Source organism: Solea senegalensis, linkage group LG19 (genome assembly GCF_019176455.1).
Source record: "Solea senegalensis isolate Sse05_10M linkage group LG19, IFAPA_SoseM_1, whole genome shotgun sequence".
Taxonomy (NCBI): Eukaryota; Metazoa; Chordata; class Actinopteri; order Pleuronectiformes; family Soleidae; genus Solea; species Solea senegalensis.
The window spans coordinates 6727467-6871645 of NC_058038.1; the positions used below are offsets into that span (position 1 = coordinate 6727467).

Consider the following 144179-nt stretch of genomic DNA (forward strand, 5'->3'; position numbering starts at 1 on the left):
GGAGAGGCATCCCAATAAACTCTTAAGCACTCACAGTGATTAGCTATTGCATAATCTGACACTGTGCCAAAGGGTTAAAGCCTGGTTTTAATGTAGTTCAGACATTGTACTGGGCTTCAGTGTTGGGTTTATTCCAAAAAGACAATTTAGGAGAATTACTGGAGGCACATCAAGTTGTCAAGATACCCATTCTCTGAAGAGAAATCCATCCCACACACATGGCCTTTGTACATTTGCTGCGTGCATATCCTAAATTAACCCTTCTTGACCAGAGACATCTATAGTCTATTGTGTTTGGCTGCATATTGCAAGTTCAGCATTTCCATAGAGTTTGTATTGTTAACTGTGCTCAGTGGTCTCGTCCTTAGACTGAATTTATAACAAGCCCAATTTGTAATGTTTTTAATTTTTGCTTTGGAGAGAGAGAAAAATAAAGTTTTTCTTAAATATTCATATTGAGTGCCATATTTGAAATATGGCATTGAACTTATACAGAGGCCTTGGTGCGGTTTCTGGTTTATTGAAGGATTAGCGTCAGAATCACATTCTTAATTAAACCATCAACCTTATGCAACTGCATGTCTCTCTGTAATTAGCACTTGAATTGTTTGAGTCTTCAAGGCCTTGTGTGCTGCTGCGTGGTGAGAAACAGCCTTCGTCACATAAATGACTTAAGAAATAGGTGAAGACTGACACGTAGAATTACTCGAAACATAAGTGCAAATGTGTAATTTCTATTCATTTCATACATCTTCGTTGTTCTTTGGTTAATATGAAGTTAAAATTAGTTAATTTGTTATGCTTTTTCATGTATGGTTGCGCATCAAAAGACACTTCTATTTTGAAATTCTGTGAAATATTGACACAAATATTGTTATATTGCATCATCAGGATAGCTTATCATACTGTATATCATTTTAAGTTCATATCTATACACCAAACGGTTGATGTAGTGGTTAGCACTCTTGCCATTGCAGCAAGAAGACCCAGGTTCAAGACCAAGGGCCTTTCTACACTAAGTTTCTCTGGCTTCCTCCCACGGTCCAAAAACATGCAATATGTAAGGGGTCGGGAGAGGACCCAAAATGCAGCACACATAGGCAGGCAGACAGTCGGTAATGATTTTTATTTTACACCTTTTCAAGGAGGACAGTCGCTTCGTGGGGTGCTTCCTGTGGCTGAAGCAGCGAACAGACACGGCACAGATTGCAGGAATGGAGCTCAGGCTGAGCTGTTCCGTCACAGAAACAAGCAGACAGAAGACAGACGGGGTGCAGGCAGAATCCGTGGTCGGGCGCGGAAGGCTGGGTCGATCAGCGGGACAGAAACAGAGCAGGCAGGGTCGATACCGGCGAATCGGTCCAAAAAACGACTACGAACGACATAGAACATTCTGGCAGTGGTGGAGAAGAGTCCATGTACTGGACTGATTAGTGATCAGGTGCAGCTGCTGGGAACAGGTGAGTGCAGCTGAGCTGATGACGAGGGAGTGGCTGGTAGGTGATGAAGAACTGAGGGGGAATCATGGCACAATTTGGGGATTAGGTAAATTGGACACTCTAAATTGAGTGAATGGTTGTTTGTCTCCTATATCCAGGGTACCCCCCCCCCATAACAGCACCCACGCGACCCTCGTGTGGAGGATAAAGGGGTAGAAAATGGATGGATGAAAATTCATACCTCCCATCCCCACTAAACAGCTGCTTTTCCCTAAAAAAGATGGTTTATTTTTCACTTGACTGCCCCCCACTGACCAGACTAGATGCTCAGTGAACCTGGGGCCATTTGAGTTTGATTATCTCAGAACGACTGTATCATCATATCATCGTTACCATGGACACAATTGTCTTGTAGTGTAGCAGTGGGTCCTCTTTTTCGGTGCTTTGTGAAATGATGACCACCCTAGTGCACCCAGATGTTTGGAGCATCGTTAGCATTAGCTTCAACCCTTTTCTATTGGGAAACCCAAACATGACAGTATTACTATATTAGCTCCCACGCTGTTGATCGTTATGAGGTTTTCGTCAAGCGTTGCATGTAGATTGGGGTTTACGTGAACTGCACGCTCTAGATTCAATCCAACTGCGCCTGTACTGTGTACATATGTCAATGTGTATTACTGTGTATATTGATGTGTTCATATGTTACATCAACCCATGTATGCAGGGAATACAGTTAGCCTTTGGCTAAAATCCAGCATAGTCACATAAGAGTGAACTAAATAAAGAAATTCAAATGACTGTGGGTGTGAATTGTTCTTTGTATGTGTATGTTGGCCCTGTGATAGACAGTCTAAAATACAACTCGACAGTTTGAGAGGATATAAACTGTGGCTGATTACCAGCATTGTTTCACACAGAAGGAAAACACACAGATGGCGTCCGTGTGCACAAAGCCTCTGCATGTCTTTGGAGACCCAGGTTTTTCTACTGTGACAAATACAAATTTGCCGTAGAGAAAAAAAACAAAACAAAAAAAGCCGTAAAAACTAGGAATATAAAATCATTTCATTTCAGAATTTTCCAGGAATTTAGTTTTCAGATGCAGGCTGCAGCTGTCAGCACAGTATCGGGGCAGGCGGTGGCAGGTGCGGAGACACATCCAACATTCAATATCTATTTTATGAGGTTTTTTGGCACCTGATGCAGTGACTCATTTAAAGTTGTTGGATCAGACTCTACCAGACCTATGGACCTTGAGTTCCTGTGGATCGTCGTCAGACCTCATACAGGACACCTGCACCTCGGGTTAAAAAAAAAAAAAGAAAAAAAAGAAAAGAGATTTGTGTACAAAAGAGGACATTTCAACAAGAGAAATGTAGTGTATGTTATCATATACGCAACACATTTACAGGCAAACTGGTTTTACAAGTACTGGTGAGCTGGACTGGTTATGTAAAAATAAAGTTTTGTCATAAATAAATTCTGTTGCACCTGATTTTGACAGGGTTATAGAATGATGTAAGCCGCAGCCATCCCTCTGTGTCCTTCCTATAAAAGAGCCATCATTTTTTTTGCCGAAGAACAACATGCACCGACAGCCGGGTTACAGCGACAGAAACTCAGATGTCAGAAAAAAGTGGCCTTCACGCTTTTCAATACACTGCAATTCTGTGTACCTGTGACCGAGGCTTTGTGTTCGAGATAATGTTGCTGCTACTGACTAACAGAATCAGAGGTTACAAAACCTCAGCCTTCACTTTTTGGCAGGTTAATTGAAATTCAGACTGATTTTTTTGTTTTTAGAAACGGTTAAAGGTCCAGTGTGTAAGAATGAGTGACATCGGACCTGATTGTGAGATTGCTTATTGTAACAAAGACATGATTCCTTTGCTCACCTATTCTTTTCCCAAGTGCATCATCAGGCTTTCACATTTGTAAATGTAGAAATGTAAAGAAACGGAAACAACTTAACCCAAACTTTGCTCAATTTATGCACCTCCTGTTGTCAAGTTCGTACTATGCTGCTTCTTGATATCACAAGTGCAGATGACGGAATATTTTACGCACATACTGTATTTACTGCTGGTCTATTCACACGGGATTAGTAATACCTGGGCTCATTTTTCCTGAGCTTATAACCGTAGGTCAAAGTAATCCTTGACACATTCGGATGGGACTAAAATCACTCAGAAGCTCTGGTAATAATTACTTTACTCATGTAAAACTGATCCCATCCAAACAGGACTAATGACAGTAACACATAAAAAGGCGGGCTTACCTTGGCTTCGGCGTGCGATCATGTTGTGTGATGTCGACGCCTTGCTGCAGCTATTTCTGCTACGAGTCAGTTTAGGACCCAAGAGCAGGCAGTAGGAGGACGTGGCTAACCCTCCGAACAGCGGTGGGGATCGGCGTCAAAACGCAGCATGCACACGCGTGAACAAGGTTTTTCAGGAACTCTCCGTTACGTTACCGCTGACGAGTGACTGCAGGACCAGGAAATATGTAGGCTCAGGCTGATGAGTGAATTGGGAGCAGGTGTGCTCCGGCCGCAGGTGAGCTGATTGCATGCTGGAGGTGAAAGCAAGAGAGAAAGGAGGAGGAGACAAAGGAGGAGGAGGCAAGGCGGGGCCTGACAATTTCATGACGACACACCCGAATGACCAGATTGCTGTTATTTAACCTAACTTTGGGTCTTAACCATAGTTACCACAACCAATAGGTTCGTTTGAATTGGAGAAATTATGTAATTATGTATACGTAATTATGCAATGTTTGTGCTATTGGAAAGTTGCAGAAGTTGCAAGTCAAAACTAACGTGATTATTACAGAAATTTCACTCGCGGTGTTGCAGGAAGCCGGCGAATCAGCGCCTTTGTCACCGGAGAGGAACACCTCTTTTTGGAGAAAAAAATTCAAACTAATGTTACTTTAAATATGTTTTATACTGTTTAAACTTCAAATTTAACATGCACAATCTGGTGTTCATGCACAACGACAGTGTTTTTTTACAAAATAAATCATCATTTTTTCACTATTCACTATTTAAACATGCAGTACATTGCAAATAACTGCCAGATATTGAAAGTTAATCTGTAAAAATGGGCAAAAGCACTTAATTACAGGACAAGAATTAAGCAAAAGAAAAGTCCAGACAGACATTTTGAGGCTTAAAGTCAAAACAAAAGGGTGTTTCTATGGCGACTAAAGCCAAATGATTTTAAATAAAAGTGATTATACACTTATCCTAACATACTCATGGTTAAAATATTAAATGTCTGCTTATAAACCCTCTGAAATATTACACACTGGACATTTAAAAGTGAAACATAACACACAGCAGTGCTCCATATTCACATGTTAGTATTCTCTTAGCTTTTCATAGGGAGTTCTCATGGTCGACCTGTTGTCCTCTCAGAAATTTAAGCCCCCCCGAGTTGATGGACACTGACGGAGCATAAATATTCAAGTGCCATCTGTGCTGCCACATTAAAAACTGTGTTATCACGTCACAAAACAAATGCCACGTCTACCTTTGGTATCATTATGTTGTATTTTCAGCAACAACAACAACATAACGGCACTTTTAGTAGAAGTGCACCGCCGTTTAAACAAAGGATGATTGAGTTTGAAACAGAGCAGTCCGTCTTACATTTGGACTACTCTAAATGATCAAACACATCAATGAATGTTACGTAATGTTGAGATCCAAGGATTTCATTTCCCGTCTGTTTTCAGTTTAAAATGTGTTCCTCTGTTGTAAAGACGGGGCGTTCTTATGTTCAGCATTGAATATTTCTAATGTGGTCTAATGTAGCTCGTAGCTACTAAAGGGGCTTAGTTCTTTTGACTGCCACTGAGCGTAATCATCAGTGGGGAAAAAAAAAAAAAAAACTGCACATAAGTGTTTTTCTAATTAAAGTGTCTTGCTTAGAAATGCCTGAGGCGGCCTCTAATCTCAAAGCAAGCATGTTTTTGAGAAGAGGGATACGTTATTTTAAGGTCAAAATTGTATTCTGTGCAAAGACTGCTATCAGAATGAAAGACCGGCAAATGGATGTTGCTTCTTCATTTTTCCTTTTTTCCTCCGCCTTAGATGTCATTAAAAAAATAAAATAAAATAAAAGTTGTCTGATGTCTGTACGACTGAGCAGAGCCTTTTATTTTTAAATGCTGACTAATTGCTTTATTCAGGCCTGCTTGACTTTCAGTAACAGTATTCACCTTTTTGCAAAAAGCAACCATTTTTTGGTCTTTTTTTTCCCCTCGGAGAGTTAACAGAAACAGAAAGCTCTGTGGTGCTGATAAAGCAGCGTCTAACTTTTAAATGCTGATGAAACATCGTGTTTTTGGCAATTCCAAAACACTTAAAAAATAGTTCAATGTTAATTTAGCAAATCCTTAATTTACTTTCGTAGACTGTATGCGGATTTAGTTAAATATTCATTTTCGGAGCCCTTTAGTTTGACATAACATTTGTAAACCAATTCTTAGGCAGTTTTTTTTATATTATAAAAGGTTAGTTACTGCTGCAAAGCACAGGAGTCGAGGGCATTTATTGATATAAAACTACAGGAGACAAAGATAATCAGATTGGGTTATTCATGGTTTTTAATCTAAATCACTGTAAAATGACAGCCTTTTTAACTGTAATTAAGCAGTTTGTTGTATGTATGTGCAGTCTTAATAAAAGTAAACATTGCTAAATCATTGTATTATTGTGATTACAGTATTTCACCTCAGAGGGGTTTCCTGCACGGGTTACACCAAACTTGTGGTTTCACAATAAAGCACAACTTTACAATCTTATACTCTTATTCATCACCTACACTGTAAAGCCTGGTGAGGTGAAAATGATTGAACATTTTCTACATTTCCAGTTAAAGGCCATGTGATGAGCCTGGAATTAGTTTGCAGTGTAGCGTGACCAGGTGAACAAGATCATTTACTGTGCCATCGTGTCTTTCATGAATTAAATTACAATTTCCTCACAATAGACACAGACAAACGGTGGATTTTCAATTCAGTTTTGAGATTTTCTTTATTTTTTTTTTTTTCAAATGCTTTGTGAGGCCACTCGCGGCGACCTTGGTGTTTGACCTTTGGCTATAAGCACACAATCCATGAGTCCAGGTGAACGTTTGTGCGAAATTTGAAAGCATTTCCTTGAGACATTTTGCACAAGAATGTTATGTTATGTCGGTGCTGGCAAGGTCTCAAACGCAGGTGGAGAATGAGTTTAAAACTGAATAAGAGCGATGGGTTAGCTGAGCAAGAGAGGAGGAGGAGGAGGAGGATGGTGATGTAGGAGGAACAAAAAGTGTGGGGTCCAGTGAATCAGGAAAGCCCGGCACAATGTCATATGTATTCCACAGAGTGGGTGAGGTGTTCATGGGGTTGGATTGTCCGAACAAAAACTCTTTTTCGGACATAGTGTAGCTCGACTACTTCAAACAGCAGATACGGGAGGACATGGATTTTACACCTGGCCTCAGCCGCACGAGTTTTAAAATGACACTAAAGCAGGCATCGTGTTGCATTTGATCCGAAACTTCATAATGTTGCTGAGCCTTTTTTATAAAAGGGACGAGGAGGATTGTATTCTTTGAAGTGTGAGAAGGCAATATTCAAATATTTGACTCAAAAAGAGGGGACATTTTATCTGTTCCATCAAATGCCGCCAAAAGCCTTCAAACTCAACTCTGAAGCTGACTGATCTGTGCAGAATGTAAAGTAAGCCCGTGGCTCTGCAGAAGTCATTTGTCACTGATTTATAGCGAGATACCAAAAGGCAAGAGCTCCCAAAAGTAATGTATATATACAGTATTTGACTGTTTATGTGACAGTGGGCCGTCATAAGAGGTAGATAGGGAGTTTCAGTGACACCTTTGATCTATCAACACATCAGAATGACATTCAGAACAAACTTAACACACATATATATATATATATATATATATATATATATATATATATACATATATAAAGTAATTCCACTGCAGCTGCAAGTGTGTATCTCTCTATGTTTTTTCCCCGGAAAACTTTTCAGGACTTTATAAGCCGATAACCCGGCGCTACTTTTCCTTCAGAGCATCACAGAGCGACGCCGCTAATGTCGTTAATTAAACGTTAAACAGACAAATGTTTGGGCGGCGGTGTACTGTATTCAGCGGGAGCGACACAATTTAATTTAAGTTATAAAGTGCAGGGGCCGCAGGGACACATGTAATGTGAGTAACAGCCCGGCGGAGATGGAGACGAGAAAAATGGCAACACGGGCTATAGATCCAGAAGCATGCGCTGTAAAAATGTGCTCACTGTTCCAGAAGGAACGACCAATCAAGGGTTTTATGAGCAACAGGCTGGAGGAGACATTTCATATTATTACATTATGGCTCGGTAAAAATGAAAGCAACAACAAATAAATAAATAAATAAATAAGCACAAATAAAATGTATTTACCACAATTTCCGTTTTGAGATGACGACCCTGAGAAGGCTGAGAACGATGCACAAAACTGGCATGTCCGTCGATTCTCATTTCAAAAACTATGTTATCCTGTATTCCAAGTGGTTGCCTAGCAACCGAGTGATGACATGAGAGATCGCAGTGCAGTGTGGCCAAGGAAAAAGCACAGCACATAACACAGACACATGTTTTTCATCATGTGGTCATGGGTGTAGACAGATTAAGTTATGCTAATTATAAACTCTGGCACATTTATTACACATAAATAGTTATTTTTCCTCTTTTGTTCAATCCTGAGCTTTTTCATCCGGTTACCTTGAAGAGTCGCTCCTCCTCACAATCCCAGTGACAACATGCGAGTAAAAAAACGGCAGACACACAAATACAATCTGTAAATTAAATATTTAACAACTTTCTTTATCTCCTGTTTGCATGCTCAGCTTCAAAAAATGTCACAGACCCCGCCCCCCCAGTATTTGTTTGTGCCCTTTTATCACCGACTGAACATCTGATAGGAAATGCACACAACGTAAAGCTCACTTTAACAAAGGAAACATTTAAAAAAAAAACAAAGCTTCTCGCTCCCCGACGCAGTGAAAAATGCAAGCTCGGCAAAGTTTATCACAATGATAAATTTAAATGGCAACATTGTTTTTGCAAGATAAAAATTATCATTTTAAATGTCTTCCTATTCACTCTCCCTCTCACCTGCATGACCTCCCCCAAAGAGTGAAAATGTCCTGTGAATTTTAAACGAGTCCTATAAAGTTTTGTGTTGTGAAAAGGTCAGGAGGTCAAACTTTTTTCTCCATGTCGCCTACACCGTCGCTCACTGCCAGTTTATTATTAGCAAAATAACTCTCCCAGTTGAGTTGGATGACACTGAAGTCTTGGCAGTGATGACATGAAACTTTTCTGTGTCACATTTAAGTGTTTCGTGGAAATGTACAGCTTATATTCAATGCAATGGAAATGCCATCTGTGCATGAAACAGTCAAGATTTACAGACATGAAAAAAAATGGATACAACACAGACCAGTCTCTTTAAAGACTGCAATCACATCCCATATTTTTCACTCCATCTGCCATGTTGATTTGCCAACTTTTACACAGCGACTTGCTTCTTCTTCTTCTTTCTCCTGCACACATTTTTATTTTTTTGGTCCTGCAGTTGTAAAGTGTTGCCAAAGTAAGCGGACACGGAAGCCTTTCTTGTCGAGAGCCAATTTTCTTCATCACTGCCGACAGCAAATTTTCACTAATAATGTAAATTCAGCAGCTAATTGGCAGCACACCAGCTGTTTTCTCATCAAAATAATGAGTCTGTTTTTCTTTCATGAGAACATTATCTTTGTCTTTGCACACTGATGCTACAGCTTCAGTCACTTCACTTTCACTCTCCAGCCAGACAGCGTCTTGACGACTGCCGCTCCAGTCTGAATCTGAACCTGGTTCCAGACAGAACAGACCAAGTCTGACGACTTCCGTGCCTTTGTTGGTCAAGACAATATGGACGTCCGTGTCCTCCTGAGTGGTTTACTGCACAGGTCGATTGTAAGTAGACGTTTGAACCTGATGAAGTCGGTCTTTGCTGTGGACTAGATCACTCGAGTGTGACTTATTAATAATGATTTCAGGGATTCTAACTCTGACCTATGCATTGGGGAACATGAAAGACTAAAATGGGAGGGGCAGACACTCACACGGTCAGAATGCACAAAGGAAGTGTTGACGACAGATTTAATGAGACTGCACTGTATCGAAGAGGGAAGATATTCAGCTTCTAATTAACATCTTGTTTTATTATAATGAGTATCAGATTTGCCAAGCAACTGTTAATTATCACGTCCTGCTGGGTTGTCAGTAGTTTTGCCTCCAAACAGCAGGACAGACTTTGGACTCAACAAAGTGCTCATACTTTCACTTGAGGGGTACAAACTTTTGTGTCTATGCAGGCTGTAGAACATCACAGTTGCTGGAATATTTCAGTACCGAATGAGTGGTTGTCACCCATTTGATTGAGAACTGGCATTTTGGAAACATTTCATTTTATAATTTTGTCCAATGTCACTTTTGGATAAGAGGGAGGATCTTAAAGAGAGTGAGAAGATCGGCAGGTGACCGTGTATTGCACCGTAGCCACACCCTAAAAGCACACCCTATTTGATATTCCATTTACGCTAAGTGGGATCGTAGTTTACGCAACGGACCACATGCTGTATTGAAAAAGACTGTGATAAATCCTCATTAAAACGTTTGCTTTTTGTTGCCCCCTGATGTCATGAAATGCAAATCTGCGCAAAGATTGTATTTCAACCAAGTGAAAAACCTTATGAATCATCCTGAACCATGAATACAAACTATTACCAGCCGGCCGGAAGGGACAGGGTTCAACAATTCAACAGGTGTAGACTGGAAAATGCCTTTGTACACCAGTCAATCTTCAAACTAAATATGGAACTCTGTGCATTTGAGACAAGTATCATATCGTATATCTCGGTCACATTTGGTTCAATAACAGACTCAGGCAATATGTCTATGTCGAGTCTTTTTTTCAAGTGTTCAGTCTGATGCAGGCTCAAATAGTCTTGATTCAGACCTGACGCGTAACTCGCACATGCAGGACACACACATCGGTGTATTCACCCTCATAAAAGCCACGGAAAATATGATAACGCTCATGTGCTGCACCTTTAAGCAAAACCGCTGTGACCCTTTCAGCGTAGCATACTCGCACGTGTCACTCTCAGCGGGTTCCAGACGCCACTCTAGGGTATTTCTTTCTCCACAGCATGAAAAAAGTACAGTTAAGTGATGGCACAGTTTGCATGCAACGCTGTAAGTTGAGAGACGTGACAGAGATGATTTGTTGCCTGTGCTGTGATTACTTATCACTGCATGTGTGGCGCCGTATTTTCCCCCCTTTCTCTCCCTCTTGATAAATAAAGTCATACTGTGTGTGCACGTCACCATTACATCCCTGATCCCACTCATAATCCAACCGTTTGATGTACATTTAATGGGTTAATGAAAGTGAACGAGGTTATATTGTTGCTTAATTTATGGTAGTTTAGTCCTTCTGGCCCAGCTTGTTATTGTCCCTTGCATATTGTTATACATTATTGCACAGGAGCCTGTTCTACATAACGCTGGCGTTGGCTCCGGTAATCAATTTACAACGCAAGTCTCCAAAAAAATAGAAATGATTAAGTGGAGCAAGATTTGTGGTGAAATAGTTTGTGATTTCTTTACTTTTTTAATCTGGTCTCATGGTATCTGGACCACAAAGTTCTTACAGCATGACTTTACACTCTTTATACTCATATAACCAACACTGCTGCTTCCTCATTATGCGACTTCAGTCACCAGAGGTTAACCACTGCTCATGTTGCTGTCATGGCGCTCCTGCGACAGGGGCTGCCTGGTGTGTAGGTTGATGGCTCTAATGGAAGCAGGAGCAGTTAACAGGTTCCTCTGGCATTTGTGGAAAGACGAGGGTGTCATCGGGTCATGTGAGTAGCACTTTCAAAGTCATTGTCATTCAAAGTTGTTGTTTTTTTTCTTTTCTTTTCCCATATTCACATGACATTTGCCTCGTCTGTGCAAGTCAGCATAGACATTGCTTCACTGTCAATATAATACTGTCCTTATATCAGATCTGCCCTTTAAACCTCGTATGACACTTGCGCTGCGTTTACACTGCAGAGTGAAAGGGGCCCAATTCTGATCTTTTCCTCCCTCCTATGTGGCACAAATCAGATGTGACCCAAGCACATGGATTCAGATATCACCAGATCAGTTTCAGGCCTCATTAATATGTAGATGTTCCCCCGCTCAGTGTGACTTGTGCGTCCTTAAAAAAGCAAGACGGTGACAGAATTACATGTGTACACTATCGACTATCACATGACTCTCTTTCAACCTGTGCAATGGAGGATGAGTGCTCAAGCCAGTAGACTTGTGCCAAGATTTCATGCCTTTTAAGCCTTTCAGGTGTTAATAACACGTTCGCGTCTGTTTCGGCCTACTAACCATTTTCATTTCAGTACCTTGTGCGTTGTCTACCCAACTGCTAACCAGTCTAGTCAGAGTTCTACAGTATCATTGATTATAAAATAGAAGATGACTTGCTGATAGCGTGTGATGCACCCATTGTAATTTGCCTTGGTATTAATACACAACTCCTTATATCCTGGGGTTGTGTGTTTATATATATTTTTTTTAGTAGTGATATAAAGTATAGCAATAATTGTGCAGAAGTCACAAAATTAGACTGTTTTTCTTCTTTTCTTCTTGTTCATAAAAACGAGCAAAGTGAACTATGACGTATTTCCAAATTTCAAAAATTCAATCTGATTTGAAACATTTTTAGTGCTTTTTGCTCAGGTATATGTTTAAATAGTTGGTGAAAACACACATTTTCATCAGATTGCGTAGGTGGTGCTGAAAAAAAGGATAAAAGACACTCTATATTGCACATTCTTATATACTGTATGTTTTAATGGGTAAAAAAACCCTCCAAAATGCTCTGCGTTCTACGGGTTAACATCCCAGTAAAGAGTGACATGTTGGAAGTCAAGACAACCTCGAGTCTTCAAGCTGTTGTGGGCTGTTCAAATTCTGCGGATGAACTCATAAATCACTCTCCACTGACTGTTGAAGTGAAAGTGACCCCAAACTTTATGACGCACTACTTCCCGTACTGTTGGTTTTTATTAATAGTTTTGCTGATTGTTTTCCTCTTTATCCGTACTTTTGATGACACTTATCTCAACACGACACATTCTGCAGTTATCATCTTTTTTTGTGTACGTTACATTGTCCCCACATGTCTCAGTAGTTCGACACACTCACTCACTCACTCAATCACTCATTGTCTACCGCTTTATCCTCCACATGAGTCGCAGGGGGGCTGGAGGCAATTCCAGCCGACAAAGGGTGTGTGGCCTAGTTGGACGCAATAATGTGAAAAAGCATCTATTCATGCTGCAATTGCGGTGAATGAATGAAATAAGTAGAATTTTGTGATAGGCAGGTAAGTCGGTAGGTAGACACAAAAAAAGCCCCTGTATACTGCAATGTGGTTAATGACGTTTGGGCTGCTTGTTGATTTGTTTTTCAGAATTTAAAAAAGAAAACATAATGGGACGGATGATGGGTCTTTTTTTATCTGCATTTTTATATATTTGAGTTTGTTTTCATTTAGCAGTGAACAGGATTTAAAGAAAATTGCTGAAAGAATAAAATCAAAACAAACAAACAAGCAGCATGCACATTTCCACTTATATTTATAATTTTTAATGTGAATTTTTTAAAAAAGGAAAAATCCATTTTCCGTGACCTGGCAGAACCAAGGACTCTGAGGCATCCTCTGAAACTTCAATTTAATGCCCAGGCTGTTACGGATTTAATGTTCAAAAAAACAATGAACGGGGGAATGAAAAGGTAACAGAGAAAAACTGTATAATTGAAAATGAAATCATGGCGCTCCCTAAAGAGAGGATAGTCATTTGCATAATAATGAATACTCATGTGTTATTGTGCAGCCTGTTACATGCTGTTTAAATGTGAAATGACTAAGTAATAGTTTGTTCCTGGGCTTTAAACCCTCTCGCGGTACAGCGGACGACTGTACGCGGAGCTGAGTGACAGCGACATAATGAAAAAGTGTCGCTCTCACATCAGAGTTCTCTGTGAGTTCACTTGAACACATCTGTTCCTCTGGAGTGTCATCAAGTGGTGCAGATGTAAAAATATGTGGGAGCGACATTTGGTTAATGGGGTACTGAACAAAAATGGCCACATATTACCCATCAGCCACCATTTATGGCCTTATTTGTTTACTCTGTTAGTTTTTCCCCTGCTCAGGGGACAACTGGAATTATGTCCAGGCAGGAACAATAAATTGAAAGTGTACATAAATGTTAACTAGCTGAATAAAAACCACTCATCGAATTCATCAATTAAAAAAGCATGCTTTGCCCGCCCATACGCCTGCCATTAGTGTGGCGCTTATTCACTGTGTTGGCGAACAAGTGCTTTTTGCCCTTCACCCGAATGAAATATTCAAAACACACACACACGCACACGCGCTGGTGGCACACAAGCAGATGTTGGCTCTGGGTGGGCGACAAGCAGACATCTTCATCCCCAGCGGCCCGAGTCATCGAGGTCGTCATCGCTCTTCTGTGAAACCTGCTCCAATCCGCGGAGACACCTGAATCACTTTAATGGTTTCATCATGAGGAAGCCTCACAAACAGGAGGAGGGATCACGCGTGCTCGTCGCATCTGTCGCGCGGTGCCAGACATCAGTCTGTGTGGTGGCATCACAGGGTCACACACACACACACACACACACACACATCTGAGACTGAAGCTGAAACGTCATTTTTAACAAACCTTTTTTTCTTTTTCTTTTTTCTACTCAAAGATGAGTTCCGTTGTGGTTTATTGACAAGAATATGAACCATCACTGTCACCGGGTTGTGCGTTTGTCTTGAGAACATCAATATCAACAGCATCAACAGCAACTCCTATACAAATGTACGTATACAGTGGATGCCTTAAACCCAGTTTAAACACATAGACACATACATTTAGACACATTTCTTTAGAGCGGTGAACCTCATATGGCTGCGTGGACATTTGATTATTCTTTATTTTATCATCAAACGCTTTTCAAAGTTAACATTGATTTTCATGTTGTTGTTGTTGTGTGTGTGGCATGTATGACAACAACATGACAGTTTCATGGCCACATTGAGGAGGTACTACAGTAATGGAAAACGGCGTGCCTGATACCAAACTGAGTGGAGTCGAGCTGAGTAGAGCTAGAACTGTATCATGGAAAAGTGCCATTACAGGCATGGTACATTTATTTGTGCGATTCATTTGTGCATTAAACACATTTTTTTTCAACCTGTATCCAGTCAATGCAAGCTTTTGCATCAGTTTATTTTAATAGCAACATTTTTTTGACTTGCCATTTAAATGTTTTACTGAATGAAGTAAACCTTTTAAAGGTGACATCGAATGCTTGTATTGCACATATATGTTAGTTATGGAGGTCTACTTACATATATGAACTTGTTTTCATGATTAAAAACCTCCTAATCGCTGCAAACGAGCCAATCAAAATATCTCCTCACTGACGCTCTCGTCAGCTGTGCTGTTTCAGACCAAAACCACACCCCCAGAATGTGGACTGTGTTGTGATTGGCCAGCCAACGAGAGCTTTCCCACTGTCCTGTGATTGGCCAGGTACCTGGAAGTGACGTAATAGATAGGCCAGCTCTCAGATACACAGCTCCCCCTCTGGCACGGTGGATGCTCTGCATCTCAGCAGCTACAACAAGAGTAGTTCTTCTTCTTCTGCGGTTGAATGTACGCAACCAAATGTGCCCGCACCAGGAGGCGCTACGGTGGTGAGAGGAGTGGTGAGGATTTCCGATGACAACATCAAATTTAGGAAGTGCCGATCCGCTTCGCAGAGCCCAGGAAACAATACAACCCTATTTTCTCAGCAGTGGCTGAACTGTTTGTTCTGAAACTTTAGGGTTTCATAAACGAGGTAATGACGCAGATGCACACACAAACGCAGCGTTAATTGGAGCTTCCGGTCTATAAGTACAATATTCCCCAATTTTTTAAAACTTTTATTCATAATAGTTTTTCTTTAAAGGTACGGTTAGGCACATGCAGAATAAAACAGAGCTTTATGTTTAGTTTGCTGAAGGAGCCGGTGGGCTTTTCAGTTGACTGCCTCCATATGCTGCATGCCTCTCACATGAAAGCTGCAGGCTGAAAACAAGGCAGGATCTGTTCTCTGTGGCCCTCCCTGCATGCTGATTCTGTCTCTGGGGCTCTGACGATCTGCGTATCCGAGCCCAAACTCATACAGCATTAAGATCCAACCCCCACCCCCACTTTATTTTTAATCTTTCAAATAAAATCTCCGACGTATGTATGCTATGCCCTGTGACAAAACAATGCTGCTAACATAAACTGATTGCCTGAATTCACGCCTGAAAAGAACCCCTGAAATAAACAAAGCTTATCCTGCCAGATCATTACTGAGGAAAATATGTCATTTTTTCACGGTGACGTAAGAGGCTTTTTGCCGACAGCAAATTATTTATTAGATCATTACAGCATTACCAGCTGCTGCCCTTATACATGCACACTTGTGTACTGGATACCTTTGTAAATACTGCTAGTGGTAGTATTCATAACTCTTCCTGGAAGAGTGAATGGAAATATGGCGCTATAGTAAGTTAGCGCACGCGGTAATTATTAAAAATGCTCCATGTGCAAGCTCACACTTGCTTTTTTGATTCCTCGATGTTTGGTCTTCTATGAAGAGGCACTTTGTTTTTGCTTTGGCTTCTCCGTTAAGGGACCCCCCATTGCGATAGTCACTTGATTCATAGAGTGCTTCTCTAAGAGCTGCTTTTTCAAAATCTGACGTGTAATTATCTCCGCTAGTCACAGTCCTGATCAAAATAAAGTTCTGACCTACCACAGATGTTTTACATGGCAGGAGTCGGTGTTTGTATGAAAGAGGGCAGGAAACATTTCAAATTGAATGCGAGGTGTGAGGCCAGAGAGTGCATCTCTGAGGATCTTACTGAAACGGCGTGGAAACACTTTGTCCAACCACCGTGCAGAGGTTTTATTCAGAAGCACCAGCAGAGTGTTAGCAGCAGAGGTTGACAGGGAGTAAATGCGCCATGAAATAATCCACAGCTAAACAGTTGGGGTCTGATCAATATTTCATGTCACCGTCAACAAAATATCAACATTTGTGGAGTGGAGCTTCCGTACAGTCAGACACACTCACACGCACAGTGAGAGGCGGTTGAGATGATTTAGAAACTCGAACAGGTAACGTTTATGGATTCAGTATAAGTGCCTGACTTTAAATTCTGGAGCTTTTCACTGTTATTTGGTTGCAGTGTGTTATGTGACAGCAGCTCAAAACACTTTTGCCTTAAACTCACTACTCTTTATAACTGGAACTACCTCTATGCTAATGTCACAGTTTAGTGAGTGGAACTATCTAAAAAAAAAAAAAAAACCTGCAGAGCTCACACTGTGTGGTGACAAAGGCCCAAGTGGCCAGATAGCAGCAGTGCTGTACACTGTACAAGGCATGTGCATGATATGCAATTAACTATATTTGAACGTAAGCAGCAGTTCATTTGTTCAGGAACGGGAGATAAAGCTTGACTGGAATTTGGGTAATAAAATGAGTGTTTACTTCAATAGGTTTATTGCAAAACAGCACTGATTTATGAGTTCTGTGCACCGGTTTTAAATAAACTGTCCCATAACCATGCAATGTCTTCAAATGGAGAGCTTTTTATTATTATTATTATTGTTATTATTTCAAAAACACAGAATACTGAAAAAACATTTCCCCAGTAAAAACACTCCAGTGTAAAAAGAAGAAGACACAGCAAATGGATGTTCTGTAATGTTTGAAATGACTTGGCAAGTATGGGGTTAAAGGCGGATGATTACAGGCTGTGGCTGTGTCGCAAACTACTTTTTCTTTTACGATTTGCACATTCAATCAAACTCTCAATCAAACCCGTGGATTTCCAGGGTTGCATGAGTGTCCCTGAACTGCACATGTACATGATGCAGTTTTCAGGATGTACTACGGTAGAGTTTTCCACCATCGCAAATCCAGGAACATCAATGACAACAAAACAATTTTACCTTCATTACGAGGTTATCGCTCTTATAAGAGACGGTCAAACATAGGATGTAGAAGGTTGTAATTAACTAACCCGATATTACACAATATAGGTAAAGAGCACACATTGCTTTTATAGAAACACGCAAGTCCAAATGAAATTTGCATTGCAAATAAACTGATGTTTTCCTGTCTCCTCATCTTTAATAGTGTAATTCACTGTCAGTGAAGAACTTGCCTTATAAATAGTTCTATACTCTTTCTTGCAGATCTTCTCTGATGGCAGGCTCTTCACCCGGTTCCCAAAATTTTAAATGTAACACGACTATTGAAACAAAATATTCCATCTTCTCAGATGGAGAAAAAGACTCCACAGCTGAGTTGGTGGCTTTAAAGGAGTGTTTTCTCAAATGTGTTTTGATTGAGGATAACAAATGTGAGCCCAGTATAGCACTTTACAAGGCACTCAAAAGCACAGAAGCACAGAAACCACGAAAACACACACACAAACAAAGCAAAACAGTGCAGCCAAAGCCAATTGCATTATAAGAGTGGAACAAGTAATTAGCAGGACCAAAGATTAAAAGCACACTAAAAAAAGGTTTATTTTAAGACCGGTTTTAAAGGTGAAAACAAGGGAGAAGTTTTCGGTTGTTGGGGAAAGTTGTTCCAGAGATAAGGAGCACTTCTTTCTGTAACAATATCATTTTGAATAAGTTACCCAGCAATGCATATGTCCGGTAAATGAATCACAATTTAGTTTCATGTGATATTATGTTGATAATTGTATCTAAGGTTACAAAGAACATCTGCAAGTTTATTTGGAAACCCATAAAAAAACCCTCTTGTGACCTGCTCAAAAACATCAACACGTGTGAAAGGCGGAAAACTAAACAACACAATTTAATTTATATATCATATCCCACTCCTTCTCCATAAAGTATAAGCAACACTTATTTATCTCCTTCTTCCTCTTACAAAACTCCTTATTTCTATCTATTTATTTATGTTACACTGATACAGTTATCAGAAGCAGGAATAAATCTGCCTCCTGTGAAGTCTGTATCCGACTTTGCTCGGCCCATTCACACTGCTGTGATAATGGTGTTACTTTGAGAGCTGTATCTGACACCTGTGAGCATTTGAGGGACTTTGTGTTTAATCAGCTTATTTCAGTCAAAGAGAAATGTGTAAGTATGCCACTGTGTGTGTGTGCGCGCGTGTTTTTATTGTGCATGGGTATGAGATTGTTTCTTCTTTTTTTTTTATTGCTTTATAGCTCTAATAACACCACCTGCAATAACAGCTGAACATGTGCCAGCTGCATATGCGAGTGCACTTCACTTGCCCTCCTCTTCACCCGCACGGATGCACTGACGCGTAAGACTTTAACACTGCAGTTCATCAAAAACAATCCCTTCGTCGGCGCTGTCCGTCAAAAATCATAAACCGCCGCGTCACCTTTAGCCTTCCCCGTTTTTATTCAAGCAACTCTGCAGTAATGAAAAGTTTTACAGGAACTGAGGCAAGTATATATATCTCCAATATCCACTGATGACACACTTCACAATCTGCTGCTTTTTTTCATTTAATGTTACGTGAGCTAGGGAATCATTTAGACAACACAGCGTAGGCGAATGTCCTTTTGTCGGTATGCACAGCATCTGTGTGGGCTGCCTGCCGGGCTCATGGATGGGGCACTGGAAGACCCAGGCTCCTCGCTGCAGTCAGACAGATACAGACTGGTGGGCGCCTCGTTGCTCAGCGCCTGCAGACAAACACACAAGCACCGACTGCAATGTAACGACAAGCCGCGTTGAGAATGACGGCGAGGGTTTCTGTGCACATACAGCAGATGTGTGCCTCAGTCCACTTCCCTGGCCTCTGACCCGGCAGACTGTTTACATCTCACAGAATGAGTCAGATGTTGTGAATGAAGAGCCCCAAATTGTGTAGGAGGTGGAGGAATGCCTCATCACAGCATATGCATCCACAGCACATTGTTGTCTTGACACATTTGCTTGATGTGCGGTACATAAAACAGCACGTCAACAAAGAAGGGGGAATGAGAGATAAATGCATTTGTTTACGAAATCTTTTATAAATAAATTACTTCATTTATTTATAATTAGCATTAGTGGTGAGTGGATTTTGTAGTAGGTATTTCTGTGGATGGTAGCCAAATATTTAGCATACGGAGGTTTAAGTCTTATTGATTCTCTTATTCTAAATAAACATGTATGTGTATAAAATGACTAATTTGAAACTATGGAATAAAGCTGTGTCTATCACACATATCAATACAAATGAACCACAGTCGGTTTCCATGAAGATCAGTGACGAGAACATAATGCCAAATTTGCACTTGTGAAGTTGTTGTTTTTTTAAGATTGCTGTGCAAATTAAACTGAACTGTAATTGTTCAATAATTCAAGTGCGTATGGATGGTGGCTGGATGGATGAAGTATCGTGAAATTGTTTACTCCACTGAGTGATTGTTGAATTAGCATTAATTAAAGAACAGTTCCCACAGGAATATATCAATGTTTTTAACTGGTTATGAAAGTGTTAGCAGTTTGGATTTGATGTACAAACCCCATTTCCAGAAAAGTAAAATTGAAAATGCAATAAAAACAAACTACAAACTGTAATTTGGGGAAATTACAGAACAATATATACAGTATTGTGCAATGGTACCAATAGATTTGTTGTTGAAACAATGCTATGATGGCCATACAGTACAATTATTTCCCATTGGGTATAAAAGTGCGGAAACGAAGCATCTGGCAAAGGTTTAAACTCAAGCAATGATGGGCTCACCATTGTGTGTCAAACATCAGGAGACAATTGTCACTCAGGACAAAGACATTTCTCAGTGCATGATGGAAGACAATGTAGGTCTTTCATCACCAACACCACATACAGTAATATTGTGAAAAGATTCACATAGTCCGGAGGGATTTTATTTCAAGGACAGAAACTGTTGGTATTGTATAAGAAACCATCATGCTACCATTTGAGCGCCCATATCAGGAAATGTAACCTGAAACTGTCCACAAAGTGGAAGCCATATATCAACTTTGTGCAGAAATGACACAGGACTCTCGAACTCCTCTGAAATGGATTGAAAGACAGTGGAAACAGATCAGTTTATATTTCCGCTTGTTTTGGGGAAATTCAATGGGCGGAAATGATCATTATCAATGAAAGGGTGCAAAAATCTATGACGGTATGTGGGACCATCAGTGCAGATCTTCATGTGCCCAGGTATCATTGGTGATTATACTGGAGGTTTTGTAGACAGACACAATGTTTGATCCTGTGCTGTCAAGACGACGTCTGTCAACAGAAACTCAATGGCTAATTCAGCAGGACAATGTCAAGCCTCATTCTGCAAGAGTTACGTCAGCGTGGCACTGTAAACACAGAGGGGGTGAACTTGACTGGTCTTGGCTGCAGTCCAGATCCGTCTCCTTTTGAAAATACGTGGCACATTATCAAGAGGAGAGTCACTTGACGTTCACCAGTGGCTGTTGAGCATCTCAGGTCTTGTGTTTGTAAAGGTTCTCAGTCATCCGGGAGATCATAGTCAATCTTTTGTAGTTAGCTGAAGGCAACTGGACTTGTTTGAGGTAAATTGGAGATGTTTCTTCTGGTCTCAAGTCTTGTGTAGAGCAAGATTGGGCGAATAATCCACATGCAGCACTGCAACAGCTAGTTGATTAACTTCCAAAACAGTGAAAAAGTGCTTTCTGATATGACCCAATGGTAAACTTGACTCTGACCCAACTGTTTTTGTTGTGTGATGATGACTTTAACAGTAAAGTTTGTCAGAAAAATGATTGCATTTTTATCAAGTGTCCCGACTTCTATGGGAATTACAGGTAGGTTTGTACAAAATGCAGCACTTTCCCAGAAAATATGAGTCTGACGCAACGCATCACCTCATATTATCACGACTGTCTTCATATTAGCTCTCATAATCACAGCGAAAGATTCTTAAGACCCTGATCGAGCAGCGCATCCTTCATGAGCGAGAGGTTTTTTTTCCAGACTGCTGAATCTCTATTGATAGACTGCGCGTCTGTGCTGTCTGGGCCGGGATGTTTCTCAAGACGTTTCAAGTGATGAAAGATGGCATCACCTCCACAAAATTAATAATTAACTAGTTATTTTTACCCCTGTGAGGCATAACGTGGCTGCCAGTATGAGTGCAGACAGGTGAGAGGATTGCTGACTGTATAAACGGTGGCATTGATTCAGACGATCTCATGGTTTCACGGGCATGCAGCCAACCTGAATAAAGGCTTCTGGGTGGGGATTGCCTCTGCATTCGAAGTATACTCAAAATATTTTTAAATAAATCAAATATAGAGGCATTCCGCGGTGGTTTGTGCGTCCTGTACGGCTCTTCTTGCAGTCCCCGTCAAATTTATTGGAACACCTGAATATCAAGTACATCACTTGGAATATTTTTCACCAAAAAAATGTTAATGAATTTTATATAACCAGAATATTTTAATGAAATTCCACGGGGTACCAGACAACAAAAGAGACAAAACAAAATGTGTATCCAGGGCACAATCACTGGTTTTGATGAAAGAAACCAAGTTTCTCAAATGAGCTGAAAACAAATAATAACCCTTTTACAACACATTTTGTATGCAGGGTAAACCAAATGAATCTTTTTCCCCACAGTTGATGAATTTGCCACACACACCAGTTATTGCTCTTAGGAACATTTATGCAGACTTTTTTTCTACAGCCAGGCATTTCATTCGATTATCCTACAGGCTACAGTGGACCACCATTTCTCATAAGCATGAAAAAATATCTAATTATTTTTGGCTGGACCCCTAACAGAAGGACTGAGAGTGAGTTAGCTGCTGGGCAGACAAGTAAAATGAATCAGTTGCATCTCGACGGTGCTCCACTGGTGCATTTGAAGGAGAGGCCTTAGTCAGTAAATATGTCGTTTCTTTTTAGGGCTTCACAATCGTTTGTCTCATTTGTCCATAACTGCTAATTGGCCCTGCAGCAAAGAGATATCTGTGATTTCTCTTGTGTCAGTTGAATGCCATTCATACTTTTCCCCCCTGCGAACAAAAAACAGATGTTGATGGGATTTTTTGTTGTCGTCCAATATTAAAGGGTCTGAACTTTCCACAGTGTTTACTTGACTTGACCTGCATAAAAAGGAGGCTGGTTGTCAACATGTAGACAAACGTAACGTGATTGCAACAAAGACCGTGAAATGACTTTGAGATTGTCGTGTCATCGGGAAGTTTCACGGTCAGGAAAGTGGTGCTGATGCTTGAAGGACATGGTAATGACAGAAAGAGAGTCAGTGACAGACGTCTGCAAATGTTTTAGGTTGTTTTTTTTTTTGTGTGGGTGTACTCATGTCTTTGTAAGGTCCAAAGAAATGTACAAATGTATCTTTGTAAGGACGTTCATCAGGGTTAAGACCTGGTTTTAGGGTTAGGTTTAGAATTGGATTTAGGTTGGGGACTTAGTTGTGATGGTTAAGGTTAGGCCAAGGGGCTAGGGAATGCATTATATCGATGATGTGTCCTCACTAAGATATAAAAACAGGTTTGTTTGTGTGTGTATATGTGTTGGCTGGTTGCAAATAAAAGAAAATAAACAATAAAATAAATCTAAAATGCTTCAGGCTGACCAGAGGCTACCTGGAGTGGAACTTGTGGTGGTGAGTGTAACTGAGTTATGGATATGAATAATCATTCCTGGAACAGGGACTTGCACAAAAGTAAAACCAGTCATATTTACATTCTTCAGTTAGTGTCTAAACATCTTCCCTAGTTGGTTAAGTTCTCCTTTTATCCAACAATATTCCAAGAATACAACTCTTTTTAATGTAGCCTTCATCAAGTTCATGTAATGGTCAAAAAGTTCACAGCACAACAGAAGATGTTACTAAAGTACACAGTCGATGTAGTATATTAACTATGAATCGCACACAGTTTCCCAACCATAACCATAAGCTGCATACCAAACTTCGTAAGGCTCCGAAGGCCAAGATGGATACTGAGAAAAAATGTGGGAAAAAAACAAGACTAATATTTACAAAAACCCCACAGTCTTATCTATCAATTATATACTACTTAACCTTTGAGGGTCTTGTGGGCTTGGAGCTGAAGCCAATCCAAGCTGACATTGTTCAAGAGGCAGGGTCCTCACTGGGAAAGGTCAGCTTATCAAAGGGCCAACACACAGAGATGATCACTCTCACCTACAGTCAATTTAGAGTGAACCACGAAGCATATCTGCATCCTTCAGACTATGAGAAGAAGCAGGAGTGGCCTGAGAGAACCCCACACAAACACAGAAAATACCCCCAACTGAACCTGCATTTGAAGTGAGAACATTCCAGCTGTGTAATCCCAGTTAAAGTCCACATAAATCTACATTATTTTAGTGCAATATTATACAGTATATAAGATTCTGCTGACACAAACATTGGTCTTTTTGTAATTACACACATCAGCCATGTTATTGAGTACTAATGCATGTTCAACACAAATGTCTAGTCATGTAATCTAGCCAGTCACAGATGTAATGACAGGTGCCCTCAAATGCAGTTCACAACAACAAGGTTCTGGAAAAAGAAAGAAAAGTTTACTTGATGAAAACAGGTTTTGGTACATGGGCAGTTAGATAAGGCAAATATAAAAATAACCACAACAATGGGCATGAGAACTAAACACTGATCCACTTTTAGTAAACAAGTAAGATGTGGCAGGAAGTGGCATCTGAACTGTGCTTATAAACAACAATGAGCAGGTGAGATAGGGGGGGATAAGGACGTCTCTCTCAATCACTGTAGGACGGATGAGAGCAAGAACTAGAAGTGAAGGTCAATGCATTCACATGCATGTTAAAAGTCTTTTAGTCAATGTGTTTAATGTCATGTAAACACGTTAGTCTGACTAAAATCGAGTCTTAGTCTGACTAAAATACCTGGATGATGCAATTCATAGTGGGATTACGCGCTTAGTGGGACTGGAGTCAGACTGGAGTGGGACTTGGCGTTCTGTGCATGCACCAACATTTTCTCCCCCGGTCTTTGGCCCGGAAATAGAAGGAGATGACATATAAACCCCAGTAATGGGACTGCACAGCAGCCCACAACAGCCATGCTCGATCTAATCTGTATCGAGCTTAACATGCACAGCAGGTACGAAACGTACGAAACAACCACAGCACGTTCCATCTCGCCGTTCCCTGTTTTTTCTGTGACGTAAAAGTCAACAGGAAACTGATTCAAAATGTACAATTTTACAGAGAGATATAGCGCCACCTATGGAGATGGAGTCAGACATACACTGCCAATAAATCGATTTTCTCCTCTGCATGTATACTCGTACTTTGCAAGTAGTCCGATTGCCTGTCTTAGTCGGACTATGGCGTTAGCTCGGTTAAACTGTGCATGTTAAACTGTACTGAGAGATAGAGAGAGAGTTGTGAATAGATTTTTTCAGTAAAACAGTATCTATTAGGAGGGAGAAAAATAAAACATGACCTGGGCCAGAGGGGACAGCAGCTCACTGCTCTTAGGCATGTAGAGACGATCTGCTGAGGTTCAAACTGAGCATCAGAATGGACAAGAAAGGTCATTGAAGTGATTTGGCATGGATGGTGGTGCCACATGAGTTGTTCTGGGTGATTTTTCATTCACAGCCACCTTTAGGGTTTTCAGAGAATTATATCTAGTGAGCAGCATTTTCTCTGGGTAAAAATGCTGTGTTGATGCCAGAGGTCAGAGGATAAAGTCCTGGTTCAGAATGACAGAGGGCCAACGGTAATTCAAAAAATCTGTCACAGCAATTGTATGCAGAGGACCACCTATGAATGCAAAACTTGACAAACCTTGAAGCCTCCTGACATTGTATGAGGCGCCCTGTGTGCGGAACGAAGTGACAGGTGAGTGCATACTTATTCAAATTCAAGGGTGGAAAAAAGATTGGACCACTACTAGTGGGGAACTTAAGGAAATGTTCCTTAATCCTTATTCTTGATTAAGATTTCAGTATGTCAGAGTAACTTATCATCATGGACTAGTTGGGAAGAGGAACGTGCAGAGCAAGCACTTTGCTTTGTCAAATTATCATGGTTCTTAAATGAAATCAATCCGTCGCAGAACCTTAAAATCCCAGTTAGATCATTGTACTTGCTGACAGTAGATAAATTGAGCCTACAAGGCTGAGCAAGCCTCTGAATCATGCATGCGATCCTCCTCTGGTAGGTGTAAAATATGGGTACAGCCCTTTTTTCCTCTCTTGCCTTTGAGCTAATGGATAGTGAAGGAGTAGTATAGGTAAAAAAAACTCAGGCACTTAGCCATTTTAATTATATATGTCTTGAATTGGCTGTCAAAATAACCCCTCTGTGCATTCTCTGTGAAAGTATATCAATACGCGCTGGACCCTATTTACAGGCAAACAGCTCTCGGTTGGGATGGAGGCGGTCAACCCTAAACCTAAACCAGAGTAGCTCAGCTGGGAGAGCTGAAAGTACTGGCATCAGGTATTTTCAGCCATTCCTCCATTTAAACCATAAATAAATCTCGTTCAAAACAGACTCGCGGGGTACAAGCGGTATGTCACAGCTGTTGGAATAACTGTTTCTCTCTTTTGTTGGGCTCCGAGTGTAGGTGGTGTGTTTATCCCACCGGTCACACTGAGCCAGCTACCATGGGGCCTTGGCCCTGCTCACGAAGTGTTGCCTGAGTTTGCCCACGCGCTGCTCTCCAGTGTGAGCTGTCTGTTTCTGCTGGTGACCAAGCTGTCAGATATCTTCACAGAAAGCACAGAGGAGGAGGAGGAAGAGGAGGTGGAAGAGGAGGAGGAGGGGCACTGAGAGGGAGCATAGTAATCATTTTCACAAAGTAACAGGCGATGAGTGGCTTTCACACTTATTTATTTTTTTGTCTTTGAAGCTTTTGGGGGGGAATTGTGAGCAAAAGATTGACACCTTGACTGATGAATGCGGAGTGACAATAAACTTCACAGAGAGTAAAACCTTTTCTTTAGCTACGTTACGTAGAATAAAACCTCAAAGTACTCAGTACTCTGTGAAAGTGGAAAAAAAAAAAGATCATTCACTCAACGACACCTGTGCTGTTTATACATTAGCGGAAATCTATAGTGTGACACATACAAGATGATGTATTATCTAATTTTTCGTGTTCGCCGACTGAATATTTAAATATATGCAAATGACACTCCTACAAACGTTCACCGCTGGGGATTCGCAAACTTAGTCCCAGTTTGTGCCCTTTGCGAGCATTTATGCTAATTATCTCTCCAGTGTTGGTTTGCTTACTGCAATTAAATCCTCTCCACCGTTGAATTTTAGATGAAGCTTTTGATGATTTTTGGTCGTCGTTGATATCGTTATTCTTCTGCCTCTGTTTGGTCTTTGTGAACATAAACTACGTGATTATTATTAATATTAATATTAATATTGTATGCTCTGTCGAGTAATACTATCAGACCTGACATTTTGTAGGACTCACTTCCTGTACTTTGCACAAGAATGTCACCGGGTGACACAAGATCAAAACACCACTATACTGAGGAACACAATGATGTCGGTCTGATCAATGATTTGACTGAAATTGACATTTTATAGATTTAAAGGGTTAAACACGAAAGCTTGTACAGTTTTCTTTACATATTTGTAAAATCTGACCATTTGAGCACGAGGCCTCTACCATCGCTTCCTAAACTTGCAGTACAGACAAAATTCCCACTTCTACGACAGACAATGATTTCTCGCATGTATATTTTTTTGGGGGGTGGGGTGTTTCCCTGTGGAGCGCCTGCTGCTGCCATATTTCCAGACCCTCATACTGTGAGGCAACAGAGCTAGCAGTATTTTATTACATCTTGTTTTTGTCTTGTTGCTTCTACTTACTTACTTTACCCTGTTCCATCAGCCTGCCTCGTGTCTACAGATGTACAGGCTTTAGTCTGGCATATTTACATATGAATGTCCACGAATGTACAATGTTTCTGTAATACTTGTTTACTTTTACTTACTTGAAGTACTTTTACAGTGCGCCGTCACCACCTTCGCAGGAGTATTGGCAGTAAAGACTTCCTTCATCCGTTCTTCCCATACCATGACATCATTTTATGATTTATGTGAAGAAAATAAATACAGCTGTATAACAGCAATTGATTGTTTTCTCTTTGTCATTTGCCAGGATCAGAAGACAGCAGCGCTGTGATTTATTTTTATTTTGTTTTTATTGAACCATTGGTTTTGTTTTATTCTTGCATTAGTTGTCTCTGGCGCCGAGAATCACTGCAGAGCGACTTTAATGCCATGTCATGTGCAATCACTTCACACTCGCGTGTGTTTATTGTCTTTGTGTGGACATTAAAAAGGTATGGGGCTGCTGCGAGGGCTGTTAAATGGCAACACGCTCCTCTGAGTGCAGCTTCCCCATTTCTCCCACATAACACTGCGTCACCAGTAAGATGGATCTCCCTAACTTCACTGACAGCACATATTCCATTATATCAAGCGGCAGTCACTGTCTACTCCCCTGAATTACTGCCAGCCCTGATACTTGCCTCAGCACCAAATTGGCTTAGCCAGTAAATGAAGGATTTGAATAATACATTCCACCTATCTTTTATTCCTCTCCCAGACTGACAGGACCCCATTTAGTGACATAATATAATAATATAATCTTTTCATTTGCAGTATTTTTTTTCTCCCAGATTTACATGAAGCACAGCCAGTCGTCTTTCAATGCAAAACAAGTCATAGTGGACTTAAGTAACATGTAGATGCTTTTAAATAGTCTGAAACCAGTGGTGTCGGGTAAAATGGTTCTTGAGCAATGTCCAGTGACATTTAAACAAGGACACATTCAGAATTTGTGTTTCTATAGTGTGAATATTGTGTTGCTGTGAAAAATATAAAATCACTAAGATGCAAATCAAGGAAAAAAAACCTTGTGCAAGATTTAGATTCCCCTCATCCATTCAATGCCACAGTCATTTAAGCATTCACTGTCGACTTAGGTGATGTAATGTAGCCTGTAGCGTGCATGGACTATAATGACTTAACAATTGCATTGCTGGGTTTGTCCGTGATGCTCAAACAAACAAGCTGTACATGTATCACACAACCACTCGATTCCCTTTGTACCAAAACAGAAAGTAGATTTTCTCGATGACAAGACATCACAGCGTTACACAACAGCATTTCACATATTCTCTCATATGTGTGTACCCACCACTGAGCATTATAAATCATTAGTATATTATGAACAAAGACAGTTGTTGTCCATGGGGATTCGGAGCTCATACCTGGACAACATTAAAGCGACTGTGCCCTAAAGGTAAATTCAGCGGAGGAGGTTCATTATAGTCCGAACCATCTGCTGCTACACAGTGAAAGATGCAGAGTCCTCATGCTCAAACACAAACACAACAAAAGAGAGAGAATGGAAACAGATCTTCTCCCCAGTGTCTCTGAACAAACATTTAGGTTAGGTTTCAGAATCAAAGCGGAAACATTGGCATCCGTCATAATTAGTGTTGCTTTACAGAATAAGACATTTGGCTGGAGTTCCTCTTTATTCTGATGGTCTTTTAAGGACAATAATCGATTTCATGATAATTGTGTGGCATTTGGAGTGTGACATTACGGTAATACCATCTTATTTTCAATGTAATGTCAGCTATGTAATGTAAAAGTGTGGTGAAACTTAACAGAAATACATAGATTTTCTTTCAGCCCTTATTCGTAGTGACACAGAAGCTACAACAGGTGAAAGAAATGTCCCTGCATTAAATATGATGTGAATTAAAGACATTGCGTGGGACAAACAAAATGAGGTGGGGTGGATTCCAACTTCATAACATGGCATTTACCAATTTTGATTGAAAGTGTGACTGAGCTATAATGAAATTTACACCAGGAATAACATGAATATGCATATATACATATAATATTGGCAGGCTATGGAAACATCAAGTCCCAATTTTCCTGACCAAAATAATTGCAATATTATTGCATATCACAATAATAAAACTAAAATGGCTCTAAAACACACAGACACTAATCCGTAATATTGTAATACATGTGATTTTAAAGTGAATAACGAGAGGTTCTGGAACTGGACAGATGCAGGCTCCCCCTTGTGGCACTCCATATGAAAACACTAGAACTGTATGTTGACAAGTGACAGGTGAACTTTCTACAATTGCACCAATAATAGAAATTTAGTATAATGAACTCGTCCCATTTCTTCATTCTGTTATGTTCAGACTACATTCAGTGACAGGATCAGGCACAAAGGCTGCAGTATCTGTATGTGGTCACTTCTTCATGCCTGGTCCTCAGATGTGAACGTATTAGTGACCATCATACAGCCTGTGGCTTTCTCTGTGCTGCAGCTGCAGTGCTCTGACTTCCTGGGCCGGGCCGTCTGTGTCCACATTTCACAGCTCCAATCTGTCTGCTGCAATGAGACAAGACTTTGCAGCATCTGTGTGCCAAGTCCTCACACAGCCACTTGCTCTCCCACTCATCTGCAGCCTGGCAGTAGCCACTTCCCAGCTTGCTGGGGTCATCCCCCAGACTACGTCATTACAGAGCACATCAGGCTGCACTCTCCATAAATTTAATCTGGGGCTGCATTTACACGGGGACAGGCGATCTGGGTTTAACCCATGAGGGATGTGTCGGATTTTGGTCACGATGGTTTCGGCTCCTTTCTCCACTCTTCCTGTTTTGGTATGGATTCCACTGTGGGCTTCATCATGCTGTGATTACATCTGTGTATTAACCTTTGCATAATTTGAGTTTTTTTTTGTTTTTTTTTTAAACCCAGAGGGTGGAAAATAAACAGGTGTTGCATATTGTGATTTGATTTGAGATATAACTCATAAAGTCAAGCTTCATTTCAATATTTACTCTATTATTGAGTAAATATTAACACTTTAATGCAAGAATAAGAAGCTAAAAAATAACAGTTCAGAGATGCAATATAGAGAAATTATTAAATTGGACCTAAGGACCTGTAAAATATACCCATATTTTTGAACATGTTAATGTCCTGCACCGCCCTGCATCACACAACATAATCACAAGTCCTTTTGGGTGGGCATCTGTATTCTTTTTTTTTTTTTTAGAATATTTTATTTTTTTAGTTTTCAATTTCAAGATATACATGAAAACACACAACACGAAACCCCTTCCCCAACCCACCCACAAACTGGAAAGAGAGAGAGGGAGGAAAAAATAAATAGACAAATAAAATTAATAAATAATGAAAATAATATTAGTAATAATGATATTAAAAAAATAATAAAATAAAATAAATAAATAAATAAATTAAAAAAATCTGTATTCTTGAGTTCCTTGTTTTCCATAATTTATCATTGATGTGCATTGATTTGCTATCACGGGGACCGAGGCTTGACCTCTCCAGTGAAGTATGGTCTACTCCAGTGGCAGCCGTGGCTCCTGCCTTCCCCCCTAAACGCCCTCCATTTAACTCTGAAATTTACAGACGGCTCCTCGTCCATATAGGGGATTATTAATGCTTTCCATTTGTATTAGTGTGTCCGTGTTTTGTCATGGCATGCCTATACATTTAGAATATAAATACTTACACAACATAGTCAGTATTATTCACCTCTCCTTATCACACAGGCTGTGTCTATACAGCAGTATATTTAAAATCAACCATTAAACCCAGAAGAATTATGCAACATTATGGATGCAGACAACCAGTGACGAGCTAAACCAACAGAGTGAGACGCTGCCATCGAAAACAGCCTTTTCTCATTACCTTAATTCAAATAAGGTCTAAATAAGCAATAATTAGATTAAAAAATGTAGATGACATGTGAGTCAGGGAGTCAGCGAGTGACTCACAGACTCTTCCCTGTAACACATAAGCATAATAGAGACGTGTGGTAGCAGCTCACATGAACACCTGAATCAGAGGGATTGTCACACCCAGAATAAGCAATAATCGCAATAATTTAAACGTGTGGATTATCAGGTGTTATGCCTTATTGCTTCATGTAGACATGTGTACAAACCCTCTATGTCAAGGGTAGTCTAAGCCTGTGGTTCTCAAACTGTAGTATGTGTACCGCCAGTGGTACACAAGCTTCCTAGTGGTCTGCTGTATAAACCAGGGTATGTGATTGAAGGGGAGCTGGAGACTAGGACTAGATTAAATAATATTAATTAGAGTCACGTTATCTACCAGTGTTTGAAGCATATGTGATGAAGAGGAGGATGATGAGAGAGCAAATTATCTTATTGGGAATAAATCTGCCTCCTGTGAAAAGTCTGTGGCTGACTTTGCTCGACCTATTTCATTCCACAGTATTTTTTTACTCCACTTTGGTGATAATTCACTACTTTGAGAGCTCAATTTTTTTCTCAGTTGGTGCTTGGTATTGAAAGTTTAATAACCACTGTTATAGAAAGTTAGATAATGTTGTTGCGTGTTGCATGTTATGACATCATAGTACACTGTATCAATTTAATAGTAAACATTTATATGACACCAGAGCATGATTGGACGTTCTGTAAATGTGGAATATGAATCTAAACACCATCATCTATCAGATTCTACTTGTTAACAGTATACCTGCATGTATATCGCCTGTATATAATTGTGCAATGTCATGGTACATATGCCATATATGGTCATATGGGCACTATATGGTCAATATTGATGTCATTGTCATCCTAAGAAGTATCAAATGACTTCATCAAACACTTCTTTTCCACATTAAAGGTTAAAGGGTCTCACTGCTGGTCAGACCAATGGCACAAATAACACATTAAACATCCGCCCAACCGGACCGAAATTGCGCAATTCAAACGCTCTTCCAGCGCGACTATAGTGCAGCCCACATTCAGAGGAGGGGGGAGGGGGAGGGAAAAGGAGAGGAAAGAGGAGGTGGGAGAAAAGTTTCCTTGTGGATAAGCCCCTCAAAGCCTCGTGACGTCGCTGACACCTCTCACTCATTAACCTGAAACTGGTCCGGGTTCACACACACACACACACACACACAGCACTAAAAAGCCACCAGCACCGCCGCCACTGTGCGCTCTGACTCCCGCAGCCGCAGCTTCACTGCGTCCATTTATAGCCTCGCGGTGACAAACAATCTTATTATGAGATTTAAACTTTGCCTCGGCGGCGAGTCTGGAGGATCAGCGCGCGCTCCTCGCACTTGTCCGACTGATACAGTGAGCTCTACCTACACCCACTCCACTCCACTCGTGTAACACGCCTCCTCTGACTGTGGTCAAACGCTGCTGTTGTGACAGACAGACAGAAAGAAAGAAAAAGAAGGAGAAGCAGGGATCCGGGTCTGATCAGCGCAGACGGAGCGCTGAGAGGAGGAAGAGCTCAGTCCTGAATTAAATCATTCACGGCTAAATGGATCTTTGAGACTCTCCCTTGACTGACGCAGTGAACCGCTGCTCTGTGCAAAAAGCAAACACTGGGATTCTTTCGTTTTTTTTCTTTTCTTTTTTTTTTGTACACGTTTCATGTGCTGAGGTCGAACAGAGAGAAGACGAAGAAAACAAAACACACGAAACATTTCCCCCTGTCTCTTTGAAAATGCCCTGCTGTGCTCGAGGTGACATACAGTGAGTGAGCTGCCAGCTCGAGGAGAAAGAAGCTCCTGCTCCGGGATCGTCAAGCAGGTAAGATGCTGGATTTAAACACTTTATAACATCGCAGACTTTTCACGGAAACACGCGTGAGATATTCTGTATGTTGGACGGTCAGTGCTATGAGTGAACATTTGTGCATTATTTTATTTTTTTTACTGCGTAATTCCAAGCTTTACTGGGTTGAAATACAAATTCCCATAATAGTAAGTGAACACAAACCTCGCAAAACATAACTTGTGCGAGAAGAAGTGCATTAGAATCAGTGCGTTTTGCGTTTTCTTCCACATGCGCAGGTCATGCGGGCACTTTCCTCGGCGTCATGCTGCAAATAAGTTCATCTCTTTCTCTATTATATTCAGTATTGTTTTATTTTTATGATACGAATATGGATATTTACATACTCTGCGACGCATGTTAAGGCATGACAGAGTTGCGTTTGTTGATGGGAACACAGCAGCTGATGCAGCTCCAGTGAAAGTGCAGCAGGGACTGTGAAACTGTGCAGTGGCTTCAGCACCACGGACAGCTCCACCACCATGTACTGCAATGAGCAACTTCAGATTTCATCTTTCCCACATGTAAACTCCTTTACCTGCTCGTGCACATGAGAACTAAACACTAATACAAGGTTTTATTCGTCAAATTTTATTTTCTAAATTCATTGAATGGAAAATAAAGCTTTTTTTTTTATTCCCCTGCTATTGACTCACACAGCCCTCACAGACATCAAATGACAGCCAGTTGCACAAATCTGTGGCTCACAATGAGCATTAACTCATGCAAACTGCATGAGTCATACGTTTTTCAAATCACATATATTCAACGACGAGTGCACACTGCACAGCCAGAAGCCTGTTATGTTGTCATTACACAGCCTTGTACTTACAGGAGGCTACAGTGTAGTCCTGTGCAGTCTCACTCAAGATTAGCTGGAGGATTTTGCTGCCTCTGTGCCATCTGTCTGGGAAATGCACACAGCACAGCACAGCGAGGCACGTTCATTTATTTGGACTGCAAAAAGGCTCCGCGTGTGGATCGATTTTTAAAAGTTGGAAACCGGACTCGTTTCCAAAGATCATTAGCCAACTCGGAAGTCTTTCACGCAAATTAAGATTCCATGAATTTTGCTGTCAAAGGAGGAGGCAGGCAGTGTGGTGCTCTCTCTCTCTCTCCTTCTCTGTGTGTGTGTGTGTGTGTGTGTGGGTGGGTGGCTGATGTCCAAAGCATAGTGGCTCAGTGAGAAAATGCTGAAACAATGCCAGGTTTAATATAACCTACACCTGTGGTCACAGCCAAAGGAATGGCAAGGCTGTATGGAACATTTCTGTTGCTTTCCACTCAGCTGCACTATATGGACACAGTGTAGTGTAGGTGTGTGGGTCAGCTGTATCATCTCTTCTGCTCAGATTGACATGTTACTGCCTTTTCCTGACATTAAAAGCAGGGAGGCATTTAATACATGAAGCTTAAACAATCCGCCTTCATGCCACTCAAGTGCGAGCGTTGAGGTCGCGCGTGTTCTGCTGATCTCAAATGTGAGATCACAGTAGCCGGTTTACAGCCTCCGTGTGACTCAACATCCAACTTTTAATGTCTGGAGTTGTAACAGTTGGGAAGATGTGTGCTCATTTTGCTGCTGCTGCTAAAGCTGCCTCTTGCATTTGCCTTCACATCTCCCTTTTCCCCGTGCCCCGTCTGCCTTATCTTGATTATGCAGCTGGATGATTGAGTCAGCTATTTTGTATGCAAGTTGCCGTAGCGTGGTGTCTTTGTGGAGGAGAGAGAGAGGGTGAGGGGGAGAAAGAGAGAGAGAGAGAGAGAGAGAGGGAGAGATCGTGTTGAGGATACTGAGAGAGAATTACAGCCTCTCATGACAGCGTGGAGTGGAAAAGACGAGGCTGCCCCTGAACGATAAATTGCTGTTTGAGAGAGACACATATCCTAGAGGGACAGCAGTTTTTGGAAATGCGACTAACCTTTCAAAATGGAAATGGCAGCACAAATTGTAGTGATCCACAGCTCTATACCATGAACGACTTAAATGGAATCATCTGAACCACGGTGTTACCAAGTTTGTCTGATAGAAAAGCCCATTGTCTGAACTGATAAACAGTATAAAGGCATCCCACTTTACACCGTGTGTGTACAGTGAGGCACATTTTGCCTTTTGTTATGCAGACTGTCCACAAAATATTTTGATTGAAATGGTGACAAACAACATTTCTCTCCTCATGTTTCCTTGCTGCCATATAGGAGCCGGACAATTTCCATGTGAAACAATGCAACTTACAAAGCCTGTAATTGAAGTGTTCTGTTTTTGACTGATACATCGGGCTAATATCGGATGATACTCAAGACATGGATATTGGTATCGGACTACAAAAAAGTGGAATGGAGCCAAACACTGTAAAATATTTGACTGTACATTCACAGTGAATTACTGTATGTGCATAGACTGTATCCCAGTTTCTCCTGGATACTATATAATGCTATATTTAAGTTTGGTCGAGTTGATCAATCAGTCTTATATTTGCCAATTATATTTTTTTGATATAACTTGTTTCTGTAAGGATTTGTACTATCTGTACTGCTATCTTGACCAGGACTCCCTGAAAGAAGAGATCTTGTATCTCAGTGGGACCTTCCAGGTTAAATTAAGGCTAAATAAATATATAATTGGTGATTACTATTTAATATCGACCAATAATTACAAATGACACAATTTTAGTCTCAGAAACTTGATATTTTATATTATATGACTTTTTATACCATATTTTATATATATTGTTTTTTTCTTGACCAATTTTATGTTTGTATTCCCTGAATGTATCGTCAACTATTTTGATAATCGTTTTTGGATTGTTCAGCTTCTTAAATGTGAATATTTTCTGGTTTCTTTGTTCCATATGAGAAAGAAATCATTAAAATGTAATAATTGTTTGGTGTTTGGACAAGACAACAAGACGAGACATTTGAGAACATCATCCTTTCCAGGTTTGAGAAACACTGATCAATATTTTCTGACATTTTATGGACCAAACGATTACTCGGTTACTTGAGAAAATAATCGACAGATGAATTGATTATGAAAATAATCGTTAGTTGCAGCCCTAGAGAAAGTTGTCACGGTACAAATTATCGGCAAATGGGTGATGGCATCGGCCATAGATAAGTACATATCGGTCAACCTCTACTGTAGATGAATATCTTGTAATAGCAACTCCTATATTATGTTTGAAATGATAATTAATTTTACATTTAATCCCTGTGAAAGGCTGGAATGTATTTACTGTGCAGCATCTACAGTAATTCTAATAAAGACGTATGGTTTACTGTCATCACGCCTCCGAAAAGTTACCGAGCCTTGTCCGGTGGCTCCCCGGAATGGCGCCCGCTCCGGTTGTAAGTTTAACAATGTGTAAAGTGGAAACAAAGGGACCAGTCAGGCTCTGTCGACAGAGGCGTGGAGCATATGGTCCAACAGCGCGACACATTTCTCACACGCAGTTGTTCGACACAAACGGCAACTTCCTGTGCGCGTGAGTGGTGTTTCACAAGAGCTGCCGCACTACCTCAGTCTCAAGTGTCTCAGCATGTGACACTGAGCTGTTCAACAAAAAAACAAAAAGACAGGGAACAAAAGGGAAGAATGAGCCGTTTCACCTCAATGAGAATGTTATTATGGGGAAATTAGTCACACGGGGGAAATGAAAGATGGATTAGAAAAATGTAATTTCTTCCACAGTATTTGCTTAATGTTTGGAGTGAACAGGGAGATGTATATAGTGTATGTATATACATCTATGTATACAGTATGGTTAGACCTCTTTGTGGTCAGCCATTAAATGTTTTTACAGTCCATAATTATCTCTCCGTGCGTTGCTTTACATTTGTCGTGGCAAAGTGTCTGGGATTCCTGCGCTGGATTAGAATTCCCCTCACGAGGGAGACCCTGGAAAAAATGATTGTAATCCTACATTGCTGCCATTAACGTTATCCCATTAATAGCTGTCTCAGTGTTTACTGCTCCCATGACCATAATACAGTTCAATTAAGACACTGTCACTGTTTCATATCAAATGCATTCAGCTGGTAAAGCACAGCTGGTGGCTGCTGTTGTTGTAAATCGCTCACAAGGAACTCAGAACGTTTGAATTATTCTCTGCAGAAAACAACCTGGATTTGTTTTGTATTGTTTTGTTTTTTTTTTTCTGTGGAAATTGTATGCAAGAGAAAAGAAGCAGCTCAACAGGTTTTTGCTGTGTATTACGCTGCACTGTGGCGGGTTACTGCTCATATTTAGGGCCGAATGACATACGTAATTGCAGTTTTTCTGACAGATAATGTGAGGTCATTTGGAATGTTTTTGTTTAAATCAAGATTTAGTTAGTTATAATACCAAATAAAGCAATTCCATTTAGAATATGATCCTAGAAATAGGTAGATGGAAACCACTGACATACACTCTCATACTGTATAAATTCCATATAGTGATTTTGATTTGAAATAAGGTTTATTGTTAACCCCCACTCGTAACCACAGGGTTCACCAAACTGGCAACTGTACGACTGGAATCCTGTGGTATTAAAGTCAAAGTCAAAGTTTCTTTATTCGTCTCGGACAACAGGATGCTGCTGACATACAAGTCATACAAATGTGATAAACAAATAAACATAAACCATATATGCAACGCATAAAAATACATACATACAGTACATACGCACTCCATCATTCGTACTAATTAAAGCTGCAGTCAGTGTGGCCGTCTGTTGACTTATTTTTAGTTGCCATTGTTGCCTTTAGCATTCTCCTCCACATCACCTGATTGAAGGGAGGAGACTCATGTCACTGAACAAGCGCTACAAATCACTTTATAGCTGTGGAAATATTGAGTTATTGAGTTGTTTAACACATTTTAGTCAAGGTATTTCACTCACTGCAGCTTTAACCCTTTAACACCCTTTAACGCCTCAAAATGTCCACTTTGCTTATTTTGACCATTAAAAGGTGCCAGAAAATGTCTTGTACGTGCTTTTGCCCTTTTTCTCCAGGACAACTTTCAATATCTGGCAGTTATTTGCAATTTACTGCATGTTAAAATGGTGTATTAACAATTTAAGTCTAGAAAAACACTGTTGTTGTACATGAATGCCGGATTTTGCGTGTTAAATTTGAAATTTGAACACTATAAAACGTATTTGAAATAAGATTTGTTTGAGTCTTTCTCTCAGTGTCCAAAAACAGGCCAAAAAATGGAAATTATGCACAGGTGTTTTTCCAACTGTCTTCTCTCTGGTGACAAAGCCGGCTTCCTGCAACAGCCAGAGTGAAAGTAACCTAATCAACATGTGTTGGCTTTGACGTGCAACTTCTCCGATTTAAGAAACCGTTTGAATTTTTCCGATAGCACAAACCATCGCGCAATTACAGTAACGCAAAGTGCAATTTTACAAATGTATCGTCTGCGATACGCTCGACGTCAATTCAGATAACTGATACCAGCAAATGTGAAACTTTGTTCATTTATTTTCATGACGCAGTCACTGCCAAGAGTCATGCTTATAATCTGATCTTTCGGTAAACAAACTTCACTTTGAACCTTTACCTCTCAGCATTTTCAATTCAGCGGTGAGGTAGAGCGACCTGTGAAGGTAAAAGGACAGGAGTGGACCATCGATGCCTCTGTCAGACTCACGCCTCAGGACAACAGACATGAAAAAGAAATGTTATTGACAGTAACTTAACATTCAGGGGAAGAAGGAGCTTTTCCAATATCTAATAAAGGCTGTAACTAGCAGATAAGGCTGGAAATACGGCGGGATGCAGCTGCATGCCCCGAGGCATGTTTTTATTTACCCGCTCCAAAAACAATGATGCACTTTTGCTGAGATGATATCTCCAAAAATGCAGATTTGAAAACAAAACAAAACAAAACAAAAAAAAACATTAGTGCACTGCACCTTGAATCAGAAGCTCATGAGTCATTATCTGCATATTGCATCCGCAGAGCTGTGGCCTGCTCTCATCTCAGGACACAATGTGTTTACACACAAGGGAGTTTATTTAATGAAAGCGGCAGCGATGGCCCTTTGGATTCCAGGCGTGTCTCAAGGCATGGGAACATGGTAGGCGTCGCTGTTATTGATGAATGCCTTCATTTCCTCCGCTTGCGTGTTGATTACACTTGAGTAGAAAATGAGGTGACTGCCACTTACTGGGTGTATTTTACACATTCACTGGGAAAAAAAACCACAAGCTATAAGGACCATATGAATGTAAATGTGCATGGGGAGGGGGGAATGGAGACATGCTGGAATGAGTTACTGAGTTATTGTGAGGATCAACCCGCAGAAGTAGGGACTCACTCGAGGGTGTGAGTCAGTCGTAATTAATTTGGGAGCGCACAAAAATTAATCTACCCGAGTGTGCCAGGAACGTTTCTGTGTAGTTTCCACAGCCACCTGCTGGCTGCCTTATGATAGACGAAAACCTTTAGTAAACATAGCATCACGGAAATGGCAGAGGCGTATTGAACGTTGCTCTGTTTCTTCCTCACCATCTTCTCAGGAGCATAATTAGGTGTGTGGATGCAAAACAAAGCACCCCGGTTGGCAGTGGATCCGCACGCACCTGCACTACCCCATGAATTTCCTGCAGAAAAAGCGGCCATTAAAGCGAGCGGTTCTGCTGCGCTTCTGCCGCAACGCGAGCCAGGTTTGTTTTGTATCAGGTGGCCTCTCACCCCCCTGTTTGCCTCAAGCTTTTTTTTTTTTGTTACATGAGATTACACCTGTAATGATTAACGCAGCATAATGCGAACACATCTAGGTCAACTTTTAATTGAAGATAGTGAGCAGGGGGATCAGGCACAGGGACTTGAAAGATTAAATTATAGTTTATGGATGCACTGCACCCAAGCTCTGCTTGACCAGTCTGGAACATATTTCCTCTGTGCATTGTGCACTCAACATTACAAACCAATGCACTGAACATAAACACACACAGCAAGCCGACAAATAACTCCCATCTTTATGAAACTCAACTCTTTTAATTAGTCACATTCTACCCAAAAGACCACATCATCACAGTTGGGTCATGTCGACACTGAACAGCAGAGAACAAGGTTGACAAACTCCAAACAAGAACACTTGGTAACACCAAGATGAAGATGAAGTTAAAGACTAGTAATTTAGTTTGAATTAACTTACATTCATTTTGACGTAAACCAATAAGTTTGTCAACTCGTGTCAAAATATATTTGAATCTAAAAGTTAAAACTTTAACTTAATTCTAATCTATATCTCAGTTCATGTTGCACGAGTTATACCATGAACATGATGTGACATGTACATTGTCCGAGTGTCTCATGTGATTATTAATGTGTATTTTATTACAGCTTAATATTTATATTATATACAGCATTGACTCCAAAACGTCCTCTGTAAATTTTACAAAAATAATTTTTATAATCTAAATACTTCTCACAAGGACATCCATACTGGATTATTTTTCAGAGCTGTATTATGAAGTATAATATAGAACTCTAATTAAAGGTCCAGCGTGGACAATTTGTGTTAATTCATTGGCAATATACTATGTGTACATTCACGAGTGTTCACAATAAATGAACCCTTTGGAGACTCCACAAACTCCACTCACATACGCCGGATACACAAACCACTATGAATCATCTCTATCTATTTTACAATAACATCATTTCCATTTGCTGCAATCTGCAGTCTTACCATTAGATGTCACTATTTCTTACACACTGGACCTTTAAGGAAATTTGAAATGTGAACATTTAAAATCTGAACTGCGTTAGAAACACTTTATTGATCATTGATAGCATCTAAAAATGAATAATGACACCGTTTATTCTGTAAAATGCTACTTTCTTCACCACCTGTACTGATCTGTCTCTACACGACTCATATTAGCTGGTCTCTTTTATGTGGCATGGGAGTAGGTTTTCTGTGTGTTTTGCTGTAAATCTTTTCCCGGGTTGTTGCGTTTCACTTTAATTAAAGCCGCTCCCTTCAAACATCAGCATTCCACACAGTCGTACACTGTAAGATGCCAATAATGAAGTAATAACAGTTATGAGGGCAACATTTAGCTGTCATTAATGTGGGCTGCTCACGCGGGTGTAATTATATCCATTATCCATTATCTTTGCACCAACTGATGCCATAAATGAGTGCAAACAGTGTAATCTGATGGGAGAAATCCTAAAGACTTTATAGCCTTTTATGCTTTGTCTGACAGCAAAAGTGATGATAAATACATAGTTGAGCGTCAGAATTAATCGCATGGACGGCGTAGTCTAGACTGGAACTGCTCCTCATTGATCATAGAAATAATGCTGTCAAAATAAAGAAACAAGGCACCCTATACTGCAGCTTGATGAGCGGGATGATGACTCATGACACCCAATCCTGTCTTTTGAGTTCTCTCTGTACTCGCAAACAAGCTGCAGCTGATCTGACACGGGCCGGAGGTTTTTTTGTAGCAGTGTTGATTTCTGACAGCGGTTCTTCAACAGAAAGTGGAGGATGAAAAACGAAGCTTTAGAAAAATTAAACGTAAAAAGAACGCCGTGTGTTGACATTTGATGGGATAGTGTTTATCACCTGTGGCGCTTTTGGCTAAAATGAGGAAATGGTGTCGATGGAAACCGCTTGAAATAACATAAAATATGCTTTTTATTATATGTATCTTGACAATGATATGTGTCTTTTCCCACACATACCTGTACGGTGTAACAGAGGAATATAGTTGCATTTGTTATTTTCTTCTAATTGAATTCATTTCCTGTACCAAAATGAAAACTGAAAAAACAAAAATAAGAGCATAGTCTACGACGAGGTAAAAGTGAAACCCTGTCCTTACTCGCTTCTTTATTGTTCAGTTCCATTCACCATTTAGCATTATAATTACTAAAATCTACTGTAAGGGATTCTTGTATTCATCTCTCTCTCTGAAAAGACAGGGAACCAATCACATGAATTGGTTCCTTAGAGAAATAAAAAAGAAGAATCAGGTCTGCAAAGTCCAAGGCATTTAAAGTCCACCACAGAGAAATGCACATTTAAAAGTTGACATGAATCAAATTGAAGTCAGCACTTCTGATGCTGTATGAATTAGTGGCTTTGTCCGGTTGTCCCCATTAAGTGCATTTTAAATAATCTTTTTTTTCAAAGACGAAAGACCAATGCTACAGTTATTCTCCAAAGAGGGAAACAAATAATAATCTATGGAGGTCGATCAGTACCAAGACTTGCATCATAATTGTCAATATTCACGAGCCGTTTTAGCATTTATTAAGTAACTCGACTGTTTGTTTGTACACATTGACACGAATGATGCACAGAGGAGATGAACCTGCACTGACTTCTGCAAACATGAAGCACTGAACGAGATGTGTTTATTATCTTTCAGCATAAAACAGTGAGGTTGTTTTAAATCCTCTGACCCTCAGCGTTTCTCTGATAAACACTTGTAGCGCTATTAGTCCGCCTCTGCTTTCAAACACGTCTGATTTCTCCAAACGCTGTAAAACGGTTTTCTTTTCTACTTTTGGTTTTGGTTTGTACACACCTGAAAACATTTTCAAGGCACATTTCCTCCCACTGTCACACACAGCTCCCACATATGTGACCTGTTTCACCGTCTCTGTTTCCAGAATGAATCATTTAGTGATTTAGTGATTTAGTGTCTGTGTGTGTGTGCATGTCTGCAGTGGGCTGTGAGGACAAGTTTTGATTCTAAACTCTCTTAGTGAGGACATGTACGCCTCATGAGGCTGGTCCTCACACATTTAAAGGGCTTTTTGAAGGCTCGGTTTTATGTTAGGGGTTACAATAAGGAGAAGGGGTTGTGAGGGTTAAGGTTAGGGTAAGGGTTCGGGACTCATTATGCTTCATTATGATCATTATTTTACCGATGATGTCCATGAGTGTTTAAAGTAAGAATGTGTCTGTGCTGAATTTTACATGATTTTAAACACTCTTTTAACACTTAATCTTTTTTTTTTTTCACATTCCATTTTGGCAACATTTTCCTGTGCAGTCACAAATTCACAAGAGACATTTTCCATGACTTTACATGCACTTTCTCATTTTATTGGGATGATTTTACCAGTATTGTTATTGCATTTACATCAGAGGTCTCAAAACCTGCAGCCCACGCCACAATGTATAGAAACTAGACACTCGGTGGCCCCCAGGTGATTTGAGTTTGAGGGCCCTGATTTACATGATCTGGACAAAGTTTGACTTTTGACATTTTAAGTATCAATGCAAAGCTGTTTAGTCCACACAATCATGGACACAGATAAGCAGTGGTTCTTATCATAGGAGTTATGTAAGTCAACTGAACAACTACATACAAGTAAAAAGTTAACCAAAACGCAGTAAATTATATAATCAAATCAACATTGTCCTTTCACATTTCAAAACCAAACTCCTGCCACTTCTATCGACTCGTAATGGGTCTTCTAAAACAGAGCACTGATTGTGGACCTGTGGTTTTTGCCCCCTCTCTGACTGAGCAAACATTTCCTTCAGTTTACAATCATCTGAAGTGAGAGCCATGAAGACAAGGAGCAATCAGACGCTCAGGCCAGGACTCATCTACACGTTGATGTTGTGTGAAGGTCATCGCTTCATCTTCTTTCACACACACACACACACACACACACGCTAACCCACAGCAGCGACCCACACTGTCCTATAAACATCTGATGGATGGTTTTGACGAAGCCCATTGTTTACCGTTGAGTCGACGCCTTATAGAAGACATACTGAGGCGCTATGCATAGCTGAGCACTCGGCGGTTAATGAGCAGCCCCCGCAAACATCCAGCCAATAATAAGGTCATCACAAAGTCAGACAGTTTGATGTTTCAAGAAATAAAAATAAAAATAAAATTCAACCATGAATTTAAAAACATGTTCAGCAATAATGTTAAAATCCAGCAAATGGATGCATGAACATAGTAAATTATTTTTGTGCATGAAAAATAACAATTGATGTCTTTGATTGATGACTGAATGCTATTGGCTGAGTGGAATGTTTTTAAAGCTCATGCACTTAAGTAATTCCATTTCATGCTTTGCTTCATAACATTTCGCTGTCCACTGCAGTTAAAGTTAAATGTTCCGCATTATAGATTTCTGTTGAATAGAATAAAATAGAATTTCTCTAAAGAGCAACTACTAACAAAAATATAAGCCAGCACTTCCTGTCAGTTGTCGTTAAAAGTAACCATGGATTAAAATTTCTGATTCCGAAACGATTGAACATGTTTACATTGTCTTTTAGTGGTTGTTTTATCCCTGAGGGATTCAAAATGGCCTGAAATGGGAACATTTCAGTGTCGTGAGGGAACGGCAGCAGAGCACTGATGCATCGCTCTGATCTCAGCCTCCGCTAAGTTCTGTAATTTGTCGCTAAATACTCTTGGTAACGTCTGCAGACACTGACTGAAGAACATCTCTGCGTCTTTGGCTGACAACGTATCTGAAATAGTGCAGTCCAGTGACTGTGCATACAGTCAATTCACTTAAGCAACTACACATCCAGACAGTAATTATACATTAGTACATCAGTTTGCATAATACTGATGATAGTAAAATCATATATGATAGATTATTCTCATTCATTATTCTTTCATCAGAGACTCGCATGCTGTAGATTTAATTCTCTTTGATAAAGTGGAATAATTCTATTAAGCGATTGTTAGCAAATGAATTCCACTTCCTGCGCTAAAAGCCTCTCCACTCAGTGTGTGGCTATTTTGACAGAAGGCTCTTATCTCACAACAATCCCCAGCATCTGTTTTACTGTTCAAGTACTCTGCTTTCTGAAAGATGGCAGAGGACAACTGTGTTTTTAACAGTTTGCGTTGGTTTTTGTTTGTTTTGTTTAGAACAGCAGGAAAACGCCATAGTGAGTGAGATTAGAGCAAAGATAAACCTGCAGACTAACCATGACCAAAGAAAGTCACACAGTCAGGACACACGGAATGAGATTACGGCTGCTTTAAAGACTAGAGGAGGTGGTCAGGATGTAAATAAACGGGTGAATCAATAACTTCCTCATCAAAAAATGCCCTGGCTTTGCATCCTGCAGATGACCTTGCTCGTTGTGTTGTGAGAATCAAAGGTGAGTTTTGTGAGGAAATAATTAAGTAAAACGTCTTTTCATCGCTATTGACTTACAGGGTGCGCGCGAGCTGCCAGAATACCTATAATGCATCTCAGCTTAAAAGCCCCTCTGCGCTTCTGTCAAGGCGCTGTATAGCTTTTAAGTTTTGGCCAGCCCAGCAGCTTCTCTTACCCGAGCACACGCGGCCCGTCCTGATTAAAGAGTGCAACACGCTCCAAACTCGGCCGATGCTGTGGCGCTCACAGGGCGAGAATGGAGTTTATGCATTTTTAATCAGGAACAGCGGCTAAATCTACAGCTTGTCAGGGAGAGAGAGAGCGAGAAAGACAGAGAGAGAGTGGAGACAGGACATTGTTACCATAGAAACTGCTTTCAAACTTGGAGCAAACATAGCCACATCCAGTATTCACACCATTAGCAGGCCACAGTGTACCATAACACTCATATTGGAGAGCGTCACTGCATACTTGACCCGACTGTTCACTGACACCATCAGAAAAGAAAGCTTTAATATGATGCAAATTATTCAGAGAGGCTGATTTCTACACAGTCATCGGATGGCGTCTCTAATAAAGGCCTCGGTGCTTCGCTAAATGACTTGCATAAGAGACCCAGAAACTGCTAACACACTAACACAAGTTAATTAGGTCTCGCAGTGTTTGCAGAGAATCTCCGTGTCACTGTTTCTCTCTTGGTGACTGACAGAACAATACTGCCTTTTAATGTGTCCCTCTCTCTGAAGATTGATTGCGGAACAACAAAGCGAGGCAGAATACAGGACTTTCAGAGCAATAACTGAACCGAGCCACATCAAGCAGAAAATAAATAAATAAATAAAAAGAAATCACTATATGTGGCCCAGAGGGATGAAGTCAGTGTTGTGCTCTGCCAAGTTTTGAAAGTGCTGTTACAGAATACTACAGATCATGGTGCTGATCGGATGCGAGACGTTTCTTGGCAGCTTCCTTTTCTGCTTACAGCAGCAAATCACAAACATATCAATATGTACTTGGATCACTGCCACGCCTAGAGCTGACGTCTCGGAACAAGAACCAGGTGAAGAACATCTTGTGATTATAACTTATTTCCCCCAACAGCTGCTGAAAACACAGTCAAATGGAACAAAGGTTGTTTATGGAAATGGGTTTGGAAAGTGAAGCCCAGGAAGTGGACCGTAGCGGTTTAACACAAGGGGGGGCGACTCCTCCGGTTGCAACATGGACTCGATTTGAACTTTATTTATAACGTCTGTAAATATTTTCCTCAGGATATAATGGACCCAATCGCTATTTTCATGTCTTCATTCAGTTCTGTGGAAAACAGATGACACATATGAGTGGATACCATTGTGATTGACAGCTGGTATCATCCAATAGGTGCCTGGTTTCAAAATGGGAGTTCTTTTTTGCAACTGAACAAAATGGATGTGGTAGTTGCAGTATGTGCCTGTTGGATACACCAAGCACATACTTCTCTTCTTTTGTTAAATGATTATTATCCAGGCCGACAGCTGGCAAGAAAAAGTGGCCCGTCCCCAGCTGCAGTGCATCAATCTGACGCTCCACCTGTTGCCTCCTCATTCTCGCCCTCCGTCGCTCATTAAACAGCGCTGCCTTTCAGGCCAAATCAGCTCAGCCTGGTGATTGCCCACTGTGAGACCAGAGCACAGACAGAGAGAAGAGGGATCTGTGGTGCCAGATTGTCAGGCCTGTGAGGTGTTATTCCTCAAATAAATATTGAGATTTTGTGTAGAGCCGGCGTGCCAATTTTGCTTTTCACTTCCTTAGTATAGACACAAGGAACTGTCTGTATGTGAGCGTCATGCTGTGCCCAAAGTTAGAGGGGTTTCTTTTCATAAATACAGAGAAAGAGAGAGGCATGATATTTTGTTCCTCATATTGTCTGGACAAAACAGGAAATGTTTCATTCCCTCTGAACACACTGCGGCGGTGTCAATCAAAACCTGTGTTTGTGAGTGAGGGCAGACTCTGTTCTTTAACATTGGGCATCGTATTCTTACTTCACACAGTATGGCTTCAACATCAAAAAGATTACCTTCCTCACTGATTTATATAAGTCTCACTATTTGGCAAGATCCTGTCACTGCTTATATATTATATACACATATATATATACATATGCTTATATACTCTATATTACTCTAATTATTCTTACCAATAACTGTTGAATAGGAGTCTTTTAGTTTGCATCACTCTGATAAAATGTGTTACATCAATACGCATGATAAGAACAGGAAGGGCATGTATTAGAATTCTGAAAATATAAATGCAAACAATGTTGCTGAAGCCATTAAGTATACATTTGATATTTTATATTTCTCTATTTGATATGTTAAGTTGTGGTGAAGGAGGATCAATGCTAATATCCAGTGATGGTGACATGTTGATATGTGTGGGCTCACTATTTGGCAAGCATCAAATCACAGTTTGAAAGTGAAATAACATGTCATTTATTATAAATAAAGTGTTAAAAACTAATTAAAAACCGGATTAATTTTAAAAGTTTGATTGTAAAAAATTTAATTTGTTATTTTATCCCCAGGTTGATTAAAATTGGTCCATTTTTAAGGTGCATGTCTCTGATGAAGGAACTGACTCGTCATTCTGGGTCTGACTGAGCCTGTGAAACCTTTCATATGTGTTTAAACGCTGAATATTAACAATATTCATCAGTTAATGCATATTCAAACATGCACTGTGATTTTCCTCAACTGGACGAGCACTCTTTTTTTTTTTTGTTTGTGTGTATGAGTCTGAATTTCCATATGAATTGATGAATCCACAGATTATGAGAAGTAACCGGCACACAGTCTGACCTCTGACCTATGTGGTTCTGTTCTGTAGCACCTGGCCACACAGTCCAAGATGAACATGTCAACTTAAATAAATCACAAAAAGCAATCAGCTAAGTGGAGATTGGTTATTAACTCACAGTAGAGGCACATCCTCCAGTAACAAAAGCTAAGAAAGGAAAGTAATTAGGCTTTGCTCAGTAATTTACTTACAACTAATTACTAATAGCGATGCTTTGTGTATTTGCAGTTTAGTAAAATAGATTTTTTACCCTTCTTGAAAATCAGCTATAGAATTCAGGTGCTGGGTTAGCTGGGGAATAAGAAAGAAAAATAACTATACATTAATGAACTGAAATTAAATAGCCAGCGTCTCGTTATTGTGCCAAAAACACAACCAATAATGCAAATTTAAAAGGTTTGTTTGACTCAAGTGGCCTGTACAGTAGTTGCTGGCTTAAAGGAAAATTGAAAAAAAATAAAATAAATTGGATCTTCTCCATAACTTGTCTGAATTTAGATTCGGCCAACCAACTGTAGCCAACGTACAGGTGCCCACAGTCCTCACATTCACAACCAGCTGCCAAAACTGCCAGCAGACCAGAGAGAAGTAGATGATCACGTACACTTCTGCCTTGATAATGCTGCTGTACTGTATGTGATTAGCAAATAAAGAGCCATTGTGATATTTAGGGTTTATTGTTTCTTTAAGTGTGTATCATCGCTTGAAAGTGTCGGGATCTGAATTCTGAAGCCTCGAGATTCATGGATTGACCGTCGCAAAGTTTACAGACATCGATCCGTCAGTTACACTGGTATCCACTCATATGTGCTTTATTATTTCTTAGGTAAATGTTTACTGATACTGTAAAAGCTTTTTTTTTTAACTTTCTGTTCAGCTTCAACCAGCAAATTTGAAGACAATGTCTACAGAGGCCGCCATCTTGTGCCGACATATCCCAAAAGGATAAGCAGCGTGGATAATGGATGGAGTACATGCTGTGGCTGTGATTGGTCAACATGTTGGCACAACTCATTCCACTCTGCTTATTGAATTGTGCAGTTTTTTGAGCCAAATTAACAAAGCAACACGGAATAATTGTTTTTAAATGTTTATTAGTATCATGAGTCAAGGCAAATTAGTCTCCATTCATTGAAGTTCATGTGCACCTGCATTACCATTAAGGTTGTTTATTTTTGTGATTAGTTCCTTAAATTAACATCTCAACCTTATCGGTCAAGGTGTCTCCGTTCATCGGGCCTGAACAGTGACACTTCATTGTGCGACTGGAGACCAAATTATGCTTTTCTCACTGAAAATAAGTTCTAACATCGAAGTTTGAAATCAGACAGTTAGAGCAGTCACCAGTCAATGGTGACACGGGAAAAGTCAGTCTTTTTTGAGAGATCATAATTTAGAGGTTCATTCATTTGGGTTCATCCAGGGCAGCCCATGGCCAAATGGAAATGGAACTGGGCTTGTGACTGGAAGGTTGCCAGGTCAAGGTCTGTGGTACCTCTGAGTAAGGTCCATTGCTCATTGATAATTTGACACTCTAAAATGACCCCAGTGGGTTGCATCATGAACGGTATCCGGCGTAGGAAATCTCTTCCAGATCATGTGGTGACCCCCACACACAGAGAAGAAAAAAGGAATAAAATAAGAATAACAACAACAATTTCAGTTCATCTGCCAAGAACCTGGAGAAATAAAAAAATATAGCAGTGCTTTAGTCATCAAAGCACTATTGAGAAGGTTGATGAAACACTTTAAAATAACATCATGCATCTGCTCAGTTTTACTTCCAGTGGAGGATTCTCTGCAGTAAAATACAAATAACATACAGTGACCTCTCATGACACAGAAATGTTCTAGATCTCATAAAAAAAAAGAAGTAAAGACTCCGTGTGCTCCACTCTTTGGTTTAGACCTTGAAATCTCTGAGCGGCGAGGAGGGCACCTCATGAACTGGCAGTGTGAAGATGTGACCTCCCTCTCCACAGCACACTCCGCTGAGTAGACTCAAAGTCCTGTAGATGGTGTCAGATAGAGAGAAAAAAAACTGATATCTAAAAGTCGACTTTTACAGTACATCAGAGTATAGTAGATTAGATCACCTCTGGGGGAAAATGAGGAATGTTCAAATGTCTGTGGTCAGCTCAGAGTTTTACAGCATGACGTTCTCAATTCTGGATGTAAAGGCTTCACATGCTATAAGTACCCGGACCATTAAAATAGACAGACTCTTTGAGCGTTTCATGCTGAGCTGGATGAACAGAATAAGGCTGAGCACTGGATATTACTACAGTATATACTGTACATTTTATTCAAGGACAGGAAGCGCCTGCCTTGATGGCCAGAGTGCCTATTAGCCCTGTGGGTGGTTTGCCAGCTCACACTTCAATCCTGTCTGCTGCTGGCTCAGTCTTTTTGTCAATTCCCTCAGTGCTGCACCTCCAGTTCTTCCTTGAGGGAAGTCTTTTTTTTTTATATTTTCTGTTTTTTTTTAAACAGCTACATCTGTTGTGTCATAACAATGCTAGTGAGAACATGATCGTAAACCATTTCCTTCTTAAAGCTGTACAGCGCATGCATTTTAAATAGAACACCAGAAGAGTGCTGATTAAGTTTCTCAGCTCCACACGACTCACTCTGTGTTTGCCAGTGTAGCTGTGTTTTGTTCTTTTGTGTGTCTGTGATGACATTCCTGTGCTGCACACAGAGAGGTGTGTTTTACATTAGGAATGGCACAATACCACTTATTTGTGTCCGATACCGATATTTCACTGGGAGCTTTTCCGCTTCCACTGAGCAGTGCCTGTGTACTTAAATTGTTGCTGCAACCATAACTCCTGCACTTTATTTGTCTATTTACTTGCACTATTATATTTCAACATTTGTTCTGTACCTGTTATCTCCCCGTCTTTATTAACTATGATGTGTGCTGCTGCCTTTCTTGGCCAGGTCAAGAGGTCTTGATCTTAATGGGTGTTTTATCTGGTTAAATTGAGGTTAAATAAAAAAAAAAAAAAATGAACAAAACCAGGGGTGTTTTTTAAGAAGAGTCAGATTTGATAAAGTGGATCTGGCTTTCACATCTGGAGTCAGATAATAGGAGATGAATGCATATATCTGTCTGTCACGGCTGAGTTGCAAACCCGGGGCCGATTTTCTGTCCCACTCCGTCCCTAGTCATGAATAAGACATCATAAAACCATAAAACAAAATCTGACGGCCCCGCGGCCAACCTTGCACATGTCTATTTTAAACAATTCAAGCTGTTGACAACACATTTGTGCCATTTCATGCGATTTCAAAGACATAATTCGCCAACTGTGTAACAAATATCCTCCTCCCAAAGCAGAAATAAACAGCCAACCATGCGACTCAGCAAAAATGCTGTTGCCGATTTTTATTTACCGTCATATAGATACATATAGATGATTTTTGGATTGGATAAATTTGATTTGGATAAAGTGAGACAGCGAGAAGGCAGTTAAAAGGAGTATGGACTTTAGAGACGTCCTTTGTGTAAACTCTGCAGCCTCACCTGAGGAATGGGGAAAGTCTGATGTCACTGCCCACTGTCTTGGCTCAAAATGCCTCGAAGCATCAGTGAAAAGTTTCCTCCTAATCCTCATCGTCCTGTGTGTGTGTGTGCACCTGTGTGTGTGTGTGTGTAACACAGAGCTGCAGCAGGAGGAAGACGTGTCTTTCTCTCAGCAGCGTCTCTGTCCGTCCCTTCAGAAGCTCAGGCCTCAGCTCGTTTCTGAGCTTTAGATTAGAATTTAGATTAGAATAAATCAGAAAAAAACAAATAGCTGTTGTGTTTTTGATTTACCTCTCTACTTGATCCACACACACACAAACACTGCTTTAAATCATCAGGAACCGTTTTAATACTGCACATCAGTGAACCACTCGTTTTGACAATTTGTTTAATTAGATACAACATTAAGTCAAACAACTTCTCCTGGAAGATAAAAGGTCTTTCCCTTGCTGAATTAAAAATCCAACCTTTCGACAATATTGCTCGTCATTAACGGGAATAAACATATTCCTGGAAATATGTACGAGGCAGCCCTTCGATGTAGCATGTCGTGCAGAAATTACATTTATCATAATTGGATTTATCACACATGAAAAAGGTTGAAATTTCAATTAAGTTCCCTTGATAGTCTTCTCAGATACGAGTCTGATTAAACAGTATGATCTATTTTCACCGGCGTATAAATCCACATCAGAGGATACGTCCACGAGCAGAAGTCGACACGACACTCCATCCTGTTACAGTATTAGAGGTTCAAGCTTGACTTCCCGTCTAATCTGATTTGCACACTTTAGCGCTTATATGTAGCAGTGCATGCCAGTGTCACTATACTTTTTAATTAAATCGATGAGGTCTTTCACATTTCATTATTTCTGCTTGAAGGATTCCCAGTATTCCCAATGTTCTGATCTGATCAGTTATACATTGTTTATGTCCTTTTTTTTTTATATAATCACAAACCTCACCAGTAAAGCAGGCAATAACGCACATGATACATGTCACTGTCTTATATATATAATAAGACTAACACCCAATGGGATAGTGTTGACCTGATTGATGAAAACAAATGTGTTGAGGTGCATGAATCTTTAATGCAGTCAGTGCTCAAAATGACGGCACTGAGTAGCCTCCATTATATAAAGAGCACAGGACGCACTGGTCATTAAAAATTGAACGTATAGCCTAAAATATGTCAGTCACTGTTGGTCATCATGAACATCTAAGCTTTTTGTAAAGGTTTTTTTTTTTCGCTGTCTGAATACATCAGTGGTTAAAAGGTTGGATTAATAGCTCGCTGCCACATGGAAGCGAGCGATCGTGGCTGTCGTCCCTGCGGCGAGGACTGCAGCCAGGGTTTGAAAGAGGCAGACATCTGAACTTTTGAATTTGAGTTGTTTTTTTGTCTGTGTGAGAATGAACACATTAAACCAAAGTTGCAGATGTGTCCAGCAATCGATGGCACGGCATATATTAGTGTCTGGGGACGAGATCCTTATCCAGTTTGGGCTTAATGAATATCTTCACCTCAGAAACTAATTCCTGCAAATGGCCCCATGGGGCTAATAAGTCTGTTTGGACAAAGAAGGAAATACTAAACATGCAGCCTCCTCATCCATTATTGAACATATTAACAGGGCACGCGTTGAATTTTTTGGAGAATATAACAACCCTTTTGTTACATTTAAAAGATCTCTTTACATGTACAACACAATTGTACATATGCCTTAAATAAAAGTGTACAACCTATACACATAATATATATGTATATTTAGACTCCTGTCCTGCATGCTTTAGATGTTCCCCCGCTCCAACACACCTGAGTGAATTCATCAACTTACCGACATTTAATAATAATTAAGTGACCAAGATCTTTGCCTAGTAAAGGGTTAAAGTGTACTTTTTTTCTACATATAAACTCATCCGTTTATGTTAAGCTACAGTCACATGAGTTCACACAATCAGCTCGACCCAACACATTTGGTGTTTCTCATTACAGCCGTGTTTAGATCTCATGTCTCCCGGTCACATTCCCACACAGGAAGTGATTTGTTTTTATGTCAAGACAGACAGCGGAGGCAGCGAGACAGGTGCAAACAGGTCTAAGTATGAGTGTAAAGAATCCCCCACGAAAAGTTGCAGAAGTGACTGCGCTGCTGCTTTTCAGTTTACAAAGACAGTGGCAGAACAACAACAACAATAACAGTCACACACTGTAGCTTTACCACTACTGTTTTGATCCTTTTCTGAAGTTCATATCCTTGTTTGTCAAGTTTAATATGAGGCAATTAGGGGCATTTTTCCATCTGTGTGAAATGAGCTATAACAAGATCAAGTCTTTTTGTGTTATTATCTTGAGCTCATTACAACCCCCAGTTTAACCCACATTAATTGCAATCTCTATCTGCACTGCCATCATCACCTCTTCACAAATGATTTAGAATAGGGACATTGAACATAATGAACGTCAGTGTGTAAACATGCCACATTATGGTATGCAGTGGCTAATTTACACCACTTGCCCCTCGGCAGGTTGATGTACAAAACAAATTGTATACATAAGACAACCATGTGGGGAAAACAAGATAAGAAATAGCAGCATACGCTGTATTCCAGTTAACAAACACAAACAAATGACATGGGCAATAAGGGAAGGGGAACAGGGAGCACCCATTACCCCCATCTGTTCATCATAATCACACACATTTCTGTCAAACACCAAAATGCCACAAAATTAAAAGTGAAATATCATCATGAGTGAGTAAGATAACAAAGCAGGTATACGCCTAAATAACAGGATGGATATCACAACAGTTTTTATTGCGATTCATACTTTAATTTCACAAGGACACGCAGCATGAGGATGGATGCTGCAGCTGCTGCTGCTGCTGCTGTGCAAAATTCAATGACAGTGGAGTGAAATACTCTCCTGGTATTGATGCAAAAAAACAAACCACTTTGATCTTATTACATTAGCAGTAAAGCACACTGTATTGTGTTGTCGTTATTACGATGTGATATGTTTGTGTTGGAATTGATATATTCTCGTAGAGAAATGTGTAGCATATGCGACATGTATTATGGATGGAATCACAGTGAAGCTGTTGAGTTCACTCTCTGTACTCGGCGAGTTTAACTCCCGCTCAAAAACCAACATATTTGTGTTGCTCAATCCACGCGAACGTCTGCTGCTGTTTGCAGAAGTGATGCCGAGGATATATCTGTATTTACATTTTACACAGTGAGTTCACATTCACAAAAAAAATTATATGTATATATATATATATATATATATATATATATATATATATATATATATTTTTTTCAATCAGTGTATATGGATTTTGTGAACTGTCAGCCTCATTGGCTTTGGTGAAGTATGGGGAAAACACAGTCTTGCGGAATTACATAACAAGACCTCTCACAAAACTGGAACGATGCCAGTGGAAGCTTTGACAAAGCAGCGAGACCAGGATTCTCTTCTCTTTTTAATGTGCTCCAGATACATAGCCATGAGCCATCGCACTCACATACAATGCCCACTCTTCTGTCTTCATTTCATTTTTTGGGGGCCTTTATATCCTGCAGTGTCTGTCTTCCTACCCCACTTGCAAGAGTGTGCACCACTCACCTTCCTAAATTGTTTTTATTGACTCAAACAGCTCAGCAGCTCCAGCAAGGAGGGGAACAGAGACAGAGGTGGCAATGAAATGTTATACTTCATTACGGGGCTGTGCTGTGGCTGATATCTATAATACAAAAGAGTTTGTGCGAATGCAATACAATGTGTGCACTGTCACAAATACAGCCACACATGCATTATCTATAATGTCTTCGCCTTCGAGAGCTAAGAGACAGAGAGCGGAGCTGGAGCTGAACCCAGGTGAGACTCTGCAAGAGTCACCGCGTCACGAGCCAGTCACAGAGCCGACAAACATTCACACCCACATTCACAGCTGCATGTTCAATTAGTGTCTCCAGTCAACCAAACTCCAATCTGCATGCCTTTGCACTGTGGACACAAGCTGAGACACTTCGAGAAAACCCATGGAGACACAGGGAGAACATACAAACGCCAAAAAATCATACTGCATGTGTAAAATAATCAAATGAAATGCAATGACCAGGCAACAGGTAAAACAAGACATTTAAACATTTAGTGAAAACATGTCTGCTGGTAGTCTGACTGTGACTGAAAAGTCAGCAGCAGGCCTCTTATACCGGAGCCTCCTGTGTGGGACCAATCAGCTCCCAGGATCCATCTAGACAATCCCATGTCACACCCCCAACTCAGGTGTGTGAGATGATGAGTCGCAGGTGTCACACACACCTGCGACTCATCTCACACTCACACATGCAGACACATACACACAAGGAAAAGGAAGATGCAATTCAAGGGAAAACCAGAGGAACAGATACAGGGAGAGCATATAAACTCCACTGTGGTTTTAACAAAGAAACATTGGTAATCACATCATACTGCCCTGCATGTGTAAAATAATCAATTTAAAAGATACAGTTTGATAGTATTAGCATTTATCAGTCCCACAGCACAGAAAACATTTAACTATGTTGAACTTTTATGCATTTCAGTCATACAAGATATCTTTTTAGACATCTCAACCCCCAAAACTTGTCCAAGATAGAGAGTATAAAGCATTTTTCTCTTGTGATGACATGACTCTTTGAGATAATGAAGTCTGTGATTCCAATATACAGAAAATATTTCATAATTTCTCACCTTTTCGAGTCAGTGAAATATGGACAAATACTTGTTTTTTGTGAGGTGTGAGGTTTTTTACATTCCTATGGCATCCAGCATAATTATCACTCTGTTGAATTGTTTCTTGGCTCCAGCGTATGTGTTTATCTGGACGTGTATTAGAAGTGCCAAGCGCTTTGATTGCATGGAGTGCATAGCAACCCGAGGCCGCAACAAATGCCCTGCCACTCCTGCAAGTTGTGAGCTATCCATGCGCGCCTCTGAATTACCTGTCAGCATCGATTACAGGGAGTCACTGTGGATGGGATCTTGGATTTTCTCTCTCTCAGAATTAAGATAAGCTCCTGCCTGCCTGTTTGAGATGCCCCTTGTTGACCCACCTGTTGAGCACGACGTGAGATGTGTGTTCTGCCACTGTGGCCACATTATCACCCAGCTACACACGCGTGCACTCACGCCGACCTGGCAGCACTCACTGTCCTCATCTGTTCATTTCTATCCTGTCAATTCCCCCCCCAGCCCCCACATCTCCCCTCACCTTTGCTTTCAGCGCATGTTTTTCTTTTTCCTTTCTCTTACCCCTTTTTGCTAAGCTGTCTGTCTGCTCTTATTCAACCCCATCTCTCTCGCCACACCTCGTTGACAGTGAATTTCAAGCAGAATGTCCCATTTCTGCCGTTATCCAAGCAGAAACAAAACATTCTGCTCATTTAGGTTGTGAAATTGGAAATTTAAATGGGCCATTTTCCCGATTGTTAGGGTGCACAGTGGTATCCACCGCATCTTATAAAAAGCAATTGATGTCTTCCTCTATTTAAGTAGTTCTTTCTCTAAAGTCATAATCCAATCGAAGCCTGTGTTTTTAATATCTAAATGTGTGGGTTATGTTGTACTTTTCACAATGAGCTACTCAGTCAAGTTTTAAGCATATTTTGTCTGAATATCCAATATTAATAACTGTGTACTTACTGATTATTTTTCATAGCTACCCATACACACTTGCTTTGGCCCTAGACACCAGGGGTGTGTAAAGAGAAGGGTGTAGTCGCAGCCTGGTTACTCCAGCAAACACAATAAGGCTTTTAATTTGAAATTATTTGTAGTAATTTCATCTACCTGATGAGACGCAACAGTAGAGCTTACAATATTTGGTAAATATGGTGATGCTGAAGAGTCAGACTGATACAAAATTGATGAAGTTTAAATATTTTTCCAGTGTTTGGATTAATTGCTGAAAGGTTCTTCTTTATAACATAATTTCAACAACTTCCTGTGGTGCCCATTTTAAAATGATTTTTGACTACTTGCACCCACAGATATTAGTATATTAACAGCACGATGGGGCTTCACACATCAAATCACAATTTTTCTTTTATAGTTTTTTCTTTTTCAATTTTTTTTGATGAAAGCTGCAATCAGCGATGCCATCTTTTCTTTGGTTAAATTCCAGTCCTTTGTTGCAGTTAGCCTTCCTCTCTGTCCTCCCAATGTCACCTCAAGAATGCTTTTGTACAGGCTGGGTAATGTATTCATTGACAAATGTTCTGGCTCCTGATTGAATAAAGTGTTGATGGATACTCAAACAATTTCTCCCGGATTTACTGAAGAGAGAAGAACACCATAGATTGGTTATGGTTGTCAGAATATGGAACAAATGACAACAAAAACACTGTTTTTGTGGAGTTTCTCCTCATTCAATGGGAGGGTCTATGGATAGAGGGTCTAAGGATAGAAGGTGTCACTTGTTGTACAGACTGTAAAGCCCTTCAAGGCATATTGTGTGTGTGATGTTGGTCTAAATACAATGGACTATGTTACACTACATGGTTAGATAAGGGAGCCATAATTCTTACACTTACACTGAAGCTCTTGCATGTTCTTACTGGTCATATGTCGAAACAAATAATACTGACACTTTCTTTGGGAAGCCGACTGAAACAGACATCAGCAGCAGTTAGAACCATGATGTCAAGCTGAAAATCACAGCAGACAAAGATTTCTTGCTCCGCCATTTAGCGTGAGTTTATCTGTAGGTTTGTCCTTTTCTTAGCAACTTCCTATCTACAGTTTTTGACTGACGGATCCATGTTGATAAATGCCAAGAAAATTGTGGAATTTGTTGGCAATATAAATTAAACATGGGAAGTGCCATTTAACGTCTATCTCAGTGACACCTTAACAGATCAGGATCATTTTTGTCCAGTTTATATAAGATGGTAATAACAAGTTATATACAGGTCTAGAAAGTCTTCTGCGTCCAGTGGATCAAAAAGTTAAAATTCCAGATTCTGGTTTGTAAAGAGTGCTCTCTGTATTCCTTCTGTTTGAATATATAATCAGGATATTGACCAAAGTTTTGTTCAGAGGGCATGACAACATGCAACTGCAGGCTCATGATGAAATTATCAGAACCCTCTGTAAATCCTCACTTCTGAAAGAAAGATAAAATGCAAGCTCCAGGATTTAGAGTTTGTCTCTAATTACATTGAGTTCAGTTCTGCCAGATTATTCCGGAGGATTTTGACCTGTTAAATCTTCTATCAACTGAACCCTTAGTATGCTTCCCTAACACATATACAGCATGAAGGAGAGCGAGATTGATTTTAGGATAAAAGGAGATCAACTTAATTTTTTTCTTTCTTAGCAGGCTAATATAAAGCTCTTTGTCTTGCACTTCAGAAAAACTATTTAGGAGTCATCCAACTCCATTTCCCATTTATTACCAATGGAGGAGTTCTACACCATGTGTCAATGTGACACCACAATTAAGCCCGGGTTCTCTGGCTTTGAAAAGAGCCTTTACATCATAATAGATGCTGCTTATACTATTTATTACCACGAGAAAATGATATGTGACTTTGTGGTGTTCCCTAAACCTTCGCAAAAAGGTTTCATCGGGGGAGAGAAGCCGGGCTTTACACAGACACTCGCCATCATTTGCACAGCTTCAAGCCTAATGTTAAGTTGATGAGGGTCTCGTGGATGGGAGTGTGGAATCTAATGTAATTTCAGCAGAGGGCTGATTACACTCTAAATGGTGTGCAGACTTTTCAATATGTTGGGTTAAGTAGATCCAGGGAAAATCATTTTTTCAGGTTCCCTCTCAGGGATTTAATCTTACAAATGGTGATAAGACCTTTCAGTGGTGGAAGAAATTAAGTGTTATTTTTATAATGTTCACCTGAACTCGGAAATACAATTTACCAAAGCGAACAAATGCAGATAATGTGATATCAGTCACTGGATGCTACATTAGAGAAGCATCTAGCATTTGTATTCATTTTCCTTTTTTAAAATTAGTGGGTTAGGGTTAGGGTTAGGATTATTGGAACTCGATGGAAAATAAATGCCACCATTCAATCTCATACACACCCTTTAAAATGTTTAATTATATCTGCATATTGGTTTTGTAACAATACATGTGATTGTTTAAAACAATAAAGGTCATATAAATCATACAAAATAAGTTGAGGGCACATAAATATGTTATGAGTTTGTTATCATGGACATGGATTAAATTAGTTTTCATTATTCAGGTCGGAGCACAGACTGGTGCAAGGACGTAGTTGAAATGCAAGGAATTGTTATTTTGATTCTTTGGCTTTTGGATGGGGATGGTTGTGTAGCACCCAATTCAAAATTACATTTTCACACAAGAGTAAAACGTAGAGCTTGTTTTGGTACAACGTGCATATATTCATGCAGATGAGAGTAATACTATCATTAGGTCAGAAGCTTTTTTTCTTTTTCAGCTTATTTTGACGATGGGTAAAATAATATCCCGAGTCGGGTTTCCTCTCAGCCTGTGGCAGGAGCCCACCTTCTCGTGCAACTGTGACTCAGGCCCTCACTTCCACACTTGCCGGCCTTTATCAGCTCAAACATGGCAGAGTAATTGTGTCCTCGTCAAGCCATTTTGTTATTGTACTTACCGTTCCTAATCCCTCAGGTAATCCCATCAACTTCGCTGCAGCCACAACCTCCCTGGCCGAGCTCTCCTGAGCAGCTGTCATCTGTTTCTATTTACCTCTCAAACTGTTGGGACAGATAGGGGTTTATGAGCACGGTGTGTTGCAGTCAACAACTTTTTATCGGCGCTCTCCGGCTGAACGACCGTGCCCACATGAAAACATGAACACTTGTGAGGTGTGAGAATAACAGCCCTTTAATTGGCTTCATTTGGAGATTATCATTGTCCCCATTAGTGCCATTTGTGTACAATGATGTCGACTCAATCTTTCACTGCCTCCGCCTCTCCCCTTGGAAATGAACCATTATCTTCCACAAATTGATTTCTGCTATAACCCGACCTGCACATCAAACACATGCACGACGGCTCATGAAAGGACTCACTCCACAGTTCTCATTTTGTGTCACGTGGCACACACACTGTCACGGTGGACTGCATCTTGTCCTTTTTAGTATATAGGTCATGAGGAAATTCGAAATGTATATTTTCCTGCATTTAATCCCCCTAATCCATTATTTCCATGCTCAGAATAAGCTCTCCGTGTTTGAACTCCGGTATTATCTGAAGCTACTGATGGAGCAATGGTCTCGGAGCTATTGTTATCAGCTAATACCAATGTGGGCACGTTCTACCTCAAGGTTGACACCATTTTCTTTGTGCCATCGCTGATCTTATACGCTAAGACCCAATCTAAGGGTGACAGTGTACGAGTCATCTGGGAAAAAAGACTAGTATGGTATAGTCACATTGCAACAGAAGACACCACAGTACTCAAAACACACTTAAATATCTTACATAATCATTCCGTTTTCTTAAGGTTACGTAAACAAGTTAGTCCAACTAAAATCGAGCCATTCAAGCGGCGGCTTTTCTTTATCTTTCTTCGAAGAACAAAGGAACCATGCTCGATCTAATTTGTGTGACGCATACAGCAGGTATGAAACATACAGAATCAGAGCACGATCCATCTAACCGTCCATCTAGTTTTTCTGTGATGTTTACGGTCAACGTGACACTGATTCAATACACACTAGCTTATAGAGAGATACGGCGCCACCTACACAGGCGGAGTCAGACGTACACGGCCAATAAATCGGTTTTCCTCCTCTGCATGTATTAGTCGGACTACGGCCTTAGCTTGTAAATTTACCGACTGTCTCCTCCAATCAGGTGTCTCAAAGAGCTAATACCTTAGGGTAGTTTAATTTTCCACAAAACACTTATAAAGGTTAACCTTAGACAAGTAAACATCATGTCTGATTTCATTGTTTCGAGGTATTAGTGAATCCAGTTTTCTTATATTATAAAATAAAAACATTAAATAACATAACATAGAGAAAACCTGAGTCTGATATCAAGTTCTGTAATAATATCAATCAAAATAATCCTTTTTTTTTTTTACAGATATTTGTGATTTGTAATCCAATTACTTACATTGCTCCAATGTCATCTTGTTCCTCTTGGTTTTTTTTCTTTTGTCAGATTTCGTAAGGCAAGTTTTTCCTTAAGTCTCCTCATTTCAAGTGGCAGACAAGACATTTTAAGTAGCCCTCTACATCCAGTGGGGCACTCCAGCACTTTATGGACAAGGGTATACTTTTAATCATGTCTATTTTTAAACTGTGGCTGCTCTAAGCATCTGCTTTTCATTAAACTTTAACTGACTTCAATTTATTATTATTACTATTTTCGAATGGAAACAAAATTGTGGACATAAAGAAATGTTGAACCTAGTTGGAACTGGAGATGAGCCGAGCAGACTCTTCCTTTACTTAGTGACTCTTGTAACAATTGTAACAATGTCATACAATACAATATCATAGTGAAACGGAAAAATACTGGCAAATCCTGTTTAACGGCCTGGTGTAGAATTACATTAAACAAGCAACAAAGCAGAGCTGAATCTCTGTATTGTGTCTTTGTGATCTTGAACAGCATGGGGGTTTCTTTACATGAACAACTTCCGCCAAAATCTGGAAATGAAGCCAAGTTTTATAACAAAGAACAACTGTAAAGTATGACAGTTGCTGAGCCCTTGAGTGTTCGATAAAGCCCACCGGGGTGCCGAGCCAGAGGCCGTAGGTGCTCTGTAGCTGCATAAGCTCACCAGGTGTTGTGTAAGATTCAGTTTAGACCGCCGTCTCCTCTCTGCTGCTGCCTCCAGGCTGTCCAGCTTCATCCTTCACTTTGTTTATCCTGCCTGCCTCCGCAGATTCACACAGCAGAGAGTTGTCCCCTGATCACCACCGACTGGGAGAATGCTTAATAGTCTGTAACATGTACCGAGTCTGAGCCTCTTCAGAAAAAACACACTCGCTCCTATCACCTTTTTTTCCTTTACACCTCCTCATTCGGTTTGTTTACAGGGCTGGCGGTGGATCACAATGTATGTTTCATGTATACTTTTAAACCACAAAAAAAAATGCAAAATGCATAATTTGTTGTAATTACGCAAAGCAGAGGATGAGTTGTGCTAGTCACAAAATGACAAAGAATCCATAGATATGTAGGATGTTGTTGCCAGTTTTCATTTAACTGTACACTTTATATGCAAAACCATAAGCGACACGTACATTACCAAACTCACTTCCTTGATGTGTTTGCAGGAGCAAGCTTTCTCACACTTAAGTGTGTTTCCCCAGCTCTTGATAGATGAGCCATATTGTTCTCAGTGCTGAGGCATGAGTCAATCACAACTCTAAGCACTGCACATCTCTGCAGGTCCCATCTCCCCCGGGCCTCCTCAGTACTTAACAGTGATGGATGTGTGTCAGGTGATGAGGAAAAAAAGTCAAGTGACTTACACCGACCGACTTCTCGCCATATATTTTAGCAGTTGAGTAAGTTTATGAAAAAAAAAAAAAAAGTGAAGACTAAAGTGTAGCTCAGCTCACTTGGAGAACACAGACTTTTGTAGTCTGTGTCTGCCTGGTGTGAAATCATTTGTGTGCGATATTCCTATGAGCATGTGGTGTGCTTGTTCCTGGGAATGATTTGGTCTTTTGAGAGAAGGAGAAAACAGAGAAACAATTTGCACAATTTGTCAGCACATCTCCATGGGAACCGTGTTGCTGTTTGAGGTGCAAGGCGCCATCATACACAATGTCAATTCTTATGTTTTAAAACTATAGATTTCCCCATATTCTGAGGAACTCGAGTCAGGGTTAGGGTTGTGTTACAATTTTTCCCTGTGGCTCATCCAGAATTTCTGGGCTATACCGATTTTGCTTTGCCATATTAAGGAGAAAGGACTTGTAGATTGTCCAAGCTGGACATTGCACATTCCAAAGAAAAGGACACCCAATTATCCGAAAACTACTGGGAAATCAGGCTTAATTTAAATAAGAAAGAAGATGGCAGTGGTTGTAGTAATGCCTATGCATTAGTCATTTCAAGAGACAGCAGCAAATGGCTTGAAACCAGGTGCAGTGTTGAGCAATTTACTCAGAAAGTGTAAGAAGTCACTTAAGACACATTACTTTACCTATTCCTTCCTTCCAAAAGTTATAGGTTGCACTAGTTATTATATTACTATATTCATTTGGTCAGTACTACCAACATATAAGTAACAACAAGTTCCTGAATCCATTTGACATGCTGCAGTCTAGTACTGCAGTAACTATAAGCATGTCTTTGCCTCAGAATTGTAATAGTTTGAATTGAACTGTTTTGAAATTGTAATCCCTGACACTCCTTGTTTCTTGGTAAATTATAAAATATGACCATCATATATCAGCCATTAATGCATTACAGCCCAGCAGTGGTGATATAATATGTTTTGTTGCCACAGTTCCTTTGTTTCTCAACCCAGCAGAAGGTCCACCACCTAATATATTGTGACTAATTCTAAATGTCTGCACCCGAGTGAGTCAGCTGAGGTCTATTTGATGTAAATTGCTGTAATGATTTGATTTCATATGAACAGACATGTGAACAGGTCTGACAATAGATATGGAAAAAAAAAAACCTGATATTATAACACCTATTACAGTTGGAATCAATACCGTAATCAGTATTATCAACTCCCATCCCTGAATCTAACTGTGATTTACACTTGTGAAGGTTTCTCTTCTTGCAACATGTCATCATTATCAGTAACAGTCATGGTCTAAAGCAAACATCAATATTAATCAATGGTCTGGGGGGTGTATTTAGAGCTCATCATTAGCTTAGCTGGTGAATTTCAGGCTTATTCACTGATTGGGACATCATGAGCTGAAAGCCACCAAATGGGCGGTCATTAGGCATGTGAGTGATGTGTCATCGTGCAGCCGGCTGCATTTGACAGCACTTGAGTTTCTGTTGCCGGATCCATCAAACACAACTCTTTTGAAAACAGTGATTAAACACTGTCCTGGTGGTGATTGTTTCATATTGTGATTCTAGTTGTATAATTACAGTGGGAGGTGTTTAATCAGATTCTTTGCAGCTTTCTCTGAGTCAGAGCTCAGTGGAATTAGCATGTGTTGAATCAGTCTGGTGAATCCATCCCGGCCGTGCAGAGGCTGCGGCACCAACTTTGTTTGTGTTGCAGTTAGTATCTGAAGTTGGTCATTGTGGAAAAATAAAAAAGATGGTCTGCAACTCCCCATCTATCCCAGAGCAACATCGCTGTCAAACCTGACAACAGACAAAATGTCTGGAAAAAGTAAAACAGGAGCAATCTTTGTAAGGATGTTGATGATGGGCAGCTTGGATGCAACTTCCCCTGGTGTCTGGCTGCAGTATAGGCCCAAAACTCCCACCCTCCTCCTTTTTGAATAATTGGATTTCTATTGTTTTACTGCATCAGCAGTTGTTTGTCCCAGTTATAAAAACATGGGCTGAGGAGTCACGATCCACGGTTTTTAATTTATTCTATTTCAGTGTGTTTTTAAAGATCAGCAGCTGCACCTGCATGGCAACAACTGAACGAGTCTCTGCAATTGAGTCACCAGTTGACAACGTGTTATGTTAGTCATGCACTTAAAGTTCATTTCACTCAAAAAAAGTGCTTGGTTTAATCTAACCTATTTGGCAACTTTCATAAAAGAATAAATAATGATTTCCTTCTCATATCTCAGTAGTACTTGCATGAATCCTATTAAATTGTTGATCACATTGAACTTTGAGTGTTTTTTTATGCTTATTCACACTTTTGGCGTTCTAAGTCAAAAATGACTGCCATAGGAAATGAATGGGTAATACTATATTATTACTGATATCATTTTTTTTAATAAATATAAGTGTGGTCAAGGCCCTGTGATGAAGTGACGATCTGTCCAGGTTGTACCGCACCTTTCACCCAGTGTCAGTTAGGATTAGCACCAGTGCTCCCTGCAACTGTCATGTGGAGGATAAAGCGGTAGAAGATGAGTGAACGAGTGATGAGAGTGGTTAAAATAAACCAGTCACATTGGACCGCTAACACCTACATAAATGAGGGTTCAATGAACACTGGAGGAAGGTTAAGCAAAAACATTAGTGCAACTCTTAGCAATATTGTAGTTGATGCTGATTGGCAATGTAAAAAAAAACAAAATCTGATTTAAAGAATACAACTGTAACTTATTCAGATTTTTGGTCGAGGGAAACTGTTGAAATGAGATTTTCTTTTTTTTTAAAGATTTTACAACATGTTTTCATTGCGTCAGTGATCCTGCTTAAGCTGACTAATTAAAAACAGATAAGTTGTGCTTTTATCACCTGAGAAATGATCGGAAGAAACATTACACCACACAACACTGAATCCCCCACCTGGAAAGCATCACAGCTGTTCAACTAAGACACTGTAATGTGTATCCTCTATATGGGATGCACTGGAAATTGAGTATGTGGATTCGGTTATACTCACATAGCCAGATCTGACTGAGGTCTTCTTAATTTAGATGCTCCAGTACATTTTGGCAAACATCTCTCGCCCCAGTAGAATGATGATGTAAGCTCACAGGCTTTTAATGTGGCGGCTGTACGGCCAGGTAAAATGACATATGGCAAGGAGGAATGAGCAATGTGCTGCAAATCACACTTAGGTGAACACAATCTCTGCCTTGACTTTTAGGTGTCATAAATAATGCAGTATACCTGGGGAAAGGAAAACATTTGGATTTCCCAAGAGCAAAGACAAATACCTTTTAAATCCCACTTATAAGTGCACTTGTAAAAAAAAAAAAAGAAAAAAAAGGTAAAATGGCAGTTTCTCATTGACCTTCTACGATGCCATATTGAGAGTCAAGGTTCCAAACACTTGGAGGCTGAGAAACCATGAACTGAAAAACACACAGGTGATATAAAAGCGTGATATAAATCCAGCCACAGCTGGAGTATAGCAGTGATGTGTTCAGACAGATCTGTGGCTGCCTCTGTTGTGTTCATTCATTCACAAATTTCTGTTCAGGAGCAGATGTTAAGACTTTACACCAACAAATACACCAGGTAACGTAAACTGTGCTGTGTTTTTTCCCTATTGTTTTATGTTGGATGTACCATTCAGCAAAACCAGCACATGTCAGTGCCTTCTAACCATGATTTGAAGCCAGTGGAAATTAAAGGCGACATAGACCGGAAGCTCCAATTATCGCTGCGTTTGTGTGTGTATCTGCGTCATTACCTCGTTTATTAAACCCTAAAGTTTCAGCCACTGCTGAGAAAATAGGGTTTTATTGTTTTCCTGGGCTCTGCAAAGCAGATCGGCACTTGCTGATGATGTCATCAGTAAACCTCACCACCGTAGCGCCTCCTGGTGCGTGCACTAGTCCGGGCACATCCAGTTGTGTACATTCAACCGCAGAAGAAGAAGAACTACTTTCGTTGTAGCTGCTGAGATGCAGAGCATCCACCGTGCCAGAGAAGGAGCTGTGTATCTGAGAGCTGACCTACCAATTACGTGGCCAATCACAGGACAGTGGGAAAGCTCTCGTTGGCTGGCCAATCACAACACAGTCCACGTTCTGGGGGTGTGGCTTTGGTCTGAAACAGCGCGGCTGACGAGAGCGTCAGTGAGGAGATATTTTGATCGGCTCTTTTGCAGCGACATGAAAACAAGTTAATATATGTAAGTAGACCTCCATAACTAACATATATGTGTGATACAAGCATTCAATGTCATCTTTAAGTGATCAGGGACATTCTTGTGGTGAAAAGACATGGATCTCCTTGACTTGCTGAATGTCCATCCAAAGGATTGCATATGAAAATAAACCTCCAGTTGCAAAAAGATATACAGTATATCTGATTTAGTCGTTCTTTCAGCATCTCCATGTTTTTACTTAATGCTCCCACTTCTACCTTCCCGCATCACTGCATTATGTTACTTCCTGTGCTTTTGTATATTATGCCGAGGACCCATTTCAATAGAATAATGTCCAAGATGTTAATACGTTGGCCTCTCAGTTTCCATACAGCAGTTTCTTACATATTCTTTAAAGAGGCCGTACTGATAATCCCATACTGCGCCACAAGTTCACTGAGATTCAAACGATACAATAGTGTGAAATACTGTGTGAAAGTGTGTAGAAATATCCTGTGAAACGTGTGTTGTTATTGTTAGAAACAGAGTAAGCATATGTTTGCAACAGGATGGGTAGACTTGTATAACATGTTGCCATATGTTCCATGTACACTTGTCTTTGTGTCTTGGGTGTAAACATAGACTTCGTGGAAGAAACTTGTGGCAACCCTTAGAAATGATTTTCTATTGTGGAGAGGGTGAAACAGTCAGGGAGAAGACCTTAAGGACATAAATGCCTCCAGTTCCCTCCAGTGTTTCCTACAGCCTGACTTCAGGGCAAAGAACAGACCTCAAAAAGGAGGTGACAATGAGGGGAATTCAATAAGGCATGAGTAGGTCACAAAAGTAGAGCCCAGTGGCAGAAAATGTAAACTAACAAACACCAACATAATACAAACAAAAAACAACCAACAGAGACCAGAATAAACACCAGAAATCGAGGAAAACTTTATTTTGTTGAACAAGCAAAAATGTTACTTTTTAGGGACTTTGTTTCTAGTAATTCTGGATTAGAGATCTTGTTTTTGGTACCTGTTGCTTTTTGTAAGTAAGTTGAGTAATGAGGTTCATGTAGCACTGGAAACAAGGCAGGGAATACACGTGAGAGCAAAAGTGAAAAAAAGGTAGAGGGAGCACAAAGAAAGAGAAAGACAAATATAGAGAGGTTTTCTCTTAGACATCTTCTGGGCTTCCATTTGCTGGCTACAGGGGGCTCTGAAAAGATCAGATCTTACTAATGGGGTGTTTCACTTTGGGGGAACGTTTCTCTTTTATCATATTTCACTAAGGTGAGCATGGAGGAATATCGAGGGCCGGCGCCTTTTGTGCAAGCTCTGAGAGGTTTACATTGTGGGGACTGTGAGTAGTGCTTCAAAAACCGTTAACCTTGCTGGAGAAGAGGAGGCTGCAGTGCTGCTGAGAGCTTGTTGTGAAGTGTGGGTTCAGACCAGCCAAAGGCAGCCTTGTTTTTTTTTCCCACTGTCCTCCATTATACTGTTATGTTCTCAGACATGGCAGATTTTAGTTTTTCCCTGTTTCCTTTAATGATGCTTGACCATGATGCAGTTCTATGCACCGTGCCATTTAATCATCTGAAGACCAAACATACCAAATCAAGGCTTTGACAGGACGGGATACAGAACTATAAATGAGCTTTTGTGAGAAATGTGGAATAATTGAAGGATTGTTACTGCAGCTAAATTTACACAGACTGAACTCAACGGAACCAATCAGTGGTGACAGGTGGGAGGTACTGGATGCTGAATGGACAAAGATCTCTCAGATGACATGCTTTAATAGGAAATAGTTAGCATTTCCTCCTCATTTTGTTACTGTTACAATTTGCTGTGTCCAAATGAGATTTCCTGTTTCCTCAACTTACTTCCCAGGTTGCAGACTTTAGAACAAAAGCTCCATGTTTGTAACACAATGAACAACAGATCACGCACCTTCCAAGTGTGGATCCCAGGCCAAGAAAACAAATGAGCTTGCAGAATTGTTACTGCAGTGTTTAGCATTGTGATACATGACCTCATCACTGAGCATTGCCATTGGCTCCCTCATGTATTTGGCTACGTTACAGTATGATGTTACTATTTTGGTGTTGGCTCAGTGTTTTTGTAGGAGGCAGTAAGCACCAACAGCAAGTTCATCACTTAAGGCTTTAAAATGAGGCAGGAAACTGTCCAAAAATAATGATAGGTAATTGATAATAAAGTTTCAACAAAGTAGATCGAGCTTTATTGTCATTGCACAGTACAACACAATTGGGTGGCTTTCCTTAATATAATAGCAATAATATAAAATAAAGATAGAATGACTAAAGAGCATAGAGAGAGATTTAACTTGCATGGGTGACGTGTCAAAATACACATCATTTGTTTCACTTTCCCAAGGTTACTTTGAACTCAAAACCACAGTGTGCGACGTGTTAAAACTGGGACTAAACTGGTTGGAAAGAAATCCTCCTGTTCTCCATATGAGACGGGAGCAAAGTTAACTCACACAAGTCACACATACACAAGTATTTCACTATAGTAAGAACTTATCTCGAGCATCTTCCCCGAGAAACAGTATACACAGGATAAACATGGCACAGCAAACATTCAGAGACATTTTCCATCAGTGACCAACCCAGGGGATATCAGGAGGCAGAGAAGGCGAGGTGAAGTTTAGCAATGCAGCAGTACAAAGAGATGTTGGAAAATGTACCAGAAAATAAACAAGCAAGGAATGTGAAAACCACTGAGAAATCACTGAGGAAGAAGATCAGGTACAGCAGGAAATATATCTTACAGACAAAGAATAAGAGTTGACTGAATTGATTAAACTAAATACTTGTTAGGCACCATTTACTTGGACAAAATATAGTACATTCCAAGCAAAATACAGTATAAAGAACGTATAATAGACAGTAATGTGTTAACAGGATCTATTGAATGTCAGGACATTAAAAGCGATGAAAGTACAGCATGTACGGCCGCCTATAAGCACAGGATTACAGAGAGTAAAGGATCACGGATGACAAATGACTATGAAAGTGTTGTGCACAGATGGGAAAAAAAAAGGTGAAGCCAGAACATGTGTTAAACTGAGGATGTTGGACGATGACAGGGATGAGGCGCACATGCTGTTTCCTGCTGAGACGTACAGTTCTGCCATGGTACCTGCATCAGTCAACTCATCCCCCGATGCAGCTTGTGGATTTTGGCAAATCCCTCTGCATTAAAGCAGCCTAGAGCCCGAGCCACTCAATGATACAGCCCGACATGAGGCACTTTTATTATCATTGCAGTGTGAGTCTCTGTGATTAGCACACTGCAAAGGGCAGATATTGAACAACAACTCAAATCCCTGGTAAACAAAGAGCTAAGCGAGGCTCCCGGGATTAACTGTGTTGAGAAATCAAAATAGCATCTTATTTTCATTAGCGTGACAAATGTGAATCTCTATTGTGTTCAATGCGAGGCGACCTGAGACGTACACCCGCAGCTTGGGTGTCCATAATTTATTTCTGAATAACCTTTTATCTAACGTATTAAAATCCTAATCACATTCCAATGGCCATGTTACAACCCAGCTCGCCCAGGGAAGTAAAATCTAACCATATTGTGTGGAAGAATGTTGCAGAATCAAAAGGTAATTTCAATGACAAATTATGAGGCAATAACAAAGAATATACTGTAATTCAACAACAGAAATCAAGACAAACATACGGCAAAGGGTGATATCTAAATATATCTAAATCAATAAATCAATAAACACAGCAAAGCTTAATGTGTTTTCAGTTGTAAAGTTGAAGGTTTCAAACAAAATCCTCATCTAACCAACAACAGTAGAAAAAAAACACATGTTTAACAAATAACAATGTGAGTATTTGTGTGTGTGTGTGTGTGTGTGTGTGACTAAATGGCCCAGCCTCCAATAATCTTGTTCCACTCACTTGAACAAATACATGGTACTAACTAAAGTGTAAGGCATTTAATGAGGTCTACAGGAAGCATAGTCTTAGCTCAGCACTTCCAAAAAAAACCTAAAAGATAATCAACAAAACAAAGAGCACTGGTGCAAGCTGGTCACACCAAATCATCTCTGCCACTGACTGAACGATCAGCTGGTTATTTGTAGCAGATGTGTGGCTGACAGTGATTAGTGACTGAAGGGCAGCAATGAGTGCACGGCCAATCAGGCAGTGGTAGCAGTAGTAGCAGTAAGATGGGCCCTGACCAATTGAGCGAAGCAAAAACCTCGCCCTGACCAATAGAGTGGGAGTTCCACACTTTGATTGATATAACAGGGGTTACCACACAAAGAGGGATGCACATGCCAAAGCCTGGAACAAGCCACCAATAAGAAAAAGAATCTGAAGCCCTTTCAATACTGTGATAAACACAACCAGCCATTTCATTTGGACCACATGGAATGATTGGGTTCATGAAATTGTGTGTCATTAAGTGACTTTGCCGACCCGATGTGCCCCTTGCAGCATGTGCTGGGAGTTTTCTCCACAAGCCAGAGAAGCATGAGGTGTTAGTCAGAAGTTAGTGAGCAACTTGGCAGAAAAAGTGCAATACTTGATTTTGGTAACACCTAAATTGTATGTTTGCCAACCATTTTTTCAGTGTACACACAAAGACTTCTGGTGTCTTTGTGTGTACAAAGCCAACCAACGTCTGTTGTGCTTTTTCACTTTTTTGGGGGGGTATTTTCAAGTGGTAGCTCACTACTGCTAGCGTTTTTAAGACTTATCACACTTTTCCATGATACAGTTCTAACACTACTCGGCTCATCTCTACTCAGTTTGGTATCAGGCACGTTGTTTTCCGTTACTTCACCGTACCTTCTCAATGTGGGCGGGGTCTGGACGTCATTTTACATGCGAAACAAACTATTGACGAGCAAAGCCATTGTTTTCGGTGTAACTCATTAGAATCAGTTCATTAAAAAGATTAGATTCAGTACTTCCTGCATCTTGTGTTAGACGTCGCACTCATGACTAGTGATGACACTCTCTGACCAATCAGTGGCCGGCAGTCTGTTGATGTCACATTTTCAGCTTGCATGGAACCTCGCCAGAGCAGGTACTAAAAAAAAGCGACAGGTACCAGATACTATCACTAATGGAAAAGTAAAAAAAAAAAAAAAAAACAGTAGAGTTGAGCCAAACTGCTAGAACTGTTATAAGTATATAAAAGTGCTATTACAAACTCTAGAAATCACACATTTTAACACACAATGTCACACTTTCTTTTTGCTTTCACTCAATATAAGTTAAGTAAAACCCACTTTTATCTAAATCTAGATCAGAAGGAGAATGCTCAGCATTCATGATGTGACATTGGCCATGGTGTACAGGGAGCTGTCGGATCATAAAAGAGTGGATGAAAAACTGTGAATGCTACAGCTACATTCATTTCTCCAATACAGACAAAACAGTGGTGAAAAACCATTGTAGGAATATCAAATAACCTAGATGATTTGTATGCAGACACTTCAGCTCCAGCCATTTTAGATTTGCTTTTTTTTCCCCAGTGATGTCGTTTAAATCCACGCGCGACCGCGGTGTCGCACCTTGTGGAAAGAAGTGTATGTTGTCAACCTACACCTTTCACATCAGTGGTTTTTAATCATCGTCTTTGTGTTCATGTTACCGGAGACAGGCACTCCATCACAGTGAGCAGCATGTGATCTTTAGTTGTTGTATAGTCACTGCATCCACTAACGTAAGCTAATGTAGTTGGGACAATCAATACTTCGATTATCTAACTTATTATGTTTCTCTATTATAATGTAGCTAATTATACTGACATGATTGCAAAACTAAGTGAAACTGACCGGGGAGTGTGAGGGGCTTAAAAACACAGTGTGGTTTTAGGATTGAAGAAAAAAATAAAATCCTTTTAAAAGCCTGTTTTAATTTTTTAATGAGCTGTTAAGTATCTAGTTGAAAAGATCATGATCCATTAAGATGTTTGCACCGTGGAACAGATCCAATTACATTATCCTGGCAATAATGGATGGAGGATGTGCACAGAGTATGGAAGCACCAAAGGTTCTGTTGGTGTCAGCATTCAGCCAAAGTTCCAGCTCACATAAAGTTTGTTGAACTACAATCTATTAAATGCAAATTAACGACGCACAGGAATCCTTCAGTTAGGAAAACAACAGTAGTGCATCATCAGCATAGCAAGAAAACCAGAGGATAAGCATATACTTACATACCAGTAGATACATAACATGCTACAGTAAATTGTGTCTCAAGTGTAGTGCAAATACACCACAACATATTGGGCCAAACGGCAGAAAAGTCACTGAAGTACACAGTGATTATAATGTAGATTTAACAAAACAAAAGGCTACATTTTACAACAACAGTATTACAAGGTGTATGAACCGAATGTGCATATAAAATAAGTCTTGGTATTCAAATAAGTTCTGCCTGAATAATTTAGTGAATAATTCTGGGGAAGGAGTTAGCTGCTGCTCAGCGTTTAACAAGTTCAACCATTGGATGAGTCAAACACTGAAAGTTTACTGTACACTTTCAGAGTGTGAAAACATTATCGTCAGTTAATTATCTATCTATATCACATATGCTATTATAACAGTATCGACCAGAGCTGCAAATAATGATTATTTTCAAATTTTATTCATCTGTCGAGTATTTTCTTGATTAATCGATTATTTGTTTGGTCCATAAAATGATGGAAAATTGATCCATTGGTTGATTGGTATTTCCCAAACATTGATATGATGATGTTGTCAAATGTCTTGTTTTGGCCACAAACATTTTTCAGTTTTAATGATTTCTTTGTCAAATGGATCAATGGAACCAGAAAGTATTCATTTAAGAAGGTGAAAAATCAGGAAGAGTGTTTCAATTATTCAACTCACTCAAAAAACAAAACATTGGTAATCAAAATAGATGACGATTAAGTTAGTAATCGATTAATAATTGATTGATCCAATAATGGTTGCAACCCTAGTATTGACATGACTTATCACGCAAATGGCCTGTAGAAAACATACAAACTAAAGAGCCTCATTTGCAATGCTGGAGAAACACAATTTCATATACTCAATCTAAACATGACGTAAAACGTTCATATTCTTTGTTGCTCTGCAAAGTTTGCTTGTTGTTTTTTTTTTAGTGGAAAGAGTTCACAAAGCAGACTTGAATCAAAGAGTTGGCTTCAGTGACGACACCGACGCTTCATCAGACCCCAAACTGCATTACCAGCTCCACTTAAAGCCTTTAATGAATCAACTCTGGCAAGGCCCATCAAATGAAGACAGTGAATAATGCTTTTAGTGCAGACTCAATCCATTCCATGAGTGCTGATTGAGGAAACGGGAGGGAAAATAGCTGCAGTGCACAGGCTGGTCTTATTTATGGTGTCAACTTAAAATGCAATAAGGGTTCTTAGCATTTGATTAGTTTTGATTAATTTCTCACCTGGATATTGATACTGCTCTGATGCTGTGCAGTTATTTGTGTGACATGCTTTTGTGATATATGAACTCTGTCTCTCTGATGGTTCACTGCACTGCAAATTGAACCATGGAATGTTATACCAGGTCTCTCACAGACAACAATACTTGTACATGCATGCATCTCAAGTTACTTTCTACTCTTTGTATTATAGATGATGTCTGTTCATTTTCCCTTTTTAATTATTCAATTCGCTCAAAGAAAGACGTTAACATTCATCATCACTCGTGTCGAAGGAACTGGTGGTCAACTCCGGTCATTTTGATATAATTCCACATTTTTGTTTTCTTTAAATATAAAAAAACCAAAAAACAAATATCACCTCTTTGAGCCAAGACTTTGCTGAGTCATGACTATTTATCCTCGCAGGCAATGACGTTGGTGTCTTAGCGGCTGCCGAGTGAAGGCGGAGTGCTGCACGGTGATTTATTGAGTGGGTCTACTGCAGAGGGAACCGGGGAGGATAAAGTGCTCTCACCTGGAAAGTGAAGCTCGCTGTGGTCAGGAGAGATTTCACGACTCACCTTACTGTAAAAGAGCCTGAATGATTCCATATTCATGAGTGGATTAATGAACAGTCGTAGAGATTATGTCTGCAGAGTGATTCTTAGCGTTTATCAGTCCTGGATGCGGTGTATGATTGCACGAGTGTGCGTGTGCAGGAGGTTGGAGCGCTGACCGCTTCCTATAAATATTAAACAGAAAGGGAAAGTGTACAGTCTTTGTCTGGTCTGTATGTTCGCTTGAGTAGCTGGGACTCGCCCCTGTAAACTGCCTGAGTGCGAGGGCACTCTCTGCATTCTGTCTTGTTTGTGGCTTCACAGGTTCTTTGTTAACATGTGTAGAGTGCAGCCTCATAGGCCTGACACACAGAGTGAGGCCTTGCTGACAGACCTAAAAATGTATGTCACATGACCATTCAGGTGTGCTGTGCATTTGCATACTGGCGTAAACAGAAAGCCGAGTCCTTCTGCTGCAGTGTTTTCTCCTTTCAGAGAGTACTACGTGCGAGAAACAACAAAGGTGAAAAGTGAGAGCCGGCATTTGGCTGCTCTCACTTTCCTTATTTGACTGACAATGAGGTGTAAGTGAAACTGAATGTAAGTTGCTTCCACTTTCAGGAAGTTGTTCATCGTTGACAGTTTGGTTCTGGCTAATAAACATTCAGACAGTGAACATATGGGCAACTGTATTGTCATTCCTAAAGGTGTTCTATTTTACCTCTCCAGACTAAACTGGATGTAGCCTGAGTTTCCTCAGGGGACTGAAGAAATACATGTTGAAGATATACACCAAATGTAGGGAGCACATTTCCCATGTCCTTCTTGTACTTTTGCCCCGTGAATGTTTAACTCTAAACTTGTTAATGCACAATAATCTTAAACACAAGTCTTTGGTGGCAATCATCATTTTCACAATATCTGTAAGCAACTCGAGGGTCTTTAAGGTCGTTTTCACACGTAATAGTCCAACTAACTCTGTACAATTGGGAGACTTGGTTCAATTGGGGGGTTGCAACATTCAGCCGGTCCGAGGCTGCTTTCACACTTTCACACTTTAGTGAAATGAACTGAACCTTTTGAATAACGTATTCCCCTCCGCTGCATCAAGCATTACTGAAGGAGAGGACAAAACAAACAATAAATAAGAAATCATTCGCTCATCTGTTGGCTAATGCAGGGCAACTCGGTCTTGGGTTTTGTATAGTACACATGCTGCAACTATGGGCTCAGCCATTTCTCTTTGTTTTGGTTGTGTTGTACCCACAATGCCCTGCAGTGTAGTCCACTTCCTGCGTTTGGTTACTTGAAGCAAAACCACATTCACACCTCTCCAAATAAACCAGACTTTCCGACTTGGGTTCGATCGAGAAGGGCTGGTGTGAATGCACCCTAAGATGCTCACTGGGGATGAAGCATCTCACAGTCCTCTAAGTCTCCTCTGATCCCACCAATTAAAGGGCAAACCCCTCTTCATGGAGGGATTATAGCGTCTGTCCTTTACACAACCAACCTCTGCCTTAAAAGCTATGAACCTCAGCAAACTGACATGGCGTTTGTTTAAATTCCGTTGGCCACTAGCAAACCAAAACAGAGTCCATTAAGAGAATAGAGTAAGTAACAGGATAATCCTTAAAAAAAATGTGATAGTCTTTTTTATTTTTATTTTTTTTTTCAAGGTAAAATGTTCATTTTCTGGTAATGATATCACTTAAGCTGTGAAGTGCCTGCAGTGAACCACAGGATGTGTCATGGGCTTCCTTTGCAAGCGTCAGAATCACAGTTTGAATTCAGGCCTAATGATGCTGCTGATGACAAGACTCATTTTAAATTAATGCTGGAGCGGTTGGTGAGTGTTCATTCTTCTTTAAGGTCTTCGCTGAGTCTTTGCAAGCGGCAAAGAAAATGTGGTGGGATGATGGTTTATTCAGACTGTTCCTTTGATACTGAACCATCAGTGTCTCACATGAATATCCAGATGCCTTCATGCAAATGCTCTATAAAAGCCATTTCCAGTAAGACTAATTAACATATGCCTAAATGTGCCTACATTGTCTTGTTGACATCATTAACTAATTAAAGTGTTATAAATACATACATATTATTATTAGGGCTAAAAAAGGGGAATACAGTACATGCTTGACTTGATGCATCTCTGCTCTCGAAGTGCACGTGTACCGTAAATCCTTTCTTTTCCTGAAAAGAGCCTCTGAGCGTTAGTCTGTTCTCATCATACACGTGTTCCTTACTGTTCTTCTCAGGCAAGAGACAACCAGCACACAATACGCTCCTTAGCTGGTCCTGCCCGGAAGAAATCCTGTCAAGGCTTTAAAAGCAGAGGGATACAAACCACACAGAGACCCTGTTATACTTGTCATCCTTAAAATTCTACCCCACTTACTCCAGATAATAACAAATTACAGCTCATGTCACTCATGAGGTCTAAGGTTGACTGGGAATAAAAATCATTATGGCGCTTCAAAGGATGTTCCCTAGGAATAATTCTCAAAGGCGAAAGCCGACATGGGAGTACATCGCTGTCTTTGTCCCATTGTGTGTTTGCAAGGCCACAGATTCACGAACGGAGCCGCCCCGGAGGCAACACGGAGGAAATCAAGCAAAGATCTGAAATTAAGTGAGTGATTCCCGAGGCAAACATAAAGGTCCCAGAGTTGGTGCCACTCGTGTTTGTCCTGCTCCTGATCCTCAGGGTCCGGTCTGCACACACACAGCATAGAAACGACTCAACCTTAAGATGATGAATGCAGATTGGATACAAAGTGGCAACAGTGCACTCTTCGCGAATATGGCAGAGGTTAAGTGCACAGCTTTTTACATGGTCTATGTTGGATATCCATTCAACTGATATATATTAATATAATGCTGACAGGTGCTACACTGCATAGTTTAAACATTAAACATAACCTCGGGAAATGAATAGGAACACGCATCAGTTCTGACATTGAGTTGAACTAACTTGAAAGGATGTTGTTGTTTTCCTCACATTTGCATGAAAAAGCGTGTCGACTTCTCACCAGTGGAAATCTGAGAGGCTGTAGATTGAACGCTGCACGACACTACAGTGGATTTATATGTTAATGAAAAAGTCGGCTCATGTGCAATGTGGACTGAACGGGATTCAAACGGAGCACAAAGAACTGCACGTTGTTTTACAATATTTTTTTAAAACATATTTTAAGGTAAATCACTTTATTATTTTTTTCTTCCTTCACAAAAAGTTGATGTATCATTTTTGTAGTCCGTATAAACAGATTATTACCATATATTTGTAGATACTTCAAATGTTTTTGTCATATATATATATTTTAGGATATTGCAGGGGGTTTCTATCAAAACATGTATTAATATGTAAAGGGTATGAAAACTACACAATAAATACACATCCATAATCATTTCAACACTATTTGAAATGATAAACTTAACTTTAAGCAGTAGAAAATATCCGTATATTATAGAATATGATGAGAGAAGTGATGGAATTAAGATTATAAAAGTGTCTTGAACGATTGTAGAACATGCTGCGGTGAGAGCTGAATAGTTCTTCTATTTCATTTCATTTTTTGATAAGGCAGCCTGCATAATTTTCCTTTACATGCATGAGATTTTAGCAGATACATGACGAATTACATAAAAAATGTGTCACAAAAGCTTCCACACACACACACAGACTTTTAGTTTTTCAGCAGTTATTTCACATGCAGCCACGTCCTGTCCTGCCCTGTTCTGCTCTGCGTTTTTTTCTCTGTAGAGCCATTACGACATCATTATGCGTGCCCTCGGAAGCATGCCACACTACTTTAATATTGAATGAGCGTAAAACTAGCACACCACCATGAAGCTATCAGAAAACCCATTCTGTCTCCAAATGTGCATTTTACTGCAGATAGCATTTGCAAAGGTTGAGGGTACAGTAAGTATTACTGCACGTCTATTTTTAGAAATGCAATTTCAAAGTTTACTGTGTGCGTACGCATGCACACTGGCATGTATTTAAGTGGAAGGATTCTTGAGTGAGTCTGGTGCGCGCATGTGTGTGTGTGTGTGTGTGTGTGTTTGTGTGCTTGTTTGTGAGGCAGAACATACATACACAGCTCTTCTTATTCTCCGGGGGGGAGCCAGCTGTGTTGCTTTCTACCTCCACACCTTCAGGCTTAACGGAGATCCACTCTCAAATGTAAAATCGACTGCTTCACACGCTGGAGTATTAGCAGACAATATGGGAAACCTAAAAACTTCAACCCCGTAGTTTCGTTATTTCATGGTCAGTTACATAGAAAGCCGGGCTGCTTTTCTATTTTCTATCTCACAACACAAGCACAGCTTCTTTTTTTTTTTTAACGTCACAACCATTTGTAATCATGATCAGTGGCACTGCAGGTTCAGTCGGCAAGCTGAACAACAGTGACCCACCCTGCAGCGTTCATCATGAACACACTCTCCGAGATCAGAAGAGACTGATACTTTTAACCCTGTGCGACAAGGATTTGTTCATCTCATCTCCACCTTCCTGTGTCTCCCTTTTAAGTTCTTCAGAGTGAGGTGCTCCTGGATTGACAGCTTTTCATCAGGGGAGTGCACAAGCAGAGACGTGTTCGCCCACAGAAGCGTGTCAAAATCAAAAGCTGTTTAACTTATTTCAAGTTCATCTGACTAAAGTAGGTTTTACATTTCTGTCACTTAAAAGTTTGACACTGAGATTTGTTGTTATCTTACAGCCGAAACAAAGCAGCACCCACGATGATGCAAGTGGCTTTGCTACCTCCAGATCCAACACACTTGTGTTTTCCCATCCAGTGGCCATTGTGTTTTAGTTATGACCATATTATCACCCATTGGTGTGTTCTTCCGGTTGTTGACTCATTACTGATTTAAAGCAATGGAAAACATGGAACTTTTTTGACCTGATGTGAATATGTGATATTTTAACACTGCAATAAAACCATTCACTCATTCATCTTCTACTGCTTTATCCTCCATATAAGGGATCCCAGCTGACAGGGCGTAAGGTCGCCAGTCCATCACAAGGCCACATAGAGACAAACAGACTATCCACTCATAGCTATGGTCAATCAATTTAGAGTGTCCAATTTGCCCAAATCTGCATGTTTTTGGACTGTGGGAGGAAACCGGAGAAAACCCATGTGCACACAGGGAAAGGCTTTTGTTCCAACCAGGTCTTTTTGCGGCAGAGTTCTAACCACTCCTGTGTGGCCACGATAAAACCATTGAACCAAATACAAATCTCACAATCAGTTATGGCCCAATACTGGCCAAAATTAGTGGATTGGTTAACAGAAAACAAATAGATAGGTAGGTAGGTAAGTAGGTAGCTGATCACCGTTCCCACCCAAGGCAGACATCTCTTTTTGTGGCTTTCATCGTATCGATCGAGTCCCTTTGCTCCTCCATCACGCCGTCTGCAAGAGGAGGTTTTAGACACAAACTAAATTGCTTCATGCCTTTTAGACAATGAGCCCAGACTGCTGAAATGAAGCCCAGCAGGAACAACCACAAGACTGTTTCAAGTCTATGTCTGTCCGTCTCTGTCTGTCTGTGGACAGATTCCGTCCCCACGTGCCAACGCTGCAAGACGCAGTTACATTATACCATACAGGTACGAAGTTGAGATCAAGGCTGAGTTTGAATGCTTATGAGGACTCAGCACTTATGGAGTGATAGGGACTATTAAGTACTCAGGCATTGAAATGTCAGTGTGTTAATGGGTGTTGTGGTGGCTGTGATCACATCACTAGACAGCTGCTGGTCGGTGAAGGTTAAAAGAAGACAGTGTAAACCATCGAGCGTGTTGTCAGCTTGTATTACTTATTTTCATTTTCTGTGGAGAAAATTTAGATATTTATTTACCACATGCATCATTTTAAATCATCACAACCTGTTTGATTAATTTTGTGCGGTCACTTTAATTAATTTGCCAGCTGGATACCACAGGAAGCTGTCCGCATTACAACACAGCCCATGTGTCAAGGTCAATACATGTTTTAGGATACTTTTTGGAAGATTCCCCATGGGTTTACCCAGGATGCAACACTTAAGACAAGGTTTTACTTGCAGCAGGTACAGCCATTGCATTTAAACTGATTTCATTTTCAATATCTTTTTAGTTTCTGGAGTTTTCCATTAACGTATTAAGAATGCGGCAAGAGACCGTCTCAGTGAGATGCATTCACAAAAGCAAGAAAATGTCAATAACATTCTCACCAGTGAGTGGCACCTGGGCTGATCATGCAGAACTTGCGAACACTCATTCATGGGAATTTTCCAGAGATTTCCCCGGTGTATTCACACACAAACTCACTCAAAGTGTTATTTGACTTGGGAAAAAAGTTTCAGAAAATGTACAAAGTGATACCTTTCACTCCTGAGCTTTCTTAAATTCAGCCCCAACAGACAAATTCAGGAAAACAGACCTCAGTGTACACTCGAAAAAGGAGGTTTGACTGATTTAGAAAATCTACTTTTATTGTTTTATAACTATTTTTATTTTTCATTTCCAATCAAACCGTATTTGTATAGCACTAAATCAAATTATTTCAAGGCACTGTACATAGCAAGACAGGAACCTTAACAATATTGAGCAAGCACTAGGGATCAGTGAAAAGAAAGCACTCCCTTTTAATAAGAAGAAATCTCTGACAGACCCAGACTCAAAAATGTGCAGCCATTTGCCTAGACCGGTTGGGGTGAAAGGAAAAATGGGTGGGGCAGAGATCATTTATCCCAATTATTGTTAGAGATAATAATTATACAACATGATGTTGTTGTATGTTTGTTTTTCTGGTATTTCTGTCTGTTCGTAATCATTTGGACCATGAGTACGACGTAATGTATTCTAAATTTCAGTTCTATCTATATTACATTTCGACAGCATTTCTAAAATAGGACATTTAGACCCAAACAAATACTGAATATTTCCAGTGGGACCAAAGTTATCTCATTGAGAGCTGGCAGATATTTGAATTCTGGAGATGTTGCGTCAAGCTGTGGACTACGACAAGCTATTTCTGTCCTCATATCCATGAGTGCTTGTGTGCACGTCAGCAGCTGAGTAGAATCAGTCAGATCAGTGCCGGTGCTCAACCCTTCAGTACTCTGGGTCAACATCTTGGAGATGTGCCAAAAAAAAAATTCCCAGCTCCTCGAGACAATATGGGTTTTGTCTGTTTCTATTCACCACCTACTCCACATTTCTTTTTCTTTTTTTTTTTTTACAGCATTGCTTCCTTCGGGGCAGCAACCTCGCCCGTCCTCCCATAGTTTTGGTTGAAAAGTGAGATAAATTCTGCTTCAACTCTACTTAAATTTTCTCAATTAAAAGTGACATTTCAGGTTTCTTGTGTAGTAAAAAAAAAAGTCACGATTCCTGAGAGAAAAACAGATACAGCCACATAACAATATCATCAAAATTGCATTTTCTTTATGATCTGCCTTCACCTTACTGTGACCCTTGACCTGGGAGTTCACTGAGAGAACAGTGCAACCAGTGGTTTTTTACCTCATGGCTGATATGGACCACAGGGCAAAAGTCAAACAGTTGTGCAACATTAAAGGACCCCTCTCTACATTTCCACCTACACAGTACAACCACTGTAAATATAAGAGCAACCAGTGCATCCAAAATCAATACTGCTGTAGGATAACAAGCAAAAAGCAGAAACTTGACCTCATGTGTAGCTGTTGTTCCCTTGTGGGGACAGTAAACATTCAAATGATATCACATATGTATCATATAGGATTGACGTCAAATGGCCATATAATGGAGATTGAATATAGATATAGATATACATATACATATATCTATATATCTATATCTATATATACAATGAGACAACAAATAAGAACAACCTTTCTCTCTCTGACCTGCCCTATGATTGGTCAAAGTCTCATCATTAGACATTAGACTTACTTTGAGATAACACCAGTCTTACAGTCATTAGTATATTATTTCTCAACAATTAAACACTTTTTAAGAGAAAACAAGCTCCTTCTTTCTTGCAATGGTGATGGACAGATTAGGTCAGGCAGGAGACTCCAACGACAATGTCATTTGCAGATGATATTTTAATCTATAGTGAGAGTAGGGGACAGTGAGACAAGGTGGTATAACGCCAATGAGTCAAGTTTAAATGCATTGGGTCAACCATCCAAAGCAATGGACAATGCACAAAAGAGGTGAAGTAGAGAGTGCAGGCAGGACGGAGTGGATGGAGACGAATGTCATGGATGATGCGTGACAGAACGATAGCTGCGAAAGTGAACGGGACGTTCTATAAGACTGTAGTGAGACCTGCTATGATGCACTGTCTAAAAGACAGGAGGCGGAGCTGGAGATGCTGAGATTGTCATTGGGAGTGACCAGGATGGACAGGATTAGAAAATTAGCATATTTGAGGAACAACTCTGGTGCATAGTGATTATACTGGACAAAGGATGTTTAGGAGGAAGACCACAGAGAAGGTTCATGGATGTTTTCAAGGAGGACATGAGGACAGTTGAACAGAAGAGGACACAAGGGATAGGGCAAGATGAAGGCAGATGATCCACTGTGGTGAGTCGAAGAGCAGCAGAAACTTCCTGCTCATACAACTGCATTTACATGCAGCTAATTTGAAACATCACTGATGTCAATATGATAAACCTGTAATTATCGGCTGCAACGAGAGATAGGAAGAATAATTATTTTCTTCCACACGTTGAACTCTCCTTTAAATCAAGAGGAGTGACATAAATTCCATACTTCGCTTGTGGTGTTGTCACCACACTGGACATGTGTGAATGTGTTCTGACGGGAAAGTCTTTAAAAACTCAGTGAAAGAGAATGAAAAAAAGCAGAGAGATCCCTCTTGGTTGATGCATGGCAGCAGGGGCAGCTGCAGGACTGACCCTGCCAAAGACAGAGAGCTTCCCATGCCTGTTCAATGCCCTAAAATGGGTCATTGAACAGATAAATGGCGTCATTATGATGAGTAATTAAAAGAAAACTGCTGAAGATTCCCAAAGTCCCCTTTTTTCCTCTTGGTTCCGCTGCTTTCTGTGTTTCACAGGCCTTTGCTGAAAGACAGCTGCCTTGGGCCACTTAAACTATCACCCCTTTCACTGGAATGCAAATAGCAGCCATCGCAGCTAATTGATTCACACTATCTATTGTCCTCTCATTTATTGAAAATCCAGCCACTGTTGCAGATTTACGTTACTGATTGTCGGAGGCAGAATTTCGCCCGTGTGTTATCATCTGATGATGTGTCGAACACACTGAATCACGGGGGACAAGACCACAGGATTGTTATATTAAGACCAAGAGCCAAGAGAAGTAATATGAATACTGATTGTGCCACATGTGCCTTCTGGAGGTATTAATATGTATGAAGGTGGAAAAAGTGCAGCACTCAATAGCTGCATGTTTGACACATGTCAAAGAAATAATTATTACAAGCATGTATAAACACATACAAATCAGCCGTCACTCTTTATTACAAAAGTTTTCTTTCCCCATCATTTTAACTTCCAATAAAAATGCATGAACATGTGCAAATGCAACCCCTCCCCCGGGTGGCATGTGCTTGCATGTTCACAAAATGTGGAGGAGGTGAACTGATGTTTGATTAATGAGTAAAAAACAATTCATTAGTGAAACTAACTTGGGTGACACTGGGAAGTGAAATGGAGGATTTCATTACCTTGTGCTTTTTATAAGGTTAATGAGGTGGTTCCGAATCTTTGGGGCTTGGGAAAAAAAATAAAAAATGACATGAAAATAAACATTCATAGTGTGCTGCTGAATTCATTTTGGAGGCTGTGATTCCAAAAGAAGGTTATTCTCTGAATAAGCAGCTTTTTTTTTTATTACATGGCCCATTAAGGTCGGCCCCTGTGGACTGGCCTGGATCATTGACTTCAGAGTTTAAACATGAGGGAATTGGTGGTATCCAGTGATGATGTTGCATATGAAAACACATGGTGGTCTGCAGGTATTATTAAAAAAAAAACATGAAAGGCCTTCTCTGGAGCTATTATGGTATGTACCTTTCTCCGCTATTATTGAAACGTGGCAGACCATGTGAAAAAGGACTTAACAATTTAGCACCGAGTGTATCGCAGACGACACATTTGCACAAGCGCATTTTGCATTACTGCAATTGCTTGATGGTTTGTGCTACCGGAAAAATTCAACGATTTCTGAAAGCTGAGAAGTTGCACGTCAAAGCCAACATGTGGTGATGCGAATCACCATCTTTGTCAGGAGAGAGTTGGAAAAACGCCTGGGCATACAGTAGTTTCCATTTTTCGTCCTGTTTTTGCACATTGAGACAATGACTCCAACACATGTTATTTTAAATATGACCAGTGACATATGATCATCAATAGACACGCCCCAAACGTCATCATTTTATTCTGAAAAATGTGCACTCTAAATGGGTTTCACTTATCAGTTCCCATGGAACATGAATGAGGGTAGCATGAATATAACATGAAGTTGACCACAAGATAAAGTCAGAGACCACTGAAAAGAATCCTGGATTTGGTTCAGTTCAATCTTTATCGTCCCTAGGGGGGGGAACAAAATAAAACTTGTAGCTCCAACCTGATGGTGGAAGAAGTACAAATTCATCTAATAGAGGACGGCCACTGCTGGCTAAAATAGCCTTTTCTCACTAACTGTCTGTTCCAAATTTCTGACATACTGTAGATGGCTGCTATATTTCATTATTATCTTGCTGGCTGTATGAATAATACAGAGCAGACGACTTGACTCATATTGAGAGGTTACCATACCAAGAGACAAGAGAGAAGGTTAAAATAGACTCAATGAATGACCTGTAAAATAAAGCATCAGTGTTTTGTTGACATTAAAAGCTCTCAGTCTCTTCTTGCAGATTATAGTTGTGTTCAGGTCGGCATTTAGGGTTCTTGTCCATTTTCTGCTCTTTATTTAGACAGATATTGTGATGAGTTATTATATGATTGTCATGCAAATGATTATTTATTGCAATACCGGACAAACCAAAATGACATTCTTCGTTACATTTCACACCCTGGATGTAAAACACTGTTGTCCAGGTGGGCAGCTCAAAAACAGCATGCTAAACTCTGCTTCCATTATTTTCCTCAGAGTTCAAGACAAGAACCTCCAGAACATCCGTACAGCTGGAAGACACCAGGGATGCTCTCTCTCGCTGAGCACTTGAGCCTGGACTACAGAGGTGAGCAAAGGTATTTGGTAAACGGCCGCTGTGTCAACAGTGGCTCTGCATGAGCAAACAGGAGGATAAGAGGATCACAGAGAATTCATCGCTAATCCACTGGTCAGTAAACAAGACAAGTACAGTGCAGTGCCAAAGACAAGGTTATGAGAGTGGACAGTCAAGGTGGACGTGTGTTACATTCAAGTATCAGTGTCTGCTTTTTGAGGGAGCAGGATTTTTATTTTCATAATCCTTGCACCATACAGTTCATTTTCTTTTTATCTGTTTTCAAACACCTCATTTAATGACAAATGGTTTTGTCTTTAATGCAATTATTCAGTGAAAAACCTTTCCTCCCCTAAGGACTTAAAGTTTTCTTATGCCGATTTAGAGTCATCACCATTTACCGTTGAAGTTGTGATATGATGTATATGTGCACACGGAACAATTAGAGCTAATTAACAGGCCTTTCACAAAGATGTGGCCTTGAAATCTGAATCATTCCTGACCCACTTTCTGGCTACATACATTATTTTAACAGCGTGCACAACCTTTCTTCTCATCTCATCCACTAGTTACTCAACTAGTCTGTCATGTATGTAAGCAGAACATATGGGAAGTGCCCTGTTGCTTCTAATTTAACACCTTCCTCTTGCTATTTACACAAATATTGCTGAAAGAATGCATTGTAAAATACCAGGATCACTGGTTTGATATCTTTACTGACCATAAATGAAATTAAAAAAGCATAAGAGAGGAAAATGTGATCTTTAGTCCACAATGCCTTGGATATATTGACATGAAATCCACAGCTATTAACAAAAACAGTGTCCATTTGACTAACACTTTGGTTCTAGCATAGAATAAGGGGTAAGTAATATATTTGTGCTATTATTGCTCAATAATCCCATAACAATGTGCTATTTTTATAAATAACAAGTGATCTGAGCGAGAACTATAGACTCAATAAAAGTTCTGTTTCCAAACTTGTTGGTCTGTAATGGGAGACACTGACCAATCAGAGGATCCATTTCAGAGAGGGGGAGGGCACTACTATTTGCTGTTTGACAGCAGTACTACAGGAACTAGTATTAGGAATTAAGGACTTTGATGGGAAGTTTGTGAATTATTTCCAACGCAGGAGCCAGAATGTACAGTAAATGGAAGTACACAGGAGCTTGCAGCGCTAAGCAAACCTGGTTCAAGTGTCTGATTTCAGCCAATCAATCTCTGTTGGTAAACAGCTGGTAAAATCTCCTCACATTAAAAAGTCTTCTCCTTACAGCCTGTTGCATGTTGCTATGCTGTTTGTGACCATAACTCTGGCGGCCTGACGGTTAATTTGTCTTCCTCCCACAGTCCAAAAAGATTTGGGGATTGGGCAAATTGGACACTCTAAATTGACGCCTTTCGCCCTATGTCAGCTGGAATTGGCACCAGCGCCCCCCCGTCCCTCATGTGGAGGATAATGTGATAGAGGATGGTTCGATGTTTCAGTGTCAGTATTTTAACAACAGGTCACTTCATCACCTCACATCCTCACTGCTAAAGAAGGACTTGTTTTATATAGAGGCCATAAATGAACATTTTGACATAATATTAGGAGACAAACAAATATATGGTGTTTTACTGTGGAAGCAAATGCACAAACATGCGTCTGCAGGAACGTTTTAGCACCAAGAAAAAAGTTTCTGGACCTCTGTAGTGGAAATGCAAGTAAATAACTGCGAAATAGAGTTTAGAGTGATTGCCTCAGGTTGTTTGTCACGTATGACACACGTGTGTGTCTTTGTGTAGCGAGCCTCCATCCCAAAACATTAATAACATGGAGACATTAACTGTTTTTTTCCTTGCAATCTCGCCTTCTGCAGCTGTAACAAGGGAGGCAAAAAAAATGCCATCAGCATGAACATATGTTGTTCGTTTTTGTCATTTCTAACTCGTTTAAAATGTCACAACCACAGTCCCAGTGCCCATTAAACAAAAATACAACTATATCAAATAGAGAGATACGATATTAAAACAGGCCCTGGAGAAGAATGACAATAATGACTGTGTTGTAGAAACAAAACAATGTTAAAAAAAAAAAAACTTGTTTGCTTTCACACTGAACATAATACATTCAGTGGGTCATGTATCCTCATCTAAATCTACTTAACAAGATATTTGCTGTACGCACTGATCTGCCAGAAACTTCCCAAATGGAAATGGAATGTGTTCTTTTTGTTGTGCGTCCTCACTGACCAAAAAAAACCTCTTTATTCTATGATTGATGAATTTCTCTAAAAAGGAGACCTTGTGTTTTAGGTCATTGGCTTTCACATTTACGTAACTCTATATATTTTTGTTTATTTACTTCCACATGGCAAAAGCTACAGTATTTCTGTTGTTTTGTTTATTAAAACAATAAGTTGAGTGACAATGAGCCTTTATATTGTCATAAAATGGACTTCAAATATTCAATCACTGGTGGATAAATCACTGACTGTCTTTCAAGTATGGCCAATGTTTTTTTTGTTTGTTTATTGTTTATGTTGAACTGTCCAGAACCATTCCTGCTTAATAAATAGAATAATAAAAAAAAAAATTAAATATTAAACCACATTGTGCGTAATGAGCGCATAGAGACAATGTATAAACTATTTATTGCCACTTTGAAACACGTTTGGCTGCAGATTAAAGCGCGCAGAGCTACATTTCCACCACTGTCATTAAATCGAGGATGTAGTGCCACTGCTGTTGAGGCTGAGGTGTGTTGGTCCAGAGCTGGAGAGGGACCACAAAACTCCCAGTTTAATTATTTTATCTTAAAAGAGAGTGTCCAGAGCAATTTCCTTTTAGGGGGATCTATATTTCCTAGTTCCTCTGCAGAGTTACGTTCTTTTACTTCACTCGTTTGCCCAGAAGGAAATGTAAAAATACTCCCAATATTGTATTATACATTTATTATATACACTATTATGTGCCTCTAGTTGCAGGATTTTGTTTATCCCACGCAATCAGTATGACATTTAGCATGGAACACTCCATAAAGTTGATCATTCTCCGTCTCCGTTAAGCATTGGCCCAATCAAACTGAATGGTGCCAGCTCTTACATCAACCTGGATTCCTAATTGGTAGCTCTAGAGAAGAGTTATTTGAATGGATTACCGTAAAGAGCATCATGGATTAGCCAGCGAGAGACATGGATCCCGCGGGAGCCTTAAATTGCTCACATAAAGTGATTGTAAAACATTGGTATGGCTGGCAGTTATTGGGTTTCCCTCCTCGTCAAAGATATTTAACCCTTCCTCATTACTTGCTCGTCGCATCAATATCACTCTGACCTGTTTCACCTCATGTGCATGCTGGCTATGTTGCATTAGCATGTTGTACTGGTGCCATAGATTTGTGTATAAAAGGGGGGCGACTCCACTGGTTGCAGAAAGAACTCTGAATGGAATTCAAAAGCATGTGATGTCAATTTTGTAAGTTATGTTCACACTTATTGGAAGATAGATGATAAAATATATGACACATAGTAGCCTGGTTGCAGGTGATGGCTCTGAACTTTAACATGGCGCCAGACAAATCTCGAGTTTGACTTCAGAAAGGGAGTTCCATTGCCGCTTAGTTGCTGCACATACTAGGTGGCATTGTTGATGTAAGCTGTGTTGTTGAATGGTAGAGTGTGGTACGGTAAACCCTAGTATGTCTGCATAAATAGTGTGACATATCAGAGAGACACAGTTTAGCCAACTATAGATTAAACAAAAAAGAAAACTGTGACACAGCAAACACTGCGTGCTGACAACTGTCATTGAAAAAAGCCCTTCCAATCCGATTGTTGTCCAGGAATCAGTAGGCTGAAGTGTGTCTTGCGCCGCCCCTTAGGTGTCTGACCTCTTTGCCCCAACTGGAGGTTGCCAAATAGTGGGATGACAGTATGGGCTTTTGGCAGTTTAAATGCAAATAATTGTACTGAGTTGGTGGAAATTGGGTAAGGATTGGTCAAATCTAGCATTAGGCAAATTGGTCACTCAAAATTGACCGTAGATGTGAGGGTGAGGGTGAATGGTTGTTTGTCTCTATTTGACTGTGATGGTGACTGTGATCTGTCCAGGGTGTACCCTGCATTTTGCTCTATGTCAGCTGGGATTGGCACCAGCAACCCTCATGTGGAGGATAAAGTGGTATAAAACCGTCATCTTCTTTTTGACCATAAGATCAATGCAATGCACCACTCTGTCCATCATATTTTAATTACTTGTTGGTTGATGACGTTGGTTTGATTTGATAATATTGGCACTGGACACTGCAGCAACCATCAGGATAAAAGGAAATGAGACACACACGCTCATGCTGCCTCTTCACTGGTTCTGTGATGGTGCTTCATTGGTGCATTTCACAGAGTCTACCTCAGGCCGTCGCCAGTGCCAATGTACTGCACTGTAATTTCTAAAGGTTCCCTTGACCTATCCCATGCCCCATCAGTCCATGATGATTTATTCTTTCTTTCTTTTTATGAGAATTATATCTGTCAGAATCGTAGTTTAGAAGAAATGTGATAATACTGAAAATACTGAAATAATCATAAAGAAATTTTAATTTGAGCAATATTTGTTGTTTGAGTATTTGTTTTGTTGGCTGTGTCTGAACAAGCATGCAACATTATTGTCTTTATTTGCCAAAATATAATTAACTTGCAAAATAAAGGTTAACATACTGTATTATAATAAAAATCACGACACAAAATATTTATAAAATATCTTTTTAGACACAATGTTCATAAAAGTAAGAAACATCATAAGATATAAAGGTACTAAAACAATATTACAATAATGTCTGCACTGTTGAAGGAAACCCAGAACTCAATAACACAGCATTATTAATTTAAGTAACAAAAAAATATTCAGCATGCATGAACAAGAAATATTCATGGACTTATTCAAAATAAGACTTGAGTTATTAACACCAACACAGGGCTTGTTTTTAAAATGTCATCTCCACAACTTTACTTAAATCCTACATTTTCCTAATAAAGACATGCACAGGCAACCAGGCTGTGAGTCTGCCATGAGGAAGACAATCATGGAGAAAATGAGTAGAAGATTAAAACAGGACGAAGCGGTTTTGACAGACAGCTGTCGGCCATTTATTACAAAAATCCCTAATGATTTTTTTTCCCCTCTGTGTCGCTTAATAAAACGTTCTGACACCTCTCTCTTCCTGACAGAGGACTTTTCTCAAAATATGACACCTCAATTCGTCCCTCTCATTATGTGCCACTCATCCAGTCACAGGCTGAGGAAGACAGCAGCTCGCGTGTCTGTGAGTGAATGTAGTCCAACCATGTTTGATGAACACAACACGTTCTTCAGTGAGAAAAGTAAAGATAAATGAGGCTTGGGTTTGTCGCCCTCGGAGTAGGATTAAAACCAAAGGCCATTCACCTTTAAAGACGGATCCCTGGCCATCTGCTTTCATATTTCCTCTTGTCAAACGCCGTGTTTAAAGCATTAACCTGCATGTGAAATGATTTTGTTGGACATTGCCCAGTGTGTTTTTAGTGTCGTAGGAAAACAGGTTTAAAAGGGAAAGATTTTGTGTCCAATATAAAATATCTCTGCTTTCCTACGTGTAACTTTTCAGTATAAACATATGTGCATTACACTACATAAAGAAAATGCTACTACAACTATTGTATAGCAACAGTATGGTCGTCATTTTTTCTAATATGGACACAATTTTATGTCAAAATTTCTAAATAAATATAGTTATACTTCTTTAGTAATCACTGACTAATAGTGTGGTAATAACAATGAAAAGAAGACATGTGGTATAAAGTGAATGAGGAATTCTGATTTTATAATATGTAATGATCTTTTATGAGTCATCCTCACCAGCCATTTGTAATTTTCATTGCTAAGCTGTGGTATTATCTTATTCATAACGTGGTGATATTATCTTAATTGTATCATCTTATTTCCAAACTGTTAGTATTGTTATTACCATGATATTGCCCCATTACTAAACCATTACCATACTATTACAATGTACTTCAGGTTAACCCTTTAACACCTAAGCCTCAAAATGTCTGTCTTGACTTTTAAACTTATTTAAACCATAAAAGGGCCAGTGTCCTGTGAGTTAGTGCTTTTCCCCATTTTTCCAGAATGACTTTCAATATCTGGCGGTTATTTACAATTAACCAACATGTTAAAATGGTGTAATTAACAATTAAGATGAAGACAAACTAAAATGTGTACATGACCACCAGATTTTGCATGTTAAATTTAAAATGTTAATGGTATTAAAATAACATTTGGTTAAGGCTTTGTCTCAATGTCCAAAAACAGTGCGAGGGAAATTACTGTAATAAGCATACGTCTGCTTGTGTAACTTCTCAGCTTTCAGAAACTGTTGAGTAATTAAGTTGATGCAAAGTGCGCTTAAGTGTCACCAGGGTTAACTTTGTACTGATTTCTTTTTAAACGTTTCTGTACAGCACTAAAAATGCTCCATAAATAAAACTGCCTTGTCTACCTTTACACTAAAGAAACACATCACATTCAGAAAATACTATTGAGTTAAATGAATGCTTTATTTGACGTAGAATGAAAGTAAAAACTGTTGACCTGATGAGTAATTCTGTGTTGTTGTTTGCGGTTGTCAAGACTTGTCCTCGATCCCTGACACATTACCGCCCAAGTCGGACAGCCAGACACTGATGCTAATCTATAATCCATTTGAGACACAATTTTCGTCTTCAGAGCCATTTTTCAAATGGTGGTGTAAAAACACACACAAATAAATCAATCCTGAAACATATTGGATATTAACAACATCAAAATAACCAAAACAGAGGATGTTTTTCTAAATAGTAATTCCAAAAAAGGAAAGGTGAATGAAAAATGTAAAGGAGGACAAGGTGCAGATATTAAAAAGTAATAAAACAGTCTGCAAGTGGTTTATGAAATAGAAATAATGTCAATTTGCGATGGCGTGACAGATTTTCTCATTTGAGTCGCCTGCGGTCTCTCCTGCTGCAATCCTGTTATCTCTCAGACTCAGCGGCGTCTTAAACAAAAATCTGTCATGAGACTTAATGTGTCTTAAGAAGCTTATGGGTCTTTTTCACAACAGTTTTAGCCTCTTGTTACAATCACATAAGAATTATCCAATGCAAGAAAGTGATCACAGGAACCTCCATACTATACGGTCTATAAAGAGCCTTCCATTCTTGGAGCACTGACTAATAATAATGATATCAATGAGTTAAGTTTCCATTATTTAATAGTAATAATTTGTAAGATCAAGACATGCAGTTAAGTTTAAATGTTGTAATAAATAAAATAAGAAAAATAATTAAAAAGGGTGAAAAAAGAAATAAAAAGTCAAAAGATGTAAAAACATAACTAATACGTTAATTAAAGAAAAACAGGCTTGTTTTAATATATAAACACACATACATACATATAAATGCCCCACTCGCCATGTATTTAATAGATGTTTACAAGCAGTTAGCTAAAGGCAGTGTAGATAAGAGGCATCTATAAAACTGAGAAAGTTCTTAAATGTTTTATGGAGGTTGTTTTCCGGTTTTTGTGATGGAATAAAAACGTTAAAGGGCTCTTTAAATGGGAAATGTATTCTAATAAAATATCTGCCAGACAAACGCTTGTATGTAACAAATATGAATAGTTCTGCTCAAGTGTTGACAATGACAATATCCCACTGATTAATACTATGACTCACTGTAGTGTCCTTCCAATTACTTCCATTGTCTTTTCTTCTCACATCAGCAAACACAGTATATTCCTATAGTTTCACATGTGTGATTACGGAAGTTAATTCCAAAGGACAAAAGCAATAAATATGTAAATTCCAGCACAAAGCTATCAGGGCATTCTATATGTCCACTAATGTTCATTAGCATTTAAAGCCCTTTTATTTGTTGCATCCCGACTGGGATAGACGTCCTCCCACTGGTCTACCTGTCATGTCATGTTGAGATCTCCTTCAAGTCTACAGTCGGCTTCCTGTGCTACACAAAAACAGCATTTTATTCCTTTGATAGTCGAGCACGAGCTCAACCTTGCTCCCCTCGCCCCCGTAGCCTGAGAGAATTTGCCCTGTCAGAAACAATAACTTTCTTTTCCAGACAGAGACAGTTTTATTCCTCAACATTGCCATTGTGCGAGGTGGTTGGTCCATTTGCTGCCCCCTCTTGTTTCTTTTCATCATTGTATTCATCATAGACAAATCAAATTTCTGCAAGAAAGTCTGATCTCTCTCTCTCACACACACATCGATGATAGAATTGATTTTCCTTCCTGTCACTTTGCTCAAATGCTGTTTTTGAATTTTGTAGGAGAGAATAAAGAATCTCACAAATGAGCATGAAGTCATTATTTTCCCAAATCCCTGAACAAAAAAAACAAAAAAAAAGACAGACTGATGAACAAGGTTTCCTTAATTTGCTGCCAATCATATCTGTTGCCAGCACTTTACAACAAATCACACCCGAGCTGGCAAGACACATGCTGACCTGCTGCTTCATCAACATTGTTTTGAAGTAAGAGCCTTGATATACTCTGTACGTCCCTCTTAGAGGAAAATATAACAGAAGCTTACCTAAAATGTGTGCATTACTAGAATTTACTATGGAGCCCCAGACCTGACATGGGGAAAAATCCTAATTCATTCCAACAAAATAGGTAAAACATGCACATAAAATACTAATTTGTGGCTACGAAATGGTAATTTGTTCCCACGAAATTGGTAAAACATGTGCGCAAAATACTAATGTATTCCCACAAAATACGTAAAAACGTGCACATGAAATACTAATTTGTTCCAACAAAATAGATAAAATGTGTGCACAAAATAAATAATAATATTAATAACATTCCCATGAATTAGTGGGAGAGCTGCACAAGTAAAGCGAGCAAAGAAGGCAGCAACGTAACCCCTCCAGCAGCAGGGGATACAAATTCTGTCGGGGATAACTACCTTGGCATGACAGGTAGGGTTACGGGGCTACTTGTAAAGTAACCTGGGTTGGTTTTCTCCAGGTTCTCCCATATGCAATACGGTTTTGTGGGAACGTATAGTATTGTGTGGCCATAAATTAGTACTCTGTGCCCACGTTTTACCTATTTTGTGGGAACAAATTAGTATTCAGAGTTGATTTTTTTCCCCGTGTCATGTCTGTAATTTACCTAAGCGCAGTTTATTAACATTAATTAACATTTATTTATTATTAACATTAAAAAAGGTTTGGTTAGTGTTTGCACATCTCACAAAATTGCACCATAACATCATAAATATGTGCCAATGTCACAATGGAAACAATTCATGGGCTCAACAGCCAGTACAACTATACAACATAACTAGAACTCAGTGTATCAGCATGGCATGGATTTCTTTCTTCCTCTGTGGATGTCAAACCACGTTTGGTTCACAATACAAGCTGAACTGTGTAACCAGTGGGTTCAGGGCACAGCTGGGCTACAGTATCAGTGGGAGGCGACTGCTATTATGTTGTTCGCTGTCAATCAAAGTGACTCAAACCAAATGCATAGAGACAAGAAAACACTACATAAAGGCTGAGAATGGCAAGAGAAGCAAAACCACCATTGAATAACCACAGACTTGAAAAGAAAACGAGAATAAAAATGTTCAAAAATATGTTAAACGCTCTCAAAAAAGACAAAATACACAAGACAAGAGGAGACAAAAGAATAACTACAAACAGATGAGGCAAAGAGGAAAATACCACAGAGAGGCACGTTAATGCAGTCAGGGTGTATAAGACTTTGAAAATGTTTGTGCTCAGGGGCCCGTTATCTCATATCCACCACCTATACCCTCTAGTTTTATTTTCACTTCAGGCTGTTGATGTTGCATCATTAGATTAGTTGGCAAGTGGCTGTCATGCATTGGAAGCTAATAAAACATACACACACCACCCACGACCCCAGTCTCCAGCTACATGTTCTTCTGCAGCACACCCTGTATTTTCACAGATATCATGGCTGTCATCGGGGAAGAATTGACACCGATTAAAGGTTTGCTTAATGAAATGTGCACCTGCTTAACTTTAAGAAATACGTTCAGAAATTAAAATGTGTTTAACCTGCTCGCTCTCCCTTACCAAAGTTCATACAAAAACATAAGCATTATACACTGCTAATGTTGTTCCACTGGATGTGGACTCAAAAGTAAGACTCAAAAACACCTTTTACTGGTCTTGTACAAAAAAAAGGTTTCCAATAAGCACAAGGCAACAAAAGATGCACAAAAAGAAAACTGGTTGTCAGACAAGACGAACTGGCAACAGGAAACACGCCGGCTAAATACACAGGTGGAGGGATAACGATGAACAGGTGAAACACATCAGGGCGGGGCAGGTAATCACAGAGGCGGGAAACTTTACAGGAAGTAGACACTCAAACGAGAGGCAATGGTAATTATTTCAAAATAAAACAGGAAACAGAAAGCTAGAATCTCTTTGACCCTGAAGTGTCTGGCTCCCCAGGCTGGTACCCCAAAAACGGTCAGTGTTGATGTCAAAACCACATAACAACCACTCACCTCTTCACCTCCACAATGCAAGACAATTTAACTTCATCATTATTTGTATTTCACACGTTCTGGTATGAAGTATCACACAGAGATATACAACACACTAGGCTGGGAAACACTGCTGCATGAAACCAGCAGCTGAAAGTGTTCAGGCAGCTTTATTTCCTGTTAGTTTGGTTCCTTGGTGAATTTATTGTTTGATTAACAGTCCCGGAAATTGTAGACTTGTATTTATTTTTATTTATTTTTATCAACTCTCCTGTTAAATCTGTTACATCATTCTAAGATTTGATGACAGGGTTTGTCGCTGTTGCCAAGTTCCTAAAAACAGAGAGAGAAGAAGCTGCATGTTACACAGGAATTCTTCTGGACTTTAAAAGATAAAAGTGGAATGGACAACTTTTTGGCTCAAATGCACCATTATGATGTTGAACCGCATTGCGCAAGGTAATGGAGTGATTACATTAAATCATTCAATCGTTTACCCAAAGAATTGCAATGTGAAACAGTTTAATTGTATTATTTTTGCTCTGTGTCATTTAAAAAAAATATATAATAATATACACAATGGAAACAATACAGATGTTATAAGTGTTGTATAAATGAGTAGTTCATTTTGTTTTTTTAATCGATAACACAGTAAATATCTAACATCGCAATTCAAATCATAAATAGAACTTTTTCAGGCCTGTCTGAGAGTGGAAAAGGAAACTGTTTTAGTTTCCTGCTACGGACAACACGTTGAAGACGTTTCCTTTGATGTCAGCTGTGTTTCACAGGGTTTCTTGGAGTGCCTTCATTCGTGTTTTTATTGTGTGGTTGTGGCCCTTTATGGATATCATAAATATGCCCCACACCTAAACAGAGATGTACCGAAGGACAAAAGGAACAGTGAAGAAGTAATCAGTGACAGCAGAGATGGAGCCTCATGGTAGTTCGCTCAGGCAACAAACCCATTTTAGTTTCATTTTCCAATTGCGTACGCTCACGATCTGTTTCTCACAATGGAAATTACAAATAAAAACATGCAGACAGGAACCCTGAGAAAAGGAAATAGAAGAAATGTCCACCACTGCTGCCTTCTCCCTTATTAGCATTTTGTTCTTTAAGGTGAATTTTGAATGCTTTTTAATGCACACTCAAGTTAGTTGAATGTGAAATACATACCTCAAAACTCATATTTGTTCCATGAGCAGAGCTGCACTGCCAAAACACAGTGTATGGATTTTTACGCAGCTGCAAATGAGACGTTAAATCCTTTATTTGAGTGTCATTCATCTGAAGCTGATCCTTTGATTGTGTAGGATAAAATTTAAACTGGTCTCAGAGCCGCCTTTGTGGAGTTCATTTCAAAGTGATAATGTCCTCTTCCTAAATGTGTCAGGTAGTCCATCAGGCCAGACAGACAGACACAGACAGACACATCCAGCACAGAGAATGGATGCTCTTGTTCGCCGCTTGTCAATCAGAAAAGTGAGACAAGTTGAGCTGTCAGTCACGAGCACGGGCACTGCAGTCCAGCATAATTGAATTAGCTCCTGTCACTCTGTGAAGGTTAATTGGCGGGGAAAAGCTTGGTCGCGCATAGCGAGGGCGTAACTGACAAACGATAGCTGTCTTAACCCAGACTTTCGTCAGCGCGCGTTAACTTTATCGCTTTTCATCCATCCCTAAACATGAGATGTTAAAACTTCAGGTTAAATCCTCTGAATAGTGAGTTTTAATATGTTCCTTTCATGTTCGGTGGCTGCACGATAGCTCCGACTCTAGCTCAAAATGTCATGAGTCAGCAGATCGAGACGTTGCGGGCGCACGTGTTGGCTTGGAGGGCAAAAGATCGTGCCGAGTTGATGGTCAGTTGATGGCCTGGAAAATTGCATTTAAACCTTCAGGTGTTATTCTAAGTTGTATCTCATTCTCAAATGTACAGAATTAAATTAAACTCTTCATTGCTCTATAATAAATGCTCTCGATACCCAAGGTTTTTTTTTTCCTGGAGACCGTAACTGTTATGATTTGTTATAGAATTCTCTTTTATATGGAAAGATCAGAACAGTAATTTCCGGAAAGCGCTGTGAAAGGTTGAACAAGATGCACGACTCATGGTGTCCTGTTTTCAACTAACTACTTTGCAGTGCTACATCAGTTCTCATGCAGTTTCACCAAAGCATCTGTTTCCACTGATGCACTGTAATTCCATGCCATTCTCCATGGCTTATCATCTTTATAAAAGGTGTCACCCAAACTAGAGCTTTTAGTATGTAATGAGATTTTTTTTTTGTTATGGAATAAGCTTGATTCGCAGCAGGCCACGAGGCTGCCGAAGGACTCGTGATACACCGAAGAACAATAGAGTGAGATATTGGGAATTTACAAGAGATGGCAGGGCAGTAAGTCATTTAAAGTTTTACAAAGTATGACAACTGTGTGGAATACCAAGTAGTGAGTGGACTGAATGTAACTTTCCAATGCAATGCACCAAAAGGCATTTTCACATTCAGGATGCCTATGCCTGTCCCGTCGCAGCTCATCCTTTGCACTCAGTGGCCTTAATTATCCACAAAATGATCTCTTATTTCACATTCATCACAAATGTATGATCAGCATCACCGTAGTTCAGCCCACATACTGATCATTTAGCAGGAACCAATGCTAATTGGCTTTAGTGGAATATTATTTTTCCTTATTAACCTCTATGAAACTTTAACAGTTCAGTGTTTGACATTTATGAGGCTTTATCAGCAGAAATTTAATACACTACCCATATACCTATATAGACTTTTTTTAATAGATTGAGCCTTTTTATATGCACTCAAACAAGGGTTTTCTTGTTTCATGGAAACTGCTGTCTCCAGGGGCCTAAATGGACAAACCAGCTGACGTGGGTTAGATATGACACGTGTTACACAAGAAAAAGGGGAGAAAAGGTATTTTTGTGCATCAGATGTGCATCTTATGTTAAGTGCCTTTTAGGGCCATTGAAATATGTTGTGATGGCATCACACATATGGATCTTCACCTATGAGGTTCAGGAGTTTTCACATCATGTTACATGACCAACCATGACATCATAGTCTTTCCTTATGCTTTACAGATTTGTATCTGTTTTAATGTTGCTGCCTCTTGTGATTTAAATCAAGGGTTAGTCTTTCACAATTTATTTTACATACTTATCTTCATGTTGTCACTTTCACGTATGTGACACAATGCCCATTTAACAATGATGTGCTAATCAGTGGATTCCAATACATAACTGAAGAAATTCAGCACAAGATTACATTATATTGTGTCCACTGTCCTCCTGTTGTCAACATCTTTGGCCATGTAATGTCCATTCATTTTACTGTGCAAAGAAAACCATGAAGTAGTGACACCGGTGAGCCAAAATGGTGGTGAAAATTAAAATATCGACATTGGCACACGCGCATCAATAAGCGCATCTTGTGAGTCAGTAGGAGCATATTGATGTATTGATATGTTGTCCCATCCCAAACGACTAAGTCCAAATACAATGCCTTATCACTATATTTATCACTAAATGCCAGCTCCACAAGGTCACATTGAGATAAATAATGTGCTGGATGCTTTGAAAGGCTCTGATTTATATGAGGAAGCAACTCCAATTGCTAGGTAGGGATAAAAGGCTTTGTCTGGGAAAACAAATGGGCATCAAGGTAATGTGTGATTTTCATCAGCTGCAAGATAACTGAAAAAACAAAACAAAAAAAAAAAAAGTCCATTTGTTGAAGTCTAGGGAAAGACACATTATGTCCAAAAAGTATACCAGTGAAGTCATAAAAGGAGATATGTTTTTGTTCTTCCAAACTAATGTATGACTTTAATATCTTTGGATATAACCCGAGCATACGTGCCCTCAGTTTCCCTCCCTCCAAAGCAATTCAGTATCTCAATGAGCACAATGTTTTCCCTCCCCAAGAGAAGTAGTTCCATTTCATCTCAATTGATTTGCCACTTCTGGTTTCCCATCTTTACTTCTTTTCATTCTTCCCACAAGAAGTGCATGCATTTTCAATGACATCAAATAAAGGGCAGTCATTGGTATGGATGAGGGGGGCCCTCAGAGATTGAGGCACCTTCACCGCCACACAAAGCACAAGATAGGAAGCACGTAGGGAAACAACAAAAAAAAAAGCACAGCTCCATGTAGAAACGGTGTAAAAACAAATGCATTCATATCACACTTTTGTTGCCACTTGGAGGCAGAACAGAAAAAAAGAATATTCATTTGATATACAGGGTGAAATTGGCTGGACAGATACAATAAGAAACAGAGGAATGGGAGGCAGAGATAGCCAGTGAGTATGCTAAGGTGAGGTCTGGTTGGGTTGCATACAATGCATGTCTCTGTGGGAATGAGATACGTAGTTTCAAGATTGTTTTCACAGTGTGGTGGTCTGGCGCTTCTGTCAAATTTTGCCTTGAAGGCTTTTTGGTGGGGCAGTTCTCCTGAGGCATTGTGTGAGAGAGCACAACTCTCCTGCTTCACATATAAAGGCTCCAGTGAAGCACAGAGGGCTACTGCAGCTCAATGACTTCCCTTTACATAGTGCTCAGCCTGTCACTACCACATCTACTTTGGCTCTCTCCTCAGTTCCCACAAGATGGCTGCAAAAAAAAAAAGAAAGAAAATCTGATTAGTCGATTACATGTTGCCAAAACTAAAGTTACTGCCTTGCAGTAGAAAGACTCTACCAGCTAATTAAGTTGTAGTTCCCATTTATATCTGTTCAGACAATCCTGAACAAGGTGACATATTTACACGCTATTGTTATCAAGACAGGGGCGGAACTTTAAGTGGGCGGAACCACAAGCACGAGGTGGTTCCTGGAACAGTAAAGCCCTCAGTCAGGCTTGTGTTTCAACTGAAAACAGTACCTTTACTTGGTTGGCAGGGTGTGTCCTGTGCCGGTGCACTGACAACGAACAAAAGCTTTGTATGAGAACAGACTGTGGGCGGTGAAGAAACAGCGGTCGCAATCCGCTGACTGTCGTGGGTCTAGCTCCGCCCGTACCGTTCCATATACATACTCTGGTAACCCCAAGGGAAGGGTACCAAAAGTGGAATGGTTGGGGCTAGTTATTTTGATATAATTCCTCATGGAAACACAAAAAAATATGTACCGCACCAACCTGAAACGTTCCACTCGGTGAAAACATGCCATAAATCACAGAGAAGGGTCTACACACAAACTGTAACCCTGACCTGAACGCTATCCACTGATGATTTAGATGCAGTCTGTGATCCAATCAGTATTCGCGTGGTTCTGTGTGATTTGGACAACTTGAAATTCCGCCACCACCCCCCCCGCTATAGTTCCGCCTGCTCTCTTGCATTCTATTGATGGATGGATACTATTGCTCAGTTGTGCACGTCCATGTGTAGGTGTACTGTGTCCTGATTTACACACTGGAGCATTAGATAATAGCATTTTTTGTGGCTGTCTCCCGAGTACCTCCCACCGAAACCAGCATGGGCTGTTCTAACTTAGTAACAGTCAGTTGTATGATGCTACTAACTGACACTATCTTGGATAGACTTTGCATTTAAAAGACATTTTATTCTCAGTGTTTATTGGAGTCCACCCCAACTCTACTTTCAGTAAAAACTTTAAACTCCTCACTATTGGGCGAACATACAGTAGATGTATTTAACATGACTGACTGGCAGAGGCAAACAAATATGAGAAAGTGAATGTTAAAGATTTTTTAAAAAAAGAGCCAATGACTTATTCAGTAGAAGAGAAGTATAGATGGGCCCCAAGCAATAGAAACATAAATTTACAAGGCTATTTTTGAATCACTCTTCAAAAGCAGGGTTTCAATAGGGTTATCCAGAGAAAGGGGGGAAGAAAAAGAAAAGCCTTCATTACCCAGCACATAAAGCCTAAATGGAAAAGTGACTGTGGAATGGCTGCCTGTGTCTGATAGGGAAATAGATGCCTTGGGTGTTCCGGCCTGCTGCACTCAGAACTGGACCTTACAGATTGCTGCCATTATATCAAGTAGGTCTTTGGTGTCGAATAGACCCAAACTCTCATGAGACAAATATACACCATCACTCATTCACTTGAAGATCTACAACTTGGTGTGATTAGCATAAAACTAAAGCAGTAAATATTCATTTTAATGTAGACTGTTGCTCTGGTTGTCCCTCAGCAAATTACTTCTACTCCAGGCCTTTTCATATGCCGTGGATTTATCAGGACACTAGTGGCAGGAAGTTAAGATAACCTTTTTATTTATTTATTTTGAAATCAAGATACAGTATCACCTATCAGTGGGGGCACACTTTCATTTTAGTATCTATTCCAACAAATGCTGAACTAGTCTGGTGGAAATTTATGCATGGGTTCCACTAGTGAGCCATAATCAGTTGGAGCCTCACTAGAGTGAGTCACTGTGCGCAAACAAATCACAGCCAATGCATTGAAAATGAGAGAGAGAGATTTTTCGCTTTAACTTAAACTTCCATTTAGACACTAAAGGCTCTTTTACCACGTGCCAAGCTGTGAGCAAGCAGAGGTCGTGTCAGACGGGCTCAGTCTCTGCCATGCGGTATTTGCGATAAAGGTCACAGACTGGGGAATAATAACAAGACACCGTTTTTTTTGCTTCTTCTTTTTTTCTTTTAAGAGAGCTCTTGCCTTGCCAGATATTCTGCCGAGGTGTATTTTTCATATTCATTTCATGGAACATTTGATTTGGAACCTTTATCTTCCCAGGGGCTTTTGTGAGTGTTCTTTTCTTCAGTGCGTCTTCACCACTGCACTTTCATGATGGTGGTGTCATAATGGCAGCCTTTGGGATTTTGTTGCGGGGTCCGCCGCCACGACATTTACTCCAGCTCTGCATTTCTGCAGCTGCTTTTACCTGATCACCCCATTCCAATTGCAGGTCATGTCTTTCAGGGAAAAGTACAATTAAAAACAGTTTTTCGTACACCAAGCTTTATGCACTTTTGCTCATGTAAGTTTATGTGTATAGGAGCAGCCGAAACCTTGTTTTGATGAGACAGTATTTATGTGGTGTGCAAACAGCTGCTTTTATTGGAAGTGTTTTTTTTTTTTGTATTCAGCCTCATGACAAAAAGCTTGCCATTGTAATGCATTCATTTATCACATTTTGTACAATGTGGGAATGGGAAGGCAGAAATATTGAATTGACAGTTAAAATGCACTACAAGCGCTTCCGTATTCACACTAAATTTATGAAATACACATCACATTTAGGCTAATACATGGGCGACATGGCAGATTCACATATATTCTCGCCCTCTAGGCTCAACTCAAATCTCTGTGAAACGTTCAAAGCGTCAGATTATAGAAAACAATGCTCCAGTCTATCAGTTTCTCAGCATACAGTGCAGTGCTAATGGCACACAAGTCATTCCAATCTATCCTCAATCGCTGAACGAGGGAAAAACATTTTTACAGTGCGTCCACAAATTGTTCACACATCTCCACCCAGGTCTCAACACATGAAATTAAACGATATTGATAAAATCCTAATCCTAATGCATGTACTTCGTGTGGGAAGAATGAAAAAAAGTACAGATGGGAATCCTAATAATACTACTCTTTTTGAATTTGGAGAAAACATAACTTTTGCCATTGGATTGCAGACTCAGTGTTATCAATAACACATCACAACCAAAGCAATGGCCGTAGAAGTGGTGTCAGTGCCAATCGGGTCGAATCAAAATGACAAATGGGTGGTGGCTCTTCTGTGCAGTGGCATTTACATCTCCGCATTTATGTAAAATGAGGAGAACTACCACACTGCTGTGATTGTGATGTGATAAATCTTATTCACTAAAGGTCAAATGACAGCAGGGAAGGACCTTGGGGGCCACGGTAGCAGGTTTGGTTTCAACTTGAGGTCTATTCTCTCTGCCATGAACTGTCACGCTTAATCTCCTCGAACACTCTGATCATCTCTGCTGTGTCAAGCGGTCTCTTCCCACCCGATTGTGTCTCCACAGAAGGCAAAACACCCTGGCCTATGTCGGAGGAAGAACCTTTAACGATATTATATAGTGAACAATCTTAACCTCCCTTTTTCCATAGTTTTACTAGCATTTAAATGTATAGCAAACTCCTCGTTATTAAATGTATTTTAATTCACTTTAACAAATCTCTATAATTACTAGGTCAAATATTATCTATGATTAACTTCATACATACAAAGCACACTGGCTAAAACCCTGGAATGAAATGTGTTATTGAAATAACGCTGACCTGACAAAGTTGACTGAGAATAAGGGTTGACACAGCAAAGTTAGAAAAGTTAGAAAAGTTTACACACTTTTTGGTTATTGGTCTCAACAAAATGCTGCCACATCAGTGAACTCCTTGAAGTGGTGTCAATTGTTTGTTTCATGCACTCCTTTGAGATATGTTTCCTTCCACATTTGTTATGCTGCAGTTTATCAGGGAATGTGTTCTAAGTTTTTGTAAGTTTTTAATCATGGCTCATCTCTCTTTACATGATATTTTATATATATTACATATATTTAGTCCAGTGTGATCCTGTAATCCCACCGTATCCACAAGTTTAAACTTTCCTTGTGTATACTCCAGTGCCAAAGCAAATTTTTTGATTCATGCATAAAGCTTTTTTTCAGAAGAAATCCCTAAATACATTGATCCAAAGTGTCATTTCATGTGGTGTCGTATAATTGATTTAATTCAGCTTCTTAACACTGGCCTCCCTCAGCTGTGTGTGACAGTTCTCAGGTTAATGGTGTGAAAACAGGGACCCTGCTTTTCCCAGCCTGTCAAGGGGTAATTGGCCAATGGTTTCCTTGATTAGCATTCTGCCACAGGGACTGACAACACCTCTTATTTTGTGTACAAAATAATTGGCGGAGCATGAATAAGCGGAGGTCGCAATAAATATGAATGCAGTAACAATATATGCAATGTAAATTTAGTAACCTGATTAAAACTGTGGTCTAATTAATGTCTCCTTTGTGTTCATCTGTCTTCATATTGCAGGTTATTCCTCCATGCACACGAGGGAGACGCAGCGAGGAGGACAATTGCAGAAAAAATAAGATGAGATCATTAAATGATGGTAACCTCTAAGGAGATAAGCACAAGCCAACCTGAGGTGGTGAAAGCTCTTTTAGACCACACCGCCACAACTTCACTGCAGAAACACCTTAATGAAAGAAAATCAGTATAAAGGCATATACTCCACATTTTTCTGACTGTTACATGGTGACAACACCATCCATCAATGAAGAGGAGGCTAATAAAAGGACTGTTTCTGGCCCTGAAAACAGTTAAACACCTAGCTATTTTTCCAACAGGATCATCTCAGCTGTACTAAAACCACAGCGGCATCACCCCCTTATCATTTTCTGGCCCTGCACATTACTCTCAGTGAAGCACCAATGGCCTGCAGCTTAGGCATGGTGATGAGTGCCTTGTTTTGGTCTGTAGCCATTGTATATTTTACTCATGTTGGCAGAGTCAGAGGAGACTGCTGGTTAATTGAGGGTGAAAAGGGCTTTGTATGGCTTGCAATTTGTAGCCAAAACCAACCACCTTATGAGGCCATCCCACAGCATATCAATAGCACCATTGTGGACCTTCGTTTGAATGAAAACAAAATCAAAAGCATCCAATATTCTGCTCTTAGCCGCTTTGCCAACTTGACCTACCTGAACCTGACAAAGAATGAAATCTCCTACATAGAGGATGGGGCCTTTTCTGCTCAATTTAACCTGCAAGTCCTTCAAATGGGCTTCAACAAGTTGAGGAACCTGACAGAGGGAATCCTCAGGGGTTTAGGAAAGCTGCAATACCTCTACCTCCAGGCAAACCTGATAGAGACTGTGACACCCAATGCCTTTTGGGAATGCCCCAACATAGAGAACATTGACCTGTCTATGAACCGTATCCAGCAGTTAGATGGGTCCACGTTTACGAGTCTAACTAAACTGACCACCTGTGAGCTGTACACCAACCCTTTCAACTGCTCGTGTGAATTATATGGTTTTGTCAAATGGCTCTCAGTTTTCCCAAACAGGACAAACGAGCGGATGGCCTGCAACTCTCCACCGGGCGTCTCTGGTTATAGTTTACTGAGCCAGAATCCAAACAATCCAACATATCGAAATGCGCTTCACATGCTCACAACGGTGTGTACTGATGATAATGTGACAACATTTATTGCTCTGCCCACTGAGTCACCAACACCCCCACCAGACGCAACACTTTGTGGGCTGGAAGATTGTCCATCAGGCACTGAGCCTGATGACATTACCATCAGTTCAACCTACAGCAGTGTGGAAGTCACTCCTCTGATGAAAGTGAAGCAAGTGTCGAATACAGGCGCCGTCATCACAGTTCAGATTCCTAATCCTTTCAAAAAGATGTACACCCTTGTTCTGTACAACAACAGTTTCTTCACAGATATCCAAACTCTTGCCGAAGAAAAGAAGGATATTGAGCTGAAAAACCTTAAACCCCATACCAACTACACGTACTGTGTCGCTTCAGTGCGTAACTCTCTAAGACACAACCACACCTGTCTGACAGTCACTACTGGCCCTCGTATTGAAAATGACAGAGCTGTAAATAACGCAACCGCTACTCATTACATCATGACAATCTTAGGCTGCCTCTTCAGCATGGTGATTTTTCTCGGGGTGGTCTACTACTGTTTGCGAAGAAAGCGTCAGCAAGATGAAAAGCACAAAAAATCAAGCAGCCTGAAGAAAAATATCATGGAACTCAAATATGGTCAAGAACTGGAAGGGGGGAATATTTCTCGAATGTCTCAGAAGCAGTTGTTGGCTGGGGAGAGTATGGCACGCATGCCATATTTACCATCCGCCGGGGAAATGGAGCAATACAAATTTCAAGAGATAAGTGAAACTCCTAAAATGATGAAGGGAAATTACATGGAGGTGCGCAGTGTGGACCACCATGAACGCAGGGAATGTGACATGGGAATGGCTGGGAACAGCCAAGGATCCGTGGCAGAAATTTCCACCATTGCAAAAGAGGTGGATAAAGTTAACCAGATAATTAACAACTGCATTGATGCTCTTAAGTCGGAATCCACCTCTTTCCAAGGGGTGAAATCTGGAGCAGTGTCCACAGCAGAGCCTCAGCTCGTACTTTTATCCGAACACCCACAGAATAAATCTGGCCTTCTGTCCCCAGTATACCAGGACAGCTATCACCACTCTCTGCAGAGGCATCGGACCTCTAATGTCTCACCAAAGAGGCCCAGTACTGCCACAGGAGGGCCCATGCGAAGCCCCAGGCCTTATCGCTCTGAATCCAAGTACATAGAAAAAACCTCCCCAACAGGAGAGACCATCCTCACTGTCACACCTACTGCCAACATGCTGAGGGCCGAAGCGGAGAAGATCCGTCAATACAGTGATCACCGGCACTCGTATCCCGATGCTCAGATAGAGGAGCTTGAAGGACCCGATGGTCACAAATCCTCTATGTTGGAGCCTCTTACCCACTCCCGCTCCAGAGACTTAGCATATTCCCAGCTGTCATCTCAGTATCACAACCTCAGCTACTCCTCCAGTCCTGAGTACTACTGCAAACCTTCACACAGCATCTGGGAGCGTTTCAAACTCCACCGGAAACGGCACAAAGACGAGGAGTACATGGCTGCAGGGCATGCACTGCGTAAGAAAGTCCAGTTTGCTAAGGATGAGGACCTGCATGACATTTTAGACTACTGGAAAGGTGTGTCATCTCAACAAAAACCATAAACCTCTTTAGGTGTTTTTAAAATCAATGGACCACACGTTGCAGAAATGACACAAGAACTTCATGTGACAATTGAATCAATGGAACCATATTATATCCAACTACTCACACGTGTGTATAAAAATCCTTTCCTTTTTTTGACTGTGAGAATAATGGGGTAAACATTCTTTGAATTTGTCATATTATGTAAAGCATCCGAAGGGAAAACTTTTATCTATTAAAGAGAAAATATATATTGCAAATTAATAATATATATGTTACAATGGATTATGGGTTTTTGGGTATCGCATGGCCAAGTCCTGTGACAGTGGATTTGCTGTTGTGTAATATGAAACTACTTTATGAAGATATGTCTGATGAAACCTCAATATTTTCTGATGAACTATCTGGACCTTTCATTTGGGAAAGAACTTTTTGTTTTTAATTCCCGCCCCAAACTATGTACAGATATGGGTTTCTATATTTGCATTGTTTGCTGTGTAAATGGAAACATATTAGTGGATGAGCCAGGTTTATCAGATGGAGCGCTGTCGAGTTAGAGTGTTGTGTTGCTAAGAATGGCATGTCCCACTTGAGACCTGTGAATTTTTTAACCTTCACCACCTGTTGTGTTTTTTTAATTACTCTCATTCTTCTCCGAGCTTTTACAGAAGATACAGATGGATTCAGTTTTAAAGTCCCCCTTTGTCACTCAACACAATTATCACTGGACGGTTTCCTGGAAGACTTGTTACATTACGAGTTGCGGCACATCACGTGCTGCAATAAAGCTCCGTCATCGGTTTAGCGAACCTCCATTTGTATCTTTAGAACCAAAGTAGAACAAGCTGAAATGTTTACACTTATCTCTGCACGGTCTGCGAATCGTACAGCAGTCGGTCCATGTCGACCTTCTCTTTTTTTATTGTATCAGTTACTTCTTTAAAAGGTGAACAACATTGGGTAACAATAACATCCACACACACACACACACAACGTGGTATTGAAAGCGTATTATTAATCACTCAAACTTTGAAAGGAAAGCAGCTGTACTTCGTCGCCTGTTCTTCAGGTGAACGGCTGCTCTTCTCTGCAGGAGAGCCCGATGGATGAATGTAACAGATACATATTCTGATCTGTCTATGGCAGCTTTTATGTATATTTTCAAGGAAGTATTTATTTATTGCAATTGCTGACTGTTTGTTTTTATTGTTCTTTGCTTTAATATTTCTTCCAGTGTATTATATTGCATAATATTCGATCAGATTAATGGAGGAGAGCAGTTTGTTATTCAGCTGGGCCTCGTTGCTTGCTGAGAGGTATCATTTTCATTTTTAACTGCTAGGCCGTTAAATCTTTTGTATATTATGAAAGCTGCGTACCAGACGAATATCAACATGCTAGAGTAAAATTTGAGAATGTGAAACTGAATCCTCTGACTCACTGGCTGTGAATTTGTACAACATGACTTCTTTTTTTTAACAAAAAAATAAATATATAGAAGACTTAATGTTCTTTTTTTTTTCTCTTCACAAGTTGTTTATATAATTTATTCCAAACAGGCTCGTGACGATGTGTTGCATATTTATGAATGAACTTTTGTTTTTATTTAGTTTTCAGTCTAGAATGATGGTTCATATAAGGTAGAAATAATACAAGGCTGAAGATATCGTCTAATCAAGAACAACAGTTGATTGTGTTAATTTTCCAGTTGGGTGCCATTACATGGCGCCAGTAAAACCTCAACTTCATTAGATCAAAACTGTTGTAAACATGATAGAAATATACCATTTAACATATTTAACATATTAAACAAACTGCCTCCTCAAACTTTTTTCTACTGCTTCCCAACGCGTTGGTCTTTCTACCACTGAACGCCAATAATAAAACCAATTAGTTTTGTTAAACACCATAAATACAACTTTGCCCAGACCCTGTAAGCAAACAACAAGCATAATTTCCTGATAATACTAGAGTTTAAAGTGGGTACTGCAATCCAAATGAAAAACACACCACTGGCCCCACTTCCCTTCCTTCACAGACACTCAAGGTTGGAAAGTTTGAGGAACCACTTCTACATGACCCAAAAGGATAGGTCTACAAGGAGCTCCACCTATCCCCCCTTTTTTGACATAATACACAAACAATTAGAGGACACAAGGGATAGGGCAAGATGATCCGCTGTGGCAACCCCAAAAGGGAGGAGCCAAAATAATAATTATAAGAAGTTACACAAACACAATTTGCAGGCTGTAAATGACATATTAAGTTGTGAATAAACCATCAGCGAAACTAATAGTTGTAATAGTGGTCATTTTATGATTTAATACTACTTTTCTTACATACACCACCTCCAACACCAGGTTAGCACTTGTTTGCTGCTTTTGAGTTTGATCACTTCACCTACAAGTGAGTATCAATGTGACAGAGTTAACATTAAATCCTTTGACAGAAAGAAAAAAACATTAAAGCGGGACTGGATGTTTCAGAAATACTATAGTGCACTGAGCTAGAAGACATGCCCCAAAAAAGAGACTTTTTCAAGTGGCACACTTCTTCTTCTTTTTACTGGGTTTTAACGCTGCATCCATTTCATGTAAGTGAGTCATCGTGTGATTATTCATTAATGTGATATGAAGCATTCATGAGCCTGATGGGAATGTGTTATGTAAGCACCTTGTAAAGTGTTAACTTGGTTGTCTGACTTAATATTTCAACCGCCTTAAGATTTTGGGATTTGTGTACAACTTGTAAATTTCCTTTTGTTTATGTTGATCCTGAGTCTCCATTTCTTGTTATTTTTTTTATATACATATATATATATAAAAAAGAAAGCATTTCACGATCTCCTGGGGGCAGTCAGGTTTCTAGTTAATTTAGCTATTTAGCAACATGTTTTTTATACTGCATATTGTAGCACTTCCTCTGTGTCTAATACGAGTTTAAAGTGTTGAGAAAAACCTTTAGAAAGATCAACAGTTTGCTGTTCAAGTGCATCAAAACAAACAAGAGCACAAAAATGTCTTCATTTCATTTGATTTGATTTCTTAATACTATGTTATCTGCTTTCAGACAAAGTACTGTGAAATAAAGTTAAGGGTGCACATACAGATCACACTCAGCATCTTTATTATGACTTCCCAGCTTCTCCTGCAGGGTCCTGCTCCGTCACGTCCATCGAAGCTGTTGGAAACAATGTACCATGACTTGAATCATCTAATGATATACGTATTTAAGGGATTTGTGTTTGTGTTTTAAGATTCCATTCCCAGGATATAATAAAATGCATTTTGCTACTGGTTTTGTCTTAACTTAAGCTTTAACCAAAAGCCTGCAGTTAGTGACATATTGGTCAGGAAAGCAAAAATGTCAGAGTGATATGAATGAGCACAGCGATCACACACTGTGTGTTTCTATGTAAAAATTCTCTGAATGCCAGTGATGGCCAGTTCTCACGATACACAGCTGCTGCAGTGCAGAAGAAATAATTATTTCATGACCATGACAGAACCTCTCTCTCTCACACACACACACACACAATAAAAATCCAGTTTTAACCTTTTAAAATTCAACATTATACCAGTGAAATACACTGGCCTTGACAGCACTACTGTAAGTGTGTTTTGGTCTGCAACCACCAAGGTCTACAACCCTGACAAATTCTATATTATTTTGACAGTTGCAAGTCTCCTTCTATTTGTACTAAACATTCTAGGATCCACATTCCACCGCAAAATAATTTCCACAAAGAAAAAAAAAAATATGACTGCAGGCCTTTTATTCCCCTTTGCAGACAAGTCTTCTCTTTATCCTTATTCTTACTTTATTTATGTGTCTGTTACTTTGATTCAGTGTCTCTACTACTCTGTGCTGTCTTTATGGTTGTAAAATTTAAGGAGCTAACTTTCAGAGGGGATTCAAGGTTATGACTGTAATCAAAAGGGATGAGGAGTAGTAACCCTTTTTTATTTTGGGTACATTATTCTGGGGCTTGTACCCAAAAAAAATGATGATGGCTGGTGTCTGGAGTCTGGTTAATGACAGATGTGCTATTTGAAAAACTAGAGCCATTTAAAAGAAACTGGTGACAGTTTAAAAGAAAACACACTGTCACAAAGCTAGCTTTTAAGTTGTCTAAATGACATGGAAAAGTGTTTTTGGGGATGCTTGTACAACGGGGGGACAAAATGAAAAAATCTCTACTGTAATTGTAGCCGTTGAAGAACAGACGCCCCATTTGAAACATATCTAGTGGACACAGAGTCTCTCACGAAAGAAAAGACTGAGTGGCACCACACTGATGCAGACAGATCCATCGATTATAACATTTAAGAAGACACCACTGCACTTAATACTGGCAGCAAATAAATGCAGCATTGTAAAGACAATTTAAGATGAAACGTTTAAGGAAATGAAGAAAACATCAGTTTTTAAAACTGCTCTCATACCCGGCATTAACACATAGAATGCGTTTGGTTAATTTTCTGTGTCGGTAACATTCAGTGTCTGAAAATGAAACATGTGCCTGCTTTAGAACAGCAGAGAGTTATTACATGATGAGAGGAGATGACAGGGTGATAATAACAAGACAATATAAAGGTTATATGCGTTAAATATCCACAACAAGGGGAAAGACGGAGCCTTAGCTAAACCTGGCTGAAGTTCCCCGTGTTGCCTCCCTGTCTAGAAGAAAATTATTATTATTCACACCAGCATGTCTGTCATGATCTGTATGTCACAGCTTCTACTCAGCAACGGGGTGGGCAAACTAGGGTCCCAATATGACAGGGGGGCCCCAACAGACGACTGATACAGCCCCAGAGCAGTGACTCCAGTTTGTTTGTAAACTACAGCAACATTGGGGTACCACCTAACGGGCCCTACTAGTTTGTTGTCAGAGTCAAGAGTCTGTGCTATACGGCATATCTATGAGGTCAATATACATTCATGATGGGGGTTTAAAATAGGGCCCCAATTGTCCCTCTTTGCCTTTCGAAGTCTATTTACACAAATCTTGATTGCAAAGCCTTGTTTTTCTTCATCTCAGGTTGTGCCGTTTTTTAGAGCGTTACTGGGGCTTTTTTAGGTTTGGTAAAGTTTAGCATTTCCAATGCTCTGCTGACATGTGTGTGTTGAACTGCTACAATGTGTTTTTGAGTGGTTGGCAAAACAAACTACAAACCAAAACTTCACAGTTCAAGCCAGTGAATTCAGTGAATGCAAAGGATCTTATATCCTTGCAATATCTTAAACATCCAGTGACACCATGGGTTTCTCCTAAAGGGGCACTTTTGAGACCACCATGTCCAATTTAAATCTTACCTTAAATAAAGTTGAGTAAGACCGACCAAGACCTGCCTTCATACTTTACATCAACAGGTGTTTCATAATGTGATGACTAATGTTTTTTTCTTGTATACAGTATGTTTGCATCAAAAGGATCGAAATTTTATGACATTTTACAGAGTCTGGGATGCAGACTGAAAACCCCAGAGTCTGTGTCCTGGATGCTGTGTCTCGAGTGTGTGTGATTATATTGCAGGTGAGTAGCTGAGGTGCCTTTAAACTGACAGGGGACACCCGTCCAATGCTCCCAATTACTTAAGGCTGACTAATCAAATGCCAGAAGCAGCACCTGCTGATGTCTGCATGCCTCCGTAGCCTTTTTCCCTTTATCTTATACCAGGGTTTCTCAGCTCTGGTCTTGAGGACCCACTTCCCTGCATGTTTTAGATGTTTCCCTGCTCCAGCACACTTGATTCAAATGCTCAGCTCATCAGCAAGCACTGCACAAACCCATTTATTTGGATCAGGTGTGTTGCAGCAAGGAAACTTCAAAAACATGCAGGGCAGTGGATTGAGAAACACTGTTTTATACACCATGCAGCACATATTAGTCAGTGAACTCATTCACACTCATACACTGACTCCTTGGTGATGATGTAGTCACACAGTGTGTGTTTTTGTTGATATAGAAAGCAGTAACAAAGAACAATAAATAGGTCTGGATGGGGACCCCTCAAACTCATGATATCTTTCAGTGTCAGCACAAACAAAGCAGCAGAAATACATTTTTCTCCAACTGAAATAGCTTCAATGAACCACACCGCAGTGTATAGCTGCATGGTGCAGGAGCTATCCTTCCTCTCGCAAAGCAAAAGTTCAAGCCAATTTACAGACTCAGAATCCTCACTTAAGCATTCTATGCATTCACCCTCATTTCTACTTTTTGGAGGCAGAGTATGAGAAGTAAGTGTCTGCAAGAACTGCTTATTAGTGGGGGCAAGTAAACAAGCAGACTGGCCTGAATCCAAAATCAAAGGTGCAGGCCAAGGCTCTTGAATCTCTGTCCGTCTTGCTTTTCTCTTCCGACATGTTTTGTCCCTCAACAAACAGTGCAAAGCTGGGCAAATTCCCCAATAAACAACAACAGTTCGACAGCTGAGGCTAACATGCCTCCTGCTTATCTCCTACCACAACCTGGGGACCTCTCATTACTTGATTAAAAAGTCTCAATAAAAAAGCAATAATCATGTGGATGTACACTGCTTAACTTCACTCTGTCATCACTGGCTTGTTTACTCGGCTGTTTTTCCTGCCCTTCTATTGCAATTTGCTTGTTTGTCCTGCCCGGGGGGGAATTCAAGGGCTTGACTGGTGAAGGCATTGACTTTAATTTGCTTTTGTTACTCACATCACTGAACAACAGAGGTTTAGCACTAAAAGGCACAAATTACTCACAGATTCAACTCACAATTCCTCACAAAGAATTAATTTGTATTCTCTGCTTCACGATTAAAAAATAAACTTTTAATTTGGCAAAATAGTTTCAACAGTGAGCTCTAATGCGTTTTTGCTGTAATGGATTTTAATATCTCCAGTCTCTGCAAGTCGTTTCTTTAATCAAAACGACTCATATCTTGAACCTAATAAAACAAACACAGACAATATTCATCACGTTTTATATTGTGCCTTCTATTCTTCAGTGCAGTTTGTTTTGTAAGTGCAGTTCTATCAGTTCTACAGTGTCCTGAAAAAAAAGATCCTCAGTAAATCAATAAACAGTATTCTCACCTCTTTAATAGGTGCAAAAATCATTATAGGGTGAAATACTGGCTAGTCTTTGTCCAGAATAGAAGCATTTAGCTTAGAAATTGTTTATATGTATATCTATATGTATACATACATGTAGATATGTGTATACATATATGGGCATTATAGGTGGTTGTGCATTAGCGGTAGTAGGGCATTTTTCAAGGGAAGGGGTTTGATCCCTGACTCCAGTCTACATGCCTATGTGTCCCTGTGCAAGACAATTGACTCCAAATTGCTGGCAGTGTCTAAATGGGTATGTAAATGTTGGACAGACGTGTTGTATGAATGTGTGAGTGGATAAATGACAGAACTCTAGTATAGAGTCCTTTGGGTGGTCATAAAAAGCATATAGTTAGAGCTGGCTCAGGAAAACCTGGACCAACTCTTAGTTAGGCTGCTATAGACCCAGACGGCTGGGGGAATTCCTCTCACATGCAGGGTATGAATATGTCATTATTATTATTATTATCATTATTATTATTATTATTATTATAATATCATTATATCATTAACCTTGTTCTTTCTCTCCCTTGTTTGTGCCTCTCTCTCTCTCTCTCTCTCTCTCTCGCTCTCTCTCTCGCTCTCTGTGTCCTCATCTTGTAGGTTGCAGGATCCAGATCCAGTTTTGAGGCTATTATCATTATTATTGTTATTATTACCATATCATCACCATTATTTTTATGCTATAATTAAAAGTCGATATCAGTATGATTTTTATCAACAATTTCTGCTGCGGCTTATATAAATGACATTGTAGTTCTATAAATAATAACTGTCCTGTTTAAACTTATAATTTATAACAATTGCTCCTGGTTTCTTTCTTCTGTTTGTACCTCATGTCCCTCTTGTCCTTTCTTTCCCCCCTATCTGTCCCCCACCTCTCCTCTGTCCCCCATTTTTCCTTTCACCCCACCCGGCCGAGGCAGATGGCCGCACATCCTTGAGTCTGGTTCTGTCAGAGATTTCTTCCTCTGTTAAAAGGGAGTTTTTTTTCTCTGCTCTCCATGATGTTGTCTATGTACACTGCTTTGACATAAAGTATGTTATCATTTGGCACTTAACAAATACAATTGATTTGAATTGAATTGAATTGAATAAAGACTTGAAAAGCATGACATAAATACACAGAAAGACCCTGACAAAACCATGGACCTTCTTGCTGTGAAGTAACAGCATGTAATGTTATTCAGTCAGGAGCTACTGTGGCAACATTGGTCCTGAAAATGCACATGGTCCATCAAGGAAGATGAAGAGAAAAAACATCTGTTGTAGATTTAAGACAAGAGAAGACTTGTAATATCACAGGTTGCACTGCCTGGTTGTGTTGCACAGCTCACTTGGAACACAGTACGAAACATGAATCACCAAATGCAAACAGATAACCCCTCCCCCCGACATGACAAAACATAAGCAGAGTATGTGGGAATTTCTGGCTTTTACCTGTAAAACCCAGAATCCTCACTGCTGAATAATAAGTGGTGATGCTTAATTAATGCTCAGAATTCACTGCGGTGCATTTTTCAAACCATTGAGACTTTATTATGGATGGAATAATGAATGTAAAACCCCAGTGAGTGATTACAGATTCCGCAACGTCATGGTTGAGAAAACAGCACAGTGATCACACGACTGGGGCTTTACCCACCCAAAGGGTTGATGTTGATCCTGAACAAACACATGCTTTAGGGGAAACAGCATAACAGCTGGATAATAATGAGAAAAGAAGGTCAAACTAATCCCCAAACGCACTTGTTATTTGTTGATTCCGGTTTTCTTCCCTCGGAAAAAGTGACACTGTGAAAAGACAAAGGATCGAGATGGAACACATAGGCACAAATGTTACATTTCAAAATGTTCCACTGCTTTTAGCACATAGTAACACCCTCCTCCTTATAAGACCCTACGTCCGAGTGTAGCGTTAATCATCTGTCAGCCAAGTGTGACTAAAACGGCGAGGTTAAAATATTTGGAGGAGAGGACGGCAAAAAAGCAGAAGTTCCTCTGCTCTTGTCAAATTTAATGTCTAATTGGATATGGGTGATCAACTAAGAAGAACAGAGCATTCATAAAGGACGCTTTAATGAGATCTGAACCGAGATCAAAGCTCCAATCACTGGCATAATTAACATACTCCGCTTGTATGAGACTGCTTTGCAGGGTGATGAAATAAGCTAATAGCTTGTCCAGGGTGGACAGCGACCGGCCAGGTCTCAAGGTAAAATGTGTCCCCAAAATGTATTTAATTGTTATTTAATTGTGTTGCAGCAGTGACAGAAAGAAAGAAGGTGCATTCGCTTTAAAGGACTTTAAAACATACAGTTAGGGGGATCTGGTACTATATAAGAGAATGCTCCAGTACATTTGAGGAGGAAATATTATATTCTAACTCCACTCTTTGGCAGACATGGTTCCTAATGACTTATACAAACACTTAGCACTGACATCGAGCAACAAATTCTGGGGTCTGCTTATGTGTTTTTGAGTCAAACTTATGATTCATTTTATATCGTATTTTTAGTAGTGATATAAAGTAGCAAAAATTGTGCAGAAGTCACAAAATTAGACCGCTTTTCTTTTCTTTTTGTTCATAAAAACGAGTCAAATGAAATGTGAACTGTGAAGTATTTCCAAATTTCACAAATGAAATCCGATTTTATATATTTGAAGTACTTTTTCTGAGATTGATAGGGTTACATGGTGTCATTTAAATCAGTATTCCCCAATCCTGGTCCTCACTGAACACTGCCCAGCATGTTTTAGAGTTGCCCTGCTCGGACACACCTGATTCAGATGAGCAGCTCGTCATCGAGCTCTGCAGAAGCCTGGTAACGAGCCATTCATTTGAATCAGGTGTGTTGGAGCAGGGCAACATCTACAACATGCAGGGCAGTGTTCAGTGAGGACCAGGGTTGGGAAACAGTGATTTAAATAAATGTTAACATGTGTATGATCAGAATTTCGCACAACAACATTTGACAAAAGAGAGAGAAATTTCCAGTTACCCTACCAATGAGTTTATTTTCTTAATGTTTATGAATTGAATTGTTCAAGTTGTATTAATGGTGGTTGTAAGTGACAGCCAGCGAATAATTCCTTTTTTCTCTTCCCCCCCTCCCATGCCTCCTGAAATCATGTCTGTATCAGGCCAATCAGTGACAGCATCCTGAGACTTTATGATTGCTGGACAGATTAGAGAGGACTGTAGTATGCAGCAGAGCCTCATTCAGGAAATAACAAGTGTCGCTGCAATCAGGAACAATCCTCCCAGAAAGAAAGAAAGAATGAATGAATGAATGAATGAATGAATGAGGAAGAAAAAAAACAAACCTGTGATTGCAGTGTTTTGAGATGAAGTGGATACCACACTGCACTGAGAACATGTCTGTGGTGAATTCCCAATCGGGACAAAAGCACAAACTAAGTGTGACAGAGAGAAATCTCATCGCGGCGACATCATTGCTCTTGTAGTGACAAAACATAACGACGCAGCAGGACGCCGCTTCACACAATGTGAGTGTGATCCTCAGGGCCTGGTCCGCAGGAGAGCCGCTTTACATTCACGCATGCGTGCACAGGCCCACAGTTTCATTCATTCTCAGACAGGACGAGGTTCTGCATACTCGCCAGGAACCCACCTGCATTTCTATTTCCTTGTGTTCTTTGAGCACCAAGTTGTTCACGTGTGGGTACTGTGGGAACATGTCGTAAATACACCACAATGACATTTGCTTTATGCCTGAAACTAACCTAGAAGAGCTAAAAGCTGCCTTGTATGTATGCATGCACACAACCTTGGATGAACACTCAGATAGCAGATAGCGCCCCGGAAAGACGTGGGGGTCTTTTCTGACACCATAACTCATGCCTACACAACACCACGCAAATAGTTGCCCACTCACAACAACACCATACAAAATAACGGTTCATAAAGCGTTCCCACAGTGCAGCTGCTGGACAGGAGGGATCAACCTGGATGCGGCCCATGCCGGTTCGCTGACATCGTGCCAAGAGGAACCCAGTGTGTGCTGAGTCCAAACCGTCTATTGAACCAGTCACACTTCAACACATAGACTATAATAGATCTTAGTTCTCTGTATCACGTGGTCTTCTGAGATGCACCGCCGCGAGGGTCGTTTCACTTAGCGGAGCCCGCTGCTGTGTTTTGTACTTGTGCTTCAATAATAAATAAACCTGTTAACTATACAGAAGTTTCCTCTCATATATCAAAATACGAACACGACAGTACTAATATATCCTCAAGCACGTTTTCCTGTTTATCATTTATATCTTCAGTAGCTGCTGTATATGTTTACATCAAGCTTTCAGTCAGAGTGAACTATTTTGACATGTATGTGCAGTGTTGTTTAATCCCAGTAGAAAACAGGCGCTGCACATGTCTGCTTGTCTCCTCGCTGTCCACTATCCGTCTCATTCTTCTTCTTTCTTTTTTTTTTTTTTAATGGAAATATGTCACATCGACTGTTAATGTGGACACTCCTTATACCAGTTTTGGGATTGGCATGTTTAAAGGACATACATGACATAATCTTATTCCGAACAGGCTTTTATTCCCGATCCCTTGTGTCCATGCAAACATAGCTATTGTTCCTTTGGACCAAAACAAGTGTGTGCCATCAACTGGACTGGAAAGCGTTGTGCTATGCACACGTTGGCACACATGGTGTTCTCTTGTCAGCACATTGTTGACCACAGTGTTGATTTCTCTCCACACTGTTGCTTTCTGGCTCCTTTTGATCCCACTCTCACGGGTGCCAAAAAATTAATCACATTGTTCTTTTGAAATTCCAATGTTATGGTGCCTATTTTGTCTGACGCCTCTCTTCCTGGCTGCGTTCTGCATCTCAGTGTCATAAACTCAAAGGAGGGGAGGTCTTTAAGCCATGAATACATACGCATTCACATTAATCAAAGCTTGATCAGGCATACACCAGGCTTTCATGAATCACGCATGAGACTGTGTGAGTGATGTATGACAGAAACCACCGGGGCATTGGTGGCTTAAATAATAAGTGCAGTAAGAAGGGGAAAAAAAATCAATACCACAACAGAAATGTGAGTCATGTCAGGTGAACTCATGAGCCCAAACATGGACCAACTTCAGAAGAATTACAGATTTATAGCACCAATGCACCCATACTTTGTCATCAGTTATATCTCAGCTCAAACTAACGTGAGGCATGAGCTGGAATAACAAGTGGTAATCCAATTTCACTATCCATTGAAAATAAGAAATTTCTCCACCAACATCCTGAACAGGTCTAACTAGGCAAACTGGAAAAAAAAAAAAACACCGCCGTAGGTCTTTAAATGGAACAAAAACAATCCTGAAACAATTTGAAGTCACTGTAAAATGACTGTCATAGAGTCTCCGGCTGCAGTGATGTGGCAGACAGTATTTTCCACTGTGACGAAAAGAGTTTATGTGGGTGGGGTGTAATTACAGCAGGAGCTGCAGAGGATTATTGGCCTCCACCCACACCTTCCTCACCTGCAATGTTACATCAGCATAGGGTGACAGAGAAATGACTAAATTAGACTTATATGCAGATAGTTTTGTGTTTGTTTGTTTTTTTTCCCCCAACACATCCGGACATACACCTCTCATCTCACCGCTACAGCTATACTGACAAGTAATAAGTCAATAACTGTTTTATATGTATATTTATATATATATACATACACCCTTCAGCCACATTTAATCTGAGAAATGTATGCACACAACCCCGGAGTTCAAGATGACTCATTGAGATACTTCAACGTTTACACAGGAAGAGAAACAAAAGCACTTTTAACAACTACAAAACACTCTCAAATGTTCACTTGACATTTAACAACATTAAATGTTACAGGTCTGTACATATGGGACAATGTCATTTATCTCCATCTACATTCTTTTTCAGTATTTGAAATTCCAGATTGTTATATTAGTCGGTTTCCTGTGTATATCACTTTATGTTTTATTATTGAAGGTCATATTGCAAAAAGACATAATAAAGCATAAAACTGTGACAAACACATGTACTTTAATCTATTTTTTTCTATCTGTTCTGTTTATAGGTTTTGTTGGTGATTATTTTGTTGTCTATTTTTTTGTTGTTAATAAGTTAAAAAGAAAAAAAAAGGATTTCACTTTCATGATTACTGTTTTTTTTTGTCCATTGTTTCTCAATGGCTTCTTTGTCTTGCCATTACATTAATTCACTACATGACTAATACACTTGTTCCCTATGAGATACACTCTACAGTAAGTCTGTGTTCAAACAGAGTATCTCGTTTTTGATGTAAACACAAACATATGATCTACTTAAAACATGATTAAAAAAAAGAGATGAAGTGATCCCGCCTATTATAAATGCGTTCAAGAGAGTCCTCACCTCTGAAGTGAGTGGTAAGCAAATTCATAACGTTAGGGGAGGATAATTAAAGCCTAAAAGCCTTTTATCTTCCACAAGAATGGAACCATTGATTATATTTTCCTTCCCTCTCTTTTTTCATGCTCAGCCTCTTCTCGTTAATACTTTTCAAGGATCAGAGCATTCTTTGTTTGGCTGGGGGAAAAAAAGGAAAAGGATGAGGACCAAAGATGTGAAGAAGAGACAGGCAGGCTCATTATCGCCAGTAGCAAAAGTTCCAGGAACAAAAGTCATATGACCTGTGTGGGCACACGTCTTATATTTTCTAGTGTGTGAAGACTCTTTGATTTGCTCTCACTTTCATATCGTAATGAGCCATTGGGTGTCTCCTGCTCCAACATGCAGTGAGCTCAGTAGTTCTTCGGCGTCTCTTCCCTGCCAGTCGCGTTGACTGGTCCCCGTGACCTGCCTGCGCGCCGCACTCATTTTGAAGGATCATTCACTCGTTCTGCTCGGCGATCGGCGGCGCTCTTGGGCTCAGCCGCTGCGTATTAATGAGCAGGTCCTCGGTCTTAACGGCTCATCAGAATCATCCATCAGCATAAATCTGCTCTAACAAGGCTGAAGGGCCTCAGCCCATCAACATGAAGGTGCACAAAGATCACAGGCAACAAAAATTGGATTCATTCAGAATGTTTCTTCTTGGAGGACAAAATGAAGCACATCAGTCATTCAGTTACATACTGTATGATTGTGTTATTACTGTCTGCTAAAGTAAAAGCACCAATATCGTGTGAGTACAGATCTAGCACTACTCATTTTTGTAGGATAGTAGGTGGTGCTTTTTTTAGTACCTGCTCTGGCTTCCAATTGAGCTGAGCCGATACAAAAATGTGACGCCAACAGACTAAGGGAGAGTCGTCACTGGAAGAGCCGTGAGCACAAGGTCCAATAAGAGAATCAAACCGAACAATTGATTTAACTGTAGATCAGTTAAAAAGACTTAAACAATCCTGGAAATGTGCATTAATCTCCAACATTTAGCAAAGGAAATGTCTAAAATCTCAATATTTAAGAGGGGTCTGGCGTATTTAGCGACAGCACTGCCGTGACTTCTAACAAGAATAAGATGACATGGATCGAGGCTCTAATCAATTGCTGTGGTATAATTAAGCTCAACTAATCAGGAGGCAGGTGTCCTCATTAGTCTCTAGGTTGAGCCACAAATTATTCATGATCATCTTGTGTCTGTGGAAGTAACTGTTTCAAACTTTGTTTTGAGATATTGGCTGACATTTGTGTGTTGTTTGATTCCAAATGTATTATGTCCTAGTTACAGTTTAAAAGTAAGGTTGCAGCTCTCTCCTCATTCATTACATTTACTTAAAGCAGGAATAAGATACCTAGAAGAAGTCTTGGAAAGAAATCCACTCGATACAAACAGTGGACTGACAGAGGGTGAGAGTGCAGAAGTAAATCCAAGTGCAGAAGGAGGGGGGAAAGGTAAGTGCTAGGACAGAAAATGCTCTTGGAAGAGCTGGGTCTTCAAGAGCTACTTGAAGACAGACAGGGACCCTTGTTCTGGTAGCACTTGGCAGGTCATTCCACCAGCGTAGGACAACACATAAAAAGAGTTTGGGTGGTCTTGTGCGGAAGGTTGGCACCGCCAGACGACAATCCTTTGATGAACGGAGTAGTAGAGGGGTAACATAAGCCTTTAGGGAGCTTGGTCTTTCATGCATCCACCCATTCTTCTACCGCTTTATCCTCAGGGTACATCCTGGACGGGTCACCAGTCCTTGTCGTACAACCATCCACTATGCTCAGTTAAGAAGGTCCAATCTGCCCGTTGCATGACGTTATCAATATGGTGAGACCTTTCTAGACTGACATTAATAAAGTATCAGTCAAATGACAGGAAATGTATCTAATGGCTATTTTACATGGATACAGTGTTGATCACTGTTTCTGTGAATTTTCAAAAAGCCAAACTTTTGGCACTTGGGTACAAAATATTCTCCAATTTTATTTTTTTTATTACTGACACTGAACTTTAGGGCCTTGAGCATGGGAAGTGACTGTGATTCACAAAATAATGCAATTAGGCAGAGGCTTCATGGCTTTAAATGGCTTAGGTTGCATAGAAACGCTGTTTCCCATCAGCCTGCGTTCACTCAAAGCACTTTTGCTATATTTTGAATGCTTCATATTATGGCGTTTTATTTTATCTCCTCACTGAAAAACAATCCGGTTCCACTGACTTTAATCACACAGGCAAGTAAGGAAGTGCTGTGACTTTTATTAGCCGACACGCTCACTCTGCAGGCTGCTACGTATTCTGTGCACAAGCACAAACTATTCCTGTTTATCTCGGTTTCCTTTGTAACGTTTGAATCCAAAGATTAATCAGGAAGTGAAGAAGCTGATGAACATGAATGGGAACATCTGCACAGTCAAAATGAAGGGGACTCACTACCTGATATCAGATGTATGATGCAGCTGGTTTTTTTTGTAATTAGCACATTGACACACGTGCCTTTCAAGCTTTTCCCAGCATTCAGTGCGAGAGCAAAGCGGCCCAGAAATTCCTTGGACAGGTTTTTCCGATCTGCAACAACTGACACTCTGACACTCACGTTTAGTTATAGAAAATGATAATTCATTTAAAACCCTGTCTCTTTAAACAGCAGAAATATTATTCATTTAGTTACAAAGTTTATCCAGAGCAATACAATTGATTCTAAATAAACAACAATAACTGCATATCGGTGATATGCAGTTATTGTTATAGTAATAAGTCATGCATTGCTTTGAGTTATCTTCACTGTTATTTTTGCATCACTTTGACCACATTATACATTAGTCTGGGGTCATAATGTGTCACTACGTAGTCATTATGTTTTTTTGATTGTTTGACTGGTTTTCACTGTCACTTCACCCTGATGTTCTGTATGTGCCCAGTTCTTGGATATCACGTGCAATCAAAACATAGCAGATTGCCTGTCCGTCTGCTTCCTAAAGTCACATTCTGCATTATAAATAACCAATCGTCTTTCTGACATAATTCATCTGTCTCTTTAAAGGTGATATGGCACATATGTGTTAGTTATGGAGGTCTACTTACATATATTAACTTGTTTTCATGGTCAAAAACCTCCTAGTCACTGCAACCGGATGTGCCCGGACTAGTGCCCGCACCAGGAGGAACTACGGTGGAGAGAGGAGTGGTGAGGATTAATGATAACATCATTAACAAATGGAAGTGCCTTTCCGCTTTGCAGAGCCTAGGAAAACAATAAAACCCTATTTTCTCAGCAGTGGCTGAACTTTTTGTTCTGAAACTTTAGGGTTTCATAAACGAGGTAATGATGCAGATACACACACAAAAGCAGCGTTAATTGGAGCTTCCGGTCTATGTCGCCTTTAAACTTTGATCTATTTGTTGAGCAGCATTTCAAACTGTTCGACAAACATAAACCAACAGGAAAAGGAAGTTTTTTCCCCCCTCTCTCTCTCTCTCTCAGAAATATGTGAAATGTGTAGCACAACTTCGTAACACACGGCATCATGTGATGGCGCTTCCATCATCAATATGTGTGTCCACCATGAAAACACATCCTCATTGACTTTGTATTGCCATTGTTTACGTGGTGGAGTATAGTGTTAAGCGATTGTGGTCATTGCACAAGTTTCTGTGAGATCAGGTTGGTTCTGAACAATCTCTGTAGTGCTTGTGCTTTTGTCAATATAGGTTTAAATAATAATTACCCTCCGTTCCCCATCGTGAAAGCTTTTATCAGGAAATGTAACATTATACTGCCTATTGCATCATGGTTAAAGAATTCCTCTTTCAAAACAACTGGCTTCGGGTTCCTCTCACCAGGACTACACTTAAAAAACTCTTGGATCACTTAGACAAAACATAAACAAATAAATAAGTAAAAATCCATATTATGGCCAAATATTCTTGCCTGGAATATAAGAATGTTCCGAGAAAAATCAAAGCATTTATTTTACATTTTTTACATGGGCATTTGAAGACTAAAGACGACGCTCTGTCATCACGACATTAACTAGTTTTGAAGGATAAAGCGTGAAGAAAGAAACAAGTGATAATTTGGACTGAGCCTCATCTGCATTCTGCAGAACAACGCCGGCCTTGCTGAATAGGTAATGAGACGCATCAGACCAGGGAATGGTGTGTTAGTACACATTGTGCCTTAAATGAATCTTTGTTTATTTTACATCCATGGCATTCAGAGGTGAATTTCTGAATTTCACGGAAATAGCTCCCGTAGGTGGCTGTGAAGAAAATACGCTGCTTCTTGTAAAAAGCCTGGAATGAGATTCTCACCTTTTTTTCATTCATTTTGTGCAGAGAAGAAGATATTGTAAAGAAGAGAAAATGTGCTCAAGTTTTCTAGTCCAACATAAAAATGATTTAATGATTCTGATGTGAAATCGGAGCAGGTAAAATGAAAAATGTGAAAGAGATAAAAGATCCATTTTGTACTTAGATATCACAGTGTCATAATATGTCTTGGTGTGAACCTGGATGTTTGTATGTTCTCAGTTATTTCCTCTGCACACTTTGGTCTCTTCCTGCACTACAAAGGCATGCAGGTCAGGAGAAAGAACTCTAAAATCCCTGTAGGTGTGAACATCAGTGAGATGTGCTTATCTGTCTGTGTGTATGAGCCCTGCCATAGACTGTAAGTAAAGTCAGTCATGTATCTCGCCTTTCCCCCGGTGCATTCTGAGATCCCAGCGAGTCGAAGGAGGGCATACGGATGCATCGATGGTGTGAGACAATTAAAATATTTGGAAGTTCTTTGAAATTCTGAAATAAAGCTTTATCTATCTATAAACGCAGGAAATGTCTGTCTAACGTTTAGTCACAAAACTGTCCAAAGGTTTGCTTGAAGGGCTTGAAACTGGTGTTTGGATCAAAAGTAGAAATTGCCAAAAGAGCCACGACCTCCCCCTCTCACACAATAGGTATTTCATTAATGATAATAAATCATTTTGTATTTGTATTATATTTTCAAAACAGTTCAAAACAAGTTCAAAACAAGTATTGATATCTTATTTACTGTATGACAGAGGGAAATTTAGGTAAGAGTGGTGCTACCATGCAATGAGTACAGTAACAGGGATCAAGGATATTCCATTTCAATGTAATTTAAAGCCAAACGTACATCATAGAAAATCATGTATTCAAAACTTAGCTCCTTACCTGAGAAATCTGCCATTATAACATCAATCCAAACGAGACGTAGCTACTTTGACTGGTTTGTTCAATGCTAAAAAAAAACACATTAATGAACTTCAAAGGGAACTTCACCACTTTTGATGCACTCTTCTGACACGGTGTCTTTCATTTTTTGAATATGCCCCACATTTGCCCTCATTCTGACACTTTAGTTTCCCAACACTGCCCTGCATGTTTTAGATGTTGCCCCCGCTCCAACACACCTGATTCAAATGAATGGCTCGTTATCAGGCTTCTGCAGAGCTTGATAACGAGCTGATCATTTGAATCAGGTGTGTTGGAGCAGGGTGGCAGGACAGTGTTCCAGTGTTGGTGAAACACTGCTTTAGAGCCATGTGCTTAGGTTGCTTTGCTTAGAGAGCTTTGAGTGTTTGCGTTTTTGAGCATTTCCCCCTATTTCCAAAAGAGTGAAAGAAAAAGAAAATGTCCCCCAGACAGGAACGTTTGTGTAAATAAAGCATGAGTATGAGGTTAACCATGATGGGAAAATTTAGCGAGTTTCTGAAAGTTCCCAAAATACATCCAAAGTAAAACAGGGTGATGCTGCTTGCAGTGGTATTTCAAGATGAGTGTTTCTAACACCCACTAAATTATGGCTTTTGTCTGCAGGAGCAAAATAAACAATCCACATTCACTCCCAGGTCAAAAGACTCGGTGATAGAGGCAGGTCTTATTGTCTCTGATCACCTCCATTGCTAAAAGAAGACCTGAGTGAACCCAATCATTTTCACCGTCGTATTGAGAGTCTGCAGTGGTCTGCACATTTCTTAAGCATGGTGTTGTGATGCACTCTATATCCAAGCAGCCGTCTAGAATCTGTCAGTCGCTGCTGACTTTGAAAGAAGCGCTCAAGTGAAAGAAAATACAAGTGTTAAGTGTGACACTGTGTCAGGGCTGCGGTGGTTGTATTTATATGTTTACAGCGTGTTTGTGATGCAAAACACAAGTCATAGGAAGTTCAATAAAACAAGGCAGAAAGACAAACTGTTGATAGAATGATAGAAAATAATTTGACAGCCTTTTGAACGGCTTAATGCATACAATTCCAGAGTGTCACATTTAGTGACATCTACTGGGGACACTGCAGAGTGCAACAAATGGGCGAGAACTACGATGTTTGTTATTGCACTGTTAGTATACTATTTTATAGCACTCTCTTCTATGTTGGTTTCTCCATCGGGTTTTTGTGGGTGAAGCCATTCTTCAGAATAAATTAATTATTCTAATTTTAAATTTAATAATTAAAGATATTTATACTTTTATTAACCTTATTACTTATGGGTAGGGTATTAAATGCATGTCAATAAACTATCTTGCATGTTACACACTGGTCCTTCTAAAAAAATATTAGACCACTTGTCATAAAGCAAGAAAACATACTTTAGAAATCTTTCAAATCCCATATGTTGTTGTTATTAAACTGAATGCACCTTTTTATACCCAGCCGGGCTCACAAGGCTTCTTCTTCAGAAATCAGTCAGAAATGAATCAAGCATAACATTCAACCAATGAAACGTTTTAGGGAATGTAATAACTAACTATATAATAACTATTTGTTCTGTTTTTTTTGTAAAACAGTAAATCATTTCAGTTAAAGAGCGTCTACATATACCTATTACCAATGCTGTTACATTCAATTTAGGGCAGCTGTGGCTTTAATACATTTGTAGAACACTTATTAGATTATATTATATTATATCATATTACATTATATTATATAATGACATGTGGCTATACGTTACACTGGACTAAACATCATGTGTGAGTGTGAGTGGTGGCTTGTGTCTGGGATTGACTGTCGCCCTCTCCGGTGACCTGTCCTGTACCACCAACGATCACACTCCTGTCACCCAGTGACAACTTCGACTTTCTTGTATCTTTGCTTCACTACCCTTTTCCATTAAAAACTTTTTGGACATGTCACAGTAGGAGAAGCACCGACTTAAAATGGCTATAAAATTATATGAGGGTTGACTTGCACTCAGCTGACTTAACACCGTGCACGCTGTGTCCGAAATTAATACTGAAACCGTTTGTAGCTTGCTTCGTGGTGAGGACTTAATACACGAGTCATTTTCATTCCGCACCATCGCTAACAGGCTCAGCGTCAATACAGTCGTCTCGGGACTGTAAATCAGTCGCAGTGTCACATCGCGGTGGGACGTTTGAGTACAACTGATCCATTCATCATTCAATGTTGCAAAAACACTGACTGAAATCTTCCTCCCCCAAATATGTATTTGAAAGTAATAACTTCATGGATTTATTTGACCATTATGGGCTCACATCACGTCCAACAAGCCAGCATCATAACTTACTATAGTATGTTTCTGTAAACTTGATCCTTTAACACCAAGCGCATCACAGACGACACGTTTTTTACCCAACCCTGATTAGAACACACTACGATGACACTGCAACATTTGGTCTCAACCTGGTTTTGAACTGTTTGCTGCACCCAGTGAGTTATTTTCCATCCATCCATCTTCTACTGCTTCATCCCTAACATGAGGCTTGCGGGGGGAGCTGTGCCAATCTCAGCTGACACAGGGCGATAGGTGTGGTACACCCTGGAGCAGTGAGTATTTTGAAAATTAAAATGAATTGGGAGCTATTTCATTATGTCACGTTCAAATAGATCTTCAGTACAGAATGTGCAAATGTAACTTTGTTTCCCATGTTTTGTCTCATCTTTAGAACAGACATATAAAGTATCTGCACACTGACACAGTTCAGTGTTATGTGTGCCTGGATCGTGCTGGATATGATTAAGACAATTAGATTCACTTGTTCTCTGTCGTGCCCAGTGTCCACACACAGTGATCAGAGGCTCCGGTCTCCAACAGAACAGTCTCTCTACCTGAGCAGCATCAGGCTCTATACTGGATATAGATATTTTTTATTTTCCTCCATGTTTTTTTTTTTTTTCATACCAAACTGCCTGCTGAGTGAGTGGGTGGGCATCCAGCTGAAGTGAGATATATTCACTGACAGTACACCAGCGTTTCATTACAGACAAGTACTGTGGATACTGTGTGGTGGATCCGCATTTACCCTTTATTTTTTATATTTTTTAATTATCTCTGACATTTTAGATCAGAAGAGTTGAAAGAATTTCCATCCTTTTATGTGTAAGACTATGATAGTGAACAGATTGTCCGAGGAAATGTTAATAACTAACTGCAAAACCAACATCATATATGTCAGTCAGTAAAACATTCACAGAACAAATGTACGTGTTTTTCCACATATATACATACATTATTACACGGGGATTTGTGTATTTGTTGCCTGAAACTAACCATACACCTGTTTGTGTGACAGTCCAGTCCTGTGTTTCATCCATTACAATCACTGCCTGGAGACAAGTTAATAAATATGGGGCTTTTTTTCATTTAAAAAAAATATGATTATGGTCATGTATGTAATTTTGCCGTGCCAGGGTTTTCTACAGATGTGAAATAAGAAATAAGGCCTCCACCCTCTGCTCTCATGGTTGGTGCTCAGCACATATTTCCATGTCCATATTTAACGTTGTCTTATTCCTTCAGCAGCAGTCTGAAAACAACATCAGTCTCGGATCATACATTTTTCAATGACCCTGCTTTGACTGGGGGCACTTAAATATGTTCCGGTGGCTAATCTGTCTTGTTCAATCTGATCTGTTTACGTTGAGCGGGGCCGACTTTCAGCAGCACTGAACAATTAGTCGGAGAAGGCAATTATTGAAATTGCAATATGTCCGAGCGCAATATCCAATCCACAGTATAGCTGCAATTTTTCTGATGAAGGCAAACTGTGTCACAGCATGCCGCAACGAATGATGCACTGTGGAGCCGCAGTAAAAAAAAAAAACCCTCTGGTCTGCAAGGCTCATTCTCCAGATATGAGGGAACATGCATGTTTGGTTGAGACTCTTCCAGTCGTCAAAATATCCATGATGCAGATGCTGCCATTTTGAAATGGTGACATCATTTTGGAAGCAAAGACTTGATGGGGTAGTGAAGCCACAGCATCGAGCTGATCAGCGCTCAAATTGATTTTGATGAATTAAAGTGATATCATGATATGGGCAAAAGTATTTGACCACACCTGTTGAATATTGAATTCAAGTGTTTCAATCAAGCTTTGGGCTCAAGGCAAGTTTCCTCCAATGAAGGAAAATCTTAACACTTCAGCGTACCTTCAGCAACTTTGGTTACAGTTTGAGGAAGGCCCTGTTCTATTCCAACTTGACTGCGTCCCAGTGCACAAAGCACGGTTTGACATGTCTGGTGTGGAGGAACTTGAACTGCACAGAGCCCTGACCTCAATCCCACCGAGCAACTGTGTGATGAATGGGAGCAGAAATTGTGAGCCAGGCCTTCTCGCCCAACATCAATGTCTGACCTCATAAATGACAAATTCCCATAGAAACACTTCAAAATGTTGAGGAAAGTCTTCCAAGAAGTGTATAAAAGGGGGGACTCCATGTACTCAACATGTATTCGAATACATTATTACAGTCCCTGCAGGCATAATAGTCAGGCATCCAATTTTGTCCATATAGTGCAGAGTGTAAGTCATTTTTTCTTTGGTGTAAAACTAAGTTTCAAAGTGGTAGAATATCATGTCTTTCAAAATATATCAAAACATCAAAAAACAATACACAGATTGAAAAAAAATAATAATAACAGTATCAAAAGGTGAAACAATATTTCATAATATCCTTGCTAACCTGTCCCCAACACTGAGATAAATCTATACCCTCTACCGCTACAAAGTAGACAAAAGGATGGAAATCTCTTCACACATTGTGACAGTCTGTGACAGATCTAACCAAGACAAACACTCCGAGTTTGCATCTGTGAGCAAGAAGATGGATAAGAACCTTCAACTGTGACTTACAGGCATTTCGACGGAGAGGAAACCAACGCCGTCGCAGACAGAACCACCAAACACTGTGCAGAAACTTGATTCAACACACTCCCTCCTCAAAAATCCTACATAATTACTAGTAATTACTGGAAATAATTAGCTAGAAGATTGGTGAAGCCCAGGAAGTAGGAGAAGTAGGACAGAGGTGGCAGTTAGTCAACAGGGGGCGACTCCCCTGGTCGCAAAAATAACTCCATTGAATGGAAGTGTATGGAAAATCACTCAAGTTCTCATTGATTTATAACATCAGTATTATTGTATCAGTATTTCCCTACTGAGTTGATGGTCTCAGTCACTAGTTTAAGGGTCTTATTCTGTTTGAAAAACTGATACGGCAGCAGTTAAATCACGAAGCTCGAGGCAGTTCATTTTGCAACTCGAAGACTACGTCCATTTTTATATTCAGTGCATGGTCTGGGGCCCAGGCTAAAGTGCTTGCTTTGCTTGCCACCATATTCCTGGTGTCTCGGGCAATCCAAAAAGAGTTGTGGCAATTTCTTTGTGTTGATTTTGCAGAGTTTTTGACAGTTTGCTGCAACTTTTGAGGAGTAAGTCCTGTTTCTGTTCCAACTAATCAGCCCTTAAGTCTACAATCTTGTTACTTGTGTGAAAAGCTGGGAAACAGTATGTTTTGTCAGTGCCCAAACACATCTTTCCATCCTCTTTGTTGATCCATGTAAATCATCCGATCTGACAAGTGCAGACTTTTTTGAAAGTAAGTTTTGAGTTATTGTGGTTACCACATGTTTCTAATAAACATGCATAAAGACTGAGTTGCTAGACTTCAGCTAATATGGTGTGCAACTATCGATTAAATGATTAATGTCCAGTGTCTTCAAAGCAGAACCATGGAAAACAAATTCCCTTTTTATAGTTTTATGTTTTGGATTCAGGCAATAGTCTTTTATAAAAAAAGTGTAATTTGACTTTTCCTCTGAAAAAAGAAGAGAGTATTTCAGAATGTACCATGTAGGAACGAGGAGATATTAGGTAAATACATCTGAGATTAAAGCCTCTGGCACAGCACTAAATAGATCTGAAACGTCTGTGGTAAATGGAAAGCCATTTCTATCCTCTGAAATGAAGAAGAAAAAAAAATCTCAATAACTGTGGTATTATCCTTATAGGGTCACACTCATTTTAGATCCATCAAATTTCATTACACATTCTCACCGTCGCTGCAATGAATACGCAACTGGGAGTGACTCAAGGGGTGCTGATTGATTTAAGATAACAGCGCGTCGCTTTGATGGAGCAGTCTTATCACTGTTTCGTATTAAAGCCCTCGTCTAAAGAGATGTAAGCAGACGCCGCCGAGGCATCAAGCAGATGTCCTGCAGAACACGTATGAATCCAGAAAATAATTATGTTTCCTATAATGAGACATGAACGGCTGAATCGGCTCAAGTCACAGTGTCCATCGTCTCTGCACACACACACACACACACACATGCACCATATTCTCCATGAGGCTTGTTTGTTTACACTACTGTTTGAGTAAATCAATTAATATCACATTACTGCAGGTACAGAAGCTTAAATGTTTGTTTAATGCAACGAAACCATTGTTTTATGAGGTTCCATCGACTTTGTATCGACTTGAAGAGAAACACGACATATTACAGCCGATTGTTGTGTCACAGGATATTTAAAAGTTCTTGAGCCGAAACTTTTAGTGGATAATATGAAAAAGTAAGTCGTCCCAAAAACCTTGACCACTTTATCAATGAGTTTCTCTGTTTTGAATCAGTGTAAAGGCACATGTATTGTAGCAGTTATTTGAATGAAACACGTTAAAATGCCTCATTGGACAATGAATTCCCAGAGCTCAATTTTTAAACATTTAGGAGGGTTTATTGGCAGAAATTGAATAAGCAAGGCATTATTGATTTTTTTCCTTTGCCTTTTATAAGTGCTTTATAGAGTGTATTAAACACTGGATGGTTTCTGACATAAAGGTCACTGTGGATCCCTTGGAAAGGGAGGAGTGAGCTATTTGCAGTCTCACCATTAGATGGCAGCCATTCTGACACAGTGGTCCTTTAATCCCACCTTTATTACATCAGGAATAAGGACAGGATGGGGATAAATACTGTTATTGTTCGACAAATGTTGCCATTGCAGCTCAATTTGCAATGAACAAAGCACATGATATGAAAAGAAAATAAATGACAACACAATATATCTACACAGAACAATCGCAACAAAGGAAGAGAAATCTTCGCACTGTGTTTTTCTTTAAGTTTAACATGTCTCAGAACCATGTACATTCACATGCATCTTTATTTTGGTCATTTCACCTTTCACCTTCCCATCTTTAAAGTCGTCCTGTGCCAAGTTGGCTGGTCATCTGATAAAACTGTGCTCACTATAATTAAATTTTAACCATATTTCTGAGTGAAGTGCAGGGTTGGCAGGTGCAAATTTCAAGCCTCAGTGGGCACCAACAAACACGGTGTCATCGGTCCAGAAACCAAGGGGTATCATCGTGTCACTATCGCTGGCAAAGCCTGACAGCTTCTGCAGCGAAAAGATGAATGCCGAGCAACGAACCGCCAGTGTCAGTTTGATAACATCTCCTTCAACAAACTTTAGTCATTTTACAGCTTCACTGCGGAAATCATACATTTCTGTAGATTTGATCTCAGTCAAATGCAAACATTCTGTATGGCAGAGGGAAAGACGAGATTAAAATGTGGGAGACGCAAGCACTAATCATTTAAATTGAAATCATGTCAAATGAATTTGTTTGGTGCCAAACCATCAGTTATCTCAGGGAACATTTCATATTGAGCAGTTTGCACCCCGGTATGTTATACTGCATTTACAGAGACCTAACCCATTCCAGTCACAAACAAGCACTTGGTGGCGCGGGCAAGAATATACTTCAATTTCAGGAGCATGAACCTCGAGTGGAGCCAGGCTCCAGGCAGGCGTCCAACTGCCTTTCCCAGTTAAGGTTGAACACAGTTATGCTACATTCACAGTACTCTGTTTTCGTTTAAAAATACATAAGTTCTGCTCTGGTTACACCTGTCGTCTACACTACCCCAGCATTTTAGATGCCTGAAAATGGAGAAGTTTAAAAAATGCTGCTGGCTCTGTTTTTTTTTTTTGTTTTGTCTGAAAACTCCAGGCCTGCATTTTAGTACAGGCGGGCAAAAAGAGAGACCTTTGGAAAAGATGACTCAGTGATCTGCATTCATTGGTTCTTAATGGCCACAACATTGCCTTTGCTGATTCTTCACACTCGTGCCACATGACATGGAACAAGAAATGCTCCGACGGCCACAACAGACTGCAGCCTGGTTGACTCCCAGTCAATGTTTTCCTGAGTTTCCTTAAATTTGTATTCCAACAGGATGTTGAGGAGTAGCTCAACCTAATTATCAGTCCAAGCTAATTATTCTTCTTTCCTGTTGTGCGCCATTGTTGTTTATATACCAGAACAATCTCTTTCTTCAGATCGGACAACAATCATACCAGTTACGGTTCGCCACGTGTGACTTGGTGAGCATTTAACAGCACGTTTTTATGTGGACAAAAATGTTTTTGGGAACTTTGTGCGTGTCGGGACAGGATTAGTTTTTTTTTTTAAATGTTTTCAAAAATGCTGCAATTAATTATTCCTATATATTATTTTCTGTCTTTTGCCAATAAAAATCTATCAATTCCATTGAATTGGTTTTGCACAAAAAGTTATAGCATGGAAGCTTACAATGAAGTGACTAAAAAAAAGAATTACTTAACTTGAATAGAAAGAGGGATTTCTGAGGGAGTTTCAGAATCATTTTGGCTAAGTTCACTATTGAACAAAACCACAATAACTCATTGTTTTTTAGACATTTTAGTGCAAAAAATCTTACGTATACACACAAGTCTGACAGAGAAGCAAATCAGAAGAAAATGCTTGTAATTGAATAAAAATGCCCTGCTTCACTCTGGCTCTGATCTACGGGGGGGTCGTTCATGTACAGCTTGAGATCTCGAAATGGTCAAAGTACTTATGACTTTTTAATGGAAGGTCATTAGAAACAAACCCACGACAGCATGCACGTCCGCCCACTGTCGAACAAGAAAATGTGTCTAATGGAGAACTTCACTCGGACTGTGAGTATATTTGAGGATTTGCAGCTTTTGATAAATTTAAAGTCGAGGACAGCGGCTTGCTTACAAACATAGTTACAAGACGGATGTTTACGGCTTAAGGAAACTGCATTTTTTCTCTCAGTTGTTATCTGTCTGCGTTGAGGCTGAAGACATCCCTCACTCCTGTCGTTTCACAGGCCCTCTGATTTGTTTCTCACTTTTTGCTATGCGGTCACTTCATTACACCTCCCCTGTGCTTTGGTACCACAGTCTCACACCCACTGCAATAAAACGCCTGGATATTGAGTCGTAAGATATATATACAAGCACAGTGGTGGGTGGGCTGTGAACGGGCCTAGCTTTGAGACACAAACACGGGTCTTTATTCTACCCTCTTCAAAATAAATAGCCTAATCGTGTGTGCGTGTGGTAAAATTATGACCTTGTCTCAATGAGTCAGTTCTAACCTTTCTGTTGTGAAGCCTGAGCAGCCTCAGCTTACAAGGAATGAAAAGTGATTGGGGAAAGAAAATGACAAGGTTGTCTGATCCTTATATTTGTCTGCTCAGAAATGGGTTATGAATGGGTGAATATGACTGTATGTATCCAAATAGATTTGTCCTGCTTTAAAAGTATCATCACAATATACATTTTTTGCAATAGTAATAAAGCAATAGTACATTATAGATTGATACAATTCTCCATTGTGCATAAAACAGATTTTGTTTTCTTTCTATTATTTTTCTCACTATAAATTTGCAAAAAGTGTTTTTAACAAAGCAGAGTGGTTGTCTTCTTTGTGGAAACAAAAGTGTTTGGTGATTTTTTTAGACAGAAAAAACATTAGATGTATGTTACACTTTTTAAGTGTAAGTGTGTGTGCTCAGTGATTTGATTATTGCCAAAAGTTAAACGTTTTACGTTAAATAAGAAATTACCGGGGAGCTACAGAGTAGCTAAGGGAGACTACAAATTTAAATCCTCATGCTGCCTGAAAAAAAAAAAACAGTCACGTCAACCAATTCCTTCGTGAATACTGTCAAAGTTTCCTTGAGCAAAGTATTATCATGACTGTCTGCTCCAGTGGAGCTGCTAATTGGTCTAAAGTATATACACAGGAATCAGCTCACTCTCTATACAGAAAACTGCTCAAACAAGTGGATTTCTTAATTGAAATGTGGCACAAAAATGAACTGACACAAATGAACACACTGGTAATTCATTGTGTGCATAAGAGATTATACAAACCTGTATCATCCCCTGCATTATTAATATTTTTTACTCAGACCATCCCCCTAAAAGAAATTAAATGCAATCCCTTCCATTATCTCAATGTTCCATGTTTACAGCAAACTGGATATTTCACCATTTAAGTGAACATTTATTGGAGCCGCAGGCAGCCCCATCTCCTCATATATATAATAACAAAATAATAATATACCATAGTGATGTGATTTTCTTATTAATGTATTGAGGAAAAAGTATCAGACAAGCTGCACGAACGTATCAAGGAAATCTAAACAGAACCGTATTTGTTCTGCTCCTAAATATTTGATTCTCTCCATCTGTGGACCTAACGTGTACTGTGACGGTGGGTTATGACAGCACGTTTAGTTTGGCGAGTGAGTAAGTTGGAAGTGACAGGGAAATATTAAAAGCACACACATCAGAGGCTTTGGCTTTGAAAATCAATCTAGCGATGTGGTTCGCCCAAGATGGGGATTCAATATGAGAGCAGGCGGAGCACAGAGAGAGAGGGAAAGAGGGAGTGCCATACTGAGAGACACTGTCATAAAGGGTTTTCAAAGGCCTGCCTGATAGTTTGAAACTTGAAGCACCAAGGAAATAAAAATCAGAAATATTTTCAAGACAATTTCCAATAACAATATTCATGTTCTCTGTTATAATGACTGCCTGTAGCGCATATATTACCCCATAGTGACAGCAGCAGAAGCAGCAGGGATGGGATTTATAGGGTTCCATGAATGCATCTCGTAGCTGCATCTCTAAACTCAACATGCTGTCGACTCATCTTCACAAGAGTTTGTTTATATTTGTTTTCCTGGAGTGGAGAGTACAAAAGTGTTTCTTCTACCTCATAACAGCCACAGTGAAGTCAGTTTGATGAAAGCAGACCACAACTGGATTTGAAAGAGGAAGTGTGTGGAATACCAACTTGAAGCTTAGTTAAACAGTCAAGTACTGTTTGAATTCCACTCACATTTCATGGCACTTTTGTTCTGGTGATTAATTATCAGGAGAAAAAAAATCACCTACACTTATACAGGCATTTACAGCAAAAGTGGCCCTTGGATGAGTGGATATAGCCATTGACTCATAATGGGAAGGTTGGTGTGCTATACTAACCAGTAGCAGACCTGTTGTGGTGGTTGTTTTCTGTATTGTCTGTTCTTATGATGCAACTTTTGAGTGTGCTGATGCTGCCGTCTTGGCCAAGTCTCCCGTGAAAAGGAGATATTAATCTCAATGAGACTGTTTGTACCTGGTTAAATAAAGGACATATAAAACCATGCCTGTTGAGCCTCCATTCAGAGCAGTGCTCTGCATCAAGCCAAGGTTTGCCAATGCTAATTGATTGAAAGATACCGTAGTGGAGCTAATTAATTTGCTAAAACAATTAACAATTTGGACACCATTCCAGAATTCACAGGAAGGACTCACACCGACTTAACCCAGATGGCTATAAAGAGTAGCTGGACCGAGTGAGCGGCAGCAAAGAGACAGTGTATAAGTAGAAGCAAGTGTTGATTGTAGAGACCTTGTTAGCAGAGACTACACACAAAACTACCAGGAAACCTGATCATGTTTCAACATTAAATGCATCATGTGGGGTTACTTGCTAGTTAGAGAGTGATCCAATAAGCAGGACAGTGGTTTGATTTCCGGCTTCTCTTGATCCAAAGGCAAGACACTGAACCCCTAATTGGTCTTGACAGCTGTACAATAGCAGTTGATTTACCATTTGTATGACCCAAAACATCATCATAAATAAATAAAAACATGGTTAGGGAAGGTTTGTGGCCTGGTTCAATACAGAAAAAGGTTAGATGCAATGTTTTATTTATCCACTGATCCATTTTCTACTGCTTTGGAGCCAATCCCAGCTGACATAGGGCAAAAGGCAAGGTACACCCTGGACAGGTCTCCAGTCTATCACATGGTCAACATACAGAGACGAACAGTTACACTCACACTACGGTCAATTTAGGTCAGTTTATTTATATTTAAACCAAACCATTATCTATGCATAACCTAAAACGAAGTGCCTATTTTAAACTTTAACCAAAGACAGGACCAATCTACTCAACCACCTCCTCAAAAGCTTAATAATTAATTAAAATGTCCACTGAGATATTTTGTTAAGTTGTATATAAATAGAATTTCTGTGGGACAGGGTCGCCACACAATTAGCAAGGGTTTTTCCTTTAATTAAAACAGTTGGGAATTAGATTAGTGGATGTCATAGCCTGATAGTCAGATCAGCGGTCTGACTGTTGAAATCCACATACATGATGCTTGAAACATAGTCAAGCATGTTGGGGATCTTTCTTTAAGACAGCTGCTCCAAGGAGTGCATCATCAAATATTTACTCTGTACACTGAAACTTGAATGAGAAAAAGTTAATTTCCAGACATTCCCAAAGAAATGTGAAAGTTCAGCATAGTTCTTTTCTTTTTCTTATCATTTATTTAGTCCAAAATATTATCATTTTTCATACATATATATCAAGATGTGGCTTTTAAAGATCCCACACAATGCCTTCTGTTTAGATTCTGTCGATTTTTCTCTCTGGTTTGATGTACGTCTACACAGAACATATCTTTAGCTGTGGCTTTATCTTCAAAGATTAAAAAGTGGAATATTAATACGATTTCCACAGTGGGAGGGACAAGGCATCACTTGCCTACTCAACTGTGCTACAATAAATGCAATAATGAGCTTCTTTTTCTTCAGAATTTAAGAATAAAATATGTTCTGTCATGTATACTCACATTTAACTGCCAGAATGAGTCATGGGGGGGGAGAAATTGGGTTTAAAACCCACAAACTTCCTTGTTTTTGACATGTTTTTGGCATATACTGATAGACAGCAGAACAACACTCCCAGGGCCACGGGGTAAAGCTGCAGAAAAGACATTTTTCATTTCCAGGGACCTTTGAGGCTTCTGAGCTACACAGGAGTCATTTCAAATCTGCCAATACAATTATGTTTACTATCTGAACATTCACACTGCATTTAAGTACAACGTCTCTCAGGAAATTACCACTCTAGGTTGTTTCAACATCACACAGTTTTGGCCCAGTTTTTTGTTTTTTTTCTTTTGTGCAATGACCTTTTCAGCCCTCATGAAAACCATTTATATTATACAGTATTCCCTCCAGCACAGTAGCATTAATTCATGCTGAAACTCTATTCAAAGCCTGAGATTTGAACTCCGTTACACTCACTTGCGACCCCTCTCACCTCTCTCAACAACAGTTCAGCCGAACGACTTAAGCCTGAAGCCCATTTACTTCATCAGGCTTCCTGCTGCAGCTGACTGGGCCGCGGCTGCAGTCACGGCGGCTGTCCCGCAACACCTCCACTCAGACCAGATTAGATCTCGCCACGCTGACGAAATGTCAGGTGTCAGAGTTCATAAAATGCAGGGGTTCCTGTGTAGTCAATACCATGGGTCTAATATGCCTTGTGCAATTTGGGATTTTACTCATTACTTGAACATCAAACTGTAAACAACTACTGACTGCATTAAATACAACACAGCCAAATCGGTCCTCCAAGGGTCGTTTGAGTTCACCATCAAATACGACCCATAGGAGCATTTCCTAACGTACCACTGCCAGCGGTAAATGAGTAACGACAGTGGTATTTTTCAACTCAGTTAGGCACAAGTGTTAGTGAGGTGAGGGTTAGGGGCCACACAGAGGGAGTGAGGTTAGGGTTAAAACAGACCTGGCTGGGTAATAAGTGAGAGACAACGAGAATAATACGTTAAAAAATGGACTTACCTTGGCTACAGCACTCGTTCAAATGAGCACAGTATAGACGCCTCGTCACAGCGACACACCCAATGTAACCACGTTGCTGATATTTATGCCACTAGACCACTAGGGGGCACCTGCTGGCATCCGTGCATTTCCACGTTGTTCCGTCTACACTTTACACAGACAAATCTGCACAGAATTCAACTCATACCACCACAGTTTTCAGTCCAGTTGATGGCTTGCTCTTATTATTTGAGTCACATACACACGTGCACTAGTCAGAATACAAGAAAATACAAAAACCTGTACCTGGTGATACATTGTCATTACTAGGAATGAAATATGAGACTAAGTACAAATACATTAAACACTAGACTGACACAGGAACATGTGTAGTTATCAACATAGCCACATGCAGAAATTGCGAAGTTGCTCTCCAGGGAAATTATATATGATAAGTATGATCCGGCCCTGAAGCAGTAGACTTTTAATATGTTTTATTTATTTATTTTTTATTTCTTAAAGTGAAGCACGACTCCACTGTGTGTTGGAAATTGTTGGTTTGCATGTGCCTTAAGTCCATGAGGAAATGAGCCTACTTCTCACTTAATTTATAGCATCAATAAACATTTTCCTGGAGGGTTTATGATCTCAACCACTAGCTTCAGGTCTTCATCAATACAGCATGATCTCCCGTTTGTGAATTATAGTCCCATTTCAAGTCAAACAGACGATAAAGCAGATACGCTTTAGAGCATATCTATAGCGGTGATTGACAGTGAGTACTGGGCACGGTGTTCTGCAGGACGTCTTATTCCCCAGCTCCACCCACACATTCAAATATAGGCTTTCAAAAAACTTAGATGGCACTAATCATGGTTGGTTGACACTTGCTCACACTAAGCCAAAACAGCCAAAACATCATTAACATGCTGCACATGGCCACCGTTTGAGAATGTCTAGCAAGTTGTTGTGCAGTCGGATCAGCGCTGGAGTGAGTGAGTCGAGCAGTGTAACTGTGATTAAGTATCAGGCCGTAATAGCTGAGCTGCACAAATTTAGATTTCAGATTACACGACTATGGAGGCCGTGACGATAAGAGACCACAAGCTAATAATTTATCTTCAGCATTTTTGCTGAGCTACATTGTGAGCTGACACGCATAGAATGAAGACGGTGCTCTAAAAATCATCCTTCCTCATTTACATCTACAAGTGGCTGTCCGTCAGTAAGTACTGTATGACGCTGGCTGCTCTTCAGAGCTTTGTTAAACATGAAGAGTGCCGCATTTATAACGTCTCGACCACGCTCGGCTGGATGCTTCCAAAAGTGAGGACAGCCAGTTTTATTTTAACTTTGTAGGCCTGCGGTTCTCTTGATAACACTGTCAGAGATCATATTTCAGCATCTGTATGTGTTCCCCATTCTCTGCTAACGCATAACAAACACCATGAAGTGTCAACTGAATTATGAGCCCTGGTTTCAGCCTACTCATTTTGATAATAGATTTTGAGATAAATCATGCAGCTGTGTTTGGTGAGTAATGCTGGGCTGACAGGATAACAGAGGACAAAGCTCCCACACTGTGTAACCTCTACATCATGTAAAGCACTAACAAGATGCTGCGGGATATTTCTCTCAACATTTTACACGGGAGACGACACAGTGAATTTTTCCACCGCTCCCAAATCCACGGGTGTTACCTAGACTAGTGTAGAGACAGTGGCAGAAGCCTGGCTAAGCACTACTCAGCATATAAACAAAGCACACAGGGATGTTTTCTGCTCCGGTAAATGGACAACTCTGCCAAAACAGTTTTCGCATTGGTCATCCCCCAATTACTAACTGCAGTCGGAAAGTTTTGTGGGCAGCGCTCATTGATTCTGTGTTATTAAATCTCCCAATGCAACACACTGACTCTCGCAGCCTGCAGACTGTTAAACAGGAACACCCATCCTCCACTGTCTGCTCTGCTAATTTGGCCTGCTTGCTATCGATATCAATTTGTTCTTGATATTCTCTTCAGCTGGCCTGTCTGTGAAACTCTCCACTGTAAATCATTGCTCACCCACATGTCAATTACGATAGAAAGGGAAAGCACCACTCGGTCTTAATGATAGCAGATGAGCCGAGGAGTTGGAACAGTCTGCTTCTGTTACAGATGAAAGGGGCCGTGTGAGACAAACTAGTGTGTCATGGAAATTGTACATGCAAGAAGTAAACTAAATCTGTGATGGTGTGTGAAGAACTTACAGTGTGGTGTTTGGGGATTGAGTAAATCTAAGAAATATGTTGTAGTAAGTCATAAATTACCATGATATGTCATCAGAGATTATTTATTCACAATGTATTCTGCAAATACGGTTTATGT

At 39.9% G+C, this 144179-nt stretch overlaps 1 protein-coding gene across 1 annotated transcript; it reads left to right on the forward strand.

Annotated features, from left to right (window-relative positions):
* The first annotated feature begins 32844 nt into the window (after positions 1 to 32844).
* Positions 32845 to 110563, forward strand: elfn1a (extracellular leucine-rich repeat and fibronectin type III domain containing 1a). The gene is made up of 3 exons (XM_044051769.1): positions 32845 to 33341; positions 86664 to 86754; positions 106324 to 110563. Exon 3 carries the CDS (start codon positions 106725 to 106727, stop codon positions 109074 to 109076), a length of 2352 nt encoding a protein of 783 aa, XP_043907704.1. The 5' UTR covers positions 32845 to 33341; positions 86664 to 86754; positions 106324 to 106724; the 3' UTR covers positions 109077 to 110563.
* The last annotated feature ends 33616 nt before the right edge of the window (positions 110564 to 144179 follow it).

Coding starts and splice junctions, on each gene's coding strand:
- elfn1a (XM_044051769.1), top strand. CDS start 106,725: ATGGCCTGCAGCTTAGGCATGGTGATGAGTGCCTTGTTTTGGTCTGTA.